General features: G+C 52.7%; 4 protein-coding genes across 4 annotated transcripts; 2 read left to right on the top strand and 2 right to left on the bottom strand.

Moving 5' to 3' along the window:
• Nucleotides 1–11551: 11551 nt before the first annotated feature.
• On the bottom strand, nt 11552–24027 carry CDX1 (caudal type homeobox 1; the record flags this gene model as incomplete). The annotated part of the gene is made up of 3 exons (XM_082323863.1): nt 11552–11758; nt 11985–12130; nt 23601–24027. The coding sequence occupies 3 exons, from the start codon at nt 24025–24027 to the stop codon at nt 11552–11554; spliced, it is 780 nt and encodes a 259-aa protein (XP_082179989.1).
• An 8590-nt stretch (nt 24028–32617) lies between these two features.
• Nucleotides 32618–66359, top strand: PDGFRB (platelet derived growth factor receptor beta). The gene is made up of 23 exons (XM_082323718.1): nt 32618–32720; nt 46493–46570; nt 47714–48010; nt 48458–48727; nt 49012–49139; nt 49501–49675; nt 50261–50453; nt 50669–50784; nt 51321–51447; nt 51610–51821; nt 52588–52682; nt 52957–53089; nt 53513–53617; nt 53726–53836; nt 54217–54370; nt 55773–55939; nt 56202–56320; nt 57537–57659; nt 59096–59207; nt 59495–59594; nt 59714–59819; nt 60316–60554; nt 61062–66359. Exons 2-23 carry the CDS (start codon nt 46522–46524, stop codon nt 61210–61212), a joined length of 3282 nt encoding a protein of 1093 aa, XP_082179844.1. The 5' UTR covers nt 32618–32720; nt 46493–46521; the 3' UTR covers nt 61213–66359.
• Nucleotides 66360–70221: 3862 nt separating this feature from the next.
• On the top strand, nt 70222–91500 carry CSF1R (colony stimulating factor 1 receptor). The gene is made up of 21 exons (XM_082323741.1): nt 70222–70393; nt 75436–75681; nt 76499–76783; nt 77329–77465; nt 78173–78332; nt 79217–79406; nt 80489–80604; nt 80873–80993; nt 81664–81854; nt 82443–82555; nt 84661–84787; nt 85278–85382; nt 85713–85823; nt 86087–86249; nt 86827–86930; nt 87076–87194; nt 87936–88058; nt 88180–88291; nt 88611–88710; nt 89320–89425; nt 89903–91500. Exons 1-21 carry the CDS (start codon nt 70345–70347, stop codon nt 90032–90034), a joined length of 2910 nt encoding a protein of 969 aa, XP_082179867.1. The 5' UTR covers nt 70222–70344; the 3' UTR covers nt 90035–91500.
• A 720-nt stretch (nt 91501–92220) lies between these two features.
• HMGXB3 (HMG-box containing 3) lies at nt 92221–112542 on the bottom strand. Its single transcript, XM_082324339.1, has 20 exons — nt 112352–112542; nt 111533–111680; nt 110934–111108; nt 109915–110478; nt 109167–109265; nt 107453–107584; nt 104973–105385; nt 104438–104613; nt 104041–104138; nt 103403–103501; nt 102752–102901; nt 100782–101083; nt 99190–99317; nt 98431–98562; nt 97973–98157; nt 97156–97375; nt 95925–96058; nt 95426–95542; nt 94791–95000; nt 92221–94198 (listed from the first exon to the last, which is right to left on the bottom strand). The coding sequence occupies exons 1-20, from the start codon at nt 112458–112460 to the stop codon at nt 93728–93730; spliced, it is 4062 nt and encodes a 1353-aa protein (XP_082180465.1). The 5' UTR covers nt 112461–112542; the 3' UTR covers nt 92221–93727.
• Nucleotides 112543–121861: the final 9319 nt, after the last annotated feature.

Here is a 121861-nt window from a genome sequence, read left to right as displayed (position 1 = left end):
GGGTGGGATGAGGATCCTGCCCCTGTGCCACTGTGTGTTGCTGTGCCCCTGCCTGGGTGTATGTCGGGTTTGGCTGGTATTGAGGCACAGAGACAGAAAGATACTGGGGTCCCTGCTGACAGGGCACCAGGACCAGGGCAGAAGGAGCCCATTTGGGAGCCTCCCCTTCATCCTGGACTCTCAAAAAGGAAAAAGCAGGCATCTCCATGTCCCTGAGTTCACAGATCAAAGGGAATGAGCCCATGGGATGTGGTTGAGGGAGAGGGACCTGGGTTTGGAGGGATCAGCCAGAACGAGGTGTGGGTCCCCTGGCCGCCAATGTGGATGTGTGCTCAGAGTCCACAGCAGACCTCCATCCCCTGGGGAGATCAGAGCTGGCTGACAAGCAGAGCCCAGGAGAAGGTGGTAGCCACCTCCTCTCCTCCTCTTCGGCTGGACCACAGGATGCTCCTGCTGCCGGTTCCCATGGAGACAAGGAGCCGTGTTGCTGATGGCAATGGCCACACGCTCCCACCCTTCACAGGGTGTGCCCTGCTCCTCCAGCCGAAGAATGAAGGCACCCAACATGGAGGTGAACCCGTCCCCACCCAGCGCTGGGCAAACTCTTCCCAAAGCCAGCCTGAAACGCACAGCCCCAGCAAAGGCATTACACTAAAACCCACCATTAAAAGCCCATCCCCGCTGGATGCCACCGTCACAAGGCAAGGGCTGGAAGAAAAGCTTCAGAAACACAGGCTGAAAAGTCAAAATGTGACCCAAATATAACACTGTTGCTATAAAACCGTTACTACCTGGCAGCCCTCCTGCAGCTGTTTAACGCAGCTCTCCGGCTTAGCAACTTCTCCAAACTGTGGCCATGCCTGCTAATTAAGCCAGCCCGCACAGTGGGCATGACCCATAGCAACCTGTGTTTGCGGGTGATGGACAGACTGCTCTGCAACATCCCTCCAGAATTTTCAGCTGCTAAAACCTGTATCCACAAAGGTCCCTGCCAAGTGGGGAACAGAAGCTATGGGGCCGTCACAGTTTGGTCTTCCCCAAAAAATGCTTCCCAGTCCATCACACTGCCTGGGCAGCTCTTGCTTTCCAGGTTTGCATCACAGAAAAACAGCAAGCAGGGATGCTGGGAGATCATTAAATCCTCTCGCCTAATTGCTGCACCTCTGCCTGAATCCTAAACAGCTGCAAGAGGGCACAGGTGGAGCCGCATGACCTGATGAAATGCAGGTGCCCATCCATCAGATGTAGTGTAGAAATCAACACAGAAGCAACAAAAAGAAAAGAAAGGAACGAACCGGACCTTTTCCAAACTGTACATGGCCCGGTCCCCATCTCAGTCACCCTTTTCAAAGGCCATGGGATGTAGTTTGTCACCCATGTCTCAGTGATGACTGCCTCCCTTATTAATATCTTTAGCTGCAGCTCTGCAGTTCAAATTCAGGACCCCAGGGCAGAAAGCAGAGACTGCTCAGGAGTTGGATAGACCCCAAGGATGGTGACATTGTGGTCCCCATCGGGCAGATTGGGGAGGCACAGGCCAGGGATGCTGCTGGAAAACACACACAGAGGCTGCTCCATGACTGCAACGCCCAAAAATGCCCCAAATCATAGCCTTTCCACAGAAATCACAGAAAACCTGGCCTATTTGTCTGACTTAAAATGAATTGCAAAATGCAGTATTTAAGGATCTTTGTCCCAAATAGCATAGAGATGCACACCTCTCTACTTCAGGCTGCTGGAAATCTCACACGCCGGCTCGATTCCAGCCCTTTTTTTAGAATTAATGCTCCCTTTCAGCCTTTGTCATAACAGGAATTTTCTTTTTCAGCAGCCGTTGAAGTGCTCTAGTGCTACGATATTGCTCTAGTGCTTTCCACCGTCAACTGCCATCTTTCAAACCGGGCTCCCGCCTCGCGGTTATAAACAGACGGAAACTAAGAGCTCCCTTGGCAACCACGTCCTCTTTGAACACGGCATCACTTTCCATTATTCACCAGAAGATGCTCCCAAAGAAGTCAGCAAAGCAAAGGTCACCGAGAAGAAAAAGCACTTTAGTCTCTGCCAAGATAAGAGCTGGCTCCCATAAGGAAATTGCCCTATGCTAATTGTTTTCTGCAAACCAATTTACTTAAACCAGTGCAAAGCTCAGCTGTATCTGTGCAAAACCAGCCAGATTAAAGTTACTTTTTCATCATATTTTGTCTCCATTCAAACTGGCGTTGTGGGGTTATTTTGTCAGTGTTTTGTGCATGGACCACAGCCTTCGATTGGGAGAAATGCCGCCCGATGCCAGATTTCTCCCCTGCGGATCTGAGCTGCATGCGAGCACAGTGCATCTGTAAAGCGTGAGTCACTTCAGATTAGTTTGAATTGCTTGTTAATCTCTTCAAGAAAAAAAAAAAAAAAACATAAAAATTAATTCAAGTGCAATATCGCTTAGAAAGTGAAGTAAATAAAGCATCTCTACGGTGTGGAAGCGCCCCTTGAAGGGTTGTGCTAACCCCGGTTTCCCCCAGCACATGCCAGGAGAGGGAGCAAGCAATGCTGGAGCCAGCACAGGGGGTCTGGGGGCTGGCGATTGCTGAGGCTGAAGCAAACTCATTGCAGCAATGTCCAGAGCACAGGGAACATGCACAGCTGCAAATGCTTATGGCTTTTCATCTGAAAACCCTGGGGAAGGAGCAGGGAAGGTTTGAGGCAGTTTGTGGCAGGCAGAGGAGGGCAACGGCTCAGGCAGGAGGATGCTGCTCGGCAGCCTGGCCAGCTACGGGGAAAGGCAGCCCGGCCAGCTACGGGGAAAGGCAGCCCAAATCCTGCCTCCCACCACTGTCCTCCACGGGCTTTAGCCTGTTTCTACCAAATAACCCCCCAAAGCAAATAAGCAAACAAATAAAAAAACATCCACTCAGCTCTTCTGGAAATACTATTATGCAAAAGTCAACCTGAAATCCTTAGAGCCTGAGAAAGATCTTCTCTATTAGAGAGGAATTTCCATATCTCTAAAACAGGTCTGGTGAGAAGGCTTAAAACTCCAGCTCACTGATGGGAAGCAGATCATAACAAGAGGGAGAGGAGGCTGTTGTGGTCCCGGGGTGGGTGCTGCAGCCGGGGCTGTGCAAACTCCTCCATCGGCCACCACTGGCTCCGGGCAAGCCCAATGCCAGCATCGGACATGGTGCTCCCAAGGTGCCGGGTGGCTGCAAGCACCAGGTTCTCTATCCGGAGCTCAACAAGAGTATTTTTGGGTAATGAAGGAGAGCAGGGCCCTGAGCAGCACTGGGAATGAGGAAAATAACTCAGAGACATCTGCTTTTCATTCCAGCTGATCACTGTGGGACTAAATGAATTCCTGAATAAATGTTAAACAGGATCACCAGCAGCAGAGAAATTCTTTCAAGTATCTCAGAAAGCCTTTGGAAGGGACAAAGACAACTTTTAATGGATCTTGCAGTCACAAAGTCATCTGAAAAAGCAATTTGTAGGAAAGAAGAGGAGAGGGAAGAGCCAGACGATGCCTCCAAACAACAGCAGAGAAAGGTAGGCAGCCCTGAGGCTGCCAGGGCCAGCAGATAGCTGCTGGCTTTCACCAGGCCACTGCTAGCTTTTTTACATCATGTCCCGTTATCCTAGGAATTTCTTGGCAGGGATGAAACTCTCCTGGGTTTTCATTCATCTGAAGAATGGTACAGGTTGGAGGCGCCCTGCCCTGTGGTTAGGGGGCACGGTTTGGCAGAGGCAGAGCCGAAGGGGCTCACACCCCTGGGTCGCTGCCTGGGATGCTCTGGGAAGGGCTGACCCACCAGCAGGAGCGTGTCCCCAGGAGGGAGCTGTGGCTGCCAGCCTCTGCCACCCTGCACCACCGTGTCCCCATGTGGGATGGGCATGAGAAGGGGTTCGGTCCCCAGCACGGGGGGAGATGGGGACCCAGAGAGCCTGGTAAGAGCAAAGTGGCACTGGAGGGGAGCCTAGGATAGGAAAGCCTGAAAGCTGGGTTTAAAGAGGGTTTCCAGCAGGATATAAAAAGGGTTTCTAGCTCTGCCAGCTGCCAAAGGGCACCAGGGGAGTTCAGGGTCCAGCACTACCCAGACCTCTTTAAATCCTATGGAGGAGGAGGCAATCCCAGCTGCAGGTGGGAAAGCCATTGCCCAGCTCCTTGTGCTCATCCCAGCGAGGGGGGGAACCCCTCACCAACCCCCGAGACAGTCCCCGTGGCTGGCGGGAGCAGCGTCCCCGGGGTGCCATGCTGCGGGGCGCCAGCCCTGCCCCCGGGTGCCCACCCACAGCCGCCCAGCCAGACACAACATGAATCATCGCCGGCGGCACCTGCTCGCAGGGGAGGGATGGGAGAGAGCATCCAGCCAGCCGGAGCGGGCAGCAGGCAGCTCTGCCCGCAGCATAGAGCCTCTCTGGTCTGCTAATTGCAGTGAGGCAGGAGCAGTCGTTACAAAATGCCCCCCCATCCCTTGCCCCACCGTCCCACTTCAGCCCTACGCACGCACGCTATCCCCGTTCACAATCCCTGCCAAGGAGAAGTCTGCCAGCTGTACGTGGAGGCTCCCTGGGCAGGGGATCATGGGGCGATGGGCATGCCTTGCACCCACTTCCCTGCTCCCAGCCCTGGCGGGGACCCCCGCTTCCCGGCTCTCACCTCCTGGAGATGCTGCTGCCGAATCTTCTTCATCCCAGAATCCTGTTGCTATGCGCTCCCCGCTCTGACACTTTTTCCTCTCGCTTTCTCCAGCGATAGGGAGGGAGAAGGGGGAGCGGACGAAGCGATAACAGGCAGGGAGGGGTGCCACTTTCCTGCTAGCTGGGCTGGCGGGGTGGAGAGAGGCAGGGGAGACGGGGGGAGTAGGGCTGGAGGAAAGGTTTGCCTGGAGTTGAGGCTGGCTGCGTGCTGGGAAGGGAGGAGGGGACGGCTCTTGGCAAGCTGGAGAAGGGCTGTCTGTCAAATGCACCCCTGCCAGGGATGGGGGGGTCCGGGACCTCAGCCCCCCGACGGGGCAGCGAGGAGGAATGGCTGCTGCCTTACTTGTGCCATGAATGTGTCAGGTCTCTCTAGTGATGGACCTGACTTTGCAGGCACCCTGCCACTGGGCACCCCCGGGGTCCCACATGCCCCAGGCAGCAGTGGCAACAGTGCAAGTGCAGATGCCAGAAGCTCCCAGCATCTTTCTGTCCAGCTCTGAGCTGATTTTCCTATAGCAGGACACGGCTGGAGCCTGAGCAGGTCAGAAGTGACTTCTCCCCATGCTGCCCAAGGCCAGTCCCCAGCCCAGGGGAGGGGGATGCTCAACAGCCATAGGTCCCTTTGGGTAAGACAAGTGCATCCCACCATGCTGGGGGCAAGAGCAGTCCTCGAGCAGGCCCCAGGGTGAGCAGCCAAGTCCAGCATATTGTGGGCGCAATGCTGGCACACAGGTCACATCTCCAGGGTTCAGAGGTCCCTGTTGAGTCAGCAGTGGGATCCTACAGCCCCAAAGCCCAGGGAGATGCAGACTTTTCCCCGTCATGCTCAGTCAAATCCCCAATGAGGTGGCAGAGAGCTGATCTGTGGTTTCTCCCACTTTCATGGTGGGAAATGTCCCCTGCAGGGCTGCGAGAGGGGACAACCCCACATGCCCCAGGGCCAGTGTGGCACCAGGAGGGCTGCTGTCTGCCTCAGGACCCACAGCAATGCCTCTTTCCCTTGATAATATCCTCTTGTCTTTCACTTTCTCCCTGAACTGTGCCCAGTCCATTAGGGTGTGTGTCCCTTTTCCTTGCAAATGCCCTATGGTACTCCAATCTGCCCCAGACCTGTCCCCAGCTACTTTGCTCAGGTTTAAGGCTGAGCAGGCAGCACTGGGGATGTGGAGGACAACGACAGGGCTGGGACCGAGAGGACTCAGCCTGCCCCATGTAAGAGCAAATCTCCCTGGCATCTAATGGCAGTCGTGCTCCTACAGCTCTCCAAGCACTTCCGAAAATTTTCCCTGAAAGGAAACGGATCCCGAGCATAAAGACACATTTCTGCAGAATCCAACACGAGGAAGTGGCTCAGCGTTTGCACAGTGGGTCTTTCAGAGCTAACATTTACCCAGATTTCCCAGCGGGAAAGGAGGAAGAAGCAAACTATATAACCCAACAAACATCTTTTTTCACACACTCACAGCTTCCTCAAAAGGAAAAATCTTTGGGAATTCACCCATCCAGGTTTTAGCTGCCTTAGACTTACCCATCGCTTCTCCCTCTGCTGGGATGCTGGTGGGGAGTGCTGAGCCCAGAGATGGCCAGGCTGATGGCCAGGGCCCACGTTGGGCACTGTCCTAGCCTTACCTTTCCTGCTCAGGGCAGGGATGCTTTGTTTGCCTTTTGTGCCTGCGTGATCTGAATCACCCCTTTCGTTTTTTCCCTTGGGATCCACCTAAAGAGAAGTGTCCCACAGCCACCACCGTGGCACAGGAGGGAGAGGCTGGTGCCACCTTGTTACAGCTGCCGCAGCCCCGTGTCACCAGCATGGACTGAGCCCTGCACAAACCACCCAGCCTTCCCTGGGTGGACTTCAAGCCCCCAGCTTCTTGTCTCCAGGGTGGTATTTATCAGCAGAGACATCCAGGGCTGGTGCTACCCTGAAATGTCCATGTTGATACCGCTGCCGGTGGGGTGCTCTGTGTCTGGAGCTCCCTTTTCTGGTTTGGCTGGTGATGCTCTGGTAGCACCATCAGCTCTCCATTGCCTGGGACTGCGTGGGAGTAGACACCCCACGCCAGGCATCTAGGGTGTCCCAGCACCTCATTGCAGAGCTGGCTCGAGTCTGGCATCGCCCTCAAGCCAGCAAGAGACCTACCTCACGGGACAGCACCCGCCAGAGGCAGTAGGAGCCAGAGGGGTGTTCCCATGAGGAGCAGCACAGCCCAGGGACCCCAGAAAACCCATGAGAGCTCAGGCAGAGGATGGCGGTGTTGCACAGCTGTCCACATGCCCTGATCCCCAAGGGTCTGGCACTAGGGAGCACACACAGGGCTTGCAAGCATTTTTTAGCAAGCTTTGCCTTCTCCCACCCCACCCCTGACCCACCCCTGGGACATCAAGTAAACCTTTCCCTTCCCATGGGCTGAAGCATGGGTGCACCGGGATGGGGACTGCAGGAAAGCAAACACGTGTCTCTCCATCCCGATGCAGTGCCCGACAGGCACTGGCACTGCCCGCACTGCCTGCCATCAGTGGGAAAAGAGAGGGCAGCACACAGGCTGGGGAAACACCCTTGCCCACCCTGCTCAGGCAGCCCCCCCGCATCCCAGCAGCAGCCACCCGGGAAGACGCAAGAAGGTGGCTGACAGCAAGATGGGACCGTGCCCAGATCCGCTCCGCGAGACACGAGGAAGGCGACAACGGCAGCATCGCTCCCGTTAGTCACTGCTGGGAAGCATGCCATGCCGGAGGCTGCTGGCAGGCCGGCGGCATTTTTGGCCACCTGGTGTGCGTGGCCTTATTTTGATGATGATTTCAAGATTTCTGTGAGGAGGGGTGCAGCTGGACAGCGGGAGCCAGTGGGAAGCTCAGAGGAAGGAACAGGAAGAAACTGTAGGGGCTTGTTGGGGACAATCCCCAGGGTCCCCTGGCCGTGGGGCTGGGCTGTCCCCATAAGGACCAGACTCCATGTGGGGCCATTCGACTCGGGAGGCAGTTGCTGCAGGTGCTAAAACCGGTTGCCTATCACCTGCTGGGGGTGCAACCGTCAAGGTGACACATGTCCAGGAGGTTTGGACCAGAGGTCCCAAAGCTGGTGGGGACATGGGGTTCACCAGCCCCTTTCCTGGCACAGGGAGGGACCCTGCAGGGCTTGCCCATCCCTGCCCAAACGACGGCTGGAGGGAGGCAGGGGAGGACACAGGAGCGGGGACACAGCAGATGCATTTCGTCACCCGGCCAAGGGGCGTGTGTGTGTGTTGGGGGAAGGGGTGGCTGGGCGTGTGGGTGCATTTATTGCCTCTTCCCGCCAGCACCGGCTCCCTGTGCACACACGGGTGGCAGGGACCCAAGGGCACAGCCCGCGGCTCACTGGACTTTTACCCTGCTGTGCAAACAAGCAGGCGCCAGATTAGGGTATCAGTTGGAATTTCATCCTGTCAACGGCACCCGCAGCCTCTCCGGGCGGGTGGTGGAGCATCTTCCCTCCAACCCGGCCCCTTGCCCACCCATAAGCACCCCAACACAGCAAATGAATTTGAGAGATGCACGTTTTATCCCCCACCAGGACTCTGTTCCCCTTCAAGCTTCCCCCTTGAGCAAGACCTTGCAGGTGATAGTGATGCTCGGGGCTGGGCTGCCACCACCCCGTCCCCTGCCAGGGCAGGATCCCACCGACCAGTCCCCATGCGGCAATGACAAAATTGGATGTCAAAGACAGGCGAAGCCCGGCGAGGGAGAAGGATGCGTGTGGAGGAACCAGCCCCCGGCATGAGGACCACACTGATGTCTCCGTGCAGAAGTGGACCCCAGTTGCCCCAGTCCAGCCCAGCTCTTTGGGCAGGTGGCCCATCCAGTCCCATCCCTTTTCCCATATGACACCGGCTCTGTTTCCTTTGCCTCTGCCAGCCTGTTTTAGCTCCTGATGCCCCACATTCCCTTGCAGGGGTGCAGGGAGGCGGTGGTCCCATGCCGTGGGCAGCCCAGGTGCTGTGCCAGTCAGCACGGGGTCACCAGGGTGCAGTGGTAGGTGCAGCCGCTGTTGCAAGATCAGGAAAAAACCCTTTGCTCTGTCCCTCTCTCTGCAATGCCACCTCATCCTGCCCCTGCTCCTCCATCTCCTCCACCCATGAGGACTTTATCCCGCGTCAAGTGTCCCTCCGCAGCCACCTGCCCTGCCCGGGCACCTCAGCACACATGTCCCCACCTTGTTCCAGGCAACGCTTGGCACATTTTGGGGCTGGAGGAGCCATTTTGGGCAGGCATTCAAAGGCAGACCCTTGCTCGGTGCCCTGCAGGACCAGGGGGATGAGGCCGGGATGGAGAGAGGAGAGTGTTGGGCACTGATGCCAGCTGTCCCAGGCACTATCTCACATCCTCGTTCTCTGTTTGCTCTTCTTGGACAAGGAGGATATTCAGCCCGTCAACAGCCATAAAACAAGATTAGAGGCCAGGAGGCACCAATGGGAGGTGGCCACATCCATGGGCAGCTGGCCTTGTTCTTTGGCCTCTCTACCAGCCCAAGCCCAGCCTCACCCTTTGCCTGGCTGCCCCCAGGGCTGTGCGTTTGCAGCCATTGGGTTGCCTGGCACGGCCAGCTCTCTCGGTGGCAAATGCCATATCACCCCCAGCAATGCCCCCACGGGACAGGCACACTGCATGCTACAGGGGCCAGGCTGCCGCATCAAGACATCTATCTGCACCATTTTTGGTGGGGCTGGGCAGGACCCCTCGCTCCTGATCCTGGCTGCGCTCAGGGGCATCGGTGCCAGCATGACCCTGGAGGCAGCATCCCTCCCCTGCCGCAGCAGCGAGGGCTAGCAGGAGAGAGCAACAAACCCGTAGCATGCGGGATTCCTGCTCGCTTTTATTTTCACCGATGCCTAAAAAATAAAAAGGAAAACCAGTTCTGCCTTATATACACAAAAACTGAGCCAAAGTCCTGAGTCAATGCAAACATTCATCCTCGCCACCAAGTGCAGCTGGCAGCTGTGGCCCAGGGAGGTATCAGCAGCCCCCATGGGTGGGAGACCCAAATCCTGCAAGAGCTGGAGTGGGACGGTGGGCACAGTGGGATGGCAGGAACGCACTTGTGAAAGCCGTAGCGTGCCTGGGCACCTTGTTTTCTGGGCCATGAGGGGCTGGGAGCGGTGTGAGGCTGGTGGCAGACAGAGTGGCCAAGGGATGTGATGTACAAGCAGTGTCGGGTGCGATGTGAGGGCTTGGCCAGGCGCTCTGCAGGCAGTGGGGGACATATCTGCTGCTCCACCTTTCTGGAGCTCAAAGAAATGGTGCTGGGAAAGGCCATGCAAGCTGCCACGTGAGGCCCATTCACCCTCATCCCTGTCTTGGTCTTGGAAAGCCGCAGCCTAGGAGCACCAGGTGCAGCCCTGAGCAGGAGCTGCAGACCCTCCTGTGTCCCAGCCATGCCCCGCTGGCCTTTGGGGCATGGGAAACCCAGGCCAATACAGTGGTCAGGACTCAGCAGGGTGAAGGAACATCTCAGCTGCAGTTCACCAGCAGGAAAAGAGGGGTATCAGTTACTGGCTTAGGGCACACAGTGGGCGAGAGGTGACACAGTGCATGGAGGAGGGGGGAGATGGAGAGCAAAACCTGGAGTCCTTTGGGTTTTGAATAAAATAGGAAAAACCTACTTCTCTGTCTTTCTGGAAAGCACCTCTCCATCACCTAACACCAGGACACATGCCAGCCCTTCCTCTGCCTGAGATGGCCCCTGTCCGCCCTGGCAGCAGCTCCCAGTGCCCACGGCGGCTGCACTCCCCTGGAACAGCACCACAAAGCTCTCCCGGTATCAGCCCTTCTGGACAGCCTGGGACTGGTTCTTGCACCCTGTCTCAATGGCAAACCTTCTTGCTCCCCTTCCTTTCCCCACTGGAAGGTGGTCTCAGGGCTCAGCAGGGTGGTCCACCTCCAGTGCGCCTGGCTCCGCTCCTCTCCTCTCCTCTCCTCTCCTCTCCTCTCCTCTCCTCTCCTCTCCTCTCCTCTCCTCTCCTCTCCTCTCCTCTCCTCTCCTCTCCTTTCCTCTCCTCTCCTCTCCTCTCCTCTCCTCTCCTCTCCTCTCCCTGTGCTCCAGGTGGAGGATGGCTGCAGCGCTGCCTTGCCATGGCACAGCCGGGGCACCGGGGCTGCCAGACACGTCTCCGTGTGGCTCTTTGTGGCTGCAGGGGCAGAGCTGGGGGCGCAGGAGCAGGCGTTGCCAGGGTGACTGGGGGATGTGGGTGGGGATGTGCAGGGACTCTTGCCAAGGGTGCGCTCCAGCTCACCACCATCACCATGGTTTGAAGGAGTCCCCCCTCGGGTCCCACGGCCAAGGCTCCTGCCTGGCTCCTGCAGTCCAACTCGCTCTGCCTTTGTCACCCCCCCTTCCCAGCGTGGCAGATCCAGGAGACCAGCTCAGTGGAAATTTGTTTTGCCCTGAGTGCAGCCAGGTCTTTTTCCTAGTTTGGTCTTGTTCGAACTGCCCCAAAAGTGCCAGGCAGATGGATCACCAAGAGGACCAAAGGAAGTGTCCTACCAGCTCCACCTGAAGCACCATAGGAAAGCCATCCTCCACCACCACCCCCTTCCTTCTGCTGTCACTAGGACCTTGCCTTGGTCTACAAATACCAGAGACCAGACCGGTGCATGTTTCCTACAGGAGAGCAATACTACCTAACCTATGTTTTTTACGTAGGAGAGAGCCCACCAGCCCCTTGGGAAGGTCCCAGTGCCACCTCGCCCAGCCTCGCTGGCCACCCCCTTGGTTCAGACGGGGACCATTGTGTCTTTGGGAAGGGGGTGTAACTCTTCAGAGCACACGGACCGGCTGGGCTCTGATGCATAGTGCTTATGTCTTGGTGTCTATAGCTGGTGAAGGAGGTTAAGGCATGAATTCCTCCTTGATCATCAGCGGAGACGAGGAGACGAGGTTTGGGGCACTGCTGCTGCAGAGGCCTCCAATGGGTCCCGGCGTGCCAACGGCCGGTGGGGTTGGCGTGGTGGTGCTGGTGGGCTGGCTTTGCTGCTGCATCTTCTTTTTGTTCACCTTCCTCTCCTTTGCCCTCCGATTTTGAAACCAGATTTTCACCTGCAGAAAGACAAAGATGGCAATGCAGAGATGGGGACAGATGCAGCCAAGGATGACAACCCTCGGGGTCCCCCTGGGGCAGGGGGAGCATCCTGGAGTTTGGAACAGAAGGCGGAGATGCAGAGCAAGGCTGGACCACTGCCGCCTGCTTGGGCTGCAGCCCTTCCCCTCCCCAGCCCCATCTCCACCTGGGACGTGGGTTTTCCTGGGACACCACAGCACTGACCTGCCGTTCAGTGAGCCCCAGGGCAGCGGCCAGCTCGGCCTTGCGGCGGATGGTGATGTAGCGGCTGTAGTGAAACTCCTTCTCCAGCTCCAGGCGCTGGTGGTCCGTGTACACCACCCGGTACTTGTCTTTCGTCCTGGTCTTGCCTGGCAGAAAGAGCAGAGCAGGGTGAGCTGAGAGGGGATGGAAGAGAGGGACAGGAGCATCACCGAGGACATGGAGGAGCTACACAGCCATCTGTGGACAGCTCAGGAGAATCATGGCAATGCCCTGTGGATCAGTGGAAAAGAGAGCTGTGAAAGTCTGACTGGATTTCATGCCCATCCTGGGTAGCACCTGGGCGTTTCTCCATGTTGGAAAACACCTGGGCATTGGGGAAATTGCTGGGTGGAAAGAGCAGGAAGGATTCAGAGGCGTCTCGAGAAGATGGACGATAAATCCCATATGCCATGACACGCCATCCCCAAGAGAAGCAGAGCTGCAAGCCCTGTGGTGGGCTGAGGACAAGCTGCCTGCAAAAATACAACTTGGGAGGGCTGAGAGAAGCCATCACTCAAAGGCACATGGATCAGGACAGGGGAAAGAAGGAAAACCCAGGGATGACAGCATTTCTCTGCCACCAAGAGGGTTATTTTCCTCCTCCCAATATCGAGCTCAGGTGGAGGGCAGCAGATTTTTTGTTTGGTGCAGTCTTTAAAGATGCACTGAAGAAAGCCCACATGGTGCATAAGAATTCCCAGGGACTGGATCCATGGGCCAGCCGTGTTTGACCAAAGCCAGCCCAAATCTCACCTTGGGGACCCCCAGATATGGACAGAACTTGGAGCCATATCTCATCTGCACAAGGCATCACCTGCCACTTTCTAGCAGAAAAATACAGATAAAAATAGCCCAGCTGCCTTCTCCATTAGCTCCTTCATTAAATCGCACACATGCAGGGCGAGCTGCAGAGCAAGACCCAACAGCTTGAACTCTGCCTGGGCTGGGGACCGCGGGGGGTGCGGGTGGCACTTCGAGGGAGGGTGCCCATGCCCAGCAGTTTGCTGACAAGTCCCTGGTGCTTTCCGCTGCAGAAGAGCCCATGGCCAGGGAATAAACACAGCTGTGAATATTTGCTTCTCCACCCGAAATAACAAAATCCTGTTCCAGGGCGTGGGGAGGGATGGAGCCATGCTTTCAGCTGAGCAGCCACTTTCCTTCCGACTGGAAACCCAGCCATTTGTTTGCAGACACATTTTCTCATCTTCTGAATTTCTGCTGCTGAGAGCGGTGCTGCCACGGGAAGGGGCAGGAGCAAGCCCAGAACAGCTCCATGGATTTCCACGGGGCTGCCCTGGCTGCACCAGCGTGGACAGGATACTGCCCATCACTGCTGCAGATGTGCAGGGAAGGATTTCTAGTGACTCAGCAACCCGTATAACCTTGCTTGCAGCCTGCTTCCCCCAGGAAAGGAGACCTTTTTGTGCCTGCCATCCTGTTCATCTGTTCCCCCTAACGAGTCCTTGGCACATTCGTCAGTTTGGGCCAAATCTGATCAACATCCAGACATCTCAGCAATATTATTAAATTCTGACCATCCTAGTGGAAGCAGGAGTCTGGGTGGCGCAAAGCAAAACTGTGCTTCAGAGACTCCAGAGTGGACTCAACCCTAATCAAACATCAGAGAATCTCCACACAGCAAAACCCCAACCCTCAGGCTGCAAATCTGTTTCTCAACCAACTCAATTTTATTTTTAAGGGTGTCTTCCCCCTGCTTCCCCATTGCAAGGAGATGGGGACTTTCCTAAGCCACCTCTGATGCTGAAAGATAAATGTAAAAGAGGATCGGAGACAGGACAACCCACGGCCACGGTACGCTGCAAGCAGGAGAGGGGCTCCCCTGGGGTCATTTCCCTCACAGCATCCCATGGGAATGGGATTTAGTTTTCTATTAAATAAGCAAAAGCCAGCAAAGGTCCAGGTCCTGCCATTGGCCACTGAGCAAACCACGTGTGGAAGCACGTGAGTGTGTGTGCACCCCTGGGTGCACGTGGGAGCCGGGGTGGGCACGGGAGGCATCTCACCCTGCTGGGACTTGACCCCAGCGCTTCCAGGCACAAAAGCAGCAGCCCTGCAATTCAAGTTAGCACCCAATTTCCATGACTATGTCACTCTCGGTGTCCTCCTGCCATTGCTCCTGGAAGCTCCTGGCACGGGCTCAGCACAGCGTGAGCAGGATGATGCCAAGGGGCTGGCTGGGATGGCCAGGGGTCCCAGCGCGGTCCCCAAGCAGCACCAAAGGGAGGAGGGTAAGAGCACGGTAAGGCTGCAACACGGCCATGAGTAGAAACCACATCTCCCAGCACCAGGGCTGGACTTTAGCCACTAACTCATATTTGAGGGATGTGATGAATTCAGTCACCACTTTAGAGAGCAGGGAGCCCAGCTCATCCTGGGGCTGTTTGTAAGCGAACACTTAATCCCTCCTCACCACCGCCGAGAGCAAACCTGCCTCTGGCCACACAGGGTGACTCTGCAGGTAAGAAGAGGATAAAAAAGCTAATTTGATTGAGCAAGATGTGTGTGGAGATGTGTGCAGACACGCGGCTGAAACACAGTGATTTAGTGCAAGAGGGGTCTACAGCAGCGTTCCTGGGCATTTGTCTCCTCTTTGGCGCACATTGACCATGGTGGCTTGAAACAAAACCGACCGCGGCCCAGAGCGGGGCTGGAGCGATGCTGGGGGCACCTGGCCCACGCGGGACTCCACGCTCTCCCCTCGCTCTCCCACGGGACCCCTGCCCTTCCCATGGGGTCACTGCCTTCTCTCGCCACCCCGCAGGTGAAGGGTTCATCGGCGTGAGAAGGACTTCTGCATCCCAGCCCAGGAGGGGCCTGTGCTGAATTTGCAAACACAGCGATTCCCAGGGACTTACAGAATAAACCAGAGGCGCCGGCAGAGATTTATGTGGGGTTTAGCAGCTCTGTGAGAAGCCGGGCTCCCTTTGTTTGCTCCAGGCTCAGGGACTCCTGCAAGTTTTTTTCTTTCTCATATAAATTTAACTTTTTTTTCATACGAAAGCAAAAACCTTTCTGAAGAGATAATGACTTAAAAATTATCTTTTTCGCAATACTGCTATTTAAATACCACTGCTTGGAGAAAAAACAGCTGGAAAGCAATGGAATTGACAGATAAAGTAAAAAAAAAATTAAAGAATAAAGAAGTAAGGTGGTTTGTGAATATCATGTATGCCATGGATTTCAGCAGTAATTATTATTTCCTGCTGCAGCTGTAAATAGATCCATCACAGCTTGTTCTTTGTTACTCCCTCTTCGCCGTTCAGCCCTAATGAAGCCTCTGCTTTGCCCCAAGTCTGGCAGACACCCGGCCGTGCCGGCGAGCTGTCACCGTGTGAGCTGGGCACCAGTCTCTTGCTGCCCAATATCAGGTAGCAAAGACTCAAAGCAGAGGGCTCACAACCAAGCCAGAGGAAGAAAGTTATTCATCTCAACTAATTGCTGGTTTCAGTGATGTTTGCTGAATTCGGGAATGTATTGTGGGTGATTCACAAGGAAAAGAAAAGGACTCGAAAGAAATACTACTGACAATGAATAATTCAGCTACCTTGAATATGAATGCTGGGTTACACTTAACTCTCTCCTGGAGACTTTTTATGACTCTGTGAAAGGAAAGAGGAAATTTGGGATGAACCAGCCCGGCTTCTTATGGGGAGCCCTTGCACCTATGGGGGAACCCCAGCACTGCAGTGGGCAGCACCGCCAAGCAGAGGGATGGAGCCGCTCCTGCATTTCCAGGGAAGCCCATCGGAGGTGGACTGGGCTGTCCCACAGCACTGGGATAGCCCGGAGCTGCTGCTGCTGCACCGGGAGGGAGCGCGGATGGGGTGCATGGGGTGCAAAGGGGATGCCGGTGGTGCCTCCTAGCACAGCTGCTAGCTCCTTCCAGCCCCACTGTGCACTTAAAGTCTCTCCTTCTTGTCCCCAAAAGACCAGGCAAAGGAACTGCTCAGGCAGCCAAATGGAGCCATTCGTGGGGCCAGTGGGAAGGGTTTCGGCTTTGGGATCAAGGCAGGGCCAATGGCTGCATGGGGAGAGGGTATCATTACCACTGTTAACGTATAACCCTAATAGCACTCACCTGAGCCGTGATTAGATAAGGGAATAGCTTTAATGTGCTGTGCAAACCCCAAAGGACGCGCTCCTGAGTGTGCACGCACATTCACTGGCACACACACGGGGGGACGGGGTCCTGACCCCCAGCCCGGATCCACTCCCCGTGGCAGCCCTGCCCCGGGGATGGGGATGCTGGAGCTCCTGCCCTGAACCGCAGCTGCTGGGGAAGCAGGGACAGGGGAAGGGAAAACCAAACCGGATCCCTGTGCCCACCATCCTGGGCTCTGCACCCTCGTGACCATGGCAGAGGCTGCCAGGGAGGTGGTAATTCACCTTCTCCGGCCCTGGCCTGCCCAAAGGATGGCTTTCAATAAGAAAGAGTCCCCCACATACCCTAACAGATAGGCTATAGGGTGATGGGGTATTTTGAGGCTGGTGTTGAGCAGCTTTAGGAAGCACTGGGAAGGGGCTGGTTCAAACCAGGGAGGAAAGAGACTGTGGGGTGGCACCGGCACCCGGGGAGGAGGCAGAAAATAGCAACGGAGCAAGAGCTGGCATATGTTTTTTGGAGCTTGTCTTTTCCCCAGTCACATAGAGTGATGCACCCAGCCCAGTGTGCCCAGGACGGCTAAGAGGGGATCAGGCCAGCTCCGAACAGAGCATCCCTATCCATGGGACACAGCCCTCCCAGCCACAGCAGCAGCAGCACAGCTGCCAGCAGCGAGGAGCATAAACCTGTGCGCTTCTCTAAAGGTCTCTATTATTTCACAGGTCAAAGCAGCTCAAAATTGCAGCAGCAGCAAACCCTGGCTCTATGGGAAGTCACTACGCAGCCATCAGGACTCCGATCAGGGCAGCCGGGGTACGGCAGCTCCGACCTGCTCGCCGGAGCCGCCGAGATGAGAGTCCACCGCGGTGCCGGCTGTCGCGCCCCACCGCAGAGGTCCCCGAGGCCTGGGGACGCGGGCGCGTTGCACGCTGCTTTGCACAGGAGGTGCTGGCGTGGGGGATGGCGGTGTTGCTGCCAGGCCGGCCGGCCCCGCGGCTGCTCGGTGGCTCTGCACGCCCTGCTGCACGGCAGCTCCTCGCATGACTGGCATGAAAAGCCTGGGCAATGTGCTCCCAGAGCGTGGTCTCACCTTCCTGGCGATGCTCTGGCTGTGCAGTGGCTCCATCTGTACAGCCTCGTCTGCCTGTCTGTCTGTACTGGGTGCCTTTCCACACCATCTGATGGCACTACAATATTTTACTGCTGAAAAACATTGGGTGTGAAAGTCCCGTCACCAGTGAGAACCAGGGAAAGAACTTGTCCACACTGGAGTTAGTGTGCGGCAAGACAGGGTGCAAGGCTGTCCCCCCGGGTGGGTGCTTTCTCTCCATGATAAAGCTGCTTTATTCTGAATGAGCAGCATCTACTTGCAAAGAGGATAAAATCCTCTCACTCCAGAAAAATCGGTGCTCTATCAGGATTTGCCATTCCTCCCTGGGGAAAACATCAAGGAAAACTTCCCCCCCCCCCACCAGCATAGCTTAGGGAATGCTATGGATGGAGAAACTGAGGTACAGAAGCAGTTTCAAACCAGAGTGGAGTCCCAGGGGCTCTGATCGCTGGTAGGACTCCCCAGACAGCTTAACCCGCAGTCCCCCTGCAGCTTCATGGGGGGAATCCCCACACACACTGCAAAGAGAGGGGCAGCCGGCAGCGCAGTGCCCCATGACAGAGACCCCAGGCCTGGGAGAGGGCTGGGGTCATCTCCTAATGCTCGGGAGCCTCCAGGTTGGCTGTAGTCACCCCCATCTGGCAGCCAGATGTGCTCCAGCTGCCTCCGAGCGGAGGGGTTGATGCTCCCTCTGCCGAGCAGAGGCGATGGCAGCCACGCTATGCAGTGGTGATGCTGATGCTTGGGACAGACAGCCCAGCTCATTTCACTGTCCCTAAACCTCAGGGGAGACCTTATTACACTCTGCAACTGCCTGAAAGGAGGCTGTAGAGAGGTGGGGGTCGGTCTCTTCTCCCAACTAACAAGCAATAGGATGAGAGGAAACGGCCTTAAGTTGCCCCAAGGGAGGTTTAGGTTGGATATTAGGAAAAACTTCTTCACCAAAAGGGTTGTCAGGCACTGGCACAGGATGCCCAGGGAAGTGGTTGAGTCCCCATCCCTGGAGGTATTTAGAAGATGGGCAGATGTGGTGCTTAGGGACATGGTTTAGTGGTGGGCTTGGCAGTGCTGGGTTAACAGTTGGACTTGATGATCTTAAAGGTCTTTTCCAGCCTGAATGATTCTATGATTCTAAAACCATGCCACTTGTCCTGATGGCTTTCTAGTCTCCTGCACACAGATGATTGAGCTCTATGCTTCCAAAAAAGCCCCACAGCTTTGCTATAAGTGTGTCTGTGTGGCTGGGGGTTGCTTGCCTGGAGGTTATGGGACTGGCAGAGCTGGGAAACAGAGACCAGAGCTTGGTGAACGGCACAGCTGCACAGGGCAGCCCAGCTGCTGGGAAGGGGCAGAAACACCTGGGCAAAGAGCCGGATTCGGAGAGCACAGACCGGTGTGCAGGAGCACAGGCTGGCCCCAGCTGGGCTCCATGCTGCCAGCACAGCCGGATGGGGCCAGATCTGCACCCACACCCACACATGTGGTTGAAGGCACCCTTCCTGCAAGCCTCATCTTCCTCCCAGGAGGTGCAAGCCCCAAGAGGATGAGGAGCAGGTTGCCGGCGGTTGCAGTGAGCTGATAGTTCCCCATCACAACCCCACATTCTCGGACACAACAGGAGATGACTCAACCCCGGGGGCAGCAGCCTGAGGCTGGGCATTGGGGCAAACATTTCCCAGCCCTTCAGTGATTCAACCCTTTATTTTGGCAACTGGTGGATTCCTTCGGTTGCTCCCATGGTTTTATGAGCACCGAGCCAAGCGCCACCAGCCCGGCTCCCGCGCCGGGTCAAAGACCGCACCAATGCAGGAGGGCGAGGAGCACCGGGGTGGCGCGTGGGCTGGCGAGCACTTGCGGGCTGGAAACAGCCCTTTTCAGAGCATCGCCTTCATGCCAACCCTGTGGCACAGAGCCTGGATCCAGCTTATCCGGATTGGCCACCTGGCTGGATTTGGCCTGGCTGCGGCAGGAGGAGGAGGACAGTAAGGCGGTGGTGGTGCCGGCTGGGCACCGCGACTCCTCTCTCCCTTTGCACCCCCATCGGGCTCAGCCCATCCTTACCGTGGGGCAGCACGGGGGAAGGATCTGGCCCCTTATCCGGGCGATCGCAAAGCTAACAGCGCTGGAGTGGGCGTCCTTGAAGGGTCCCCTGTAGGAAATATCTGCCATTGGCCAGAGGTTTAAAGTGTCCCTCTGCTAATCCCAGGGTATTAGCCAGCCAAGCCCATCACGTAGGTACCGCCAGTGCTCCAGGGAAGCCCTTTTTGTTCAAGGAAAGTCAATTCTAGGAAAGTTTGAAAGGCCTGTACCTTGGCCAGCAGGCTAAGCACTCAACAAATCCCAGCTGGGGCCAGGAGCAGGTTGTGGGTTAATAATTCAAGGGAAGAAGACCGATGGGGCTTGATGCACGCACACACCGAGTGACCCGGGGGAGCAAAGGGTCTCACGGGGAGCGACCGTGTCCTAAAGAGGGATCCCCCACACAGGGACTGACCGGGGAAACGCACCGTCCTCCAACCACCACCATCACCCCAAAACATACCATGCACGGCATGAACCCCGCCTGTCCAGGGGAAATGTTTCTGTCTCATTATTGGGGTTTTCACTCTTTCCTCCAGCTTTCATGGACCTCACTAGAGCAACAAACAGAGCTGGAAAACTGAGCTGCAAATAGTGAAAACTGAGACGGAAAACTGCAAATCGTCGCTCACCCATTCTTGGAGCATCACTGTTTGCTCTCCATCACCCCAAAACCTGTCCAGGCACCACAGACACTGATACCACGCAAAGCCCTGAGCACATGCGCCTCCCCAAGGGATGCCCCAATTGCACTTTCACTTGCAATATTTAGCACTGCGGGCCCCGGCTTGATTAGTGACCTAAAAGCCAGACCAGAGGCAGTATCTGAGGATTTGCATAACTAACGAGCAGAGGGTGAATTTCAAAGTTCAGCCAGCCGCCGTTTCCAGCCACCTTCCTGAGCTTTTTATAGAGCCGGAGTGCAATTCACAGGGAAGTTTGCAAATAATTGCGAATAAGGAGGAAGCATGAGGCTCTGACACGCTGCTCGTGAAGATTTTATGAGCAGAAAAAGAGGTGACATAGGAGAGAGAAATGAGGCCTGGGGACATCTTCCAGCTTGGTTCCCTTTAACTCCTGATTTCCAGCCCACAGCCCTCTGGTGTCGCAGTCCCTTCTGCTGCAGGGTTATCTTGACTCAGCCGGGTGAAGCACGCACGTATTTAGCAACAGGTATATAAAATCATCCCCCTGTAAAGCCTGACTCTGCAATGAGTCACTGGGAGATTTCTCATTGATTTTTCTCTGGATCACATTTGCAGAAGCCCCCAACACACTCATATTCCCTGCGTAACATTTTCTTTTACCACCCCACAGCTCTTTCCCAAAAGCTTTCAAACTGCGGCCAAGAGCTGTTTATACAAGGCAAGATAGAGAGGGAACCTTAATTTACAACCCTCTGAAGTATTATGATTTATAGTATTTGCAATGAAACTGTTGATATTTATAGCAAAAAAGGCTGTGTATTCATTTCCTATTCCCACTGCGGTGAGATGGGTAGTTAATCAATCCAAGACCGGTTTATTGATTTCAATAAAACAATTCATCTACGAATTTCACCCTTATCTATGTCAAACCCATCTCTGCCCTGCTCTCTTTCAAGCTTAATGGAGAAAGGCTCTTTTTTTTTTAATTGAAAGGGCGGCGCTGGAAAACAGGGGCTCCATCCCACCATCTCCCAGCACATGGTCCCACCGTGACCGAATCCTGCAGCCGCTTGGCACCAGCAGCGCTGGGCTTGGACCCAGCAGAGATGCAGGGACAGGTCCTTAATCTGCAAGTGCCTTAAAAAGGGACCTCGCTGGTCATCCAACCTGGGGAGGCACCACAAGAACGGGGCTTTCACCCCAGCACCCATCCCCACATCACTGGGGCTGGGTTGGGGCAGCTCCTGATCTGCGTGCAAGGGGAACAAGGCTGATTTATTTCTCCCTTTGTATGTATTTAATCTAAGAGATACAAACTAAGCAACTAATGATATTTTTCCAGAATTCAGTCATCAACTCAATTGTCATCTAACTCAATCAGAGGCACTTTCAAGCCCCTGTTTTATCTCGGCCCCACTGCTGGGTGTAAAACCGTGCCCTTGATCCAGAGGAGAGGTATGCTGATGTCTTTCTCCCCTCATTAATTTTCCCTCCCACCTCTCTCCTCAGAAGAAACCGAGATGTTCAGACCTACAAAGCCTGCAGAAGTGGCGGGTTCCCAGCTGCACGGGGGGGCTGCAGGATCACACACCCCCCTTCCACCCCTGGGCAGAGGGAAGCCCTCAGCCCCAGCACGCCTGTGGGTCTCCATCACTGGGTATGGGAGGAGGCATTTTTCCTAAATAGGTATATTCAGTGCTTAAAATGGGCCCGGAAATACCAGCCAGCCTCTCCCCTCCTCTTTCCAGACCGGGGCTGTTTTTTTTCCATTTATCAGGATGTTCTGCTTGCTCCACCACAGCCACTGGTCCCACTGGGACAGCCCCATCCCCATCCCTGCCACACGGATCCAGTGAACACGAAGAGCTGTTTTCCATGCTGGAAGACCCCAGGCACCTCTGCATGAGCCCCTTGCATGAGGGTCTCTACCCAGAGCTTGGCCAGCCCCACGCAGGGACAGCAGGGAGCCAAAAACAAGCCTAAAATTGGAGACACTTTGCAAACAGGGAGCCCTGGCCCCGATGCCAGGGATATGGGGCAACCAAAAGCAAATTCACCCCCGAGAGATGCACAGACCACTCCTGTAGTGAGTTTGGCCCCAGCAGTGCTCTGCGGAGCTCATGGCCAGCACGGGAGAGAGGGGTGGCGGGTCTGGGCAAGCCCAGCGGGCAGAGGATCCCCAGGATGGGTCCAGGCTGGGGTTGCAGCCTGGAGGGGAAGATGAAAGGGCGCAGGCAGGGCAGGACAAAGGGCCCCGCACCTCACCTCTGCTGCCAAAGGAACTGGCCACCATCTCCATGACAAAGCAAAGCCCTTGGCAATTTGGGCTGGCCCCAAGGGGGGATCTGCCCACCGCCTTTGAAGTGGGCAGCAGGGTCCCCCCCGCCCAGCATGGGCAGGGGACTGGGGTCACCCAGACGCTTCCCCCTCCACTCCCAGGTCAGGAGTTCAGCAGGGACAGAACCTCAGGGACAAGGGGACAGGACCCTGGGGACATGGCGACAGGACCCTGGGGACAGCAGGGCTGCTCGGTGCCCAGGCCAACGACAGGCACAGGAGTGGGGGCACCCGCTCATGCGGTGTACGGCACCCGCACACTGTGCACCCGCACACACGGGGTGCTGCTCCCTGAGCACCCACACACACCATCCACGTGGCACCAACCCCAAAAGCACCACGCTTTGCACACACACTACATGTGTGCCTGCACACCACACCTTGCACATGCACCACACATGCACGCACACACGGCACCTTGCACACACACTGTGTGTGCGCGCACATGCTGCACATGCACACGCACACCCCGTACCTTGCACACACTGCAGACGCACAGTGCACGGCACTGTCCTCAACACACAGCACCTGACACGCACACATTGAGCGTGTAGCATCCCCTGTACACACTCACTGACACTGTCTATACAGCAAGCCCCATGCACACATACTGCTCACGGCACCTTGCACACGCACACAGAGCCTATAGCACCTCACGCACACTGAGTACACCTTACACACATACGCACAGCACGTGCAGCACTTCCCTCCTCATATATACATATGGTACCTTCCCTGTACGCATATACACACACACTACACATGCACGCAGCATAAGGCACCTTGCACACACATGCACACCCCCCATACACGGGCTCTCACACGCAGGTGCACACCGGCTCACAGCTGCAGCCCCGCACGCTCACCCTTGCACACAGGAGACACCCCGTCCAAGACCCCATCGGGGCTGGCAGGGCCCCGGGATCCCGGGGGATCTGGCTCTGCTCACCCTACTCGCTGGCAGCAGGCGAGGGCAGGGGTGCAGGTGCAGAGACCGGCTGGGAAAAAGGACCTTCCAACCATATAACCCCAGCTGCCAGCAATGTGGAAGGACAGCACCCTCCCTGCCCATCCTCAGCCCCTGCCACCTTGGCAGTGGGGTCCCCCTGCTCTTTGGGAACCAGGCGTCATGCCGAGGGCAGGCCAAGCATGTTGTCCCTCCTGGCACTCCCCACGCACGGAGAGCTGAGGAGCAGGATCCGGCCCCGCAGGACTTCAAGCCCAAGGATCCTCTGCACCCAGAAAGGCGCAGGGTTGCAGGGCTTGGGGATTTTCCTTACCGCTGCTGCTGGTGCTGGGAATGTTGCGCCTCATCCACTCGTACGGGGTGCGTCTCTGGGCGTTAGGGGAGAGCTGGGGGACCGAGCTGCTGATGGGTGGAGGCAGGAGTCCAGAGCCCGGGGGCTGGATGGGGTTAAATTCTGGGGGGCTGAATCCAAACTGCCCCGGGCTGGCAGTGGAAGGTGCAGCGGTTGTCCCGTAGGAATGCCAGTCCTCCTTGGCAGGGGTGTAGGGAGAGCCCCAGGCGGCCGCCGGCTGCCCGTGGTGCGGGTCGTTGTTAATCCCCGGCACATGGTGGTAGCTGGCGAAGTCCGTGTACTGGGGTGGCCCCGGCACGTAATTCTGGGGGTTGAGGTTGAGGCTGGGATGCCGGACGGGGCTGGGATACATGTTGGTGTCCTTATCCAAAAGATAACCTACATACATCTTCCCCAGTCGGCTCCGCGCACATGCTGCACCGCTGTGCTGCTGGCTGCGGGCCGGGTTTGGTTTGGCAGGGAGGCGGCCGCCCCTCCTTCGCTGCTGCTCACCTGGGCGCCTTGGGGAGCTGTGTCCCGGGGCCAGGCACCTCCCTGCCCACAGGCTTTTATTGGGCCCAACCTCTTCGCAGCATTTGCATTGAAAGGCAGGTTTGCATTTCAAAGTGCAGGAACCCCAGCGGGCGAGGGGGGCGAATTCAAACCTCCCACCCCAGCTGCAGGGGGGCCGAGGTGGTGGGTGACTCTGGAGAGCACCAAGGACCCCACATCCCCTCTGCTGTCACCATCCTACAGCTCTCCCCACACCACCAGCCATGGTGCCTTTGAAGCAGCCGGCTTTGGGGACACTAGGGCATCGTGGGTGTCATCCACAAGGATGCCCCAAGGGAGCCCACCCCGTCCTGAAGCCATCTGTACCCCAGGAGCAGGGTGCCTTGGTCTGAGCCCTCATATTAAAGCCTGGCTGCGGGCAAGGGACAAGCTGGGCTGTGCCTACCACCAGCCCTGTCTCCACATTGGGGGACATCGAACCCTTGCTCTGGGGTGGTGCTTTCCCATGCCCAGTAGCAGCATCCACCTGATTTGGAAATGGAGGGCTGGTGGGAAGGGAAGGCTCCGGGTCCCCCTGCATTTACTCCCTCTGGGGGCAAACTCACCCCTCCAGCCCCTATAGCAAAGCTCAGCCCAGCCCTGGAGAGTGGGACAGACAGACAGACAGACAGAGCCAGCTGTGTGCGGGGGGAATGCCCCCACCGTGGCCACAACAGGGAGTCCCTGGGCTCCAACATGGCTCCAAGGGGCTCCCAACCCTGTGGCAAGAGGAGTTTCTCATCTATTTTCTTTCTTAAAGAAGCAAGAAGATCCCCATATGTTTTCTGATAGGGAAACCCAAGCAGAAACAAGACCCCCACAAAGCCGTGTCTGCCTGCAAGGTGGGACGTGGGAGATCACCCAGTTGTCACCCATCAGGCCAGACACAGCTCTGCTCCGGAGGGGGATGAGGGACCGAGGACCAGCTCTGTGCCATCCAGGCCATAAATCCCCACCATCTGCAGCCAGGAGCCTCCTCCCCGCCAACATCCCCCTCCCCGCCAGTGTCACACTCCGGCTGTGCTGGCCACCGCCACGTAGTCACAGGCTGGCTTTTTCTCCTCAAACCAAAGCACAGCCCTGCAGAGGCTCCAGGAGGGCGTTTTGTCACCTCCCCAAGGCTACCTCTTCCCTTTTCTCTGCACCAGCCCCTTCCCCTGCTGGAAACATGAGCGGGGTGAGGACTGGTCGGTCCTCACCCTCCCAGGAGAGAAACAGCCTGAAATTTGACAATAATAAACAGAAAGAAAAAAAAAAAGTGGGGAAAAAAGAGATTTAGGATCAAATTGAGAGGAGGGGATAAAACAAGAGACTTCCAGAGCTTTTTCCTGATACGAACCTGGGACGTGCTTCCAGTGTGGAATTGCCTCCCAGATTTGTGGGGTTAAAAGGAAAATGGTAACAAAACCAGCAAAGCCTCTCTGACTCAAGGAGCTCAGTGCATTTGATGCACGACCATTTCTTGCTTTCCCCCCTGCAGCCGGTGGCAGATGTCGCCAGTGTTAGCTGGAGGGTTGGGGACAACTCCGCTCGCTCCCACGCCAGCCCTTCCTCCCCACAGCATCCTGAGCTCTCCTGTGTTTGTGGAGGGATCGGCACGTCCCCGAGCCCCTGCAGCACTGCTGTCGTCTGTTTGCTCACGGTGGACTTTGCGAGAGCTCGCTGTACCCACCTCACAGCCCTCCCAGCCGCAGCCAGGCCAGGCTGCTGCCCTTGCCTCCCTGCAGTCAAGCACAGCGCGCTGGAGCCATAACAGAGCAGCACCCCCAACCCCGGAGCTGTGGACCCGCAGCAGCTCTGCATCAGCCCTGGGTGCCTCATCCCATTGCTCCAGCCCCAATTCCGGCTGAAACTGGGTGAAAATATTACAGGGATGTCCCTGTGCCACATCCACTCCCTGCAAGGAGGTGGGAGCCAGGATGAGATCAAAGGGGGACGGTAACAAGTAAGGCATCTGATTTGCAAGAAGGGAGCAGAGTAAAACCCCAGCAATGGGAAATCACCCCCAGAGCTGGCATCGCCCAGGCTCTGCCTCCTGCGACCTGACGAGGTACTGCGAGAGGTGAGCAATTTGCAGCATCCTCCCTGTGCCCCCCAGCATCCCCAGCCCCTTGCCCAGCCTTGTCCCGGCTCCCTCCCTCGTGACAAAGGTGACCGTCATGACCATCCCACCCAGTGACGATCTCAGCTCACACCACACCACAGATTGATTGATGCACCATATAACCCCATTTATTCTGTTTTTTTCCCAAGGTCTCAGCACAGCCATGGCTTTGTTTAAACAAGAGAGCCAAGGCTGCCTTCCTCCTCCTCCTCCTCCTGCCAGCAAAGAGACAGTCACTCAGGGAGTGGGGAAAAAGAGAAGAAAATCCTCCCTGAGTGGATGGTGGGAGGTACGGAGGGACGCAGGTGGCTGCTGGGTCCCACCCCAGGGGCAGCTGCATTTCAGGGATGGGGGATACTGGGGTTATTCCTGCTGCTGGCTGTTTCACTGGCAGCCCAGGCCCCCCCTTTCCTTTTTCTCAGCCCATGGAGCCAAGGCCAAGGGCTCAGGCAGCTGCCAGGGACTGGAGGTCCAGGGGTCTGGGGGCAGCACCCCACACCTGCATCCGCCCCACGGGAGGTGAAGGGCTTTGCAGGGCACCAGCATCGCCAGGTGCCTGCTAACAGCCGTGCCACGAGCTCCGTCAGCACGGGGCGAAGGGGGCAGGGGAAGACAACTGGGCCATAAAGATCCATCGACAATAACTTCCGTCTTTTCCTTTTCTTTGGCCTGTTTATTGCTGGTGAGGATTACGGTTGGCAAAGTTTACGTTAGGGAAGAGCCAGGTGAGGAGCCCTTCATGGGCTCCCCTCCAAGGGCTCCCCGAGGAGCATCCCAGCTGCTAGATTGGGGCTGAAGGGTGCTGTTGGGGACCCTCGGTGCCCCAGGATGCCGCCCGCACTGGGGTCCCATGGGTGAGCAGGTCAGGGCCTGCCAGAGCCCCCAGGGATCCCCAGCTGGATGAGAGAAGGTGGCAAGTACCCTCTCCATCCACCCCAGAGACCCCCAGCACCAAACCCAGCCTGGGGAGCTCCTGCTAGTCCTCCAGACCTGAGATTCCTGGTGGAAACCAGGTGGATGAAGCGGAGAGGGAGAGAGGCCAGGATTCCCCGACACTCCCTGGGGCTTGGTGCTGCTATCCCTGATCGAGTGATGCCATCTCCTGGAAGCAGGAGGGCTGGGGAAGGGAGGACCGGGAGGTCCCCAGGGCCAGTCTGCAAGCAGTCACAGACGGAGCAGGTTTGCAGGGGAGACCACCCCACCACCTCCTCCTCCCATGGTGGAAGCACTCCTCCTGGGAAACCAAGCCCCGCCTTGTCCCCCCGCTTGCTCTGAACCCCCACCATGGTTTCAGCAGGACAGGGAGATGCCCACAGAGGGTCGAGTATGTGCCTCCCATTGCTCCCCTTTCCCTCCAGAATCTCCTGCCCCACCACCTCCCCGGCAGCCCCGTGGGCCCATGGCCTCCCCACTCCCCCCAGCCCCTGTCTCTCCCAAAGGCAAACCTGTGGCGTCAGACCAGCATATCCCAGAGCTGCATGGCCCCCCACACACCCCAGCCCAGCCAGCACCCTCCTCCCATTCTCCAGCTTCTCCTGCCACCCGCCTGCCATAGGAGGAAAGAGAGAGCAGAGCATGTCTCCTATGCATCATTCCTGCCATCCACTTTTGGAGCAGCATCCCAGAGAGCAAGGGAGGGATGGGGCAAGCACAGCTGCCCCACCGAATGCCCCAAGAGCATCCCCTTCTCTCTGGCAACAGAGACATCAGTGCAACCCTCTTGCAGAGGACAATCCCCTGCCCCGTCTCCATCAGCCCCACTTCAGACTCCCATGTGTTCTTTGGCTTTTCCCAGATGCCTGAACTGCGTCTCTGCTGGCACTGGTGTCCCCATGCTGAGGAGGGCTCTGCAGAGCTGGTCCCCAGAGAGATGGGTGCTGGACTGGGATAGCCCAAATCGATGTGCTGCCAGCACCTCCCTACAGCCCCCCTCTCCTCTCCCCAGGGCTCGGTGTCGCTCTTTGGGATCTGGATCAGCTTTCCTGGCAAAATGCAAATGCCACAAATCTTAGGACTATCCTCAAGAGGGCACTGGGGACAGGGACACACGCTGGCATCTCTCATTGCTTTCCAGTGCGTTCGGGGCCCCTGCTCTCACTGGGTTGGTGACGTGATTCTCCCTCAACCAGCACAGAGCTGGGTGCTCGCCGTGCAGCTGATGGGTGCTGAGCACAGCTTGCCCACCTGGCCTGCAACAGGAGATGCGGGGTCTCGAAAGTAGCTGTGTAAGCAGAGGGTTAACAATTCCCACATTAAGTGGCTGCAGATGTGTGGGAAAGTCTGGGGCGACCGGACGGCATCGCTATTAGTATTCACTCAGGAGCCTGCCGCTGCCTCCCGGGGCTCCGCGGAGTACATTTAATACCAAGGCTCATCGTGGGGGTTAGGAAGAGTGCGTGGGATGGGGGCGGAAAGGCCCCGAAGCAGGGAGAGGCAGCGGGCTAGCATCCTCTGCTGCTGGCTAGTGTTTCCTCCAAGTGCCCGAACCTGGGGGATGTAGGGGATGGGCTAGCATCTGTGGGGACACAGCATCGTATGGCGTACGGTTCAGTGCTACCTCCTGACACCAGTGTTGCCCCGTGGTGTCTGTGACCAGCGTTCACGGTGCTGCAGGATGCTCCGCAGCCTAGGATGCTCCCCAGGGCATTGTGCTTGGCTGTATGGTCACTCTGGAAGGAGCCCAGCACTTTCTGCCTCCCCTTCCTCCCTGGACACTGCTGTCACCCACCGCCACCCTGGCAAAGCAGGACCATGCACAGGGTAGTGGTTCCTCCAGAGGCCGGGGCAGAGCTCTGAAAAGGGCTGGATGAAGCCTCCATGCAAGTCTCCGCAGGGCCCAAGACTTGGATCCAGCCAGGAGCAAGTGCTGGCAGCTGCTGTGCCAGATGGGTTGCCCAGATGTGGTGCCGTGCTCCCCAGCACCCGTCGCTCCTCTCTTGTGGTCTGCAGCTCGACACCACATAAGAGCAAAGAGCGACGCTGAAATTCCTCGGCTAACTTTGAGTTGATAGAGCCTCAGAGGAACCAAAGCCAGGGACGAATCTGGCCTTCGTTAAACCTTCAGAGAAGCGGGAAAGGCTGACATCTGCTTCTTCTTTCTTACCTGCCTCTCACCTGCTGGCACATGGACCTGTCGCTGACTCCAGCATGGCCATTCCCACCATCGCGTTGGGTCACCTGGCTCTGGTGTCTCTTTCCCACATCAGGTGCAAGATATGGGCTTTTTCTTGTGGTCCCAGCTCCACCTGGGATGGGGCAGGAGGTCGGAGAGCTGCTTTGATCCAGGTGATACCAGAGCAGTCCAAATACCCTGGAGTGTCCCTATCTCAGTGGCTGCTCTCCCCACCAGAGATGCTGCGCTACATGACCCCAAGCCCCCACTAGCACTTAACGATGCTTTATTGAGGCTGGAAATCTCAGCCGAGAGCAGCTCTGGCAGCCCACACTGCAGCTGTCCCAGCCCTGGGGGAATCACTAAGTCCTGCAAGAGCCACAAACGGGGGTGCAGGCGCCAAAAATAGAGGTGAGCAACGAAGGGGGGATGAGGCAGAGGTGGCTGAGCTGCTCCCCTCCACCCACACACTCGCACAAATGAGTCCCTCTGGCTTCGGTACTTCCTCCGAGCTGGCCTTTCCCAGGAGCTGATGTAACCCCAACGTGCTGTTCCTGAACAAAGTGCGTGGCCCTGGATGCTCCCTGGGGACGTACAGCGCGGGCCGCCATGCGCTTGCCGGGATGCTGTGGGCTCTCTGGGGCTCTCCCAGCATCCCAAAACAATGAATCCTGGCCTTTGCAGACTTCTCCTGGGAGAGGGTTTTGTTTGTCCTAGTTGTCCCTGCTCCCAGCCCGGGAGTGGGCATTGGCGTCATCCGTTTGCAGGGGGGAGATGGGGGGAATACGTCCCACCTTAGGATCAGGAGGCTCTGCCCTCAAGCGTGGTCCATGCTAGCTTTTCCACCCCCTGCTCACCCCAGGTAGCCCGTCCCTGGTGCGAGGGGCCCAGCAGGATTGTACCAACAGGTTTCTCCCTCTCCCACTGTTTTGGGAGCAGCAATGCTGTCCTTGGAGGGGGGACGCTGCCGGGAAATAGCTCTGCTGACCTATTCCCAGCAGCCCACGTGTCCCCACGCAGGGACCTGCCAGACATGTCTTTACCCCTTGGGAAAAGTGTCGGGAAAAGCCATGTGCGCAGCACGTCCCCTCTGCTGCCTGCCCCCCATATGAGCTGCTCTCACGCTCACCGGCTCCTCTTCTGCACGACAGACCGTCTCGGCTCGGGGGGGCTGCCAGGGCGCCCCGACACGTGGCCACCACCATGTCTGGAGTCAGGGAATCCGGCCAGCCCGGCACAGGGGAGCAGCGGGGTCTCGTCCAGCCATCACCGCTTCACCCCACCACGCAGCCTGGCGTAAGAGCCCCTCCAGCTCCCAAGGGCCACCTCTCTAGCATCCTTCCTCTCCCAGGCCTCCGTCTCCTGCCGGGGCTCAGCCAGGCCCGCTTCTCCCCTGCCCTGCCCATGGCTGTACCTCCCCAGCTGCCAGACCCTGCCAGGCACGGAGCCGGCACATGAGCCCCATGCAAAGCGCTGCTCATTGCCTGCGGATAACCGGATAACCAGGGATGCCACAGCCCAGCTCTCCTCGCCCTCCGTGGCTGCACAGATTAAAGACCTTCCCCTTTGGTTTTCCATCGGTGCAAAGAAAATACTGAGATAACGGGCGATAAGCGGCAATCTCGTGCGCTCATCCAGCCGGGGAATCATTAGCTGTGCCCATTGTGCAGGCGTTCATTAGCAAGGCAGGAGGGGATGAGTCTGCCTTGCAAACAAGCCAGGAACACAGATTTCAGCAGTGTTGTCTTTATGGGAAGGGCTTTTTCGTTCTTGGAAAGGAAAAAAAAGAAAGATAGAAAGGTATCTTTTCAGGGGAGTCTCCTTTTTCAAGATATCCAGTGCATATTTGCAGTGTTTTGTGTTTGGATCAGACAAAAGCACATCCCCAAGATGGAAACGGTGGCAAGAAATGCTGGGTCAAAAAACAGTTTTGATCCAAAGAGCTTCTGCACCTTGTTATAGTGCCGAAACAAATTGCAAAGAAATCTCCTTTTGGACAAATGACAATGTTTTGCCTATTGAGAGATTCTCAGAAACTGTCTTTGAACTCATCAAGGCGTGGGGAGGATTTAAAGCAGGTTCATCAGTTGGCTTCCATCCCCCAGGGCAGGAGGGGTGCAGGACAGCTGAGATGATGGCATGGCCGAGGTGGAAACTCCTGCCACCTCTCCCCACTCCATGCCCCTCGGCAGCCCAAATGGCCCTGAGTCCCCACCAAACCCACCCTCTGCTGCAGCATCCCAGTTGGACAAGACCTTTTATTCCCCTTTCCAAAAAAAAAAAAGGATTGGGAGGGCGCGTTGGCGGTCCCCGAGTGGCCGCGGCCGGCCGGGGGTCAGCGGGGCGGGAGGCGCAGTGCCGGCACGGCACGGCCCGGGGAGGCGTCCGGGGGGAATACGCGGAGTCGGCTCAGTACAGGCCTTCTTTAATAAAAACATGAGTCAGCTGCTGGCGTGGGCAGCGGATTTTCTAAACATCCCCTCATATCCTGAGAAAGGGGGGAAAAAAAAAAAGAAAACGGGAGGGGGGGGCTTGAGGAAAAAAAAAAAGAAAAGAAAAAGAAAACAGGGAAAAAGGCCAGAATTGAAAGCAGACACAGGGAGAGAGCAGCTCCTTCCCTCCGGTTTAAGGAGGCGAGAGCCAGGCTGGTCCGGGCTCCTTTTGTTTCCCGTTAGCCGGGCCCTTGCCGCTCCCCCTCATCGTCAGCCTGCAGCAAAACTCCCCTCTCCTTGCAGCCACTTTGGCTTCTCCTCCTTTTTTTATTTTTTTTTCCCCCCATCGCACTCTTCTGCCGGGCTTTAATCTCAAGTTTTGCTCTGCAAAGGGTCCCCGCAGAGGGTGGAGGGAGGAAGTTGGAGGGACTTCGCTGCTCATTGGCGAGGCAACCTCCCCCCTTCTCCTCCTCCCAAGGTCTCTTTTATTTATACACGCACGCACACACGCGTGCACATCCCTCGGCCCGGCTCTTTGCTCCACGCTGGGGCCCGAGGCGGCCGGACCCCCTCCCAGGTGGGCTGGGGGCTGCCCAGGGCTCTGCTGAGATGCACTAGAGGCGCAGAGCGAGGGCTTGGCGGCAGCCCAGCCCTGGCACAGCCTTGCCTCTCCTTTTGATTTTATTTTATTTTTTCCCCCCCTCCTCCCCTCCATTTCTTCCCTTCCCTCTCTTTCTCCTTTAAGTGGAAAAGCCTTGCCAGCTGGGGAAGGCTGGGAGGGCAGGGAGAGCCTCAGCAGGCAGCAGATAAAGAGCGCGGAGGAGGAGAGGAAGGAATTTCGGGGCGGCCAGCGCCCGTGGGACGTGCGGCACAGGCGCTCGCCCGGTGGGACCCTGCCCAAGGTAAGCCCTCGCGTTGCCCACCCGGGTGCCGGCTTGCTCTCCTGCTCTACTCTGGCTCTCCGGCTGGGAAACCTTGCACTGGTGGTGGTACGGACCCCAGGGACCCTCTGCCCGAGCCAGCCCGGCTGCTCTGGAAGGGGCTTTGCTCCCCTGCAAGGGGCTGGCACTCCAAAATACCCCACCAAGCCCTGTGGAAGTGGTGTTTGGTGGAGAGCAGCTGAGCTTTGCAGCATCCCGCAGGAAAAGCCGTCCCATCAGCTCTCGCCAGCTCCTGGGCTGGGACGGCTGCAGGGATCCAAAGGGACGCTGAGGCTGTAGGGCAGAAGGGGGTCCCTGCTGCAGCAGGAGTGGGACCCAGGGGATCTCTGCTTCTCCCTGGGGAGCTCTCTGTCCCTCCCTGGATTGAGGGTTACCCTGGCTCTCCCAGCCCGGCAGCTGTGGGAGGGCTGGGGTGTGCATGGGGAAGGGGCTGCTTGCTGTCCCCAGCGAGACATCTTTTAGAGGCATGACTGTGCCCCACTGCAGAGCAGCGTCACTGCAGCGTTAGACCATCTGAACACATCCACGGTCATCCTTAAATGCAGGGTGTTCCTAGGACCACGCCGCTTCGGTCTGTGCCCTTGGCGGGACTCCTGTCCCCGTGGGCCAGGCCAAGGTGGTGAGGGACATCTGGAAGCCCTGCTCAGGGCCTGTGCCCTGGCGTGCCGGGTACTGGAGGGGGAGAGCCTGGTAAAACCCTTCTAGGCATGGATGTGGGCAACTGCTCTGCCGTCCCAAGAGCCCAGGAGCTGAGGGTCTCCAACAGGCTGGAGCTGGTCTGGAGTGAAGCTGTGCTGACTCAGGCAGCCCCGACAGCCTGGGGACAGGGGGTTGCACAACCTGCAGGGCTTTGGTGCTCACACTGGGACCACTGCGGGCTCAGAGCATCCAGCTCCTGCCCTCACCTGCCAACAGGGAGACATTCAAAGCAGGACTTGTGGTGGAAAGGGACGTTGTGCTGCTCCATCCTTGCCCCAGAGCACCTGGGGCTTCTGCTAAAGCAGTGGGCAAATAGCTAAAAGTAGTCAGTTTGGCATGCAAACCCTGTTTGCAGGGGCTTGGTTGGCAGTCCCAAATCTTTTCAGAGGGTCTCCCATTGATGCCAAGGATCAGCAATGTTGAGCCCCAGTGCTCCCCAGGAGCCGCTGAAGGGTTGACCCGGTTGAAGGGTCATTTCCCCCTCAACACCCTGCAGGACAAGGTGCCTGTACACCCCGTGCTCTCAGGAAAGGGGCACGTCTCGTTCAGGCAGCCGGAGCCAGTGGCAAAGACGCGGCTCTGCCTCTCAGAGGGCATGTGCCGGGCTGGCTCGGAGGGGGAGCCACCAGGTAGCCACCCCAGTTGGCAGCCAGCCCTGGGAACAGTCTGACAGGAGGCTTGAAGTCACTTCTTGACATTGATGTCACCCAGGCTGGGGTGTGCTGTGGCTCCGGTGGTAGTTGCCAACTCCAGGCAGAGTCCCTGGGTCCAGGAAACACCCCCCGAGTCAGTCGGTGCATCCAGAGGGATCAGTGTTTTGGAGAAGCATCAAGTCACAGCAACCCATCTGCAGCACGCAAAGGGCTTTTCTCTCTCCCTAAAACCAGCTGTCCCTTCCTCCAGCTCAACAGCATGGAGGGTCCTCGCTGAAGGAGCAGCCTGAGGGACCACAGCCACCATATTACCTGCCTTCGGCTCATCTCCCGCATCCCCACCCAGGGCTGGGGGTTCAGGGTGCCCACAGGCTGAATGGGGAGCACGGTCTGAACTCACGCACAGCCAGCTGTAATGCTGCAGTCAGGGAGAAGTTAGCCATGGCTTGATGTCCAAAGTCCTGGGCATTTCTAATGGGGTCCTGCAGGGCCCTGGCCTGAGCTTGGTCCTCTGCCATCTCTACATTAACCACCCGGGCGACGGATGAGCGCACGTACTGAACTCTGTCCTGGCACCAAGCTGGGTGGACAGCCAGTGTGCAGGCAGATCGGAGAACAGGAGGATCCCAAGGGCTCCGGGAGGAGTCTGGTGTCGACATGCATATGACAGCATGCTGCCATTAGGAAGGAAATATTAAATGGCTGTGCGTGATCTTGGGAACTAACAGCCCAGGCAGCTTGTACAGTGGGAAAGGATCTGGGGGCTATGGTGGACACAAACCAGATTGCAGCATGGTGTGGGGAAACCCACGGCTCTTCCCGTGGGATGTGCTGAAAGGCGCACGGCTGGAGGCAGCGCGAACAGGCAGGGTGGAGGGAGCGGGTCCTCCCGAGCGAGTGATGCCGAGCACTTCAGCAGGGATGCGCGCGGAGTGGAAAGGCTTGGGGAGAGCAGGGAGGGTGATCAGAAGAGGCTGCAGAGGACTGGGAGAGGGGTTGACGGGGCTCGTCGGTCACTGGGTGTTGTGGGGAGGTAGCACACGGTCTTCATGCGCGTGAAATGTCACTGCAAAGAAAAAAATTAGCTTTTAGGGGAAATGTCTGTAGGTTTAAAGACACGAAGCTGGGTGCCTTCAGCCCCACAGGTTTGAAAGGACATGTCAGGCAAAATTCTGGCTGGGGAGATGTGGGCACGGCAGCAGGGCAATGACCCCATCATCTCTTTCAGCCTCACTTTTGATGGGTCTGTGACAGGATTTCCAAAGCCTTCAGAACACCACTGTTAGAAAGAGGAGAGCACTGAGCCCTTCTCCAGGACTAGGACAAGGTGAAATTGTCTTGGTGAGCACCAGAGGAATGCTGAGGTTAAGAAATGCTCTCTAGCTGCGAGAGTAATGCCGTGCAAGAAGAGACCATGTTGGCTGGCCATGGCATCGCCTGAACGATGGAGAGGTGTGACTGGTCGCTACCAGAGGGTCCGGGCAAGGACTTCTGCACCCAGCTCCACCGTGGGGCCAGGCGGTCCTCGAGGTCCCTCTGGCGCCGGTGTCTGATGCCATACTGAAGCAGGATGGGATTGCAATGGGGTTCATAGGGTCAGGCTCTGGCAAAGCGTCTTCCCGGGATGCAGCGGCAAAGGGCAGGGAGCAGAGGAGCCGTGCAGTGGCCGAATCCCATGGGAGTGCAGTCGGAGGTGCTGGCAGCGGGGGCTGCCTTTGGCCCAGAGCTGGAGGGAGCTGGGGACCATGCAGGCTTGGGGCTGGCTGGATGCATCTTATCCCTGAGAGGGAGGATCCGGGCCGAACACTTCATGGAGTTTGTTTGTTTGTACTTTAACCAAGGGAAAGAAATCCCCTGGAGAGGAGCTGCAAGGGGAGGGTATAGACCGGGTATTGTTTCCTGAGAGGCTGGAGCAGCTCCAGGAGGCTCCTTCCGCTCTGCCAGGCAAATTGGACATAACGAGGCTTGTTTTAGGGGTGGCTCTTTCCCCTCCTCCTCTCCCCGGTTGCCTAATTAGGCTCCCTGAGCCAAGCGCACCTCTGCCCTGCTCTGCTCCCGCCGGGATGCCTCCTCCTGGAAGTGCAGCGCTTTCCTGGCACCACGGGGGACACGGGGCAGACCCGGCCGGGACAGGGACACGCGCTGGGGATACAGAGAGGGGTGCTGGGTTGGGTCATGGGCTAAACAAGGGGGTCCCACATGTCTATCACCCCCCCAGCCTGGTAGCAGGAAACGTATAATGATGCGCTGCCCCTCACACCGTGCTTTTCCATTGTCCCTGGGCACACACCTGGGACACAGGCTGTGGCATGCCCTAGTCTGTGTTTGTACCCTTCTCTCGCAACCACTGACCTGCAGAGCCAGCAGACCGCAGTGTGCAAAGCCCGTGCAGGGAGCAGGGAGCTCACAAAAGCTCCCACAGAAAGGCTGCTGCCAGGAAAGCCAGGTTGGTGTAGTGCAAGTGGTGTGTGTCCTGCACCCATGGATGGACTTGTCCTCTCCAAGGCATGCCTGCAGGGGCACCTGCTTATCTGTCCAGGTCTCCACTAACACCCATCCTATCCTCTTCCCCAGGGCTCAGCAAGAGCCGGTGTGTGATGGGGCAGGCTGCAGGGTCCAGGAGCAGGGAAGGGTTGGAGAGTGCAGGGAAGGGTTGGAGAGGCAACCAGGGCACTGCGCTGGCTGTCAAACCCCAGGCTGCAAACCAGGAGACAGATGGAGTAGGAGGTTCTGTACCATCTCCTTGCTACAGAAGGGGACTTCTCAGCACATCCCCATGGGCAGTACCAGGGCTGCTTGGGGGGATGAGGATCCCAAAGCAGGCAGGAGACAGGCAGGCAACAGGCAAACCTGCCCCTCGGTGCGAGGCCCCATCCTGCCGGTCCCTCTGCCTTCCCTCTTCTGGCCCGTCTACCATGCAAAACGAGTCTGTGACTGAAATCTTAATGCTACTAAGACACAGTAATTGGCACCAATTAAATTGCTACATTCATGTTTGAATTGCTTTAACTGGCGAGACACACTGTCTTATTTATACAAAAAAATATGTTTGCTTGTGGGTTTGTCTGAACTGGGGCCAGCAGAAAATACACCATTTCGAGGCCCGCTCTCTGAAAGCGCATTCTCCACTCGCAAACTGGAAGTCACCTCGGTTTCAGCCTTTGCTGAGCAAATGGTTGCAGAACAGAAACCCTGCTTTCCTTGGGGCCGAGCGCTGCCGGCATCGCGAGAGGGGTCCCCTCCTCTCTCCTCACAGGCAGCAGCCAAGTTTCCCTCTCCAGCCTGGGAGTTGTTTGGGAGAATATGGTCTGATTCAGGGAGGCGAATTCCTGGTGCGGGGAGCAGGACTCTGTGCCCATTTTAAAGCTGTGCTCAGGGGAGGGCAAGCGGGTACTGGCAGCTGCCAGCCCCAGCACCAAGTCCTGCCTCGGCTTCTCCGTCGGAGGATCCATGGGGTTTTGGGGGCAGGGGCTGTTTGCAGAGTATGCGTTCAGAGGGGAACTGATTTTTGCTCCGTGACTGAGGGCAGAGGAATCGCTGGAGGTTATAAAGGACCCTGTGTGCAGGACGGCAAGCACGGCTTGTGCTGCCTGCCCAGAGCATGTAGGAAGAGGTTATCCAAGAGGGAGGCATCCCTTGTGCAACCCGCAGTTGCACAGGGGATGTGCTTGCCTTTCTGTGCACCCCTCACTCCAAAAAGCTCCATTGTTGCCCCCAGGTCCTCTTGTTACAAGGAGGTGGGGGCCAGCCCCTCATCGTGTGCAATTGTCTGCTGGGGGTCTGACCGCTGCTTGCCAGCGGGGAGGGAAGGAGGCATGGGGTGAGGGTGGCTGACCCCAGCGCTGCGGTTCGGCTGTCTCTGAGGTCCTGGCACTGGGTACCACCATCCCGGTCTTCCTGCCCCATGGGTGGGCTTATGGAGGAGCAGGCAGGATCAGCCCCCAGCACCAAGAGCTGCACCAGCAGCTGCGTTTTGCTCCCTATCAGGGACCCAGAAGTAGCAGTGCCAAATCAAACACAACCCCCAGCTAAAAGCAGCCTCTGCCCTTCACACTCCAGTGCTGGCTGGCCCCATCCTCTCCCACCCTGGCCCCAGTGCCAGGCTCCTCTCCAGGTCCCACAGACGGGTGAAGGGTGCCCTGACCGCAGAGCTGGTGAGCGCCTAATCCCAACCACAAGAGTCTAAAACCCCAGAACAAAGCAATTAAGCTCGGGTCCCTCATAGGCAGCCGAGAAGAGAAGAGCCGATGCATCCACAGAGATTACCTCCTTCTCCCTGGCAGATCCATATCTCACGGAAATTTTCAGAGGATCAGGTTGCCTATCCTTTGCTGGGACACAGAGCTGGAGAGCCCACAACACTCTGGCTACTCCCAGGACTTCACAAAGCTCCTGCATCCTACTAGGGAGAAGGGGAGAAGAAGATGGCTCTATTTCTCCTCCTGCCTCCATCACCCTCCCCTTGCAGCTGATGATTAGTGGTTAATTAAAGCCAGCTGGGACCTTTGGCCCCAGCCTTGGCCCCACTATAGCAGCCACCCTTGAAGAGAGACCGTGAGTAGGTGATGGAGATGCTGATGTGTTGGGACGTGTTTTCATCCTCGTGTATACCTTAGCAAAGTGCTTCTGTTGAATAGCTGTGGGAAGGCAGACATGGCTTTCTGGTAGCCATGGCATGAGAACGAGGAAAGCCCTGGGGGCAGCAGGGCATGAGATGAGCCGCCAGGATGGTGCCCAGCCCATACTACCATGTGCTCTGCTTCTCCTCTCCATGCCACAGGTGGTGGGGAAAAGCATCAAGTGAGTGGATGGGCTCTGCTTGGAGAGGCCAGCCCCACATGCTTGGGAGCTGCGACCCCCAAATTTTTTGGGGATGGAGGGGTCAGAGAGCTCTTTGAGCAGCTGCCACCAGTCAGCCCCCAGGCTTTGCTACCCAGTAGGAGCTGCCTTTTCCTGGGGCCAGCGGCAAGGCAATGCAGGGAGCTGTGTGGGTCCTGGCCCGTGGTTTGGGTGTCCTGCAGCCACGTTCATAACTCGCATTGCTCACATGCTTGGGAAGCAGCGTGGTATGTTCTCCTGAAAATGTCTTTGCTGCCAGGGGCAATGGAGAAGTTGGGGAATGGTCATGGGCAGCCCTGGCTGGGCTCTGTCTCATCCTTTAGAGCATCCTGCTGGAGAAGGGCACTGGGAAAGGCTGAAACGCTCCCAAGGGGCACATTTGTGCCTTCCCCAGGGGGTCATCGCACTGCAAGGGGTGAGCCCTAAGGCCGAGCAGAGCCCTGCTCCCCACACCGGCGTGAGCATCCCCAGTCGTGCACAACGCCAGTCTTCAGGGCTGTGCTTCAAAATGCCGGCCAGCCCCCAGCACCATCACGGGCCAGTCCCAGCACCACCATGGCCCTGGCACCCACCGGCTGCCCTAGGGAGACCAAGGGGGCCAGGATACGGCCAGGGTATCCAGCAAGAGACAGCTAGGCACCACATCGGCCTTGCCTGGCACGTGGCAGCCGTTCCTCCCAACACCCCCATTCCTCCTTCCCCAGCCCCAGGTGAGCTCTGGTCCTCGCCCAGGGTTTTCCCACAGTCCGGGCCAAGCTCGCAGGCTCTGGGGAGCAGCCCTGCCGGCCCCGGGACCCGGCCTTTCCTCCGAAAGCGGAAGCGGGGGAGCATGCGCAGCCGAAAGGGCCACGAATACCAACACTCGGGGCTGGGGGATTATTTATAACGCTGGCACCTCTCCAAACAGATGTTTCGTTTTATTTTGAACTTGCACTAAATAGGTCACTCGTTTCCTCCATCTCCCATGGGCTTAAAACGGAGGGGGAAAGCAGGGGGGATTCGGGGTGAGAGAGCAGGGCTTGCTGTGGTCCCACGTCCCCCCATACCAGCTCCTCTCAGCGATGCGTTGCACAGAGCCCACGGCTGGAGGTTTGCCGGATCGTGTGCATGGATGTTGCGGTCCCCGCACGCTCAGAGAGGGAGGATGGCTGCAGCCGAAACGGGGCTGCGTGGGGCTCGCCACCCCACCCCATTCCTCACGTGTCTGACCCCAGCGCTGCTGAATCACGCTGCTGGGGCTCAGCGTGGACTCGTCATCCTCCCTGGCAGCCTCCCTCCCTGCTTTGGAGTCACCGTCCTCATTTTCGGCTTTCTGACAGATGCTGTCAAAGCCCGCGATAGCCCGTGGCTGGCCCAGAGGAGGCTGGCTGTGCTAGCTTGTGTCCTGCCGCCTGCCGCAGGAGCAGCGTCCTCATGACCATGCAACCACCTTCTCCAGGCACCACCAAAGCTGGGGAGCAGGGTCTGGGGTTCTGGGCAGGGACTCTGGTCGCACCAGTCCTGCTCTCTGCAGCAGAGGCAGGCAGGAGAGCTGTGCCTGTGTATGGGAACGGTTTCCCTGAGCTCATACTGCCCCAGAGGTGGCATCTGCCCATGCTTTGACCATCTAGAGAGCTTGTGGTTGTGGCTTTAATCACATATTCACAGACCAAGGAGCTCTGGCAAAACTGCTGAGAGGGTTAAGGCATTTGCAACACCGCCTGTGAGTGCTTGCAAAACCTCACCTCTGCATGATTAAAAGAAAACCCCAAACCCAGGCATGTTGCAAGCAGGCATCCAGGGCTCTCAGCATCCCTTGGTCTTACCAGCTCCTGGGTAAAGCCTCAGGACCCCCTTGGCTCTGGCAGGCAGCCACACGAGGTGGGTTTTGCCCCTTGGGCAGGGACAAACCTGTGAGACCCCGGGGACTCCCCAGCCCCTCTGCTCCTCAGCCTGGTTTCAGATTTCCCACCTCTGCGTTTTATCAGCAGCTGTTTATGGGCCTTGGGACGACAGGCTCCCCATGTGTGTGCCCTGCGCAATTCTAGCCATGTGCTGGGAAAAAGAAAAAGGACTCTGTGATGATAATCTGGCCTGTGAGTAAACGCGGTGTCATGGGAGCCGAGGGACCCCAGAGGAGAGATGTTGCAACTCCGGTCGGTTCCAGCCAAAGGAAAAAAAAAAAAAAACCTCTCAGTTTTATTTAGATTAAAGGGTGGGAAAGAAGCAGTTGCGGAGGCCGGGGGGAGGGTGGCAGAGGAAAACAGGACAAGCCAAGGAGTTTCGCTGCCGGACGAGCAAGGCTTGAGTTTCAGGGCTTGCCAGCCTTTGCTCAGGGAGCTTTTTGCCTTCAAAAGCAGGGGGCGGTGCCCCCCCAGCCAGGAGAAGCCCTCATTCCCCGGCTGTGAGCAGCATTGATCATGGGATCCATACAGGGCTTTTTTCATTGCATACGGGCACCCATGATCTCACTTAATGACTCAGATGCTCTTAGACAAAGAAGAAATAAAGTATATTTTACTTCCCGCTAATTTGCACCAGATGTCCCTGCCCTGCTTGGCAGGATGGCGGGGCCAGCGAGCATTGTGGGAGCGCCTGGAAGCGCAGCCACAGCAAGGCAAGGGGCTAGAAATAGAAAGCCAGAGGAAGAGAAAGGACCAGTGGCTGTGTGAGAGGCCTGGCTTCGTTTCTCCGCTCCTTCCTTTGCCACGGTCGTGCTGCCACTAGCCGAGGTGCCCTCACGGGCTGGGATGGCAGCCAGCACCTCTGCCCAGCATCGCAGGAGCGGGGAGGCTCAGGCAAGGGGACCATGGCCAGGGGAGAAGAGCAACGTGGGGCAATGGATGCAGGAATTGCCCCTAGAAATGCAAATGCGATTTGCTGAGACTGGGCTGCACACCCTGATTTCCAGCAGACGGCACATCCCCTTGCTGGTGATCGATGGTCTGTAGAGACCAGAGCTCTTTCCAACACGGCTGTCAGGGCAGCCGCGGCTGCTCTTCCCCTCCCCAGCCCACCAAGCTGTCCCCTTCCCTGTGCACCAGCTTTGCAGGCTGGTTCCCAGCTCCCACAGCTCTGGGGGTGCTTGCAGGAACCCCATACTGGTTCTCCGCAGGGCGTTAGTGGTTGCGGAGAGGTGAGAAATGTGGTCTAGGCATGCTTGGGAGGAGGGCAGTGGACTGGGAGACCCTCCTTGGCGTGAATGCCTATCTGTGTAGATCTCCCACGGTTTAAGGCATTTGCAGGGCTGGAAATGGCCCTGTCCCACGTGATCCATGCTCGGGGATGTACAGTGCCGTGCGATGCTCATGCCAGCAGTGGCTGCCATGCGTGCCGAGATGCTCTGCCAGGAGCATTGCACTGTACACACGCTGGGAGCAAGCGCAGAGGGAAGGGGGCTCAGAGGTGTGGCAGGGCACGATGAGCAAAGTCAAAGGAAATTCTTGCCTCGTCACCCAAGAATAGTCAAGACTGAGCCCACACAACATATTTTGGGCATTAGCAAAGGCATCTTTGGCTTACTAGCATCCTTAAACAAGAGATAGGTCTGGAGTGGTGGAATGGTAATAAATCAATAAGGTTTGGTGATGCTTGAGCTCCTTAGCAAGGCACTGTGAGGTGGGAGGATTGGCAGATATGGCTGAAGGAATCATCCTCTCTAGATAAAGGTAGGACCATCCCCAGCAGAGGCTGGATACAGCTATTCCTTGTATCCAAAACCCTGGGCGTAGCCCTGCTCCCGCCGCAGAAATTCCTGTCCAAGTTCATCAGCCACAGAGGCATCAGCCCCCAGCCGCTGCTCACAGCAGTGAGCGGGGGAGTGGGAGAGGAGGCGGAGGAGAAAGCTCAGCTGTCATCAGATCTGGGATGCAGGAGAAAAGGGAGCGGGCTGCTCTGGAGAAGCTGCGAAGTCATGAGATGAGGAATCATGAGACTTGAATCCCGGTCCTGGCACAGCCATGGTCCTGCTGCGTGGCCTCGGCCGTGCCGTTTGACCTCTCTGCTCTGGCCCTCTCGCCTGTGTCCTGTCTGTGAGAGCATGGCTCCACGGGCCATCAGAGCCTGGGGTGCCCTTTGCACAGCGCTGCTGTTGCTGCGCAGGGATGTTGGGGGCCCCCCATTTATCCCCTTGCCCCACGCAACATGCCGCAAAAGCACGAGGCCAGAGATGTGCAAACAGGCTTTCAGCAGTGCCTGGCCCCAGCCAGCAATGGGACGCTTTCCTTTCACCAGCGCGGCAGTGGGCTGGGAAACCCGATGGCCCCGGCGCTGGCTCAGCTCTCCCTCGCCTTGCCTGCAAACGCCGCTCTCGGCATCCGGAGGAGAAGTGGCTGCCAGGTGCATTCCTGTGGCCACGCGTGCAGCGCGCCAGCCGGGCTGATGTGATTACAGAGGAGAGATAAGGACAGCCAATGTGTCTGTGTCACTGGGCAGGGACAGTCGCCTGTATCTTTTGTCTTGTTTGGACTCAGAACCCTCCCAGACATTCACAGTCCCGCGATGCCCAGCTCCCAGCCTCACTGGGCGGCAGCACGGGGGTGAGCAGAGACGCGGCGTGCAGGCTGGCGGAGAGCCGTCCTCCCCCGTGGCCCTCAGCAGAGCCCCAGGGTGGCCCTAGGGACCCGAGTCCCCGGGAGATCGCAGCCACCCCACAGGTATGTGGGGCTGAGTGTGGGCGCGGGGCTGCATTGCCCAGCCAGCCTGGCCTCCCTACAAGCCAGCTGACCTCCTGTCTCCTCTCCCAGCCAAATTCTTCTTTTAGAATAATAAACAATGCAGCTCAAGAGAAAAGCTCCCTGCATTGCCAGGCCAGGGTTGGCTTGCCCTCGCATCACGATGCTGGAGAGGGGCAGAGGGAAGGTCTGCACCCACACTGGTGGGAAGGAGAGGATGGTGAGGGGTATAACGCGGTGATGGAGAGCTGGGACTTCACCTCGGCAGCTGCAAGGTGGGAGGCTGCCGCGGAGCTGCAGGGCTGCGTGAGGGGCGCTGGACGTGGCATCGCTGCAGGACCTCCCTGGCCGCCAGGCATGTGCCAGGATGGGCGGAGGCAGATGGTCCCATGGCTTGAAAATGCTCAGGTCCTGGCAGCTGGGAAGGATGTAGGAGTCTGAGGGGTCTGTGGCACCCTGCTCACCCATAGGGCTGGGAGGAGACAATCCAAGGCGGCTGAGCATGGTGTAGGTGCCTGTGTTTGCGTCCCTGGGTGGGATAACATATGGGCGCCTGTTTTCGGACGACTGAGCAGGGCTGCACCCACCTCAGCTCCTCCTTGTCTGGCACTCACAGGGTGTATCTTACTGCTCTTGCTGAGAACAAAAGCTGAGATTGAGGAGGGAAACAACAAGTGCTCTCAAGGCTGGCAGTGAGCTGGGTGCATTTGCATCCCTTGCGAAATGCTTGTGTGCACCCACATGTGCAAACACACGTCTCCCCGTGACAGGGAGAGAAAGGTTTGTCCTTCTGCTAGCCAGGCTCTGCATGCATCCTGCAGGACGGGCAGAGCTCAGCATCTCTGAGCATGCCTCTTGCCCAGGCCAGAGCAGACGAACAAGGGAGAGGTCACCACTCTTTGCGAGACGTTGCCACCCTCCCACTCTGCTTGGGAAGCATCTCCAAGAGAAATGCTTTTCTGCAAAACCAGCAGCTTTATTAAAACCAGCTACAAACACAGGGGAGGCGGCCAGAGGCAGCAGGCGGAGGCTGCAGGGCTCTCGCTGCTCACTGAAGCAACACCCATGCTAGCCCAGTACCAGCATGCACCCGTGTCCGGCTCCGGCAGAGCAATGGTTTGCCCCATGAGTGATCCTGCAGAGATCACTGATGGAGTGAGGGACCTGTCTGTGTGGGTAGAGGAAGCCAAGATCTCACCTGGAACAGGACTAACAGTGACAGCCATGAAGCTGGACAGGCAGCTAAAAGCTGGGCATGAGCTTGGGAAGACCTTAGCTGCTGGCAGGCAGACATTCAGGGGGCAGGCGGCAAATACAGCCTGGCTTGTGCATGCAGGCAGGGAGGGGTGAAAGGAGAGGATCCCAGTTGTCCTTAAAACCTTGCACATTGAATAATGGATGAATCACACACCTCTGTAAAGGAAAATTGGGAAACAAAGCTAATTGTTCTCATGGCAGTGCCTTGGAGGGGCAGCGAGATTAGGTTGTCCATCCTCCTCTCTCCTGCAGGTTGGTGCTCTCTGAGGGTGGCTGCAGTGAGGTCACATTCATTTACAGCCTGAATTTCACCTCGGTCCTTTCATCCTTACCCCCCCCCCCAGCTCTTCCCTGTGAGTGCTCTCATCCCCTCTGCCAAATGCAGACGAGAGAAGGAGTCACGGAGGGGTTTTCTGGAGCGGGGAGAGGGAAGCTGCTGAATAAGCTGGAGACCTGGAAGGATTTGCTGGTAGATCAGACTTTTGTTGAGCCAAAGCAAGAGAATAATAAAAACATCTGACAAGCGCACGTCATTTAAAAACCATTTCCTCCTTAACATCAAGCAGACCAGGAGGCCACTCCAGGGCCAAGAGGCAGCAGAGCCGCTCAGTAAGAGACGGTGCCTGGGGCCAGGTCAGCAAGTCCAGATTGCCACTAGCCATCCTCGTGCTTGGCGAGCAGCTCCCAAGAGCACTGTGCCAGCATCCCGGGGGCTTCTCCTCAGGGTCAGCTTTGGGAGCAGGTTCAAAATGCCATCAAGTTCAGCTCCATGCAGCAGCATCCTCAAGTTCAGGACGACTGAACTCATTTCCCCCCAGCTTTGTCCAGGCACAGAGGAAGCCTTTCCCCTTACTCTTCCCCTTGTTAGCTGCTTCATTTTGCTTTTCAGAAATACTCATCCCCGTCCCTGCAGGCGCGATGGGGAGGGTGAGCTGTCACCCCATTACACGGGGGACAGACCCCGCTGCTTTTAGGGAGCTCTGGCCTCATCTCTTCTGGGCTCTTGGTTTGCACCAGGGAGGGCTGAAAACGCTCTGTGGAAAAGATTCCTTGAGGAATGTTGATAAAAGGGATTTTTAACTAAAAAGCCCTCTTAATTATTCCCTTAAAATATATATATATTTAAAAGTTAAATACAAGAAACTAATTTTTTTTGTGGGGTTTCTTTGGGCTTGTTTTGTTTCATTGGAAGAAGCAGAAAATGTGGGAGGGGGTGGGGGATCCGTTTTCTAGCAAGTTTTATCTCACTGGGACTGAGGAAAGCAAAAACTAAGGGAAAAAAAGGCAAGCGGTAGAGCAGAGGGAGGGAGAGAGGCAGGGCTCTGCTGCCGGGGGAGCAGCATTTGGAGCAGAGATGAGCAAGAGTTGACACAACTGCTGGAGCCTCCAGCAAAATCCCTGTTTACCAGCGGGAGATGCTTTAGAAACAGCTCCTTCTGCAGATCCAGCGTGAGGGGGAACCAACCACCTCGCTGGGAGGAAAAGGCTGAAAACTGGAAAGAGATGGGAGGTTTCTGAGGTGGAGAAGGGAGCCCGGGGCTCGAGTGGGGGCTTGGGGACCCCCTGCCCGGGGCAGCTGAGGGACACCTCCTCTGCCGGCAGTGCTGTGCTCATCCCGCTTTGGTCTTGGCAGGATTTGGCCGCCAAGCCACGGAGCCCGCCATGCTGCGCCCCTCTCTGAAGACATCTCTCTGGCTCCTCATCCTCACTGGTGAGTGCTGTGGCTGGGGAGGTGTGTGCAGGATTGAGCCCTGCACGGGGATGCTGCGCTGGGATGCTCACTCCAGGGCAAGGGGGAGGAAAGGGGCCATGGGGGGCTGTCCCCAACTGCCCTGCCTGCCCATGGGGACACCGGGAAGGAGCACATGTCACAGCCCGACTGGGACATCTGGGCAAAGGGTGAAGCAAGGAAGCTGGGAGAGACACGGGGAGCCATTCAGGAAGACCTTGCCTGCTCTATTGCTTCCAAAGGATTTCCTGCAAGGTTTTGCTTTCATTCCTTTTTCACTTTCTTGTAAACTGACATTGTTTCAGCCTGCTCCGTGTCCCGTCTGACACTGTCCCTGTGGAGAGGCAGCCAGCAGAGCAGGGAATTGCCTCATCTCCTCCTCTCCCCCTTGCCCGCTAAATGCACGACCTTTCCAAGCCTTTGAAAGTGCATCTGAGACCTACCTCTGCCTTTACAGAGACAGGCTCATTTTGGGGTCAGTGGTACTATCTATTCTGTCAGCTCCCTGGGCCATCTAGACCAGCTCACAGAATGCACAAAAGCCAAGGATGTGAGCAAACGTGACCTGGGTCTCCCCATTTCCAGTCCTCGCCAAGGACGCCCCTTGGGCTGATGCAACAGCATCACAGCATGGCTGCCTCCCAGCACAGCTCGGTTCGCACCCAGTTTCAACGGCTGCCCCAAATCCCTCCCAAGCCTCCTCACCGCCCAATGACACCGGGCAGCACTGGGTGGCACCGAGGGTGCGGTTACCTCGCAGAAAGGTTGGACGGGGGCAGACAGAGTTAAAGCATAAAATGGGGGGTTCTCCACCCAGCATTGCCACAGAAAACATGGGCAACTTTGAACACTGCTAAACCCTGTGATGTCTTATTTCCTCTCCAGTAAGGGTTTCAGGAGGTACAGGGAATGAAGGGTGACCCACCAAGGTCAACAGGACATTTCTGAGGAGAGCATGTGTTTGTCAGTGGTGGCCATGCCAAGGAGGACAAACCCAGGAAGGTTATTTTTCAGTGTAAAGGCTGAGACTACAAACCAAATACATTGGCATGAGGTTGGGCTGCAGCATGCTTCTCCTTGCATTTCAGAGGAATCCAATTTGGTCTCATCTCCCTCCTCTCTCAGGTCTGCTGGAGGTAACGTCCGGGGGCAGCGGGCTGCACGTCGAACCCGGAGATGCTGAGCTTGTCCTTGGCCTCCACAGCACCTTCTCCCTCTTGTGCTATGGGGATGGCACGCTGGTCTGGGAACGGGAGGGTCAGCCCCTTGCCGCCTCACTGGAGCACAGGGATGGTATCTTCATCAGCAATCTCACCCTCAGCAACGTCACGGGCCGTCACACCGGGGAGTACGCGTGCAGCTACAGCCCTGACCAGGCTCCAGAGCCAGTGGAGAGGAAAGCCCTGTACATCTATGTTCCAGGTAGGAGACAGCATGTCATTGTCTCTGCATTTCCACAGGGTTTAGCAACCAGGAGAAAGAGGGCTTTGAATTATCGTTCTGTCTCCAAGCACCTGGATTCCCAAAATCCTTCCTCCCATTGCAGAAATGCTCTCGTGGCAGGTCATCTGGCTGTGGCATGTCTCTGGTACTCCAGGTCATGGAAGAGGCCCATGTGTGGTGTGTTGGGACAAGCGGTGGGGGAAGCAATAGTGCTAGGCAGCGGTGTCTGGGTCTCTCTCACCCTCCCGGGAGAGGTTTGGCGAGCCCATGACATGGCAGCTCGACTTTGCAGCAGGGAGTAAGGGAAGAAGCATCCCACCAGTCTGGAGACACAGCCCTGTGTTGGAGCAGTCCTGGAGGAGCTCAGAGCAGCCCTGATTCAGCTTCAAGCAGCTTTCTGTAACCAATGTTCCCTCTCTCCCACAGATCCCTCCCTAGTCTTCCTCCCCACCATCACCTCCGAAGAGCTCTTCATCTTCATCACGGGCTACACAGAGGCTGTCATCCCATGCCGCGTGACCAACCCGCAGATGCAGGTGACCCTCTATGAGAAAAAGGTGGAGAACCCCATCCCAGCTGCTTATGATCCACAACAGGGATTCAAAGGCTTCTTTGAGGATAAGACCTATTTCTGCCGGACAATCGTGGATGACCAGGAGGTGGATTCAGACACTTTCTACGTCTACAGGATCCAGGGTGAGCTGCCATTGTCTTAGCATACCTGTGCACCTGCTGTGGCTGTTCCTTCAGCCCAATGGCAGGGGACAGCAAAGCTCTCCCCGTCTCCTTAGTGATGCGCCTGATCCATTTGGAGGCTGAATTTAGTCCTGTCTCCATTAGAGAATGGGTTCTGCCAAAGTGTCAGCTCCATCCCTCAGGGAAGAGACTTTCCAGTGGACCAGTCCACCCAGCATAAATGGACTGGGAGCCCACTCATCCCTTCCTTCATTATTCCTTCCTTTCTTTTACCTTTCCCACAGTCTCATCTGTGAACGTCTCCATCAGCGCAGTGCAGACCATAGTGCGTCAGGGAGAAAACGTCACCCTGATGTGCACTGTGAGCGGCAACGAGCTAGTCAACTTCAACTGGGATTATCCCCGCAAGCAGGTGAGTACTCCAGCCCCACAGGCTCTGGGCAGCAGCTCCAGCCTTTGCCCAGATGTCCCATGGCAATCACTGAGCAATATCCCATGGCAGAAGCAATAGCAGAATCCTATGGCAGCAATACCCCATGGCAGAAGGTGCGGGATGCTGCTGCTGCCACACGGGGAGGCTTCATGGGGAGATCCTTGGATTAAGGCTGTCTGTCTCAGTGGCCTCTGATCAGTGCACGTTCCCTGTCCCTGTGGCAGCCAGACCGGGGTCCTCTACCCCCTCCTCCTCCCTCCCTGTGAGCCTGGCTTTGTAGCTCCAATGGCAGAACATGCTCTTGACTTCTCAGACCGTATCTCCTGTCCCCGTTGTGCAGGCAGGGAAGGCTGTGGAGCCGGTGACCGACTTCCTGCCTGGATCCACCCATGAGATCCGCTCCATCCTCATCATCCAGAATGCAGAGCTGGAGGACAGCGGGACCTACGTCTGCAACGTCTCTGAGGGCTACCATGAGAAAACAGACCGGAAAGATATCACGGTCCATGTGATCGGTGCGTCACTGCCCACGTGCCCAAAGCCAGCAAACGATGTGGGCGTCCAGGCAGGATGTCCCAGGGTGACACCCTCTTCTCTCTGCACAGCCTCCAGCTCCTCGCCTCTGCCCTTAGTAACTGTGGCAAAAAAACAACCCTCACCCCAAGTCACCTCTGCCCACCTCTTGACTTCAAAACATCCCAAATCCCCCACCACAGCTTTTGGGACCCTTTATGATACTTGAGGGTGTGGGTGAGAGCTCTTCTGCACTGTGCAGTGCCAATGCACTGTGAGGTCAAATTGTCACCTCCCATCTGCATCTGTCCTTCTTTCATGTAATTTGGAGGAACCTGCCCCATCTTTACAAGATAACAGCCTTTTCCCTGCATGCTGCCTGCCCCATGAGCTCCCTTGCTCCAAAGTGTGGCTCTGCACCCCCACTCCCCTTAGACACAAGCCTGAAGCCTTGAGGGATGGATCTGGAGCTGCCCCACCACTTCTGTGTGTTCAGGGTGTTCTGTTCCAGATCCATGTTTGTCCAAAGGGCAGGAGAGGGGTCTCTTTTTATCTCTGACGCCCCTATCCCTCCTGCCCCCTCTCAGAGCGTGGCTTCGTGCGCTTTCACACCCACCTGCCCAGCACGGTGTACGCTGAGGTCCACAAGAGCCGCACCATCCAGGTGGAGCTGGAGGCCTACCCACAACCCAACATCATGTGGCTGAAGAACAACAAGACGTTGACCATGGAGAGCAGCAGTGAGTTCACCATCACCAGCAGGAACCTGTCAGAAACCAGGTGAAGGCCCATCACTCCTCACCGGGGTGCAGGGAGGGGATAATTCACAAAAAGTAAGCTGTAAATCACTGTTTGGACATGGGTTGGTGGTTGAATGCCTTTCTGTGAGTGGATTTCGAGCATGCCTCAGTTGGGTGGGAGCTGGTCACCACCAAGCGTTGCCAGTCCCCAGGTACCTTCCCATACCCATCACTTGGGGACTGTGTCTCCTCCAGGTACCAGACGGCTCTGGTGCTGGTGCGGGTGAAGCAGGAGGAAGGAGGATTTTACACCATCCGGGCTTTCAATGAGGACGATGAGCAGGAGCTGTCCTTCCATCTGCAGATAAATGGTGAGGATGGGCATGCAGACATGGGGCTGATGAGTGTGGGAGTAACCTCAGAGGATGGCTCCATCCTTTGATGCAGGACTCTCAGGCTGAAGCCCTTACTCCTCTGACTACAGCTCCAGAGTGGTTTTGGTCAAGGGAAGAGCATTAAAGCAAGTAACGTGCTCACTTGAAATGTCTTACATGTGGTCTCAGAGCAAGGGGGACAGGGAGGCAGTGCAGAGACCAGCAGCTTGACCTTCATGCCCTGGCCCAGGGTAGTAGATGCAGAGATGGGTGGGCAGCTCTGATGTCCAGCACTCTCCGCTGTGCTCGCCTCTGTTCTCTAAGCAACCTAAATGCAGACAGGTCTCCTTCATGACCCCCTCAAACCTTTGTCTTTTTGCTGTTAGGTTTCAAAAATGAAACACAATTGCTGTGATGAGTCCTACCTCACTGTCCCCTCACCCCCAGGCCATGCTAGGGGTACAGGGGAATCATGTTCACCTTCCATCCTGCAAAGTGAAGGAAGACTTCTCAACGGTGTCTCTTGGTTTCAGTGCCAGCCAAAGTGGTGGATCTCAAGGAGAACAGCAGTGCCAGCAGTGGGGAGCAGACCGTAACGTGCTCTGCTGAAGGCATGCCCCAGCCAGAGATCAGTTGGTCTACTTGCAGCGACATCAAATGGTAAGTGGAGTGATGGAGCCCATGGGAACAGCTGGGCTCTTGCATTTATTAGAATAATAGACTAATATTTTATTGCATCCTGCTGGCCCACAAGCCCAGGCATCCCATGGTGGCGTGTGGTCCCAGCTGCCTCACAGGTGCCTTTATCCTCCCCTCGGCCAGGTGCAGCACCAAGGGACAGCCCACCCGGCTGCTGGGGAATGAGTCCGCAGAGATTGGTCTGCAGACCAATGCCACATACCACGCAGAGCTGCAGGTGTACCGCGTGAACAGCACCCTGCAGCTGCACAGGGTGGATGAGCCCCTGCTCCTGAGATGCACCGTGCAAAACTTCCTGGGCACAAACTCCCAGGACATCACTCTGGTCCCACACAGTGAGTGCTGTGAGAGGTGTTTGAGCCAGCGATGGGGAGCTAGACTTTCTTCTCTATGCCTCCAGCCTGGAGGTGCTAGGAGCCAGGACTGTCCTCTGATAGCTGCAGTCCTCGAAGGCAGGAAGCCTGCGTATTCTTCCCAGAATGAAGCCTCCTTTGGGTTGAGCAGAAAAGGTTGCTCCAGGAGGAGTCTGGAGCCCTTATGTCCACTGGCCATGGACATCCTCTTCCCGCCACTGGCAGGGTCATCCCTCCAGGGAGGCAAGATGAGAGTGCCTGAGCAGGTCCCCGGTGTCTTGTTATTAGCCCACGGGTCACTAGATGGTGCCACGGACTCGAACATCCATGCGCTGAACATCCCAAATATGAGGAAGGATGGCCTAAGCCCAGGTCTGAAGCTGCCAGCTCTCCCCCAAGCAAATCAGCCCCTCTAGCTCCTTACACCCTCCCATGGTCAAACCTCTCCCAAGGCAGCAAGTGCTTCAACAGGCTGTAACAACCCATCACCCCACTATCCCTGGGGTGCTGGCCCTGCAAGTGTGGGGCAGGTCTGCCCAGGAGGAGAGGACAGGGACTGCCCCCACCCAGAGGAGAGCTGAGGGTCGATGTCTGGGGGTAGGTGTGTAGCAGGAGGGGGACAGTGGCTAGAGGAGGAAAGGGGAAGGGTGCAGGCATCCCTTCGTGCTGCTGTCCCCTCCTTTCCCCAGGGTACCCTGGCCATGCAGGGTTGGAGGAGTCTAACTGCTGTCCCTGTTTATCATTGTAGCCTTGCCGTTCAAAGTGGTCATCATCTCTGTCATCCTGGCCTTGCTGGTCCTCACCGTCATCTCCCTGATCATCCTGATTGTCCTGTGGCAGAAGGTAAAAGAGGAGAGCGTTCCCAGGCTGCCACAGTGGTACCTCCATGTCAGGGTGGCTGGGAAGAGCAAAGCTGTGAGCTCCTGCTGGCATGGGCCTGAAAAATGTCCCACCCATTCCAGGGACCACGGCCCCCCTGGCATCTGTAGGCTAGATGGGGCATGAGGCAATGGCTGCAGGGACAAAAGACTGGCTGACAAATCCCATCCACACCCCCCATGCCCTCCCTGACCCTCAGCCTCTCAGACCTCTCTTTCCCCTTTGCTCCCCTTTCCAGAAACCTCGTTATGAAATCCGCTGGAAGGTGATCGAGTCAGTCAGCTCCGATGGGCATGAGTATATCTACGTGGATCCTATGCAGCTCCCTTACGACTCCACCTGGGAGGTGCCCAGGGACAAGCTGGTGTTAGGTAAAGGCTGTGCAGGTCCCAGTGATGGACCCCTGGGGTCCTGGCTGTCTGGGGGTAATGGGTTTGGGATCTCCAAAAAAGACTAACCCAGGAAGGGCACAGAGATCCCTCAAGGTACAATCTGGTCCTGGGACAGAGGGACCATCTGGGACCACAGTGGGAAGCCAGCTGCTCCCTTTGGCATGAGGCTCTGGGTTATTCCTGGTTATCCTTTCCTGCGGCTGGAAGATCCTTCCCTTCCCAGCCAGCCAGAAACCAGCCCCAACCACAAACATCATAGCTCACCACCACCTCCATGCCCACCAGGATGAATGCAGCAAGGCTGGTGTGGTTTCAGACAGAGGACTTGTCTTTTCCAAGCTCCTCACCTCACCTCTCCTCGAGGACTATCGCCAACCTTACCTCCTCACTCTTTCTTTGCAGGACGTACTCTCGGCTCTGGTGCCTTTGGACGCGTGGTGGAGGCAACAGCCCACGGCCTGAGCCATTCGCAGTCCACCATGAAAGTGGCGGTCAAAATGCTCAAGTGTGAGTTGTCCCCACACCATACCTTTCCCCATCCCAAAGCTGTGAGGCCAAACGGTGCCCAAGTGCTCCCCTCCTCGCCCTGCCACTCACACCAGCTCTCCCCAACAGCCACTGCCCGGAGCAGCGAGAAGCAAGCCCTCATGTCCGAGCTGAAGATCATGAGCCACTTGGGACCTCACCTCAACATCGTCAACTTGCTGGGGGCCTGCACCAAAGGAGGTAGCTGAGCCCTGGGTGCCTTGTCTCCTCTCCCTGCTGCCCTGGGCTGTGCTGAGGAGGAGAACTGTCCTCAAAGAGAATAATTGCCGTTTTCTGGTTCAGAATGATTCACCCTTCCCCTAGAAAAGCCTTGTGGGGCTCTGAAGGCCTTTCTTTCTGACCTGATTGAAACTGAGAAGGCGTGTTTCTGTTAACCCCCACCTCCCTCCCCAAACACAAATTTCAAATTCCAAAAACACTTGATACCAGAAAGATGGCTTTCCCCCCTGGCCCTGCCTAGACATCCTGCAATCTGGTAATGTCCCTGTGGGATGAAATTTGCTGCCCCGGGGAGCAAGCGGGGCCGAGGCAGGGCTGACATGGGTGCTCTCTCTCACCAGGGCCCATCTATATCATCACTGAGTACTGCCGCTATGGGGACCTGGTGGACTACCTGCACCGCAACAAGCACACCTTCCTGCAGTCCTACGGAGAGAAAGCACGGCGAGAGGCAGAGGTGTACGGGAACACCGTCAAGGAGGACCACGTGCAGAGGTACCTGGAAAGCAGCACTCTCCTCCTCCCTGATGCCTACCCCATCCTAGCCCCCATCAATGAGGGAGGCTGGTACTGCCAGGAGGATACCTACATTTCCTCCAGACCAGTAAAATAAATGCTGGCCCAGCACTGGGACACAGTTGGCCACTCTCTTACCTTGTGAGACTGGCCCATGTGCCAACCAGCCACCTCCAAACAGCTCCTGGCAGACAGGGAGTTGGCAGAGGCAATCTGAGTGTCCTGGAGGCTCAGTTTGCTAGCACACATGCCGGCTGCTCCATGCCAGTTGGGAATATTCCCTGGCATCGTTAACTTTACTGGCATAACCACAGCTACACTTCTAGTACAGAGACGAAGAGTTTCCCAGCATGTCTTAACCCTTGGAGACCTCAGCTCTGCATTTTCAGGGCAGGTCACATAGCTACCGAGCCTGAGGGAGAAGTGCTAGAAGAAGTGCAGTTGCACAAGAGGTGCTACAAGGAAAGGGAAATGGTCCTTCATCCAGTTGCCAGCTGTAAGGGATGCAGGCAGATCAGCGCACAGAAACAGTCCCATGGGAAGTTAGAAAGCAGCATTTCCTTCCAGCACGCCAAAACAATAGTAAAATAGAGCAGTGTTAGGACATCGGCACAGCTGCCCCCTGTGCTTTCTGCTTGAAGGCAGCTGAGATCTTCCCAAGCACTGAGCACAGCATCCCATGCCCATGGGGATGTGCCCCACAGCTCTGGCCATGCAGCAGGTTTCCCTTGCCCAGCACCATCATGTGGAAGGCCTCAAGATGCTGCTTCCCAGATGCAGTTGTTACTCACTGAAGGGAGAGGTGCTCAAGGGTGCAGATGTTTGCTGATCCAAACTGGAAAGGTTTAACTCTGGACAGAGGTTTGTGTCCTGCCTGCTCAGTTCAGCCCTCTCTAGGCCAGTCCTGGCCAGCCTGGCAATGTGCACAGCCAAGGTGGAGGGTTTCGCCTGCCCGCTCTGGCTTGGGTCTCCTGCCCTCCTGCCCTGTGGGTGCCTGTGGAGCTGCATGGCCCTGGCTCCCCTTCCTGCCCTCCTCAGTGCTGAGCTCGTGTGCTGAGCCAAGCCTGTGCTCTGCCAGGCAAGGTGAGCATGAGAAGCTGCAGCCTGTGGGCAAGGACACCTGGAGACCCGCTGGGGAATATGGCAGAGCTGTTTAAAGCTAGTGCTGAGGACACCACAGCTGTTAGGTGGTGGAAGGAGGTCTCCAGCGCCATTTGCACTTCTCTGCATGCATAATGCAGGGCTTCTTTCCCTGCTATGTGGGACATTTCAGTGCTGGGGCTGAGGATTCAGGAATTGCAGTCCCACAAATCATTGCTCCCATCCCCTGCATCTCCTCCTCTCCTCTGGATCTGAACAGCCTCTTTACTTCCCCCCACAGTCACCTCTCCTTGTCTGTGGAGAGCGACGGGGGCTACATGGACATGAGCAAGGACGACTCCCTGGATTATGTGCCCATGTCCGACATGAAGGGTGAAGTCAAGTATGCTGACATCGAGTCATCTAACTACGGCACCCCGTACGAGCTGGACAGCTATTCCCCGTCAGGTAACAGCTCAGCCACAGTAGGAGGGAGAGATGCTTGCACTTTGGGCGCTGAATGCCTTTGCTTGCAGAGATGGATGGTCCGTATTGCAAAGGTCACCTTTGGGACGAGTCCAGCAGTGGTGGCAGATGCCCTCGTGATGGGAGCTCCTGGCTCTGTCCCTTCGTTGCTGGAGGCAGAGCAATCCCCAGTGGGTCTTTCCACTGGCGGGCAGCCCACGAGTGTGCTGAGTAACGCCAACACCCATCTCTGCTTGCTCTCCAGCTCCTGAAAGAACAGACCGGGTGACGCTGATAAACGAGTCTCCGCTCCTCAGCTACATGGACTTAGTGGGCTTCAGTTTCCAGGTGGCCAATGGAATGGAGTTCCTGGCTTCCAAAAACGTACGTATGCCGGCTGGTCCGTGGTGCCTGCCGCGGTGGAGGCCAACAACGCTCTGCCGTGTCCTGTGGTCAGCTTCTGCTCACTGTCCCTCTGTCCATGCCAACCTCCTCGTGGGAGAAGTGGCTGTGCAATTGAAGAGCTGCTGACCACTTCTCTTTGGAAACACAGCCCTGGGGATCAGCATGACTACATTTGCACGTGACAGCTAACACTGGCTCAGATTGAGCTTCAGACCTCAGATTCCCTGACTCTGAGCTCCTCCCAAGCCATGTGCAGCACAGCTGTGGTGTTGTATCATCCCTGTTTACCAGGATGACCAAACAGTGATAACCTCCCTGTGCTAAAGCACAAGGCACCCTGCAGCAGTTACTACTCTCCACAGACACCCTTATTGCACCACATGCTCTGAGCCCCCCAGGCCTCATCAGAAGTGCTTGTTTAGTGGAAATTAAGCCACCACAGAGGACTAGGCTCTGCGATTTCCTAAGGTCTGGCTTAGCCCAGGGCAGGCAGTAACATAGTTGGACCGTGGGAAATATCACACAGGGCAGGGTTCAGAAAAGGGGTAGGGATAGCATCAATGACGTGTGGAGAGAAATTCCTGGCTCTCTGCCTCCAGCCAGCCAGTCTGATCCCCAAAAGTGCATGGTCAGTGCTCCCCCATGGAGCACAGAAGAGGAGCTCCCAGCTTCCCACAGCTTCCCACAGTCATGCTTTACAGTGGTGTAATACCAACATGCTCGCTAGTATGGCAGGGTCTTGAGCAAACCTCGGGACTGTTCATATGGAAAATATCCAACATGCTGGCAAACGAGGAGGCACAAGCTAGGCTGGTGTAACTCTGATGTCTTCAGACTGCTGGGTTGGATTGTCCAAGCAGAGATGGAGACATCCCCTCCTTGCCAGCCTACCAGCCCTCTTTCTTGGCCAGGCCCTGGCAATCCCCTCTCTGCTGGGTTGTTCAAATTGCCCTTGCCAGGTTTGTATGCCTGCTGCTGTCACGGGGGTAGCAGTCCAGGCAAGCAGCAAAAATGTGGTAGCTCTGCTAGTGGCTTTGAGCCATGGTTGTCCCTAGAGGTGGAGGAGATGCCTCAAATGATGTGAGGTGACTCCTGTCCCTGCAGCCCCAGAAACGGGCTAGTGCTGGAGCTGGGCTGCTTCCTCAGGCTGTCTGGGGGCCCCTCGCAGTGACAGTGCCCTGCCTCCCCCCTATAGTGTGTGCATCGTGACCTGGCTGCCAGGAACGTCCTCATCTGCGAGGGGAAGCTGGTGAAGATCTGTGACTTTGGCCTGGCAAGAGACATCATGCGGGATTCCAACTATATCTCCAAAGGCAGCGTGAGTACCAGGAGCCATGCAAGCCCTTTCTTCCTGGGGGTCTGGGCCTGGCGTCCCCTACATGCTCCCCCTGAGAGTCGTCTGTCCATCATTGTGCCCCGGGGTGGTGACAGGGCAGGACTGCCAGGAGATGGTGTCAATGGCCAACCATCCTGCACCTGATGTGCTCTGCATGCTGTGGAGTAGCAGAATTGCACACCCATATCTCTAGGCTCTTACAGAAGAACATGGGCAGCAGCAGCAAAACTAAGGATTGTCCCCTGTACAGCCCATCACTGGCAGCAGTGCTGCATCCCTTCCCTGCATGGTGCTGTCCGGTCTGAGCTGCAGGCAGGAGGAGTGCAAGGTTAGGCAGCTTGACAGTGCCGCAGTGAGTCAATGGACGCTCTGGGAAGAGGTTCACAGACTTCTGCTCTAACCACTAGACCACAGGGTAAGAGGAAGTGTTTTCCTGCAAGCAGCTACTTTCCAGAAAGACATCTCCAATCTTTCGAGGCAGGAGAGGATGAAGCTGTCATTGAGCTTCCCCAGAACCTCCCCTGTGACTTCAACAACAGCATGGCCACTCCAGCCCTGGGGCGTTTGGGAACGTGCAACCCCAAGCAAAGCAGGCCATGTAATTCCCAGAGAAACTGAGGCTGGGGTAGCTGAGGGTGGAGCCAGGCCCCTCAAACCCCAATCTTTATACCCCAATCTATATCTTCATGAACTACTTAACTTCTCTTGTGCTTTCTCCCATTTGGATGGGATGGCAGACAGGTACTCAGTGCCTGGGCAGGGAGACCCTCCTGCAGAGGGGCTGGGGTTTTCCAGTCCAGCCTTGGCATAGCTGCTTTTCCTTCCAAAACGGGAAATGAAACTGGGCCCCTTTGCAATCCTTCCTGGAGATTATTTTGGTATTCATTGTGCAAGCAAATCCCAGGAACAGCACAGCCAGTGCTGCATACAAGCTGGTCAAGTGAGGCTCCTTTTCGTGTATCTCTCTGAGTGAGTAAGGGCAGGAAAAAGCTGGATGTGTCCTTCAGCTCTTTTCTGGTCATCCCATGGCCCTCTCCAGCCTGGTCTCAGGTTTCCAAAGTCCAGATAGGCCTGGACTCCCTTCAGGAGTGCTGTGGTCATGTTGTGCAAGTCAGTGGACTTCCCAAGAACTAGGGAACAGAGAACACACACCATGACAGCTCATCATGGTAGACTGGTGGAAACGGATGTAGCCCACCCACTCTTTCCTCCTGCCTGCTGGGTTCATCTTTCACAAGGGAAGAGTAAACTGGTCCCTCCAAGAAGTGGCTGACAGCAGACATCAACAGATGAGCTGGGCTGATAGGCAGCTCTGAAGGGTCTTCTCTGCTTGTAAATTGGGTGTCAGGCTCTCATTTGTTGAAATGAGTGTTGTACATGCAGCTGACTCTCTTCTTGTTCCATTTTTTTCCCCGTAGACCTTCTTGCCCCTTAAGTGGATGGCTCCAGAGAGCATCTTCAACAACCTCTACACCACCCTGAGCGATGTGTGGTCCTTCGGGATTCTCCTCTGGGAGATATTCACTCTAGGTAAGTGCCCTGGAGATCATGGTGGTGTCTGTAGGTCTGATAGCATGGTAGCAGGATCCCTTCCCAGAGACAATAGAAATCCATTTCTAATCCCCAAGTCCCAACCTTACCAGTCAGATTAGTGCTTCATTCCCTTTCTCCTTCTTTCCCACGCTGACGTTGCCATTTGGAAGTGAAATGAAACAGGAAAGGTAAAGAAAAAAGGAAACCTTGGTGTGAAATGCATGTTGGCATGGGGGTGGCAGGCAATCCACCAGCCTGATTCCCTGCTCTCCCTTTACACCCAGGGGGGACTCCATACCCTGAACTGCCTATGAACGAACAGTTCTACAATGCCATCAAACGTGGCTATCGGATGTCCAAACCCACCCACGCCTCTGATGAAATGTAAGTGCTGCCCATACGAATTAGCCCTGGGCCTGCCCTACACAAACTACGGAAGCATTTCTGCCTCTGTTCTCCCCACCCACTAACTCACCAGAGAGCTCTCTTCTCCCTCTTGTTAGCTATGATATCATGCAGAAGTGCTGGGAGGAGAAGTTTGAGATCAGACCATCCTTCTCACAGCTGGTGGTGCTTATGGGAAACCTCTTGGTGGATTGCTACAGAAAGGTATGTTCAAAGGACCCTGTGCTGGAGGGACAGAAGAGGGTCAGTGCTCTGTGGAGGATGCTGCCTTGGTTAGGGCTCTCGATCAGGGTTTGGCAACCAGTGTTTATGCTGCTGTGCCAGAAGATTTTCCTGTGACTAAGGCTGCATCAGTTTGAACAGCCAATGAAGGTGGTTTGGGCATCCTGGGGACATTGCTGAGACAACTGGCATTGCCAGACAGTCTGGTATCTCAGCAACTGCGGAAATCAGAACTGGCAGGAGATCAAAAAACCTGCCTCCAACTGTTTGGTATTTCAGAGCTGTGGAGTTGTGCCCCTGATCTCTCCCTTAGGAAAGGTTCATGACCTGTCTTTGGTGGACTCAGGGTAGCTGAACCCAGCTAGAGGATGCCAGCCCCTCTAGAAAAAGCCTAGCAGACAGGGAAAGCAAATACAAGTGCATTTTCTCCACTCACAAGACCTTCCCATTTCTTTGGTAACCTGCCCTGTGAGAGCAGAGGTACCAGCAGGTGGATGAAGAGTTCATGAAGAGTGACCACCCTGCTGTTGTCCGCACAAGACCCACAATCCCTGGGCTGAACAACACCAGGCTCACTCCCAGCTCCCCCACCAGCAGCATCCTCTACACAGCCGTGCACCAGAACGGGGGCGAGAATGACTATATCATCCCTCTTCCTGATCCCAAACCCGAGGCGATCTGTGATCTGCCTCAGGAGGCCTCCATCAGCCGGGCCAGGTAAAAACACTGTTTCTGAATATCGTCCCTTCCTCTGACTTTCCAAATCTGAAAATGGGGGCCTCAAGAAGAAACGGGGGTGCTCTGCTATGGGACAGACCAAGGGTGGGTTTACCAGGAGAGAAGGGCGGTGTCATCCCCATCTGAGGTGTTGCGACCTTGCGTGAGCCTGCAGGGATGAAGATGAACCAGAGGAGCTGGGATGTGAGCTAAGATAGGGTGTCATGTCACGTCCCCGTACATCAGCTGGCACAGCTGGGGACAAGAGACCCCACTTACAAGGAGTAGGTCACGCTGGGGCGCACAGTCTGCAGAGCCCAGCTGGCTGTATGTTGTGTTTGAAGGCTGAATAGACCCGGGTGATATTGTCTGTCCCCTTGTGGAAAGCTACTCAGATAGACTGGGGCTGCCAGGAGATTGACATGTTTCTCAGCCATTGGGAATCCTCTCTCACCGTGAGACTTGGGACAAGGCGCTCATTTCTCTCTCCTCCTTGTCTCCCTTCAGCTCTACGCTGAACGAGGCCAACACATCATCTACAATATCCTGTGACAGCCCTCTGGGCCTCCGGCAGGAGGAGGAGCAGGAATCTGACCCACAGCCAGGCTGCCAGGAGCCGACCACAGGGCACCAAGAGGTGGAGGAGAGTTTCCTGTAGTCAGAGCTGGGCTGACTCTGCATCTCCCCACGGCACGACCAGCTGAGGGGCTGACCAGACATCGCAGAGAGCCATGCTTTGTGCTTGTACATCTGGACATTCCCACCTGTCCCAGCATTCCTCCTTCCCTCGCATGTCCCGGCATTGGGTGGGGAATGAAAGACTTTTCCCCATTGCCATCCCCTTCCCCCTTACAAAGAGGTGGCTCAGTGCCAGCAACCTTCCAGATCACTGCCACATCCTCCTTGGTGATCAAACCACTGCAGGAGGGAGACATCTCACAGACCAACATCTTCTTTTCAAGTGGAAGACGTGGGTTGGATCTCCACAAGAGGCGCCACTTTCTGCATTGCTAAGATGATACTCCAGCCTCTTCCCCCTCCGTGGCAATGAGTTTCATCTCCTCTGCACCAGCACTTCTCTGATGGTCTCAGCACCAGCCACACCGTGGTTCTGTGAAATGCCACCGGGACAGATGATTTGCTTGGAGCCCATTGCTGGGGTGTAGAGAACCTACAGCACCAACCTTCAGCTGCTGGAGATCAAGAGTACATTGGGTAGATTCTCCTCCAAGCACAGCCAAGTCCTAGAGAGACCAGCCAGCGTCTCAGAGATACTGAATCACTGTTTTCCTTTCTGGACAGCTTTTCTACGGTGGATAGAGCATCACAAGCACTACAGGTACCCATGGCTCTGGGGCACAGCTCTGCACCCACCTAGAGGGGCTGTCACACCCTGAACGCTTTCGTGCCCAGCATGGCACCAGGAGCCCTGAGGGCATGCCAGGAACTCAAAATGCTCTCACAATAACTCTGTTGTAGTAGCAAAGAGGGCAGTCCAGTGTTGTTCATGTCGTCTGTGTGGACACTAAGCTAATTATTCTCCACTGAAGATTTAAAGGGAACAAATATATTAATCCACTAGCCAGGGCCAGTATAAGAAGCAATATGGCTATTCATTAATCTACTGCCACTAAGCCCAGCTCATCTGCTGGGAAATCATATAACCCTGCCAGCTGTAAAATCTTTGTGCCTTATCTTCGGGAAGCAAAGGCTCCCTGTTCACCCGAACACCCTTTCTCAGGATGGGAGGTCTCACCGGTCCCTCCTGAGTCATAGCAAGACTATGGGGAGCAATAAGGATGCCAGAACACCAACCCAGGGACATCTCAAAAGAGAGAGAGAGGGAGAGAGGCTGGGAAGCTCTTTGGTCACAGCCGAGCTGTATCTCACACCCTGCCACTTTCTAGGGGCCAGGCACAGCCACTCACAGCCTGCCGGGCTGTGGATGAAGTGTCATGGGGAACCAAGCAGAGCAAGAGGAATCGGGGAGGATTCCTCTCTCTTGGCAAGTGTTTTGAAGAACAAAAGGGGAGAGACCTTCCTCCTGCTTCTCGCCTCCTTCCTTGCTTCTCACAGGCAGGCCTGGGACTTCTTGTGCTCTCAGCTGCCACTTGAATGAGGAGACTCAAAGCGGGAGGAACGCCAGGCTTTTGAACTCAGTGGTGAACCCCACCTCTGCAGAGATGAAAGCTAGACCCCCAAAACTGCAGCTCTGACACCATAGAAACCAGCAGGGTTTTTTTCTGAAAGAAGTTTTGCCTTGCACAGAGCTCTGTTCGCTGCATGCCCCCCACTCCCATTAACCCCTTCATTGCCCTAGTCATGCACATCTCTCTGTGCATCCTACAAAAATTGCACAGGCAGGTTTACAAATTCAGAAATTCACTCAGCATCTTGCTGGGCTTCTGCCACCTCAGGGCCACTGAGAATTATTATTTTTTTTTAAATATGAAACTTCTGCCAGAAATCCCCAGCAAAACAACTTCTGTTTTAAGTTGTCTGTCATTGCAATGCTGCCATTTTGCAGCTAAGAGAGGAGAAGATGTTTTGTGGGCTGATGTCCTTGGTAAAATGTGAACATAAGAAACAGCACTTTTATTGGCAGCCGGTGGAGTATATTTTCAGCCCGTGTGGTCAGATTCCCCACCATCCGTAGGAAACGCACTGTGAATGACAACTGTTTTTCCATGCTCTGTTCCTCCTGCTTGTAATGAAGGAGCCATCTTCTGTGGCCACAGTTCATGAAATGATCCTAACCACGGAGAAGCAGTAACTCATGAGATCCTTGGGATCAGACCACTTTATTGTTCTAACACATAAGGTGCTTGGTAGGATGCATGTCACTGCCACTTGAGCCCATAGGATGGCCCATCAGGTCATCCTAATAGCCCCTGTCTGCACCAGCTCCATTTTTAATTTGCCCTTCTCTACCAAAGGTGACCAGAAGTATCCAGTACTCCAGGTGAGGTCAAATCTAGACCTTGCATAGGGCATTAATAGTTCTGGTCTGTACTGGATTTGACTTGCCTGGTGTAGCTTTGGATAATGTTGGCCTTCTCCCAGCCACAACATACTGGTAGTTTGGAGTCATCCTCTGACCAATCTAAGCATCTTCGTCTTTCTACTCTTCCAGCACTTCTAAGCAAGATACTCCCCGCTGTTCCAGACATTGGGTCATCATCACATTTTGTTAACAAACCATTATTTTTGGGCTGGACTGACTAATAAAAATATTAAATACTTCTAGCACCAAGAGCAACTCTGGAGAGCTACTTCTACTACCTCCGTCCAGCCCAAAGATTTCCCCATCAGTTAACCCCTTCTCGCCCTCCCTTTGGCCATTTGCTTATTTACTTCACAAATCCTGTGCTAAACTCCATCTTGTCCAGATGAATTACTAATTAAATTACTAATTTCCCACTATCAAATAGTTTCCATGGTCCTGAAAGAGGAGATCTATTTCTTCTCCCTGCTGGGGGAACTCAGGTATCCTGTCCTATTAGCTGGGCATTAGCTACATTTGGATGCCTGTTGCATTTTGTCCCATTTGTAGATTTATGGCAATTATTCTTTGCATCAAAACCTGTTCTGGCTGCTGACAGGGTGCTAACCCCACCTCCCTCTTCCTTCTTAAATAGGTACACCAGACTCTTGGTAAAATGGTACCATTCTCCACTCCAGAGAGATATGACCAAATATTTGCCTTTGGCCCTGTGATTGCAAGGGCCGAGTCTTGCACTTTGTGGTACTTTCTTGTCCTTACTCAACTATTCCTATCACCACTTAGCGAGGGCATGCACACCCGCTGCAGTGAGCAGGTCTTCTCAGCCAGGGACAGGCTGGCAGCTGGGTAAAGCCAACATGTTTTGCTAAGCATCCCTGCAACTCTCCTCAAAGAGAGGGCTTGGCAGGGCTGAGGCTTACAGCAGCCCCCCAGACAAGCTCTCTCCGCTTGGGGAACCAGCTCCAGCCCCCTGCTCCCTCTCTCTCTGTTGCCGACATTCCAGTCCCTGCATGGCCTGGCGGTGAGGGCCAGGAGAAACGGTCGGCTGTTCTGGGCCCATCAGTTCTGTAGCCATAATTTCTCCGGTGAGACTCTGAAGGGAACCAGTCCCTCCAGGTTTTTAGTTTCGACAATCGGTATTTCTGTTTGGGTGTGTTTTTGTGTTTAGAGGTGGACCCAGACTGAGCCCCCCAAAAAGATGCAACAGCTTGGGCCCATCTCTAGTGCAATATCTTTTATTTGTAGATTATATTTTACTCTACAGCTGTTACATCGTTATCAGCACCAGTATATGCATAAGCCTACTGCCAGTCACTATTTCATACATACCTAGGTGTATCCCAGAAACTAATGCGACACTGTGGTGTCTCTTTCCACATTTAAGATGCTTCTCAGACTGATGTGTGCGCAAGTTTTAATCCTTTTGTCCTTCTCGGTTTGAGCGTGTTATTATTTTTTTAAGCAAGAGTGTCACGTTTAGTGTTTGTTTGTGTCGTGTTAAGAAATCTAGAGCACAGCGGACTTTACTTGTAACTAAATTGTCTCTGTTCACCTGCCGAGGGGACTGTGGCAGAGTCCCATGGGGATGGGAGGCAGAAGTGCAGTGCAGATGTGCAGCCAGGAGGAAGCCAGCCATAAGCGAGAAATGGCTCTTCCCCTTCTTCCCAGTCAGGGCTCTGGGTTGGGGGAGAGACAGCACCACAAATACAAGGTACTGGGCAGTGGGTTAGGTTTTGGCTGTGGGGAAGCTGGGCCTGTGTAAAGCTGGGCAGATCTGGAGAAGGGGATTTCACAGATGTCTCCTTTTGGGGGCTTTTTCTAAAATGAGATGTCAGCTAATGCACTAAGGAGGCAAACCCCATGCTCCAACGCATAGGCGCGAGGCAGGGCTCTGGCCAGGCTCAGTGCTTAGCTCAGATCCCAGGACCAGTTTGGCCAGTTCACAGTGCAAACCACAGGATGTCCCACATGGACAGGAGAGCAGCGGGCTGCCAAGCCAGCCCCAGGGAGCTCCTGCTTGGAGAACACGAAGGTTGCCCTTTGGCAGCCCTCGGCAGCCTCTTGGCAGCCTTTGCCCCAGGTGGTTGCGCAGGCAGAGAGCAGCCAGGGCAGCTGCAGGTCCTCACTGGGCACCAGGCAGCTCCTGGGCCATGCACAGGTCCTTTTTGCAGCAGACCCCAGCCCAGCCTGGATGCTGAGCAGCCAGGGATGAATGTAATGGTGGAGGTACAATGTTCTCTGAGGGACTTGCCCAGGGAAGGCCAGGCATTGTTCAAAAATCAGATTTCATGGGTCAGCACACAGGTTGCTGGGCTCCCAGCATAATTCCTACGTTTCACCTGGAGGGCTGAAGTCTCTGGGACATGCCAAGATGGATCCAGTTGGCTTTGGCAAAGGCAAGGGAACTGCTCCAGTTTAGCTCCAGCGGCACTTTGGAGAGATGACTCTTGCAGGGGTGGGAGGAGGCAGGGAAGCCAACTCGTGCTGGGAGGCCTGCAGCGTCCCATTGTTCTTGTCCTGTCCTCCTTCATGGATTGCACCATAACTGCAAGGCTTGCCCAAAGCGTGCCCCTCCTGCTGTGCTGGCATCACGCTGTTACTCTGCAGCATCTCTGAACAGAAGCAGCACCTGCCTCCACGCTGTCTGTCAGAAACCATCCCGAGGGCAAAGGAAAAAACAGAGTTCGGAACTAAGGTACCAAAGAGTTAACATTTTCCTAGGTTTACAGATGTATTGTAGGATTTGTACTATGTCACATCTATAGCCATGAGATATTATTTTTATGCTGTAAACTTTTACAAATACGTTTTTAAAGAAAGAGTTTAAAAATAAAAGTGGTTTTCTTTTTGCAAAGTTCCACCTCTTCTTTTATTTGCCTGGTTTTGGTTGCTGCCACCTTTTCACACTCAGATGGGGCTGGGAATACAGCTTAACCATGTGGTGGGTGAAGGCTAAGCATCTTAATACGCTGTGCATGACTCCAACACTTAGCGAAAGCCAAGCTGGGAGCCAGGCAGAGAGAAGCACGGCAAGGCAACAGCTGAGCCCAGAGACATGGTAAGGAAAAGGGGCTGCGAACAGGGCAGGATCTGCCCCATCTCTCTGGTAACTGGCCAGCCTCTGGGTCGTGTTGCACTGGGAGGAGGTGGGTAGAGGGAAGGAGACGGGCAACAGTTCCCCTGTGTATCCCCAGTGCCAGAGGTCTCCCAGTCAGTCACCTCTCCAGAAGTGCTGGGGTTCCCCAGCCCCATGGGAGACAGGCACCTCCTGAGTCCAGCCCAAAGTTTTCTCCTCTCTCTGGCTCCAATGAAACTGCTCCTCTCAAAAATGACCCCAGGCTGCTGAGCGGAGCTGTTTGCAGCCAGCTCTGAGCCACATGCTTGGAAAGCCCGGGGTTGCTGCTAACAGTGGGTTTTGAACTGAGGTTCAAATATATCGATGTTGACCCTGTTTTCAGGCTGCATGATGCAGCCCTGGTGCAAGTCCCCCCGGCAGCAGTCATGCCTCCCTCATCTCCTGGAAACCCTTCATGTACCGAAAAGCCCAAGGCACCAGCTGCAGCAGGAGACAGGTCCAAGCCCCAGGAAGGCTCCCCTCTCCAGCACGGCCTGTCCTGGGCTCCTGTCTGCTCAGTTTGCCAGAGAGGAGGTTTGCAGGCTCCCTGACCAGCTCAGGCTGATTCTCCCCAGATATGCTCTGAGTCACCTGGCACGGCTCAGCCACGACAGGCAGACAGGGCATTTTTCTCCAGGAGCTGAATCAGCATGGAAAAAAATCACCTTGTCTCCAGAGAGGCTGCAGCAAAGGCCTGGGGGGGAGCAGGGAGGGGGAATTGGTAGACCTCAGCCCTGAACCCTGCTGGCTCCCACTGCCCGATCCCTGCCTGGCAGGCCTTTTGCATGTCAGGATGCACCGAGGAGGGGTCACAGGGCTGGGAATGAGTAGGCAGACATGGGGACTACCAGCCTCCCAGCAGGGCATTTTCCCCACCCCAAAACAAGTCTCCTTTCCAGTGATGAGACAGACACCTCATGGAAGAGCTCAGGGAAGCAGAGAAACTCAGACTGCAGAGACAAACCCTGGCCTGCTGCAACCAGGGTTTTTAGCTGTTTGGGTACCAGCAGCTCACCAGGGACATGGGTGTTTCACACATGTCCCCAGATTGCTGCAGAGCAGTACAGGCAGGCATGACACCATGGCCAGCTGTACTCAGTGCAGGGGTCCTGTAGGGCTGTAGGGCCCCACTCCCCGCCTGGAAAACAAGCCTGAGCTCCCAGTGCTCCTAACCAGGGCTCACAGCAGCCTCCCACTCTCCCCTCCACAGCCAGCCTGCAGCCAGCAAGGCACTGAGCAAGTCTCATGCCATCTCCCAGCACACCTGGCCATCGGGGCCTCCACAGACATCCCTGGGCTTCAAGTGACTCAAAGTAAGGCTGCAGCTCCTCTGAGAGCATCCCTGCCCCTTGCTCAGAGCTGCTTGGGCACATGAGCCCCAGCAGCACTCCTGTGCCTGAGCTGCTGCTGGCAACCACAGGATTTGGGGTGCAGCCTGCAGGCAGGAAGAGATGGCCACCAATGAGGAACGAACCCCAGCTTGTCCCACCGAGCATCCCCAGGTGTGCCCAGCCCAGCTTGGGCACCTGTGTGTACAGGCTGCGACTTGTCACCTGTGGACCAGTGCCATCAGAGATGCTCTGCAAAGGGCCTCCTCAAAGAGAAGAAGGGAGGCTGAGAGATTGTTTCCCTTCTCTGTATTAAACCTATCTGGTTTAATACTTGTTCACACTGGTGAGTCAGTTCTCTCTGAGCTGGCATTTGTTCCTGGAAAAAAAAAAAAATTAAAAAGAAGAAGGAGGGAAACAAACATCCTTTAAAAAGCCCCTTTGGCTCAAAAGTAGGAAAGAATAATCAGGCAGATGTCTCCTGCGGCCCAGCCGCTCGACAGTCCCCCAGCTCTGGGCAGGAGTCCCCCAGCGCAGCATGCTGCCTCTACTTCGTGTTCTTCTTCCCCACATCCTGCCAGGAAAAACTGCTGAGAGGAAATCTTCTCTGGCCAAAAGCTGCCTTTCCTCCTCTCTGGACTCCCTCATGCTCTCCAGCTATCCTTCTGGCCAAAACCAAAAGCTCTTTCCACGTTCCCATGACTCTTAATCATCTCCAGCACAGTCAGCCATGCTCTCATCTCTTGGCCCCAAGACCTTGTCTTGCTGGTACCTCTCTAATTGCCCCCTTTGGAGAAGCCCATTCCCCTCCGGTTTGTGGAGGCATGAGGGGCAATCCTCTGCCTGGCATCTTTGCATTGCAAATGCAGATTCAACAACCACCTCTGTGCAGACATTTTGGAAAAGCCCATCTCCTTCCACCCACGTTTCGCAGCCAGTGTCCCTGTCACCTCCTTGACAATGAGTGCAGCGAAGGCAGAGCCCTTGGGCTTGCCCCAGGCAGGACCTTCCTCCCCTGTGCTTCCCAGCACTGTCAGGTGGTGGCCATAACTTCCCACCCCAGAGCTGCCGTGAACTGACATGAACTTCTGCTGCAGCGTGAGGTTATCCAGAGAAAGAGCAGAGAGCAGGGGGCACCCTGTGTCTGGCTCGATCTGCTAAGATCTTGCTGACTTGAGTGTCCCTGGGAGAACTCTTTTGCTTTAAGCCTACCCTCACCCCTCATTTTGGAAGAGGTGTGGTCCAGGGGAGGGTTAATGAAGTGCCTAATTACTGCTCCCAGGTGCCTGCCAGGTTGTAAATCAGAAAACATCTTCAGAAAGCCTCACCACCAGTAAGGTAGTATGACTGGGTGAGATGGGCTCCTGGGGAGGAAGGGTCCCTGCTTGAGCTCTGTGGCTGCCTGATGGTGACAGGGTTGCTGTGAGCTCCAGGCTTGGAGGTACTGGGAGAGGAGGAGAGCTGGGATCCTCCTTGTGTCCCCCAGCCCAGCTGGGGACAGGGAAGGGTCTGCAGGCTGGACCCCCGCATGTGTCCCTGCTGGGGAGGGCGGTGAAGGCAAGCCTACAGCTGGCTGGGCTCAACCCTGCCCCTGCATGGTGCTGGAGTGGGGCTTGGGGGTGGTCTTCTGTAGCCACAAGACCCCACTCTGCACCAGGGATCATGCTTTTGGTTAAAACAAAATAATTTGTCATCTTCACAGGCCTTTTCCCACCTGGGAGCTGCCTCAGGCTGGAATATCTTTGTGGACTTCTTGTGAGGGAGTCAGCCATGTTCCTGTGTGGGTCCTGAGGACCTGAAGCAAGCAAGATTCACCAGGTCTGAGGTAAACCTTGTCCTGCTGAGGTAAAATTGAGTCCCTTGCCATCAAGGCAGGTCCCAGCCAGGCTCTTTGTGTCCCCAGGCAAGAGGAAAGAGTACAGTATTCCCTGGGGGTTTGGGTGGCAGTAGCCGGGGCACATCGGGATTGTCCTGACCCCCGGCGTGGTGCAGTGGCCCCTGCCAGCACTGGGGACCGGTCTGGGGCTGAGCCCCTCCCCGAGGCAGGCGGGGGGCCCTGCGCTGGGGGGGCCCTGCAGTGGGGTGCGTGCATGGCCCCACCTCTGCCAAGGGAGTTTGTCACCAGTGACGTCTCAAAGCATCGCCTTTTTTTTTTTTTCCCCCCTCCCATTTCAAAAACAAACAAAAAAACGGAATTTCTTAACTCGTGGTCAACTCAGAAAGGAGAAGCTCCTGCCAAGGGGGCGTTGGGGACGGTGCCCGCAAGGAGAGGCGCCCGCCGCTTGAGAGGATCCTTCAGCCACGTCCCTGCTCCACGCTGGGGGCACCGCGGTCCCTGGGGACATGGGTCCTGCTCTCCTCCTGCTGCTTACCGCAGCTGACGTCTGGCATGGTAGGTCCACTGCCCTCCCCAAAGCCCTACGGTGTCCCTGTGTCACTCTGGGGCAGGTTTGGGACGCGTTGAGGGTTTCCTGGGTGTCTGGTGTGAGTGCTCTATCCCTCCTTGGCTGAGGAAGGGTGGCAGCCTCAGTGGGGATGGGGATGGGGCAACGTTGAAGTTGGACTAATGGGTACTCGATTCCTGGTGGAGAGTGAAGCTGGGCTCCCAGTCCTGTCTACCAAAAGCCTGCTGTGGGCTGGGATGGTCCCTGCTTCATGAGGCAGCCACCACTGCTATGGGCAGGTTCAAGGAGCTTTGGCATAGGCAGGAAGCAGGCAAGAGAACATGTCTGCTCCATGGCACAGCAGGGAACAGACATCAGCTTGGTTTTTAGTGCAGACTTGGCTGTAGCAGCTTCCTGAAGACTATCCAGAACTATGTCATTACAGAGGGAGGACAGTGGTGGAAAGAGGGTGTGTTACTAGTCTCTGTTGGCTCTGGAGCCAGCTGTGCTGAAGGCTGGCTGTTGGCTGCCTGCAGCACTGCCAGGATAAGGCCAAGCAAGGGGTATGGAAAGGTGCACGTAGCATCTCCTCAGCAGTGGAGAGATAGGAAAGGAAAACTTCCCGCTGTTTGGGTCTGGGCAGGGATTAGGAGGTTCAGCAGAAGGTGTGTCCTGAGGGAAGCTGTCTCGGAAATAACCCTTTGCCCAAATGGGGCGAGAGCTGGAGATGCTTGGCCTGCAGGTGAAAGGGTTGGGAAAGTCGGCTGCATCGGCACCTTCCAATGCACCTTGTGCCCGGCTGGAGATGTCTGAGGATTGCTGTTTTCGGGTGGTGCTGGCATACACAACAGGCCTGAAGAGCCAGGTGTTAGACTTTGCGATGGAAACAGAACTCAGGCAGCCAAGAAGGGAAAGGTGAATATGCCTGGTTTTTGAGGCTGCGGAGATGGCCAAGAGATGATAACCCATCAACCTCAAGAGTCACTAAGCCTGTTCTGAGGTTTGCAACCAAACAGACAAAAACTAGTATTACTAATATCGTGTCTTAAGTGCTGGCAGCCTCTCGGATCTTGTGTGACACTTTCCTTCGCTATCCTTTTGAGCTCGCTCCCCACCTGATGAGACTATGGTGGGAAGTCCCCCCTGGAAGGGGGCAATCTCGGCGGGGGGAAAGCATTTAGGATGTAACAGGGAGGCAGTGTGTCCCTCTTGAGCCACTGCTGGGTTCATATTTTTCAGCCCAGGAAATTTGGATCCTTCTCACTGTTGCACTGCATGATACTTCACTTCAAGTCACGTCTTTGACATGCTGAGCAGACTTTTTCCAGGTGTGCTATGGTGGGAACTGGGTTGTGAAGGCTGCAGAGTTTTTGATTTCTTATGTTGGTTTTTTTGGTTTGTTTTTTGTTTGTTTGTTTTGTTTGTTTGTTTGTTTTTTAAGATAATAGGGGCTAGGCAGGTCTGATGTAGATTTGTGAGAGATCATAATGATATCTTTCTCTCTAAAGGTTCCTTGAGGCACTGGGCAATGCAGGTCACCAGCTGTGACATCCTTTTCAGGCCCTGTCTGCCATGTCAGGGTGTTAGACACACATTTTTGAGTACCATCACTGCTGGCCATCTGCAGCACAAAGCTGCAGCATGCCAAGGTTGTCCAGAGCAATAGCATCAAGCTGGAGCCAGAGCCTGACTTCTTTCTCCTACCTCTTGGACTGCAAGTGCATCTTCTGAGAGTACCCAGGGCTGATGTGGTATGACCATGGTGATCTGGGCTCTTGCTGGGGGAGTGTCAGGGGATCAAATCCCAGCTTCGGATCAAGCGGAGGAAGGATTTGAAACCTGATCAGCTCGCGTGTGTGTTCTTGGCCTTCTTGAGAGGTCTTCCTGGGATTTCTTTTGTTTTCTTGTTGTGGATGAATCTAAACCTCTGAGGTAGAAGTCCCAGGCAGACATGTGATAAGTACCCTTTTCCCCATCCCCTGCTCCCAGATACCGTAGATGATTCTGCGGAAGGTGTCCTCAGAAAGAAAGCTTTTCCCTCCCATCGTTGAGGAGGGAGCAAGGGGAGCTCAGGCCTGGTATGGGTCCCTCGAGGGCCAGACCTTAGCCCAGTTATCCCCCAGGACCAAGTCAAGGTCCTGATGACTGGCTTCTATGGTAAGGTTCTTGAGCCCTTCTGTCTTACCAGCCTTCACTTCTCCTTCCTCACCATTTCCACACCCTCAGCAGAGGAAAGCAATGTTTTGGCTGGCATGGGAGAGGCAGGGACAGAGCCTGCAGCTGTAACTAGAGGTCACGGTTACACAACCCAAGTGTGGTAAAACCTTTGGCCAGCAGTTACCGGCAATGCTGCGGAAGCTGCTGGAGAGCAGCAGAGAGACATCCCTGGGCTTCGTGCAAGATTGCACACTGGTCAGCAGGAGAAAGCCTCCCCCAGCAGCCCTGCTTCCCCATTCTGGAAAAGGACCTGCTGGTCTGACTCATCCCACAGCACCCATGAAGGAGCGGACACTTGGGTGGCCTTCACCTGGCATTGTCCTGCATCTAATGTCTTTGCCCTGTCTGTCCTCACTCCGCTTGTGTGGTGGTTGTGCCATTGACGGGAGTCTCCAGTGACAGCCTGAAGGCTGCTGGCTGCTTCTTCACTGTTACGGAGAGCACCTACCCTGAGCCTTTTCTGGCCATAGCATCTCAGTAGTAACTGGAGGTTGACAATAACAAGGTGTGACATGACTCTTTGTTTTTCTTGTCTTCCTGCTGTGGCCAAACCAAGGACTAGTTACAACATGGTGTTTCCCTGAGCCAGTTTGAATGCAGCTGTGAGTCAAAGAGTTTGGCTCCACCATCAAATGGTGTTGAAGCCTTGGATATGGAGGGATAGCTAAAGCAGAGAGTAGGTGAGGGAAAAGCATCCAGTGATAGAGAGTAAAAGCAACAGAAATGTGTCAAGCCCTGCTAGAAAAGAGTTTAGCAAAAAGGGAGGAACATTGTACCTCAGATATGTGGAAAATGTTGCTTTGCAAAGGATTCTGGGATATGTTTTTCTCCGCTCTGGGAATAAAGGAGACTCTTCCTGTTTCCACAGAAAGATAAAAACATTTAAAAAAAAAAAAAAGGCAGGGGAGATAAACTGTAAAATATTCCATGTTCCAAAGCTCCCTGTCCTCTGCTGCTTCCCCTAGGGGCAGTGAGTTTGATCCGGGCCTTTTTTGGGTTTCCCCTGGGCAACTGCATCGCTGTCACGTACCAGCAATGCTCTCCAGGGCCTCAAGTCTTGTATTCTTGACCCTTCATTGCATGGAGGGAGGCATCAGCCCAAGACTACTTAAATGATGCTCTTTGAGCTCTGATGGACAGGCTCTGGTGCTACAGCCCTGAGCACAGCTGGTAGTGCAGGACAGACATTTGTACCTTGGACATAGTCTTCCTCACCAAATGAGCTGTGAGCAGAGGTGGATGAGGATGGGTGCATGCTTCTTCTGCTGCGTTACAGGGACAGTGTCCAAGGCAGCACCTGGGAACAGATTTGCTTTAAACTGTCTTTGCTACCCATGACCATAAGCAGCCTTCTCTTCTCTCCTCCCTGCAACAAGGGCTGTGACATCTGGCCACTACTCCCCTTTCCGCTGAAGGATATACAAGTGCAGCTGGACTAACGGTGCCATTAGAGGGTGCTTTGCCCTCTCCCACTTCCTGATGAGTTAGGGGTTTTTATGTTCATTTGGACAACAAATCTTTCAACTAAAGAGCACTTGTGAGTCCAGAGCAGTCTGCTGTGGAGTTTGAGGCATCACAAGACCAAACTCAGCCCTCGTTTCTGCTGCCACCACCCAAGAGGAGCACTGCCTGCAGTGACCTCCTCTACAAAGAGCAATGCGTTGATAAGTATGGACAGCTACCTTTCTACTTGCTATTATTTGAACCTGGGTGTCTTGTCCCTTTAAGATGTTGAGGATGGGTTAGCAACCGGGAAGGAAAGCAGAAGTGGGAGAATAGCCCTGGATAGGGGCCGGAGCGGGGTGCAGAGCCCCCTAAGCACAGATAGCCATTTGCAATGTGTTTCCTGTCCTCCCTGAAGGCCTGGCGTGGGGGTAGCAGTACCGCTTCTTCCCTAGCCCCGCGGCACTGATTCATTTCTCACTTCCCCCCACCCTAAATATAGGTGGTGACTCAAAGAACTCGCTGATGTGGCAAAACAGGGAAAAAATATTTCCTTCTGACACTAAGGGCTGGAGTGGGATGCTGGTTCCCCTTTATTCAGCCAGCAGAGAAGCCATCTTCAAAGTAGAGATGGCATCAGAAATCCAGCTGGGTTGCAATGCCAGTGTCAGCGTGGCCTGGTGTGCTGTATGTACAGCTACAGCAATGGGCTTTCATGAGCTGTTTACCTTTTCTGTGCCTCAGTTTCCCACCTCCAAATATGAATAATGATGCTGATTCACTTCATAATGTTTTGATGGTATCTGTGAGGAAAACACACTGTTTAACATAAGCAGGTGTCCTTGAAAATCCACTGCCCAGCAACCAAAAAGCCTGTCTTCCCAAAAGGCATGCACTGACCTCCTGCTCTGCAGAAGCTTTCCAGGTGTGTTCTAGCTCATCACAGCACCAACGCAATGAAGAGAGCCCCATCTACTAGACTTGGCTTAAACTTCACCAAATGGTGTTACGGGTTAACCAAGTTCATATAGTAGCTCCAGCTCTGCCACAAAAGGAAAACTATTGCAAGAGGCAAAACCCAACAGGAATAACTTCCAAGCTAGCATCTGGCCTAATCAGCTCCAGATGATTTATTTTTCCATCCCAGTGCTCTAAATGTTCACATGTGGGGTTTTCTCTCTTCCCTGAAATTCATTCCTTGGAGTATCAGGCCATATTGGTCTGGTGGGATGGAGAATGGCTGGAGTGATGCCAGCCAAAAAGCCAGTTCGAATCCCAAGCCCAGCTTCTTCCTGATGCTGAGCTACTCCATGCTCAGCAGTGTGAACTCCAACAGAGCATTATTAGGGATCATTTTTGCATCCTCACTCTTTCTCTTTTTCCTTTGTAGGCTTGGCATCCCCAGTGATCAGCCCTGACCTCCCTGCTCTGGTTGTCAACACGGGTGATCCAGTCACCTTGCACTGCTCAGGAGAGTCTGAAGTTGAATGGAAAAGCCAAAAGAACACATTCAGCAACCACACCAGCAGCACGCTGAGTATTCCCAAGGCCACTTACAGGGATACAGGCACCTATAAGTGTGCTTATGTCAACAGCAGCGACAAGGGTATTGCAACTGTGCATCTGTTTGTGCGAGGTAACCATGCTTCCCTCTTCCCACATATGCCGGCAGAACGGCCTCCTTTCAGGGAGCACAGCCATTACACAGGTCCTCTCTATGGCTGTGGTTGTGCGTGTATTTGGGCGAGCAGTGCAGGTTCCTACTGGGGCAATGGCTCACCCACAACCATGTAAGCCCGCATACAATGGGGCCCATGTCTGAAGCACTGGGGTAGAGTATAGAGCATCTACATCTCATGGATATCTGTGAGTGGCCTGGACCTCTCCCTCCATTTACCTTGGCTTCCCTTCCTGAAAAAAACAGGGGTGAAAGTCTGTTTGGTGTTGTAATGAGCAGTGAGATCTGGAAATAAGAGAACTGTATTGCCAGTACCCCAGATAAAGGAAAGTCAGATGAATCACATCCTCGCAACATGACCTGAACCCCAAATATTCTTTTACCCCAGAAGAAGTTATGCTGTGGTAGCTCCACCACTTGGGTTCACCCCTTCCCCTGTACCAGAGATACAGTGCTAGACAGGGAAGCTGCATGTCTGATAAATAAAACTAACACCATGGTGAAAAGTTTAATTAGAGGTAAGCATACTTCTCAGTCTCTCTCGCCTATGTACATTTGTGAGTTGATTGCTGTGCTCTCCTCAAGTGCCTTGGCTGGAATTGGGCTTGTCTTGTGAGTTTTTGGAGGCTGAGTCAGGCAGGCGTTGAGCAGGGCTGCCCCAGCATCGAACTCCCACTGGGCACCAATGCTGGAGACTTGCCTTTGCTGGAATGTGTTTCTCAGCTTCAATGCATTTTCTGATTCCCTTCTCTGGCCTATCTTGTCTCCTCTGCAGATCCCAATAATGTGTGGTACATCCCGACTTTCCGGATCTTTGCGACCAAAGGTGGTAATGCTGAGCTCCCCTGTCTCATCACGGCCCCTGAGTATGGATCCAGCGTGACTCTGATAATGGATGACGCCTCCCATCTCTCACCCGGGACCAACTATTCTTTCAGTACTGAGAAAGGAATAACACTATATAATGTGCAAAGCAAACAGAAAGGCTCTTACCGATGCCAAGCAGTGATAAATGGAAAAATAGAGAAGACACCAAGAATAAGACTGATTGTGGAAGAAGGTAAAGGATTGGGGTTGCTGCAGTCCTCAGGGAGACAGCAATAGCTAAGCTGACCACAGTAGATAAGGAAAAACTCCTTGCCTGTGGTAGGAAAGACCTTCTGAACCTGCAATCTTTAAAGGGTATTTAATGGAAGCAACATTCCGTTAGCTTCTGGCAAATTGGCTCCTTCAGGTGGGTCTCCATCAGTTCAGCAGTGTTCAGATTTTTGCAGGCACTATCACAGAACAGAGGAAAAAAAGTCCACCTGTGTCCCTGATGTTCTCCAAGTCCTCAGGCCCTGATGCTCAGGATGTAACCATGGCAGAAGGTTCCCGTTCCCTTTCAACCCTTAGTGCTGACTGCTGTGCTGTCTCCAACCTGCACTGCTTCCCATAGACACGTGCACAAACAGGAGCGATGATCCCTAGGGAAGGAGAAGGCTGGGGGTAAAGAGACTGAAGAGGATAGAAAGGAGAAGGTAGCCAGGCCCTGGGGAGTCTCCAAAGCACACGGGGTTACTGGACCAGCTGATGTTGAATTTTTCCCTGCTTGCCTTTGTGTAGCACTGGAGAAGCCTGTGTCAGTGATGATGGACCCTAGAGACCACGTGCGAATTGTGGGCGAACCTTTTGAAGTCACTTGCAGAGTAATTGCTCCTTCTCACAAGTACGACATCAGATGGGTGACAGCAGCAAAGACCGTAAGTTGTGCAGCTTCAAGGGGGTATCGGGCTTTCCTGGAAACTGGGAGATATAGGGTGGTAAGAACTGCCCAGACCCAAGTCACTTGCAGCAAAGCCTTGAACTGCCCAACCAAAGCAGCTATTCAAACAAACTGTAGAAATCTGAATATGGCCATCCTTTCCTTGAGATGGCACAGGGTTAAGAAACACCTGCCCATGGTCAGGATCTTGCTGCAAGAGAGAAGGAAAGTATGTTTTCAGCTGAGTTCATTGAGCAGGGGCCACAGTACCTACTAAGGCAACATTTTTCCACCCAGCCCTGCCGGGGCTTATAAAGCAGCAAACATGTTCAGGACACAGAGTTCCCCAGAGAGAAGATACGGGTGAAGAAAGGGAATGCATTTCAAAATCTCTGTTGTACTGACTTTTAACCTCTAGATGGTTAGATAAGGCTTGCTAGAAGTCCTTATTGTATCTGATGCCTTTATTAAGGTGTTGAAATAACATACAAGAAATGAATGTATATAACATACAGGGAATATCTGCCCCGAATACCTAGGTTTACTACGCCTCGGTCTCTGCACAGATGCCTTTCAGTGGCAGGGGCTCTATAACAAAGTTCAGCAGCCCAGAACAGGAGAGGGTGGGTATGTTTGTTGTTAACTATTCAGTTCCATCCTCTGCCCTTCCAAGAAAGCGCCTGATGTTCCCTCTCTGCCTGACAGGTCAGGAGAACTAAAAAGCCTAGCTTTGAAAATGAGAACTACTTCATCAGCGACACCCTGTTTGTTCCAGCAGTCACCATGGAAGACAGTGGGAAATACACTTGTATAGCTAACAATTCAGCAGGATCCAGGAATGCCTCGACAACGCTTCAGGTAGTAGGTGAGTGCTTCCCCAAAAGACAAGGAAGATGTGGGCTGAATCACACCTAACCTTGAGTATTTGCCGCTTCTACCTCCATCTTGTTCCTAGTTTTGTTGCTGGAAACATCATTCTCGCTCGTGCCTGAAGGCTCATGTGAGAACTGTGGAGCTGCTAGGACAGGAACTGGTATTCCCTTCAAGTCTTGAGGGGCAGGAGGACATTTTTTGGATTCTGGATGAAAAATTGGAAAGCTCTTCTCAGTTTCTGTGTGTATATATAACAGCTTTAAAACAAAAAAAGACTGGGGCAACATTATGCTGAAGGAAACATTATGCCAGGAAAGGCTGGCTGGAAGGAAGGGCAAGCAACATGAGCAGAGTATGGATCTTTGTCTCTTCCAGTAACAGATCCACATAAGAGGATTCAGGTCTATTGTACACTTGTTTGTATCTCAAGACAGAAAATTCATCCTCACAGCTCGTAGGCTGGGGTTTGCTGATGACCCAAAGCCGCTGCATACCATGGCTGAGAAAGAGGGCTTGGTCTGAGTTGTTTCCAAGTGAGAAGCCAGGAGTTTAGCTAAGGGGCCTGTCTTCTATGGATGGTCAGGAGTTACAGTTTTAGCCTCATCGCTTATTAGGATACAGCATGTAAAACCTCTTTCCCCATGAGAGTTCACTAAGCCTTTCTAGCTCTCCTCAGGCAGAGTGTAATCCAAGCTGCCATGACAAAGAAGCAACTTAAAAGTACTCCTTTGGCAACACAATCTGTGTAATGCCTCATTCCCTCCTGCAGTGCCCCAGCTGCCCCTTCCAATAATGGTCCATTTATGAAGCTGGTATAAGCTTGTTTCAGGTCTGTGGACATGGCTGCTGATGGTCATGCTCTCCTCCATCCTGCAGAGAAAGGTTATGTGTTCCTGACCCCAGTGCAAGCCACCAGCCAGGAGGTTGCTTTGGGAGAGAGTCTGAAGCTGCAGGTCCACATTGAGGCTTACCCAAAACTTCTCCACTGGGCCTGGGAGCACACAAACCCCTCGAAGAACTCTGGGATTACCACGTTCAAGGACACAATGACCTCTGGAAACAACTGGTATGTGCTGTCTCTCTTCGACACTGTTCATGGCATGTTTCCAACAACGCTTTCCTTGTGAGACATGCAGACCCCATGCTACTGGCTTACAGAAAACTCTCTGGTTTTAAAGAGGGAAACTGTTCTGCCTTTCTGCCTTCTCCTTCCAGTATTATTAGCAAACCACAGTGAGCAGGTCTGATCAGGTCAAGGAGGACACCACCTCTGTCTAACTTGGCAGCCTTCTCTTTAAAAACCCTGTGGAAGTCGCTGTCACTTTTGTGGTCTGGGTGTTCAAGTTCACACTTTCCTTGCAGGAAGAAATTGCAGGGGTGGATGAACAGTACAAAAACCTGAATTCCCTCACTGCTCCTCAGACCTGTCCCTTTCTCTGCAGTCTGGAGAGTGTATGTACCGAGCGGCACTGTATGCCCCAGGTCAAGAGAAGCTGGAAAAATTGTTATGTGGATAAGACCTAATGGAGGGCACAGTCCTGCTCTTCCAAAGCCTGCAGCCAACTGAGGCCAAAAGGAGACTGAAAGAAAGAATCATTCCATTTGGTGGGGAGTTTTGGCAATTCCCCTTTCATTTTCTTAGAAACCCAAAATAATCCACAAGAGGAACTGTGCCACTCAGCAAGCGTGATGGCTTTAGGGCGAACTCTTTCTTGCATCAGGATCTGAGAAATGGGCTAGGGGCAGAAGGGAGTGGGCACTAGGGGCCATGACTTGATGGGCTAAGAAATGGGAAGAATAACTTATTCTGTCAAAGGCAGGAGGACCAGCATCCTCCAGCCCTTCAAAGGCAATGATTTAGATGTTAAACTTTCCTGTCTTTCTGAGCATTCACCCACCCGTAGCATTTCAGAAGTACTGTGCACTTGGTGGCAAAAGGTCTTTCCTCTAAGGAAAATCAGACCCTCCCTGCTTGCCCTGAAGGAGCAAGTAGCAGATTCCCCTCGTGGGCTGGGATTAGTGCTGGGAAGTGTTCACCCACTCCAGGGCACAGGGAGCAGCAGCATCTCACTGAGCAAAGACTGTGTGAGTGCTTGAGTTTCCTCAGCACAGCTTTCTTCACGGTGTTTACTCTCTCTGTGTGAGCAGGTATAACAACACGCTCTTCCTGACCCGCCTGCAGGAAGGAGAGGGAGGTCTCTATACATTTCATGCCCTCAACAATGAGACCAATGCATCGGTTACCTTCAGTATCTCTGTGAAATGTAAGTGCTTGGCATTGCCTGTTCTTTCACCCTGCTTGCCCTGGGCCTGGTGCCCAGCTGGCAGCACGTAGGGTGGGCTACCAGGGTGCTTCCAACCCTGTGCCCACAGGACACACAGCCAGACTGCATCTGGGACCCAGCCCAAACTATGCATAGCACAGGGGTTCCTGGTGTTTTATTGTTGCACACATGGAAAGTAAATCAGAGCACAGGGAACGTGCTCTTCCTCTGGTTGTAGCATTCACTGTTTATCTGCCTTCCCTAACAGCTCTTCCAAGGGTCTGCAAAATCAAGGTGCCAGACAATGACTCCAGCATCCTTCAATGCACAGCCATCGGCTACCCTGCCCCACGCATTGAGTGGTACCAGTGCCCCATTTACTCCGACAGGTAAGAAATGCCCAGGAGACGGAGCACCTCCAAGGTGTGTGCTTGCCCTCACTGTGCTGGCATTTGCTGAGCAGGCAATATAGCAGAGCCTGTTCAAGTAAGAGCAACAGGGATGTTGCCCTGCTGAAAAAAGAAGCTCTTGCAGACTGTCTGAGGAGAGGGGGCAGGTACTATTCCTGAAGCCTTGACCTTGAAGGGTTCAGCCACCTGTGATTCATGTTCTCCCAATGCTTTTCCAAGGAACATGTGGGTCCCTTGGAGACGTGCCCTGGTGTAGGCTGCTGTAGAGCTACATCCTGGCTGGTCCTAGTCATCTTTCTGGGACCTCCACAGGCCTGAGGCTCCACAGAGCACAGGCTTACTGAGCTACAGCGTGACGGGAGGCAACTGCAGCTGCCTGGAAAGGGGCGGTTGTGTCTTAGTACCAGCCCCATTCAAGGAGGGAACTGCTGCTAGAGCTCTAGCCACATAAAGGTAGTTAAGGCTCTGTCTGTACAGGGCTTTGATGTTCAGGGAGAGGTCTTTTAACCAGGCAGTGAGTAACATGTCTCACAGAGCTGCAACCCTAATTCCCAGTGTCTCCTCTCTAGCCTGATACAGGCACCAATTCACTTATAAGCAGCTATGCTGCAGAGGAACTCTCATTCTCTCCTGCTTGGTGTCTCTGCAGATACAATGAGGACTATAGGCTGCTACTGAATGACTCCAGTCCCCAGGTGATGAATATGTTGCCCTTCCAAGAGGTGGAGGTGGAGAGCGTTGTCCCGTTCCAGGAGCTGGGTGCCAATTTCACCTTCTGCTGTGTGGCCATTAACAGAGAGGGGAATGCTTCGGACATGTTTCACTCACTCACCATCACCAGTAAGATACAAACTGGTAGCTTGGCAGAGCGGGGGAGAACTTAGGAGCTTTTGGGAGCCCGTCTTCCTATATGTATATCCTTACTGTCTTGCAAGAGAGGTGGAATAGATTCCACAAGCCCTGTATCTTCACAGGAGGTGGGAGGCTGTGGCATTTGCCGGTCCTAGGAGCCATGTGGGAATTGCTGGGTGGGCATAGCCTGGTGCCAAAGCCTGAGCCACACCATGAACACCTTATAACTGCAGGACCTAGCTCCAGGGCACAGCTGCTGCTCAGCCCACTGGAGTCCAGGGGTTGCATCTTTTGACGGGCCTGTTCTTGCTGAACAGATCTTGGTCCCCAGTCAGTCTGACCTGCACCTGGTGCTCTTTGTGTGGAAATTGGGGTGCACAGGGGGAACCATTGCAGCCTTGAGTTTGGCATCAAGAACTTCCCTCAGTTCCCAGCAGCTCTTTTGGGTGTCTCCGAGGCCAGTGCTGGGTTGTGTTGCATACAGGGGAAGCCTAAGTGAACAGCTGGGCAAAATGCTCCCAAAGATGGGATTGAAATAGGAGTGGTTTACTTATCCCTGGTTTTTTGCTCCTCCAGGAAATGTCATGGCCCCCCCAAACAAGCTCTTCAGCCCCGTTCTCTCCACCTGCTTGGGCACATCGGTCCTGCTGCTCCTCCTACTCCTCTTCCTCCTCTACAAGTACAACCAGGTCAGACTCCCTGTTGCATAGCAAGGATTCACAAGGCCTGCCCAGCCTCAGAGACCACACTACCTCTGCTGGCAGCCACAGGCAGGGAGCACTCAGCTTGCAGGTACCAGGCAAGCTACCTCCTCATCTCCACTGCCTCCCAACTTCCCGCAGGAGTTTCCTGCTGCAGGCCAAGGCTCATGCACCAAAACCAGTGTGTAAACACCTCTCCCACCCTGATCCCTCAGTCCTGTAGCCCAGAGGTCATTGTGGATATTCCTTGGTGCCAGACAAAGGTGCTTGCTCTGTGCTGTCAATTGCAGCTGGTTTTGCTCTGGTCACCATGAATCCATGCAGTGAATTAAGGAGGGGAAAAAAAAAAAAGTGATTTTCAACTTGCATCTACTTTTTATTCTCCTCCCTGCTTTATAAAAAGCTGTCTTTATGGGGAAACAGGATGATGTTAGAAGGCGCTTGTCTCCAGGAAGACTTGGTCACTATTTTTATACAAGAACTTGCCCCGTTTTCTCTGCAAGACTCATTTTCAGCATTTGGATTCCTTCTCAGTTGTTTCCATAAACTGTACCAATCAATAGCCACCTCTGCTTCATCAGTGGGTGAAAATCTCCTGTTTTTCAGCTCTCCCTTTTGGCACTCTTCCTTTGACAGCCCACCAAGGCTGCAAATTTTGCAGCAAAGTTCTGGTGCTGGTTGTCAGAAGATCCAGCAGAGCCCTCTCCCAAACAGGTGCCTACAGCTTTGCAGGCAGAGCTGTCTTTGGCCAGTAGTCCAGAGAGAGAGGTGGATGGATGTGTAAGCACAGCTCTGAAGAAATAGCTTTTAGGAAGGCCTTGCAAGCCCAAGAGAAGCAGGACATGTTTATAAATAATCTTATCTATCTCAGCCATGGGCTTCTTGAGCCATGGCTGATTGCTGCAGTGCTAGGTGAATCGTGGAGCAGAAAGCAGCAATGCTCACCCTCTGGGAGCAGGCAACAGCAAATAAACGGAGTGCATGCATGTGACATTCTTTATGAAGGACCTCCACCAGAAACTGTGCTGCTTGGAGCATCCTCTCTGGGCCTTTTTCAACAGCCTGCAAGGGCATGGATGTTCAACTCTTGGGCAAGGGAAAAAGAAGTGGTGTGGGGGAGAAAATAGATGCTTTGCATCAAAACTGCAGGTCTTTTTGCCTTGGTTATGGTCCCTCGTGCCTGTGCTAACCTAGCTCTGAGCATCTACCCATATGCTGCATCCTTCTCTGCAACTATCCAGGGGAAGTGGTGAGGAGAAGCATTTCAGCACACACCTCCCAGTAGCTGGGACATGAAGTGATTCGTCACAGCCATGGTCACTCCACCTATGCTTCCCTGTGTCTGTCTTGATGGACCTGAGACCACCTTTGCCACTCTGGTTGCAGGTCCTTGCCTCTCTCCTTGTACAGGAGCAAAGGCTGCACACAGTATTCTCGTGGCAAGCTATTTTGCTGCCTTTCTCTGTATTTGTGCCTCCAGCCTGGCTCCCTAGCCCTCCCTAACATGAATGACAACACCCAGCACAAGTTGGCAACTGCCTCTGCCCACAGGCTCCAGCACCGCTTCTCTCTGTCCTTGCCTGGTTACTTCTGCCATGAGATTTGTGGAAAAAGAGAAGAAATTCTTACTTCTCTTTCTCCATTTCTTTTTTTTTCCCCTTGTAAGGGAAGCAGGGCTGGGCCAGCTCCACCGTTCTGCTGTGATCAGCAACCCAGGGTACCAAGGAAGGAGACACAACAGGGACACCTTCCTCCGGTACCAGCTGGGCACAGCTCAGCCAGTGATCTGGTGGGACGTGCTGTCTCTCCCAGCTCTGCCATCCCAAGTGAGGGCAACGGGCTACCTTAAGTGAAAGAGGCAAGAGAGCTTCCCTTAGTCACAGGTGATGACCTGGGGGGACTTTGTAACAGCAAAGGGACCAGGCTGTCCAGACAAAGCCTCTCTCAGGCCAGATTGAAAGCAAGAAATATTTGATGGGCTGAAACCTAAGTCTTCCCTCTATGCATGCAGGGTGAGAGCTAGAGTGCATGCTGGGAGTGGGGAACCCTCAGGACTTGAGGAACATTGAATAACTAGAGGCTCTTCCTTACAGAAACCCAAGTACCAGGTGCGGTGGAAGATCATTGAGGCCTGTGAAGGGAATAACTACATCTTTATCGATCCCACTCAACTGCCATACAATGAAAAATGGGAGTTTCCCAGGAATAACCTCCAGTTTGGTAAGAAACCTTCCTTGCTGCTTGCCTTGGCGGCATGCAGCTCATCACAGAGCTGAAATGCTCCAAGGGGCAAAGCCAAAGCAACTGGGCAACATCCAAAGCTGCATCCAGACATGACAGCAACATCCTTAATCAGGCCTCGCTGCCCTTTTCCACACAGGGTAGTAAATGCCAGGGTACAAACTGCCTCCAGCCTTCCATTGCTCCAAGGAAGGTTGAGAGAATCACGTCCCTCCTCTTGCATCTGGGGTCATTCCTAACACATAGAGCTGGTGAGCCCATGTTTGGACGTGGCCTCTTTCATACCATCTTGGCTCACGCTAGAGTTCCCCTTAGATGTTAACCAGCTCTTGACTAAGGGATGTGTCATCTCGTCTGGGCTTAGCAGGAATCCCCACCCACCAGACATCTCCTCAAGGCTACGTGCAGGACAACTGCTCACTCTCTTTCTATAAAGCATCTTATAGGCATATTTTGTTCCCCTCTGCAGGAAAAACTCTTGGAGCAGGAGCCTTTGGAAAAGTGGTAGAAGCCACCGCTTTTGGGCTGGGCAAAGAAGATTCGGTCCTCAAAGTGGCTGTGAAGATGCTAAAGTGTAAGCCCAGAGCAACTTGCAAAGGCTGCAGTCCCCCAAGCCTCTTTGGGCAGGATGTAGTGTGTGTTCAGCACAAGTGTTTGTGCTCCCAGGCTGCAACATCTACTTTTTTAGATGTTTCTGTGATAAATACTGGGTGCTGGAATCGCGCTGCTGTCATTTTTGTGGACACACGTGGCCAGAGGCACAGACAGAGGACACAATTTCCTCTCTGAGTGTCTCCTCCTTTTGTTCCATCTCTCTGTCTACACCTTTTTCTGTCCTCCCCCATCATCTCTTCCTTGTCCCTCCCTCACTCCTTCACACAGCCCTTTTCCCCTTGTCTTGCAGCATCGGCAGACACAGATGAGCAGGAGGCTCTCATGTCCGAGCTGAAGATCATGAGCCACTTGGGACACCACGAGAACATTGTTAACCTGCTGGGAGCATGTACCTATGGAGGTGGGATCCCACAGCCCTGCTTCCCCCATGGACCCCTCCCATGGCCTGCTCCTCTGAGGCTGTTACCTCTCCTCAGTCTCACAACAGAGACAGCTGATGAGCTCGGCAGGCTTTTTTGAACCTATAACTTTGTGAGGGCCTGTTGGCTGGCCATTTCCAGATGCACTTATGTGCAGTGTGGGTTCTGCTGCCCGGGAAAGCAGTCTGCAGGACAGGTCATGGTAACATCGCTTCTTAATGAACCCTTTCTGCCTCTCCCCCAGGCCCAATCCTCGTCATTACCGAGTACTGCCGCTACGGAGATCTGCTGAATTTCCTGAGGAAGAAGGCTGAATCCATAGTTATCCAGGATTCTGCTCTGGACACATCTCTGGACAGCACTGCTGATTACAAAAACATTGACCTAGAGAAGAAATACATCCGCAGGTAAAAGCAGAGCTCTAGTGGCCACAGGGCTGAGCAACGCAGGGCCTGGGTGCTTGCTGGCAGAAGTGCAGAGGGCTGTGCTGGGGAGAGATCAAGGCCAAAGTTCTGGGGACTTGCAGAATACCAGGATGTGAAAGCCCCTGGGTTTGCCTGTGTTTAGACTTGGTTACGGTTCCAAGTTTTTCAAAGTCTTTGACAGCAGTCGTTGAATATCCCACAACAAATCCAGGCTTCAGTCCAGTCTGCCCTCCCACAATCTGCAATCAGAATTTTTGGGGCTTCCTGCACTGTTGGGCGCGTGGGTTTTGTAGGACAAGAGGCTGAGCGCTCTCCATCAGCCAAGGGCAATCCCTTGACAAAAGGGGAGCAGTACTTGGAGCCCCATACCACAGGGCACCTGGGTCCCCTTTCCGAATCAGCCTCAATGTTGACTTTCCCTTTGCCCTGAAGCCTCCAGCCAAGATGCTTCCTGCAGGCAGGGATGGGGTTTCTTCTCTCAGTGGCTGTGGAGAAGGGCAGAAGGTGCTGCTGGAGGGTTGCTAACAGCCTGCCTCCATCTCTGTTGCTTCTGACTCAGTGACAGTGGCTTTTCAAGCCAGGGTTTGGAAACATATGTTGAAATGAGGCCTGTGTCGTCGTCGTCATCATCTTCAGCGTCATCAGATTCTGCGCAAGCCAGGGGTGAGTTAAAGGCTCATTTCTGTGTTTTTATGATTTCTTTATTCTGGTGATCCTGTCTGGTTTAGCCTCAGGGAACCAGGATACAGCATAGCTTGCATTACTCACCAGGTTTGCAGCAACTCTAAAACTTCATTTTGAATTTCAGGGAAAAGCTCAGAGGAAGATGATGAAACCAGGGAGGACCTCCGTCCCCTCAATCTCTCTGACCTGCTACAATTCTCCAGCCAGGTGGCCCAGGGCATGGCATTCCTTGCATCAAAGAATGTGAGTGCCAAGAGGACAACTGCCCCCAGCATCCCAACTGGGAAACGCGTCTGCACAAGGCTTGGGGTGTTTTTGGATGGGGTGACCAAGCTCAAGCAAGCTGCTGCTGGAAATGGGCCTCTCTGCTCCGTTTGTTGGGTTCAGACACGCTGGGCCACGGTGACTGGTCTTCCCTTCAGAGCCTTTGTCTCCCACGGGCTCCGGGCAGGCTGTCACAGCAGGGCAGTGTTACGGGGGAGAACCCAGGGCTGCGCATTGTGCTAGTCTCAACACTTTCTCTCCAGCTTTTACATGAGGTCAGAAACTTTGATGCGAAGCTTTCTCGCGTTGGCAGCTTCCCCACTGCCCCAGGGACAAGGAACTGAAAGTGGCCGTTGAGCTGTCTGCCAGAGCTGGCTCATCTAGAGTATCGGAGAGTAACTGTATGACTGTTTCAGAGATGGGGGCACAGTGTCAACAGCCCCTGGCTCTGAGCCTCCTCCCACGGGGGAAGATGACGGCCCCATGAGTGATTAAAGGACGCGGCATGAAATGCCACAATGTCTTAGCACTGCAAATGAAGTGGTTGCAAGAGAGCCCATATTCCTTGTACACGGTACCTCTTACAGAGGCTTTTCAAGCAGTATGTGTTCCCCCTGCCCCTATTAAGTGTTGTTTCGGTGACAGGCCCGGGCTGTAGAGAATTAACTGGGACTGCTGGGGGACGTTGGCTGGGTCTCAGTTGCGCTCTCTTCTCCCCAGTGCATCCACCGTGACTTAGCAGCCAGGAATGTGCTCGTATCAGATGGACGGGTAGCCAAGATTTGTGACTTCGGCCTGGCCCGCGATATCATGAATGATTCGAACTATGTTGTAAAAGGCAATGTAAGTAATTAAAATGGGGAGAAGAGAAGGTACGGGGGTAGGGTGCAGCTGGAGCACGGAGGACAGGGTGTAGCGTAAACTGCCAGCTTGTCCCAGTCTGCAGGACTCTTTGCTCTTCCAGGCCCGACTGCCCGTGAAATGGATGGCCCCAGAGAGCATCTTTGACTGCATTTACACAGTGCAGAGCGACGTGTGGTCTTACGGCATCCTTCTCTGGGAGATCTTCTCCCTTGGTAAGAAAGAAGCGAGCTTGTAAACCTCACTTGTTTTCCGTGGCTTACCACTGCCCTAATGTCTCTGCAGAAAAGTTTCCAAGAAAGGAGGAAGGTTGACAAAAATCTAGGTTTTATCAGGGCTATAAAACGCTGTGTTATGCTTCCAGAGGGACCATTAAAAGCAATGGATCCTGGATGATTTGCTCTAACCCAGAACTCCCTGAGAACGAGTAGCACTGGCTCAGGCGATGCTCCAGGCTGCCTCTTCTCACCCCCCAAGGCTGGAGCGTTAAAGCCTCTGATCTGAGAGCCGCCTCTGCTCCTGTTACTGTCACAGGTAAAAGTCCGTATCCCGGCATGGTGGTGAACAGCAAGTTCTACAGCATGGTGAAGCAGGGGTACCAGATGGCCAGGCCCGACTTCGCTCCCTTGAAAATGTGAGTGGACGCGCTGAGCTGCACACGACGGGTGGCCGGAGCCGCTTCACGGGGGGCAGGCAGGGAGGTGGCACGGGGACCTTGGTGACGGGTCTGCCTGCTGCTCCCGGGTCTGCCTGCCCTTGAGGTTCAGGTTGGATCCTACCAGGCTGCTCCTTGCTCCTGTAGGAAAGCAAGACCTGGGGCAGTCAGTTACGATGATTTCCCCTGTTTACGGACAGGAAGATGGCAGAGCTCATGTTGTACGCCTACATTCCTGAATTTGGTGGATTTTTTTTTTTTTTCAGTCAGCTACTTTTGACCCTAGGACTGTGAGAAGAGAAGCCTGAGTAGGTTACAGGAAGGCAATGAGTTTAAGCTTAAAGAAAAAAGTACTGGCAGCATAAAGTCCCTTGTTGATAGATCTGAGAACTTTGCTCTGTCCACTTCTGTGCTCACCTTTCCCTGGAGCACTGCACATGCGCTGACCGCGGGTTTTGAAGACAAGGGACTGCTCAGTACCGTGTGCCTGCAATACAAAGCGCTGCAGGGAAGAGCCTGGGGGTGCAGACGCCCCCGCAGCTTTGCAGCAGCACAGTGCAACCGCCCTGTCCCTGTTTGGCTCTGCAGGTACAGCATCATGCAGCAATGCTGGAGGCTGGAGCCCACGGAGAGGCCTACCTTCGACCAGATCGGCTGCTTCATCCAGAAAGAACTGGAGGTGCATAAGGAGCAGGTGAGGACCTTTGGGGAGGAGAAGGGAGACGTGCTTTCCCCCTACATGAACATAGCTCCTGGGTAACTTTCCTGGTGATGTCCCTTACCTTTTAACTGATGGGAGCAGTTTAGTGTTGGTGAAAAGTCCAGATTTCCCCGTGCTGAAGGGTTCAGTCACTCCCCACCCTGACCAAAGGAGGCTGGACAAAGAAATACAGCTGCTCTGCAGCAATACGGGTAGCAGTACGACCACCAGCGCAGCAGCCCTGCCCCATTCCCCTGGATTTGGTGCGCAGCTGGGCAAAAGGCGCGCTGCCTCCTGATGAGCTGTCCTGCAGCTCTGCAAAAGCACGGGCATGGCTGTCCTGCCAGCTAGCCGTGTCCCGTGGCCACAGCAAAGGGTAGTGTTGAGTTAGCTGGTCACCCAGATGTCGTACGCCATTGAAGGGACCTAAACACACTTGGGGTGCGTCTTTTTTCTGTTGTTGTTTTCAAGGACTACACCAACCTCCCCTCCACTGCTGAGGAAGACAGCGGCTGCGATACCTCCGGCTGCTGTGAGGAGTCCTGCGAGCAAGAGGAGAGCGGCCAGCCCCTTCTCAAGAGCAACAACTATCAGTTCTGTTAGCTGGTACCATCGCCCCGGGGTCGATCCCCGTCCTCCTGGCTCTGCAGAGCGCACGGTTCTGCTCTGCCCTAGGACGCAGGCTCCTCCCGCTTTGGCTCTCCTCTCCGTGCTTTCTGACGTGATGAGCGTTGCAGACTCCCTCCCTGACAGGATAGCGCTGGAGCGACTCAAAACCAAGACTCACCATGGGGTCCCTAAGGTCTTATCTCAAGCGTAGCATAGAGTTGTTAGGACGATAGCGCGCTCCATCTCTACCAGGTGCAGAGAGGACCCTCTCACCTGCCTCCCCACCCCCGCAGGAGGCGGTGGGTGGGGTTTTTTGTAGGGTTTTTTATTAAATACAAGTTGCAGCCCAGTAAGACATTTCCAAAAGTCACTCACACGACTGAACCCTCGTGCCTTATGAGCACATCTGGAACTAAGTCCTGAAGCTGGAACTGCTCCGCACACCGGAGGCAGCCCTCCTTGGTGGTCCTGCTCTCTTCCCTTTGTCACTCTGACTGCAGATGGTGCAGGGTGAGTGTTTAGAGATAGGTAAAGCCTCTACTTAGCATTAAATATGCATTAACCTCTACATTTCCTCACACAACCGAGCTCTCTGCAGCTGATGCTTCTGCAGGGCGTGTTTGGGTGAAGCGAGCCAAGGAGACAACCCCAGGGTGATGTGAACTCGTGCCCCAGGAACAGGAGCGAGGGGCAGTTATTTCTCAGGTAAACTACAGAAGTAACAGCGCTCTTCCACGTGAGCACTGAACACAACCCCAACCCAGGAAAGAATGGCAGCTTAAACAGATCTGGAAACGATCAACGTAACACATATCCTACAAAACTTCTGAATTATTAAACATGTAGCAATCACTGCCTTTGTCACGATTATAGATATGCTCTTGTACATATTTTCCTGAGTGTATTTTTAATAGTACAGCTAAGGTAATTTTTTTTCATAAGCTAGGGCCTAATGCCCTTAAACTTATTTCTCATCTAGCTCTTGTTCAATATTATGAATGCCACGGCCACCTGGTCCTGTGTAGCTATCAGAAGTAGCTAACGAACCTTTTTAGCTTCACCTGACTGCAGGTAAAGGATCAGTATTTTAGATACAAGCACTGACAGGGCTCGGGCAAACTGCAGCGAGACAGAGCTACTGCACGGCAGGCGGCCTTCGTCCGGCTGCGAGCAGTTACGCTGTGGGCCACTTCTGATCATGTTAAACCTGGTTTTATGCTAACACCAAGTGATTCATTTCTCCTTACTAAATAAAAAGCTAATGTATTTCTATCTATCTGTCAGCATTATAAAGAATAAAATAAGATGTTTAACAAAACTAGTTTCTTCTAGGGCTTTAAGGACTGTTCTCAGAGGGGAATGGTGTCTGAGGAACAGGCAGGGTGCAAAAGGATGGGCCAGTGCCCGGGTGCCGCACTGGCCCTTGTCCTCAGACACTTCTCGTTACAAGTTCTCAAAACCATTCAATCTTGTGTAATGCAAAAAAATTATTAAAGGCAAGGTTTTAAAGCACTTTGCTCTGACTGGCCTGTAATTGGGAAAAATGAAGTAATCCCCATGGATGGATATAACGGGGAGTCATTTCAGTTGTGATGATGGGAGATGTGGAAAGGGTGACGGTGTTTGAGAGGTGTGTGGCGGCAGGCTGCGTGGCAAGGGCAGGGTAGAGGCAGGAGGGCCCTGGCGACCAGAGACGCAAGCTTACCACGGCAGAACCTCCTCTAGCAGTGGCTTAGGTGCAGCAGGAGCCCCAGCCCCGGCTGTTAAACACATCCTGGAAGGCGCAGGCTCTTTCCTATGAAACTCGCCTCAGGAGCTGGCCTGTGCAGGGACCAGAGCAGACCAGGGGAGTCGGCCATCTGCAGAAGCTACTTTCTTGCCACTTATAAGAACTATACCTTAGCTATATTTAGCAGGATAATTTTATTTGACGCTCTGGTGAGGTGGCCCAAGCAATTTCTTGAGCTGCTCCTCTGAGAACACCTTGCTTCTGAGAATACCAGGCTTTTCCCCACCACCGTGGCAGCGCAGACGGGAACGGTGGCGCACGTGCACAGTGTTTGTGTGCTCTCCCACTGCAGTCCTCCAGGTCTTGTACACAAAAACAAGTCACTTGGGCACAGTTTCACCCCAAAAATTGGAGATAATTTATTAAACGTTATCACTGACTGAAAAAAGTCACTAATGTCTCTTATAATAAGTTAATGTTCTTAACAGAAAAACCCCAAGCCATAATTACTGCATTTGCTCAGACTTAATACATTTACTTTAACAGTACGGTACTCAATAGGTTCCCCTTCACAGAAGGGAGTTTTCAACCACACCACAAGCCTTTGAATCTTCCCCACTGCTCACCCAGGCAAAATAAAACTCCCTGGATGGCAACTTCGCAATCTAGCATCCCGCTTCTCTCCTCCACGGGTCCCAGCAAACATCCATCCACCTTCACCGCCAGCAACAGCGAGCTGGTGGCAGACAACACGCAAAGCTTTACAGCCGCAGCCCAGGGCGTTCTTCAGACGCGGCTGTAGGGGCAGAGGTCTCAGCACGACTCCTCTCAAGCAGCTGATGAAGCAACCTGGGCAGCACAAGACTTCTCTAACCCACGCGGGGCTGCGTGGACACGGGCAGGGCAAATGTGGCACCTGACAGAGCGCTGAGGCTGCATACGCGGATGCAGCTCTCCCAGCGCCTCCTCTGAGGGCGGAATACCGAACCCTGCTCGCTCTGCTGACACTGCATTTATCGCTTCTCCTTCATCCCACGGTCTTTGTGATTCTGTTCTAAGGGCAGGACAACAGAAATGCAAGTCCTTGAACAGAATGAAACTGCTAAAAAAAAAAGTGTCCGGGGGACAGCACAGGAATTTTGAGTGTCCTTCCCCACCGCCCTACACAGTGCTCACGCAGCCCTCCAACGAGCTTGGCTCCCCTGGGGCTCGCTCAGACAATTCTTACCTTAACATACAGAACACTTTTTGCTCACTGTTATGTTTCAGTTCCTAAATTATTAGTGCTTATGTGAAAGGACAAACAATTCTAGAAACTTTCTGCAGCCGAAGCACTCCCAATCATGGACCCAGGAGTGCAGCCCCCAGGGAGGCTCCCCAGACACGGCAGGTTAAAGCCGCATGGCTCCTCCTCCTCGACTAAAGACTCCTTGCAGCCAAAGCATAGGAGAGCTCTGCAAGATTTCCAAGCAGGAGTCAGCGTCCTAAGCTACTCTATTCAGAACGTTTTGGGAGAAATCTTCTTGGCTGTCTGCCTTTCATGCCTGCTCTCACACCCCCAGCCCTGCCACCAAGATGTACAAGTCAGCAAGCAAGATTCAGAATTAAAAAACCTGTGCGCTTGACCACACATACTCCCCGCTACCAGAAACGCCTCTCCCTTCTCCACTCGCCAGCTGCAGCATTTCACGCCACTGAACACGGGTCCATCGCACACCTCGGGAGGCAGCTGCAGCCTTCGGCAAGGGGGGTGACAGACCCGTGCGCGCAGCAGCTCTCACGACACTATGGAAGCACACAGCTCTTTGGTCATTAACAGCAGTCAAAGCCACCGGCATCACATCGCCAACCTGTAAAAATAAACTCTCAAGCTAGATAGCTGCCCAAACCTTGCAGAAGCTGGCCCAGCCCACCCATCCACAGGACCAGAGAGAGAAACCAACACGCTGTTTTGTTACTCAGCAACCCCTATCATCCTCCTGCTTCCTCTCTTCGTCCTCTTCTGTTTCAGTTTTAATCTGGGCCACCCCAAGGCGGTAGAGAGCATCGCGAATTACCACCTCCCCAGGCTGGCAGCTCTGTACGATCTCCTGGATCTGCCGATTCACAATTTCCCTGCTCGTGAGGAAGTCCATGAGGCGGTTGTAGAGGTAATAGTGCGTGGCGTTCTCGAAGGTGATGGGCCTTTGGCGGGTGTTGCTCGTTTTGCTGTCGTTGATAGCGGCGATGATGGCGCTGTAAGGCTCCAGCTCTCGGCACAGGGAGATGCAGTGGTGCCGAGCCGTTGGATCTCGGTGGCTGTTCTGCTCCGAACCCGTGTGAACAATTCGGCGTGCTGACGACTTGGTGATTGGGTGCTGAAGAGAGTGCTCAGCCACAGTCATGTCTACGCTGTAGTGCTGGTCTAGCAGTTCAGGGCAGGACACATACTGAGAGAGAGAGACACACACACACACCAGGTAGAACAAGAAGCAACTTCCCCACAGCTAAGAACAAGACAAAACTAGCGTTTGGTTGAACTCCAACCAGCCCTATGATCCAGGACAGAGGGAGGGTTAACTGATTCAGGCTTCCCCTAAATGCCACAAAGGTGGTTCTGTACATTCCCTCCTCGCTTGTATGCCCTCAGAGATAATCCCAAGGCACTGGCAACCCTCTTCCTCTCCCATTTCTCAAGTAATAGCAGTAGTTTGACAGAAGTGAGTTGGTATGTCAAAATAAGTGATGTGCTCCAGAGTTCATTATTTGAACTGTTACAATGCACTTCCAGCACAGCTCTTCCTATTAAGGAGCACGAACCTAATACAACGCTCCAAGCAACACGTAACGCTTTCCGTTACGCTCAGAAGCTACGCACTGGCAAAGCTGTGAGTCAGGAGACACTTATCACGTCAAATTATCTTGAGGCACAATACAGGTTACATATACTTTTTTCTTTTTTTTATTTTTTATTTTAAGTCTCACTTGAAACTTTTCCATATTGGACTGGCATAGCAGAGTGCAAAGGTGGATATAACTAACCGTTGGAGGATCCATGGGGTCAGAGAAGCAGCCCTGGTTTTTCCCCCACATCTGGGAAGTCAGGCCAGGACAGCAGAGGTCTGCACACAGTGCCACTGAAGAGGCTATATCAACAACATACACTGGAGGCCAGTGACGGGAGGAAACCAACAAGTCCACATGATCCCGGGCATTTTCTCCTCTTACTATGTACTTTGAGCCACATACAACCTGGAAAGAAAAGGATTAACACCAAACAGCACAATAAAACCGAAAACTTACGGAAAAAATATAGTCTTAAAAAAATTAAGCTTCCTTTCAGGTATTCCAGACAATACAGTAACCAGACAGTTACTTTTTTCTAAAGATATTCAGTTTCCTCCTCATACACATTCACTTTATCTTGTTCAGGAAGAGGTGATTTTCAACTCCACCTCAGCAGCAACATCAAAACCAGGCTTCAGATCACTAGTCGATCTTGAAATCTCCTGCAGGACTGCTCATACTCCAAGGCCCCGAGGCAGTGTCTTTCATTCCCAAGGCTCAGAGAGGCCCACTCCATTGCTTCTATTCAATGAGGGAGTTCCACACTGGTAACTCAGATAATAGCGAATAGCAAGGTAAGAAAAAACATTGCTGACTCCAGCTTTCCTTACCTGATGTGGACACACTTTGTAGATTTTCCCTCCTGTGTGATCAGCAGACGCTTGTGTGATGCTTGTCCCATTCTGTACAAACTCATAGAGCGCCAGGAGGGAGTAGCAGAGCTGGTCCTAGAAAAGACGGGCCCCAGTGAAAATTTGTATGGACTTCTCCAGAGAGGGAGAAGGCTGCAGGCAAGGTCTCCCAAATCCTAATTTGCACTTCAGCCAATAACTTCCTAATCCCACACTCAGCATCGTGAGGACGACAAGCAATGACACGATGCTGAGCCTGTGACAAGGTAATTACAGGCTTCCTTTCTTCTAGCCCACAAAGGTTCAATTTATTTCACCATGTGTAAGTTATCCTATAATCCACAGGCACTCACTTCTAACCCACCCCTGCCCTTAGTGCAGTCAGATGAGAAGTTAATTAGCTAGGATGGCAAGTGTGAATGAGGGAAAGACAGTGTAGAACAGCTCCACTCCTGTATGTGGGCAAACAAGCCACTACCTTTGTATCTGAAGCCTCCCAGGGGATGCCACACTGTGTCAGAAAGCTCTGCAGCTCTTCCTCGCTGTAAGAGCTTATCAGCTCAAGCCTGAAGTTTTCTTCCTGAAGGAGCCTCACCAAGGCACTCCCATTACCTGCAAAGGCAAGAAACAAGTCTCAGCACTCATTCTCAGGAAGGGAAGTCACCAAAATAATTTCTTCTGAAGACTACAGAGGCCGAGACCGCACAACCAACTGCCAGCAAGAGAAAGCCGTGAATAGCCCTATTTCCAAAGCACATCACAGCCCACACTTCTCTCAAACCTTTTGCTAGTGAGGTCACCAGACTGAGCCCAGCAGAGCTGCAGACTCCATGAGCACTTGTCCACCCTGTCGTTTGTAACCTTCAAATGACTGGTTGGAGTGACGTGAGGATAAACAAGTGACAGAAGAGCGCAGAGAAATGTGACTGCAGCCTGTGGACTGAGCAGCTCCAGGCTCACCCCTCACATCTCCTCCCTGGTTCTTCCTCTGGAGCTCCACTGCCACGAAAGCCCATGCAGCCCTTCTGCAGCTCAACCCTCTAAAACAGCTGCAGCCCTGTCTGCAAAGCCAACTCATACACTTGTTAAGCTTGCAAAGCCAGTTTTCCTTCTTATACCTAACACCTAAACTGTTAAGGGAACCGGGTGCTAACTAAATTTAGCTCTCATACATCTGAACTTATTCATCTCATGGTTTCTTGTTACGTGCAGTCAGTGCCCTGGATATACTGAATGTTGACAACACTGATCAGGACTAACACATCTATCTCCTAGTCTTTTTTCAAGTTCTATAAAAACTTATTCACCCTTTAATGAGATCATGATATTGAGATACCAAGCACTGCCTGCAGCTTTCACAGTCCAAATATCAGTCTAACATGAAACAAATACCGACTGGCATTCACGTTGTGCATGCATCCCTCTGCAATCAGGCCGTATCTCATTTGGGGTGCAGTGCTCTCATGTCCCCCACGTCTCAAATGCATCAGAGTACAGCAGTGCATTCAAGCTTCACTGAACTGGCCAAAGCTCAAGCTGCTACGTATCCTGAGAACAGCTGAACTCACGCCAGCATTCTTGCCTTCTCTCAGCAGACATAACTTTTAGAGAGTCATGCAATCTTCAATTCTCAACTCTAAACATCACCAAAAGTCTAAAATCACTGCCACGTAAAGCACTCCCTTGATAAGCACAACCTCAGCAGTTACCTGGCACTGGGTGTGCATCCAGGTTCTTGTCCTTCTCAGTATTGATCACCATCGCTCCCCTCATCAGTGGAGGGAAGAAAGGAGCAACAATAGAGGCATCAAACTTTGTGATGGGGATGCTAGAAGGAAAAGCCACCTGCTCAATCACCTCCGTCTCCATCGTGGACCAGAAGTCTTCTACATTCACTTCACTTGATGGCAAGAATTCTGGCCAAGTAAACTAGAAAGAGCAAGAAACACACTGGTCAAATACAAATAACCGCAGATCACTTGACAGTTTTGTGTCAGCCTCATTCAAGGCATGAGGACTACCCAGGAGAGTGCTCAACCCAAATATAACAAGAGGACTCGAGGCTCCTAGAGTTCCCCACAATCACTTTTCGTTGGGTGAGAGTCAAAACCATTTATTTGACATAAAAGCCAGACATGCTGCATACTACTAGTAGGCCTTTTTTCCCCATTAGAGGAGACCACCTCAAGGAAACTGCTGTTGGGGAAATAAAAAAGGAATGCCTTCGTGTCCAAGGAAGAAGGCCAAGTTCAGCAACTTTCATCCAAGGTCCCTACTGTCAGAGGCTGCTGGACAAAAGCTGTGGTCCAGGGACAGAGAATCTTGTTTTCCCCAAACCATACATCAACACCTCTAAGAGGAAGCGCAGGCATCACCACTCCAGCCACATCCTCTTGCCAGGCATCAGCAGAAAACTGCTCGCAAAGGTCTCGTGTAATTATTGTGCATTACGAAGACCAGAGTCAGCAAAAGTCATTACGATCTGCTTTGAACATGAACAGGATATGAAGTTTGTGAAAAGCCTACCTCTATATTTTTCAGTGCCAGGACATTTTCCACATTCCTCTGGGCTATTTCCACCTTGGGGGTTATGCCACAGATTCCACAGATCATATCATTGTAATCCCGGACTGTTAGGCATTCAAAGGCCCAGTAGCCATTGCACAGCAGTTCCTGGAGCTGAACCTGCTCATCAGGGCTCAGGCTTTTTTCTGAAAAGAGAACATGCCACTGTTACAACTTTCACTTCCTAAAGTCAGTGCAGAGGTAGTAGAACTCTCCTATGCAGAATAAAAACAAACCTGTCCTCCAGAGAACTGTTACAAAGAACTGGTCACAGAGGTACTGATGGGTTTAGGAGGTGATTTAACAGAAACGTACCACACTAGAATAGGTGAGGTTTGCCTTTTTATAACCTAACAATCATCAGCAGGTCACAGTTTGCTGTAAGTGTTATAGTAAAAAAAACAAGAAGGAAAACCCACCAGTTTGCTCCTGAACAGAGTCGAGAATATTGCCAACAGCCACTCTGGGATCCTCTCCAAGTTTAATGTGGTTTCGGATTGCAAACAGAAGATCCAGGCTCACTAGCAACTTGTTACCCACATTGAAAAGGCCTGCAGTTAAAACAAGACGGTTATTGTCTGTTGGGTTCCAGCTCTTCCTCACGAAGAAATATATTCCTTACTGATACACAACATACTCATACAAGCAAGGTTCAGAGGATAACAGAAACATTTGGATAGTGCTTCTGCGACTGCTCCCTCTGCATATTAGCAAGATTAGCTCCTTTCACAGACTTGCCTTTAAATTTAAAAAGCTACAAGGAACAGCAGCCAATCCATCTCCTCAGCTCCATGCTGCCTTGCAGCAGGCCCGCAGTGACTGTCACTCAAGTCTCACTAGTCAACACTGAGAAACAGCGCTCTGCAGAGTGTCTTTGACTGTGATCTCAGGGGTTGCCTTGCAGAACTCAACATTTATCACTTACACAGAGGAGACCTACACCGGTGAAGCAAGGCAGAGTCTTCCTCATCAAAGCATTTATACGTGTTTTTCCTCACAAATATAGATTTACTTGCAGAAGAAGCAGAAGAATAGCACAAGTCAAAAATAATTCAATACACTGCGGCAGGGAATAGGCTTTTCTCTGCAAAGACAATGCCCTGATCCAGTCCCAAGGCTTCTGAAGGGTTTATAAACTGTAGTCATGCTGGAAGTTGGTATGCTTCCATTTTTCCTACCTGTGTAAATATCAGTGAAGCTATGGAGGGCCAGACACTGCAGGTTCAAGCACACTTTGACCTGAGCTGTAACCACCTGTAATCTATTAGCTGTCAGCAGCCAGCACTCCTGAGGACCAGCAAGGGAACTGTAACAGACAACAAAAGATGACTCAGAGAGTCAAGCCAACAGCTTTTTCAGTCCAGTCCTGCAGTAACTTAAAACGTTCTGGTTGAGATGAGTTCATTAATATGTCAGTCTAAGCCAGTTCACATTATTTCACACCAGAAAAAAAAAAAAGTTACATTTTAAAATGGATTCCCCTGGCAGAGTCAGGTCACTGCTCACATTCTTTTAACAGCACTACAGCATCTCCCCAGCTCCATACATTGCGCACGCAGTATTTGAGGGGTGGAGAAAATCTACGGCCCCAGCTGCCCCAGGAGAAGTGTCAGCCCTATTGCTGTGGGACAACAAATGGCGACCAGTAACACATTCTATCCAACAGCCCGTCCCTGCACACACAAAGACTCAGAAAGGCCTGCTCCTCTACAGCTGCCGAGGAGGAGGTTCAGACAGGAAAATGCCAGTTGCACCCTAGTGGCAGAAATATAGCTGTCCACCTGAGAAAATAGGAATCAAAGTCAAAGCTAGCTCCCTCCCGCTGGCAGGGGTTTAATTAGAGCCTACGCAGGCACATGGGAGAGTCCCACATGCAGAGCATCACAAAGCAGCCCAGCACAGAAGCAGGGATTTACAGTGCACAGGTTGGTAAGTCACAAGGTGAGGGACAGGGTGCAAGACAGCGCTGTTCTGCAAAAATTACTGAGTATAAAAAGTATCTCTGCTGGAAAAATCTCAATTAGTACTAGCCTGACCAAAGCAAACATCCCTAATTGGTATCAAGAGAATCTTTTTCGTTGAAGAAAGAAATACAACAGTAAACTACCCAACATTTTGCTGTGGGAAACATTTCAACTCATGCCTTCAGCAACAGGAGGGTGTTTGGCAGACTCATTGAGGAGATATCCTACGGGCTTTTATACAAATCTAGTTAAGGTAATCTAGCCTATACACTGGTAGTTTCTGAAAGTCCTTTAGGTTTCAATTTGGATATTTGTTCCAAAAAAGGATTCACTCAAGCCCACGCTAAGCCATGAAAAGAAGGAAAACATCATAAGCAAAAAGATCCACACAGGAAATATTCAGATCAGGAAGAGAGAGAAAAGGGAAATCACATAATGCACATCTATAATCCCACAAATTTGCCTCTGTCAGCCTCAAAACATCAGAATGGAAAACAAAGAAGGGATGACTAATGAAAAGACTCTCTTTCAAGACAAAAAAGTTACATCTAGACTTAGCAGTCACTCTTTGATCAAGCCCTCCTGCTGTACGGAAATGGTAACTATGACAAACTACACTGCACAGGAGAAACACAAACAGCTTATTGCTAACCAGCTAAACCCCTTCCATACACGTGTAGCTTACGCAGCATCACTTCCACCAGCTTCAGCACCAGGGCCTAAAGCAAATATTATGTCAGGCATGCTTGTAACATAGAATATTAGCACGAGGTTGAAAGAGTCACAAGTCTAAAACAGAATCTTACTTCTGTCCCCCTTTGAACAATGGGCTGTTACAGAGGAGGCACTGCGCAGATGGAGACTCATAGTAGTTTGACCAGGAGGTCTGCTCTATGGTGACTGTCTCCTCACTCACGTTGGACAGGATGAGCCGCGAACTGTTGAGTTCATGGATGAGCGTGAAGACCTCGGCCAGTTCCGATTCATTCTCTGGGATCTGCATTACCTTGCGCAGCAACTGCAGGGTGGATTGACGCTGGATCTCCTTCTGGGAAGGGGTTAGGGGCTCGCTGGTGTTCAGCACATCAGACTGACCTGGACTGGCCTCCTACAACGCAAGTCAAACACTCACATATTCAACTAGGCAAGCATGGGAATGAAACATTAAGAAGCCCAAAGAAGTCATAAAAGGCAGCAGAAACACAGTAACCTCTGTACCCAGTAGACTTGACTTCTACTCCACTGCTCAATCATTGACCCCAGACAGTAGCTTCAAGCCTAAGTTACTTCACCAAAAATACTTTATTTACAGCCCAGCCTTTCAGGAACTCCTGTAATACTGCTAGACCATCATAGATTTGCCACTAAACTGGAGTGTTAGTGCAGAGATGGAGGATCAAGAGGGTGAGGACAACCACCAACAGGTATATAAACACTTCAATAATCCTGGCAATCGTCACTGCCTTTCTCCCTAGGTTATCAAGCACATTCTCCCATATAACGTGCTCAGACAGCCACCGCAGTCTGCACGCCTCTCTGGAAGCTAGAGGAGACAAGTGCTAAACGAGAACTAGGGACTGCAATGTATGAATACACTAATCAATCACAATTGATCAACTATAGTCCTTAGACATACACCCCGCAACACACATATGCTATCAAGACAAAATGTACAAGCACAGGAGAATGAAACTCTAGGAGGCTCAGAAGAACAGCAAGAACGCAAACAGGCTAATCTGTTTAATCACTTAAACTCTTCTGCCAACATTTCAACCTGTTTTTCTGTCTAGTCTAGCAAGGAGATAAATGATCAGTCCAAAAGCGCAGAGACGACAATGAACTGTGTGATAGGAATGTTAAACAGATCTATAACCAGAAAATAATAAACTAAATGAGGAAGAGACAAGCCACATGCCTCTCAAAATGCAAGCTGAGCTAAGCACACTGCTGTTCCTTACACAGCTGCTTATGTGTGAGTTTCACACAGGCCATTTCAGTTTGTTTGTTTTTTTTAAAAACACTACACAAAGTTATGTTCTTCAAAATAAAAAAGGCAAGTGGAAGAGTCATATTACCACACAGACTAAAATGTAGTCTGTCTATATGCTGAGTGGGCATTTCAGCTAAGAACAGGACACCTCCTTTTCTTATTTAAAAAAATTCTCTATGAGAAAAGCTAACCTTTGAAACTTCAGATGCAAAAAATCCACAAACAAACAAAAGTCAGAATTCATTATTTACATTCATGTAGAACAGCAGACAACTGAAAAACATCTTTTTACAACAGAAAAAAATACTACATCCAGAAATAAAGTCAGGCTGGAAGTAAAGTTACACTACAAACCCCAAAAATAGGAAGCTCTAATACAAGATGCACTAACCCAACTGGCATTAGCCACAAACTGGTCACAAAGCAGAGCATACTTGGGAGTTTCTTGATGAAGTCTGAAGTTCAACAAAGCCGACAGAACAAGTGTGACTTTAGGGGTGATTTCCCCAGCACGTACCAACACATCGTAAGCGTTTTTAAGCTACAGAGACATCCAGTGGTAGAACTGAGCGCACTCAGTCTCATTCTCAGCCCAAAGCACCACTGTTGCAGAAGTTGGACAGTACAAACATCGTCACAAGTATTTTCAATAGGACATTATTCTGTTAGAAAAGCTTACCATAATGAAAAAAAATTAACATGTTCCCACGGGCACTTGCCAACTAAGGTACTTCCCTGCCCACCCCACAATAGCCATTTGATAAAACAAACTATTCTGAACCTTACCAGGGATTTTGCTGTTTTCTCAGCCCTGTCTTTGGCAAGATTGTATCCGCAGCTTGGACAGACTCGTGGCTTGTGCCTGTTTGTATATACGTAACTACAAGAGGGGTTCTTGCATTTCCCTCTGCCACGTGATGTTGCCAATCCCAGATCCTAAATGACACACAAAAAGATGTTTGCTGACCTTGACTTTTAGGTGCTAACAAGATTCTAAAAAAGCCTGCTTGAACATCATATGCATTTTCACCACTTTATAACACCTCATTTAAAGGTCAAATAGCAGGCCCCGTCACTTTGCACAGAATATTTTAACTGGCACTCAAACATTTTGGCACCAGTTCCAGAGACCACAAACACTCACACATTAAGCTAATTCAGAAACCACTGATCCTCCCTGCTGAACTCAAGGAAGGGATGGGGATTATGTTAGGACATGAAGAAAAATCCAATTCTTAACAAGGTCCCAAACATGACTGCAAGAGCGTACAGTCACCCTGGATTAGGCCAACAGATGACATAGAAAGTACGGATTGTCTCACATCTTAATGTATAAGATACATTTCTGCAAATCAGTAAAACAAAAATCACAGAACAGTCTCATCCCAGAGATGACACTCCCCACAGCATAAATCAGACCATCCGAAAAATTCTCACCAAAGTTACGGTGCAGCTGTACTTGTAGGAAGGGAATATGTCTGGTTTGACCTCCACTACTTTAACCTGAGACGCCCTGCTGGTCAAAGCACTGTGGAGCTAAAGATCAAAAGCAGAAAAAACACCACCCATAAGACACCTACTACTGAATACATACATCCTGTAAGCAATATCCGTTAGCATTTTTTACCCCCAGGAAATCAATTAACATTCATTTAACGTCAGAGGACTACAACACACTGTTTTGCATACTAAGGCATTACAATTCAAACAGAAGTATTCCAGCACCTTGGCATACTCTGTCATATTTCACAGGTGAAAGACTCAGTATCGCATGTTAGATTATCAAAGCACTGGCAGATCCTCAAAACATGTTCTGGAAGTAGCTGGGAGGTTCTCGAAGCAGCCAACAGAAGGATTGTCCAACAGCATCTCTCAGTTCAGTTCCTACGCTCAGCCATCTAGCATTCGTGCTGCTTCCGAGCCATCTCGTAAGAACTGTCAGTCACATATCTCATCATCATAAGGCTGCTACATTTTTATGTTCTATTTCTCATCACTCAAGTCATATCCCTCATCGGTGGAAAAAAAAACCCCACAGGATAACAATACGCATTTGAAGAACAAACCACAGGTACCTTTTCCTCCTCGGCACTTGGTGGCTGCAGAATCGACTGGCCCAATTGTTTCAGCGTACTGGGCTTCAAGCCTGATGTTCTCACAGGGGAATGCTTGTCTTGAAGGAGGAAAAGGATGCAGCAGGTTAGACATGGGTTAGACAACAGGTCCTGTTTCATTCTGACGTCTTTGCTAAATGCCACCATAGTCACGTGAGATTTTTTTCCTCTGAACCTGAAATGACCCCAGCAGGTGCTTCATGGCCCATTTACCTGCACTCCCAGTTAGAGAGAGTATTTTTTCCTGGGGTAGGTCACTATCTCCCTTCAGACATAAATTATTATTTGACAGAGACCACTTTAGTGTGGTGAGGAAAGACAACCACTCCCAAAGCATACCGGAGAATACTGCTTTTACCAGTATTCACAAAGGTCTGTCTGTTGCTAGGCTGCTCAGTGCTGGCTTCTCTCCCCACGCTGGCCGGTGCCGGCAGAATGGCTCGCATGGGTCTTGCTGCAGCCAGCAAGGAGGGCTTAGGTCTTGGTTTACTCTTTACTTCTTGTCCTTTGTGTGTAGCAGCTGGAGCATCAATTCTGAAAGACAAGAGCTACAACTGGAAAAAATTCCGTGGTTTCCCCCTCAACTTTAATTTTCTTCTCTTCCCTGAACTGTGCTTTATTAGCAAAATAATCACAGCTATTTCGGCAGCAAGGAGAAATAGCGCTAAGGGTACATCTGCCCTGTGACTACAATTTAATTGTCACTTTAAAAAAAAATTTGCTCTAATGGACAAAACAATCTCAAAGGAATAATCCTGAACTGGCAGAAAACAGACAGTAAACAGAACAAGTCTTAGAGGAAGTACTGCCAACAGCCTTCAATTTCTTGGATTCGTCTCATCAGCGCACAACAGACATCATACGCTCCCATAACATATGGAAAACTGACTCACCCCGTTGGCTTCTTTGCAGAGGCATTTGGACTCGGCACCTCAGAAGACGGCGGCATCCCCAGCCCTACACTATCTTTTTCTGCCTGCTCCGAAGAAGAGTCTCCTTGCCGTTGGCTCTCTTGACCCAGCATCACTCCAACAGCACTCCCTCTGTCTTCAGCAAGCACGCTGTTCGCAAGAATGTGAGCCTCAGAGATGATCACTTCCTTCCACTCCGTCTCCTGCATTTGCCCTCCAACAGGCACAGCATTCAGCAGCTGGCTGACAGCTTCAGAGCTTTCCAAGACAGACTTGGAGGTACTCTCGCTAACTGCTGCCGGTTCTGTGAATACTGACTGTTGACCTCTTTTAGCTGCCGGAGTTTTAAGAGAAGTGCCTGAATTTGGCTCAGATTTGCTTTTTGGTTGCTTTTCCTGGAAACAAAGAGATAGGCACATTTCAGAGCTTTAGGCTTTCACAGATAAGTAAGTTCCCTTCACATATGTCAGGTTCGCCATGGCCTATTCAATGCTCGATCAAAACAGCAAAATCCTAAGTGTTTAAGCAGTAAATTGTACGAGAGCAGAAAGCCATCATCTCCTACGACAGCAAAGCCCCTGTTAACATTTTATCTAGCCTCCTGGCCCTTCATGTGTTATTTTTAGACACTGTTTACTTTGAAGAATCAGTCTTTCTTAAACTCCCTCAAATATCACCATTAGCATCAACATCACAAACTCACCCACCACCCTCTGTAACAAGGACCCACCTCCTACGCTCCCCTTTCACAGCTTCAGCTCTCTGACACTGTCTGTTCTTCCATGTTATTGAGGAACCAAAGGGATAGAGAACTTTTATCTTTTGGATACGTGCATTCAGAAAAGCATGCATTTGAGCGAGTCAGGAAACAGAGGATTACTCAGGAAGGTTTTTTAACTTTGAGAAAAATGTTACCTTCAAGACTAAGGCTACAGAAGCCATGTATTATGGTTAACGAAGGTACAATGGAACACTGAATCTGTGATATGCAAAAAGACATCAGAAATGGAATCAAGAGTTTCTGGCATGATAAACACAGTTCTCAGCTCTCTACAGAGTTCATACTCAGAAGGATAATCTAGGTTTTCAAAAACAGACATCTTCTAACCTAGTACCTTTTCTTTCTAAGGAACAGGAAGGTATGTATATATTTAGTTTCGTTTCTACTGATGTTATTACCAGTTAAAAAAACCTGCTGGTGCATGTTTTTCCCAAGGCACGATACCATAAAAATAAGTTAAACTGTTTATGCAAATGTGGTCCCAGAAGAGCAGAATAAAACGGAAAGCCAGAAAGAAAACTCCCTCTAAAACCTTTCAGTTCTAATCAATGTAGGATTTAGCAGGAACAGGCATGCCATATTCAGGCAGAAACACGTTTTTGCAGTTAGCCACCTACTTCAACAGGTTTACAGAACAAAAGCTAAGAAGCCATCATCACTATTTGTATCCTACCACATAGGAAGCCCAGCCGTCAGCTCTGACATTACAGTTTGTAGGCTGCCTAAAAGAGTTCTTGCCCCTAAATGCTTAATGGATCTAGACAGAAAACAAAGGAGGTTCAGAACAAATCCACATAAAGCCACTACCTGTCAATGCAAATTTTTACACTGAGAACATCCTTTAGCTTGTGCCTGAGGAGCCTTGTTTCAGACAGAAATTTAATGAATGCACACCTCTTCAGATCTGACTAATTACCATGACATGGCCAAGGTTTAAGGAGCAAGTGGTTTTTGCTGTATAGAGCTAGTAGAGATGCCAATAACTTAAGCAGAGTAGGTATGGTGTGGAGAAAGACTGTTCTACTCAAGCTTCACAACTCCACCAACACCTGGGAATTTCCTTCCAGCCAAAGGTCAAAACACCATGAATGATCAGACACACAGCCATGAGTCAACAATACCCAACAGCGCTTCAGCTTCCACTACATCAACTTTATTAGCTAGCTCCCAAAGGATCATACACCTACTACAGTTGAGAACTGTTCCTCCTTTCTGTCAAAAAAACGATGTTGAAAGACCACAGAAAACCTCAATTTATAGAAGAACTTCAAACGCAGACAAATTACCACAAACAAATGGTTCAACCAAATCCCGGAGCTCAGCTAGGGCTGTAGCAGGAAGAACAGGCAATGCCTTCCAGTCACAGCCACCAGAATGCAGGCAGAGGGCCAGAAGAACGTGTGTCCTCTCAATGAGAGTTACCAAACGCAGCCTCATCTATTCTCACACCATTACAAGTGGCATCTTTACCCAAGGTGTGGTGATTTCAGATCTGTCTCACCTTGGCCAAGTGTCCTCTGCAATGGTGACTCGCTCCAGCACAAGCAATGGAACACAAGTGCAGGGATCAATTCTGGCATACCTGACCTCCTGTGCTAGATCTACAGGTCTAGAAACATCACAGGCATTCACAAAACCAGCACTTTTTGTCTGAAAATTAGGGAAGGAAAGGCATATTTACCTTTGGGATCCATTTCCCTCCCAGGAAGTTCCCACATGTTGGGCATTTTGGTGGCTTATGCCTGGTGACGTAAGTGAAGGAACAGCCAGGATTGGTGCAATTTCCGTGTCCCCTGCGAGTGTAGGTGGTTGTCTGAAACGAGAGTTGTCAAGAATTTCTCTACAGAGCTGAAAAACACAAAGCTGTGCTCATCGCTCCCTTTTTCCTCGTAAGCACTTTACAAACATTATTCAGCAAATCACCAGCCCTCCACTATTATTCCTTATATGATCAACCACCACACAGCTGGATCAGAGTGAGTCAGCACCATAACTACTTGAGTCTAAATGCTCAGTCTATACAAGAGCCTTCAGTATTACCACAATTTAGATCGAATCGCAGAGCAGAGATGAACAATGCATACAACCTACTGGAGAAGCTCACCTTGCATTTACAGTGATGTAACAGTTCTCTTGTGAATAAGAAAAAGTCACAATAAGATGGTATAAAAATGATTCGAACAGCAGTCCACAGTGAGGCAAGATGTGATTAACAGACTTATGTCAACGGGGTGACGAGGCTTGAGGACAAGCACTCATGATGCAGAGGCAGTTTTCATCAGTAATTTGTTGTTGTACGCAGTGGTCAAGTACTCCCCGGTGCTTTAATGTAACTTGCTATACACTACTGTAGCACCAGCAGCACCACTAGGTGCTGTTTACAAAAGCAACTAAAGCAGAACCTGTCATCTTTGCCAGGACAAGTGCATTAACACACTGAGTTTTTGTCAGCACAGCACTTCTCAATATTCTGTACCCAACACTCCCGAGGGAGCTGTTGTGCCGTAAGTCCCTAACTAGGTACGTTTTTTTCTAGAAATGCAAGTGCTGCTGTTAGTTGTCTCAAGACATGAGACAATTTAAGCTAGACACTTCTCCTCAGGAAGAAAAACCTGAGGTATTTCCATTCGCCCTAAGGCGCCCAAAAGAATATCACGCTATGCACCACTATAAATATCTGCAGTGTTCCACCAGCTGGAAGCATAGAGGACCTGGAAAACAGGATTTGATGCTAGCTTATACAACACTAGGAGCTGCAGTGCTGACTGTACAATGAAGTCCTACAATGGCTGCAGAAATACAGGTGGCTGGAGTGGTCAGATTAGGGAAATAAAACCGTTCTTCCTCATGCAACGGGCCGCACCACCTTTTACATGGGTTCTCAAAACCTTAGGTCACTGCTCCTCTCCTGTCATGTGGCCAAAGCAACAGCCATCCACAAGACTGGGGAGCTCACATGCTCCTGTCACAAGAGCAGATTCTTGCCCTTAAAGGGATGGACACTGACACTTTATGAAGACAAATATGCATCCAAGTAGAGGACATAGATGGCTACACAGACCCTGAAAAGGGCAAGACAGAAACTGCTGCTGGCCAGATGTGCTGCGATAGCATTATCTACTCCATCTGTTTCCAAGAACTCCTTAAGGAAGAAGGCAGCAGAAACAGGCCCGTATAAGACACCCTAGGAAGTCAGAGACCCCCATCAGTATACACAAGGCATAAAACCAGGGAAAAGAAATATATCAACTGACACGAGGACTCCAAATTGGATTATCCTCAAAAACTGGACCATGATCAAACCCTTCCTACTCTAACATCTTTAAGACAAACCTATGGTAATATATCCATACCTTAAATCCATACGTATCCATATAAGACTCTGAATTTCTTACCAATTTAATTGACGCTGGATTCTCCACAACAGAATGAGCTGGCAAAGGTAACATAATGAACTGTGTAGCAGGTGTGGAGGAGCTACTCTCTTCAGTATCCTAAAATGAAGCCAAAGGGAAAATACATGCAGAAAACAAAAGACACGGTGACCTGTATCCCACCCTCTCACAAATGCTACCATTGAATATATGTCTTAAGGACTAATGAGACCAGAGAGCAGGAAAGAAGAGCGATCATTTCAAAAGCAATGGCGTTACCAGGTCTGCTCTGGAAATTACCAAACTCTTCACAGCTTGAAACTGAAAACAGCAGATCCAGTTCTTCACAGAATAAGGTTTTCTATAACCAATTCCTAACACCTCAACTTAAAAGGACTCCCTTCTACCTCTCTGCAACCAAGAAAACAGCTATCAGGAGCACAGAGGTAACATTTTTTCTCTCCAAAATCTTGTAGTCCAACTGCGGAACCCACCCCAAATACTGTTGTAAGAAATAATTTAAAAAACCTCAAGCAGTCATCTTAAGACACAAGTGATATCAGCATATGGCAGAGTCAATCTGCAAGCAGAGACGCTGCCATCGCCGAGTTACAAAAGCTGCCACGTCCCTCACCACTGAGCGTAAGCACGCTGGGCGATACAGGATCTCCTGCAGCCACCAAGGATCTCAAGTAAAATGTGTTGAAACAGCACTCGGACATTCAGGTGATAGGCTGACAGGAGGCTGAGTGTCACTAGAACAACTTACCTTCCCAGTCACCACTGTCACCACAGACACACCATCGGAAACCTGAGGACGGGCCACAGCGATGCTCCCGTTCGAAATGTCTGTGGAGCTGCTAACTAGAGTCTCTTCAATAACTACCCGAGCTGTCTGATACGGTTGCCCTTCTATTTCCAAAGAAGCCTCATCCAAGAGGATATCTCCAGCCACTTTCTCTGTCACAGGCCCAACATAGTGAGAGAGAACTTCTGATGCAACCACTTCTTCCACAGCATCTGGCTGACCAAAGGAAGCAGTCTCTTCTGCCAGTCCTTCGATGGCAATGCACTGCTCAGAAATGCCAACGTGGCTCGAGTCCACAGAAAGGACGTTTTGCACAGCATCGCAGGAGACATTTGTGACATTGGTGGAAGCCGTTAACCCTTCGGAAGCTGCCTGACCCTGTGTCACACACAGTTCCAGCGACTGCCTGCTCCTGTCCTCTTGAAGAGTGGTTTTGGGAATAATTATATAATCTGAGCGAGGAAGAATCTTACGGAAACCTGGAATGTCTGGAACTACTGCAGTTCGAGAGGACACCTTGGAGTTCTGTTGGCAAAAACAGAGTATGGAATAAATGAATACGAGAAAAGGAAGAGATTCAGTTCGCAATCCTGCTATTTCAGTGCCTACAGTTCAAATGGTTTCCTGAGGTAGTTTGCTGGGAATTTCTCCACACAACAGAGCCTGCAGAATCCCTCTCAGCCCTGGTTTTATCATCCACTTTACCATCAATCACCCTGATGACATGACACAAAAGTAACTACTATCCCTGTCAGCCAGTACTAGACATATCCGTCCTGAATTTCAAAACGTTATCCTCTGACTGAACCGAAGGCAAAAGCAAGAGGCAGTGGCCTCACGCGCTGCTTCGTTATAGGCTGTCCTAAGCAGAAATACAAACTGGAATCTGCAGTTAAGTGACTCTCCCACACACAGTGCTGTGTAAGCAGTTAAGCACCTCTCTCTTCACACAACAAAGAACTGAAAGAAAGATGACTTACCGGGTCCAGTCCCTCTTTCTCTAGCTTGGCTTTCTCCAAGTAATAGCTTTTTTCAGCCACACTGAGCAACCTCCAGCTCTCACTGATCTTTTTGTTGATTTCAGATTGAGGGAGGTGGGGGAGCTCTTGCTGTACTTTCAAGTAAATGTCATAATAGTAGAGGAGGTAAGCAGATCTGAAACACAACCAGAGACTGAAACCTTAATGTCATTCTACGTAAATTTCTTTGGAAAAAGAAATCCACAAGGTTTACGTTTGTCTCAAGGTCAAATGACAAGCACACCACACAACATTCAATTCTACTTGTAAATGAATTTTTTAACCAAATGAGAACCAAGATTCTGAGGAGAACCTCTGAAGTAAGGAGAAAGAGCCTAAGGCAAATTACTCTGGGGTACACAAACTTTAGATCGAGCAACGGTAGCACCCATAAAGGCAAGGATGTCAGAGCGGGCCCAAAGTGTCAAGCTAATTTTTTATATATGAAGTTTTACACTATGAAGTGTTCCAAGTGCACTGCGAAGTTCACTTTTATCAGAAACAAGGAAAACTGCTCCCATACCCTACACAGGTGTTAAAGGAAGACATAAAGAACGTACCTAGGCTTTTTGGCTTTTTCTCCATGATCGCCAGTACTTTTATATTTTTTCTTCTTCTTAGACGGCACTGGTGATGCGTAAGTGTAAGTGCCCTCTATTTCCTCCATTACCACAGTTACTTCAGTGCCATCATAGGGAGCCTCCATTGCTAAAAATACATATTTTACATTATGTACTCACCAAGTTAGACAACATTCCTCCCAACAAAGACTGTTCTTAATCACCTTTGCAAACCGACAGCATCACTGGCATGTAAGATTGACTTCAATTAACCAAGATAACTACATGGTAGCTATTTATCTATTTTTAGATGAAAACATCTTTATTACTATGACCTCAATACCATCGGTTCAGTGCAGACACACCGCACCTGCACCTAAAGGCTGCTATTTCCCAGGAACCTCTCAGATAAGTTTGGTAATCTAGAAGGAGCCTTATGCCCAGCAAGCAGGTGTCCAGCGACAAGAGATCACGGCCGCGCTCACAAAAGCGAGGCCGGAGGCTGAATGAGCGCGGCAGCCTCATAATCCTCTTACCCACCAGAAGATCTCCGGGGCTCCTCGCTTACCAGCGATGACAGCTCCAGCAGAGAGGACACAGGAGATAAAGAGCAACGCTACCCGGGCTCAGGTGCAGCCCACCCGTGACCCGCCCCACGCAGTCGCTAATCTCGGCAAGCCAAAGCCCGTTAAACCGGGGCCCGGTCTCCCCCACAGCGCCCGAGGCGAGGGGACGCGGCGGGGCCCCCTTCGGCCCTGGTGAACCTTCCCCCCGGCCCCCCCGGCCCCGAGGAAAGGCCCTGGCGCCTCGGCCACTCACCGGGCAGCACCGGGGACGAGCGGTCGGAGAGGCAGCGAGCTGCGGTCACGTCCCAGCCGGGGCGCAGCGGCGCGGTGGAGGCAGCGGCGGAGCTACGGGCCAGCTGCATAGAGAAGAGCGGGCGGACGGGCGAGGCGGGGCGGGCCGCTCCGGCATGCTGGGCCGGCTGCCAGGCCGGGCCCGGGCCGCGGGGCGGGGCGGAGCGGGAGAGCACCGGACCCCTCGCCTCGGCGGCCACCCGCCGCCGCCGGAAGTGCTGGCGGCAACAGCATCCGGGTCACGGCGTGAGGGCCGGCGGGGGCGGGGCCACGCCGGCGGGAAGGGCGGGGCCGGGCGCCGGGGCGGGACGGTGGCCGGCGGGGCTCAGTCTTCCCGCGTGTGCGCGGCGTCCCCTGGCGTTGTGGCGGGCTCCTGTTCCCGCCAGTTCTCCTCAGGGCGGCGCGGGGAGGCGGGAGCGCCGCGCCATCAGAGCGCAATTAGCACAGGGCTCAGGCCGCTGGGGCCGGAGCGCGCGCTGCAGGAGCAGCGCCGGATGCTGGCGTTTCTCAGTGGGGCGTTCATAGCATCACAGAATCACAGAATCGTTGAGGTTGGAAAAGACCTTTAAGATCATCGAGTCCAACTGCTCACCCAGCGCTGCCAAGCCCACCACTAAACCATGTCCCCAAGCACCACATCTCCCCGGCTTTTAAATACCTCCAGGGATGGGGACTCAACCACTGCCCTGGGCAGCCTGTGTCAGGGCCTGACAGCCCTTTCCGTGAAGAAATTTTTCCTAATATCCAACCTAAACCTCCCCCGGCGCAGCTTGAGGCCGTTGCCTCTCATCCTGTCGCTTGTTACTGGGGAGAAGAGATCGACCCCCGCCTCGCTACAGCCTCCTTTCAGGTATTTGTCCATTCTTCATGTGGGTGCTCTGTTCACTGGCACTGTTGTTAAAGGGAAATACCAGATAAAAGGACACCCAAAATTCAGATCCAGCTGAAAATCCCAGAAAGCTCAGCACCCCTCGAGGGAGGCGGGGGCGGTTCCGCAGCCAGCCGGCCCTACGGCCAGCGCTGGGACGCCTCCGGAGAGCTCCCTGTCACGAAACGCGGTATCGACCCAGGTGGAATAGCCGCTGCAAATATTCACGGGATCTTGGGGTCCCAGCATCTGTTTACCAACGTTTTTCCCTCAGTTCTGAAGAATGAAAGTTTCCACGCATGACAAAGTTATTGTTTTCACACCTTATAGGGCTCTCAACCCATAACCTCTTCCGTTGAACCTTTTGGAAAGGAGGATATTGTGTAGTTACTGCTTTAACACGTTTTTCAAATTACACATTTTGGCTTTTTTTTTTTTTTTTTCCTATTCATGTCTATTTCTGTGTTTTACATCATGACTTCTAACTTTAGAGAAATGTAAACCACATCTATCTCGTGTCTTCTCAGATCTCGGAGGAGCAGAAATAAGGGCTCCTCTTGCCTAGTAAGTCATTAATAAAATCCGCAAAGCAGTGATATGACAGCCAGTATTAGCTCTGCAACCAGTTATTTATTCTCCTGAAGCCCTGCAGCCGTTTATGTGCTCTGCTAGTGTTTATGTGCAATAATTGGGGGCAAACTGTCTGTTCTACGTCAAACGCTGCGCGGCTTCATCCAACCCGTGTACTTTTCCGAAGCTCCGTACTTTTATCCGGATCAATATACAACTGCTAGAACTTTGTTGGAATTATTACCTAGCCAAAAAATTTGGGGGAAAAAAGGCTGATTGGCTTCACAGGACTAATGAACAACTGAAAAAATCATTTAAGAGACAAAATCTTAAAGGAAAGCAGCCATGTTTCCCTTGTCGTTCACGGAGGAGTTTCTCACGGCATGCATACTATCGATGGCATTAGAAGCTCAAACTCGTCCCTAAACTGGGCATTTTTACTCTTCCATGGACATACGGCTTTATGTCAGAAAAATTGGTATTAACAGCATGTAAATTATTTTAACTCTGCCGTAATGGTATTTTGAGGAACAGGGGAAGCTGCTATGTAGCGGTGTGTATTGTAAGGCTGAGGAAGGTTACAGAGGAGTACCTGCTGTGTCAGGAGGGGAAAGGCGCTCTCCCCCCAGGACACTTTATACACCATTACCTTAAGAAATGAAAGGTAAAGATGGAGATTACACAGGGATCTCCCTCTTCATTTCCCTGATAAAGTACAAGAGCCACTTTGAAGGAGTTCAAAAGACAGCCAGGCACGCTGAACTACAGCAGGTACCGGCGTTTATTTTTGAAGAGCTGACTTCAGAGTCTGCTTAAATAGATGAGAAATCATACAGATTATTATTAGTTGCATCCATCTCCAGCTCCTTCATCTGCAAAGCCTTCCAAGGCTCAATCCCTTCTCCTATTCAGTCGACATAATGTTGTCATGCAAGTAATGTGGGGCTGAGGCGTCTTTTCCGAGCGTGATTTCACATCATCCCTGTGTCTGCCCTCGAACACCACCAGTTCCCAAGAGGCTTCCACGACACCAGCCCCTGAAACGAAAGCGACGTGGGATTAAGACGGCATGCCAGCGAGGAGGAAAACACTGCCGAGAAATTCGGGGGGTCATTTTCACAGTGGAGGTGGAGGGCTTAAAACCCCGATGGGACCTGCTCTGAGCCCGCCGATGGTGAGGGAGGCGTGCAGGGGATTTAAGAGCAGTTAGGTGGACCTGTTATCAGCTATAGTCAGCAGGGACAGTTCTCATTAGTCCTTCTAAGTCATTTTAAACCTCCCTGAGATTTGCTGGAACACTACACTGGTCATGGTTTCCTTTGAGAGTAAATACACACTGAACTAGTTCCCCGGTGGCTCTGCACACATCTGCTATAGCTCCCATTTCACCCCGCCGTGCGTGGTCTTTCTGCTGATAATAACCGCAACAGCACGATAGAGCCGCAGTTGGAGGACTGGAGACAGTGAAGGAGCATCTGTCTGTCTGTAGAAGGGTAAAGGAGCCCCTTTTCCCTTAGAAATGTTGCAATAAAGATGTTACTATTTTTAAAATGGCACCAGTGGAAAGGCAAAACGGGATTTGTTATATTTCGGATGAATTCTGGTATGTTTGGGAGCTGTTTGCAAGAACAAACATCAGGGATCTCAGAAATGTTAATATTTTCAGTGCTTCTAATTATATACACAGGTTTGGGGGGGGGGGGGGGTACAAAACAACAAAACTTTGGCTCCTAAATGTGGCTGTCTGTAATGAACAGGTAGCTCACAGCACAAAATTATCAAACAAGAAAAGGGACCAAAAGTGATATATTTGATTTAGGTAGCAAAAGGTATCTTTTTGTTTTATCCAAAACAAAGTGGCCGTTAAACCGAGAGTTACTGTACCAACCTCTCATTTAATCTTCCAGGATCATAAAAATTTCAGTTTCTCTATGAGGCTGCTATAACCACACGTAGTACTTGGGGTTTCTGTGTTTATAAAACAGAACCCGCCTCTCGTTTTTGAAATTGCTTTGGTTTCTGAGTCGCCATTCAACCAAACCTATTCAAGTAGCTACTACCTATTTGACAGTAGTCAAACTAGCACATATTCTACAGTAAGTGAAATATGTTTCTTTCAAAAAGGTTACATAAAACATTTTCAAGACAGTTATTCAATTTTTCCTAAATGATAAAATATGAGCAATGATTCATATTACTTCTCTATTCTACTTATTTCAATAAAATTGTTAACAAGGCTTAGAGGTGACCTTCGTATTTTAAACTAAAATTTGATCTCTACACGGTTTTCTACTAAATGAGGTATAAAAGTATTATCTGTTAGGTGATGAAAATAATGAAAGCTATGAGAAGAGGCATGGTTAAAAAGACTGTCTAGAGAGTTTATGAAGGAGAAGAGAAACCTAGTGATACATTTGTGTAAAATAATGAACAATACAGAAAAGGCTAGGCAAGCATTCCCCTTCCTTCTTTATTGCAGATAAAGGAAAAGGGATAGCTTTTGAAATTGAAAATTCTAATTTCATACAGATTTGAAAAGTGAAATTGAAGCATAACCATTCAAAGCTCATGGGAAGAAATACCTCCAGCTTTGCTGCCTGTTGATCACGGAGCAGCACAGTACATCAGCGAGTATCTAAAACCCACTCAAACTTCATGTGGATAATGCACCCATCTAGAAACCATGTCAGGATAAACAAATAGGAGCTAAACGACTTCCTATTTAAAGAATAAACTCACCACTATCTAAAGGACTAGGAAAAGTTCCCTGAGGCCCCGTGTTACCGTAAGAGTCTATTAGAGAGGGTTGAATACAGTGCTGGTGGCTCTTAAAGAGAGGCTTGACTAGGTCTGACACTTTCTCTGTGGAGTCCTGAATATATTTTCTTTAAATAAACATTTTTCTTTCCCCAGGAACATCAGGACTAGTGTGTCGTTGTCCCTGTTTTAGCTGGAGTTCTCCCCAGAGAGCCTCAAGAAACAGATTCTGAGTTTTCTCCCACTATCTGCGCTCACTATTTGCTTACAAAAAGAAACAGCGGAGCCCTGAGATGCTGCATGGTCTTTCTGCGGCACAGCCGTGACAGCGCCCAACCCTGACGCAGCTGCGGAAGAATCAGCCTTGCAGAGAGCAGAAAGCCGGCGTCCCTGACAGTGCAGCGGCTCCGCAGCCCCTTCCAGTGCAGGCAAGACTGGCACGGCAGCTCTGCGCTCTGATGAGCAGCGCCTGCGCGAGAGGAGGGAGTTGTTATCTTCGTGGCAGTAAATGGGAGTCCGAGACGGAGCCAGCACAGGGCTGCGCGCGGGGCCTGACAGCCCATCCCCAGAAGGCATGTGAATTCTGTCCTTCCTACCGGCTGCAGCTGCCGAAGTGTTGTTATTTTCCAGTGTTCGTGCTGTGCTGCTCTCTCTGACAGGACGTATTGCTTTATTTCATTACGGTTTTGTTAAGTGGCATGTAACATTTTTCCGAACTCAATCAAGATAACTGCCTCCTTTCTTCAATGAACATGTTAATGATTTTGATCCATGTTGGGTTTTTTCCTGTTGTTCCCAAAGCAGTGTGTTTGCTCAGATCCTTTCACAGCTTGTGAAGTACAGAAATGTGTTTAACTGAAGGGTAAATACATTCGTTAGCAAGGAGCTGCCCCTTATGAAGGCATCGCCTTATGAAATTCGTGTTCTTTGTGCCGAGCCTGTTAAGTATGACAAGCTTGGCTTGGTCTATGTGGTTCGTGAAGGAAAAGCTACTCAAAGACTTGGCATTTTAGGTTGCAGCTCTAATCTGACATTTTACCATAACAGTAGTGAAACCTACTCGACAGCAGTAATTAGGTATGTGATGTGAGGTGGGTAAACACTGCTTCTCACTCCCCATTTTAATGATGAACAAAATGAAGCACAAAGAGATGAAAAAGAATACCTGACGGCTGATATCTCACAAGCCCACTGAAGTCACTCACTGGTTGACACAGATCGCTGATTTTAACTCCATCGCAGTCAGTTTTGGGGGAAAAAAAAAAGCAGTCCCAGGTTAACAAACAGGGAATGACCATACAATAATGAAATTTGTAAAGACTTTCCCCACCTGTATCCTACAGCTTTCTGCATCCCCGAGAGTTCAGAACAGTCATGTGTGACGTTTGGGATGCCCTCAAATATTCTCAACCCAAGACCAGTGAACTGGATCCAGATAAACATCTATTCCTATCTTGCTGAAACTGCATCTTTTGGCACTGCTGCCCATAGCCACAGCTGTCACCAAAACAGCAGGACTCCAGGCTGGCCCCGCACCGTAACTTAATTCTTTCTCAGAAACGCAGAGCCAGCAAGGAAGGGGAATCTTCGAGTCATATTTTCTGGGTGAGACTATCTAAAGTCTTTGTCTACAATGCAGACGAAAGACCCACATGTCGTGCACACGGCTGTAAATTAGGCGGCGTGGGTCGGGATTTGGTAGCTGTGTAGCTGCAGCAGCGCGCTCCTCTGACGGAGCTGGGTGCGATTCCTCAGGAAGGCTGAGCCTCACTGTGTCGCAGCAGTGCTGGCCCTCACCCCTGCTAGAGTAAAGCTTTCTCAGAAAGGCTGGCAGAAGTTCTGGCCGCACTTTTCACTGCAGCGTGGACATACAGTAAAAGGCAGCACAGTGCCAGGAGTGAAAGCAAGAGCCAACAGCTTCTCTCCTGGCGCGGCACAGCTGGTTGCCTGCAATAAAGGGTAAAGCTTGACTGGGCGGAAGACAGCAGAGCCTTCTTGGAGCTGAGCTGGAATTGCAAAATGAGCTCCCTCAGGTCCTGGAAGCCATGATAAACTCCACTAATTTCTGGTCCCAAAGCATTGAGGTTGTTTTTTTTTAATCTTGCCTCCTGCAAGATAATTAAATACATATTTTTTTAAGAGATAGCCACCAGAACAAGACACTCCTTGCACTCACATCTTCCCCTAGAGATACAATGGAGAATGAACAACCGGAGAAATGTCAATCGCTTAGTGCTATATTGGAAAGAGCTCAGATACCGGTACAGCTAGTCTGGGATATATAGAGCACATGTGAACCCCTCCAGAGTCTTGCTCATTCTCCTGCTCTGCGGTGTGTATGAAAACAACGAGGCTCCGGTTTGCTCTCTGATGTCACGTTTGAGGTACGTCTGGGATGCTGACAGCGTGCCCCACTGCTGCGCCTTCAGCAGCGTGCCCAGGACAGAAATCCTGCAGCTTCCCCTTCAGTGGTAGCTGATGGCTTACGCCGCACCGGTGCTCTGTGGCAAGTACTGGAGTGCCACCCCAGCAAGGAGGCAGTTTTCCTGAAGACAAAAAGCAGCTCCAACTGTCAAACACAAAAGCTGCAATCCTGGCCTCTGTGATGTTAATCTGATTTCAGAGCAACTGAGTGGAGAATCAAGTACCCCGACGGTTGGTGTTTTTACAGTGACATTCAGAACAACTCCATCTCCTGGTGTTTTGAACAGGATAATACCATTACTGAGCAAAATACTGCTAATCTCGCCTCCACTCTTTGCACTGAAGGGGAGAACATCAAAGCTTTAACATCTGCACCTCCTACCTGGTGTCTGTCTACTGTCTCTCTCCTCTCCCCTCCCTGTTCCCCAGTCCATTTTGAGCTGAAACCCTTGCCTTATCACATTCAGCAGTTGTCTGTTGATTACAAGAATTAAAAGAACTTTGAGCTGTGGCTCGGCTTGCACGACAGAGCATTTCTAAATGGCTGCAAGTCTCTGGCAAGGAGAACTCAGTGCCAGGGTCTCTTTTCATGTAATACCTCGAAGCGACTTGTCATATTCGTTACTCTGGAGGGTCCCTGAACAGACCCTGAGCAGCACGGTTCTCATGGAGAGACACAGTCACAAGCTGCCTCCAGCCTCCAGAGCTCCAGTGCCTCACAGAGGTTTTGTGGACTGTAAAGTAGGATGATATCCAGGAATGAAGTCACATCCCCATGCTTCCTTCTAACGAGTGCTAACTTGTTTATACGATCCCCTCCGATAATATACCACTGGAAAGTCCCAGCCAAAATCATTTCTTTGTCGCACTCTTGCGGCTGCACCTGTTTGTTAATGCAAAAGGCATCTATCTCATATTTATTAGCACAACCACACAGGAGCAGAAGGAATGAGCTCTGTATAGCATTGTGCTAACCATGAAACTCAAGAAGTCCTGGCTGTTATAAAAGGGCTACAAACATCCAAGAGACAGTTTATTAATACAGCAAGTTGAGCTAACCTAATGCCTACAGTACAATAGAGATAAGATTTCTTAAATCAAAATAGACTGATAAAAGAGTGCATATCCTTGCAACTCTGGATTGAAAACATCAAATCTGCACTGAGTTACCACCACTGCAACAACAAGGATATGTTAAATTCCATTTAGGAACTATTTTTTAACTTGCTTTTATAAATCACCAGTCATCTGAATGCATAACTGAAGAATTTTTGCCATAGGACTGGCATTCTGGTTTTTGAGTGGGCACAGTGAAAGGTGTGCATGTGAGGAAGGAGATTATTCATTTATTTCTCCCAAGATGGTGCAGGGTACCAGAAACATCAGAATACATGGGGGCATGACCAGACCTGATGAGAAGACGGTAACAAAGGGGAAATATATGCTGAGAAACAGAAAGCTGCTTCTCAGAGTAGGATCCATTCATGGAATGGCCCTGTAAGGAACCAAGGGGAACCCATGACTTGAAACAGAGCTTGAAGAGACAAAACAGTAACGAGTACACGGGAGGGAACAAGGAGATTCTGCCCCAGCTCTTCCATTTGACAGGACTCCCGTGCGGCCGGTGCCATGCCCGTTAGTGCTCGTTAATGAGAAGTCTCAGCCAGAGCTCAGACTTGTGATTTGTCTTTAATAGAGGAGAAGTAGGTTAAAAATTCCTGGGGGGGACACGCACAAGAGCCTCTCAGGAAAAAGAGAAGAAGGGGCTGCTAACACTCACATAACAACTGACATCTTTTGGGGTGTCCTGTGGTGAAGGGCAACATTAAGATACAGTTCCCTAGAAAGCCAATTACCCTCATGCCCCATGGCTCCAAAATTCATGAAGTGCCAATGGGGTAGAAAGCCCCATTTAACTTTTAAACCACTTGATGAATTTCAACAAAATTTGACAGAGGGGTCAAGGTCTCCACAATGTTGTATTTGAAAAGTTTTGTGCAAGAACACAGCAGGTAGAGAGTGCCACTTCTGTGAACTGACACGTTATTAGACACCAGAGAGACAGGCAGCAGGCATAAGGACATTAGGAAACCCGGCTTTCCTCATTCTGTGGCTCACTGAACTACTTACAAATATATTTGTCATGAGCTGCAACTCACAATTCCACAAGGAGCAGCTCAAACACTTCCCAGGATAGACTCCAAGCTCTGGGGAATGTGAGCCACTTTGAAACCCTTGAATAAAAGGGTCACAGGTGGGGGAAAAACAAGTATTTTGCTAAAAAAAGAGAAATAAATGTCTCTGCTAATAATTGATGCAACATGGACCACAGATTTGTGAAGACATGACCCGATCATAAAAGCCATGACAGCAGGTTGCTTTCTAGCTTCTTAACCTGGCTGTGATAGATGTTCTGCCTCAGGAGGTCACCCCCACGCTGCTCCTAAATTTAATTTTTTTCTTGCTGATTCCTGGGGTATGCACACAATGTTGTAAATTTTCTTTGCAGCCAGGGTACCCCGTCCTTCTCGTCATGGGTGCTGCAGCCCAGAGCTTGTCATCTTCCAAAGTGGTTTCAGCAGAGGAAGCTCCTTCTTCCAATTGCACATCTTAGCAATCATCAGGGAGGGAAGCACAAGACAACAATAAGAATTGGCTAAAAATTGCTTTTTTTTTTTTAATTAGCTTCCTTGGAACAGCAAACAACTGTGTTGGTATTTCTTTAGAATCATTCTTGTCCAAACAATTCAGAAATGCTTATGAGCAGTGGAGCAAAGCCTGCGGTCATCCTTCAGTCAATACTCATACCCCACGTTGAAAGCAGTAGATGCTGCTGAAAAATTCCAGGCACTG

The sequence above is a fragment of the Platalea leucorodia genome, assembly GCF_965183815.1.
Source record: "Platalea leucorodia genome assembly, chromosome: 11".
In the NCBI taxonomy this organism is placed as follows: domain Eukaryota; kingdom Metazoa; phylum Chordata; class Aves; order Pelecaniformes; family Threskiornithidae; genus Platalea; species Platalea leucorodia.
The sequence above is the reverse complement of the archived record's forward strand: the minus strand, read 5'-3'. Positions and strand labels throughout refer to the sequence as shown.

Bases quoted from the DNA above. Each gene is read 5' to 3' on its own strand.
- PDGFRB (XM_082323718.1), top strand. From the start codon at position 46,522: ATGCTGCGCCCCTCTCTGAAGACATCTCTCTGGCTCCTCATCCTCACT. The intron at 51,448-51,609 runs GTAAGTGGAGTG...CCCCTCGGCCAG, and splicing joins ACTTGCAGCGACATCAAATG to GTGCAGCACCAAGGGACAGC. The intron at 57,660-59,095 runs GTGAGTACCAGG...TTTTCCCCGTAG, and splicing joins ACTATATCTCCAAAGGCAGC to ACCTTCTTGCCCCTTAAGTG.
- CSF1R (XM_082323741.1), top strand. From the start codon at position 70,345: ATGGGTCCTGCTCTCCTCCTGCTGCTTACCGCAGCTGACGTCTGGCAT. The intron at 70,394-75,435 runs GTAGGTCCACTG...TTTCCTTTGTAG, and splicing joins CGCAGCTGACGTCTGGCATG to GCTTGGCATCCCCAGTGATC. The intron at 81,855-82,442 runs GTAAGATACAAA...TTGCTCCTCCAG, and splicing joins TCACTCACTCACCATCACCA to GAAATGTCATGGCCCCCCCA.
- HMGXB3 (XM_082324339.1), bottom strand. From the start codon at position 112,460: ATGCAGCTGGCCCGTAGCTCCGCCGCTGCCTCCACCGCGCCGCTGCGC. The intron at 109,266-109,914 runs GTAAGTTGTTCT...GCTTCATTTTAG, and splicing joins TGACAGTGGTGACTGGGAAG to GATACTGAAGAGAGTAGCTC. The intron at 97,376-97,972 runs GTAGGCTTTTCA...TGCTCTTTCTAG, and splicing joins TGGCACTGAAAAATATAGAG to TTTACTTGGCCAGAATTCTT.